The sequence below is a fragment of the Mytilus trossulus genome, chromosome 6 (assembly GCF_036588685.1).
Source record: "Mytilus trossulus isolate FHL-02 chromosome 6, PNRI_Mtr1.1.1.hap1, whole genome shotgun sequence".
Lineage (NCBI taxonomy): Eukaryota > Metazoa > Mollusca > Bivalvia > Mytilida > Mytilidae > Mytilus > Mytilus trossulus.
In genome coordinates this window covers 43611197-43750031 of record NC_086378.1, presented here as the reverse complement: position 1 = coordinate 43750031, position 138835 = coordinate 43611197, and the positions used below count along the sequence as shown (strand labels likewise).

The following is a 138835-nucleotide window of genomic DNA, read 5'->3' as shown; positions in this document are numbered from 1 at the left end:
ACTACACTCTTGGGAATAAAATTCAGTCAAAAGTTAAAAGGAATCATTGTAAAACATTCCGACAGTTCAACATTACATATTTATACCTTCCTGTTATCAATCATTTGGATTTGGATTTAGTTCTTGTAATTTGTCAATGGTATACATAGTGGTAATTTGCTTAGTGGTAATTATCCTTTAAATTTTAGATAAAATTCATTTTGAAATACTTTTCACTATTTCACTGTTTAAAAAGTTAGAATAATTGCAGCTGGTAAAGGTATGGAATGCAATTATTTTTAAAAGTTTTAATATTTGAAAGAAATAAAAATTTCAAAATATCTTCCACTCACGAAATGAAGGCTTGTCTAATGTCTAACAAGCTATGAAGGTCTTATATTATATAAGTATTATATAAGTAGTTCCATGATATCTAGATTAATCTCTTGTTCATACTAATGCCATGCTATGAATGCTGTATACTACAATAACATTTCTGCATACATAGAAATATGAGATTGTGATATAATAACCATAAACAGCAAAATGTCCTTAAAATTAACAGTTCAGGGGTAGCTCCCAACAACGGGTTGTCAGATTCATCTGAAAATTTCAGGCCAAATAGATTTTGACCTGATAAACAATTTTACTTCTCGTCAGATTTGCTTTAAATGCTTTGGTTTTTGAGTGAAAAGCCAAAAACTGAATTTTACCCAAATGTTCTATTTTTAACAGTGGCAGCCATCTTGGTTGGTTGACCGGGTCACGCTACACATTTTCTAAACTAGATACCCAAATGATGATTGTGGCCAAGTTTGCTTAAATGTTGCCCCGTAGTATCAGAGAAGAAGATTTTTGTAAAAGATTACTTAGATTTACGAAAAATTGTTAAAAATTGACTATAAAGGGCAATAACTCCTAAAGGGGTCAACTGACCTTTTCGGTCATGTTGACTTATTTGTAAATCTTACTTTGCAGAACATTATTGCTGTTTACATTTTATCTCTTTCTATAATAATATTCAAGATAATAACCAAAAACAGCAAAATTTCCTTAAAATTACCAATTCAGGGGCAGCAACCAAACAACGGGTTGTCCGATTCATCTGAAAATTTCAGGACAGATAGATTTTAACCTGATGAACAGTTTAACCCTAAATGCTTTGGTTTTGAGTTATAAGCCAAAAACTGCATTTTACCCCATGTTCTATTTTTATCCGTGGCGGCCATCTTGGTTAGTTGACCGGGACACCGGACACATTTTTCAAACTAGATACCCAAATGATGACTGTGGCCAAGTTTGGTTAAATTTGGCCCAGAAGTTTCAGACAAGAAGATTTTTGTAAAAGTTATCGACGGACGACGACGGAAACCAAGTGATGGGAAAAGCTCACTTGGCCCTTCGGGTCAGGTGAGCTAAAAATATATCTAAGGTTAAATTTGCTTGATGGAGTTAAAATTTAAGTTTCTTTATGATTTCAGAATTTATATATGGACAATACGGAAAGGTTTGTTTGAAATTATATCATCAGTACGTCCGAAAAACTAACTATTGGCCGCTGAAATCTTTTATTAGGAAAACCGATTCTCTGTAACACACATTTCCTCAAAATGTTACAACGAATAGGTCAATAAAAAGGCAAGGATTTTGAACATGTCAGCTTCATTGAACTTTCTGTTGGAACCAAAGCGGTAGGTTACAAAATATGATTTGTCATTTCATAAAAGCCTAAATAATTCACGAACAACACAATTTTCTGAAGTAGTATAGTGAAGTGGTATCATTTTCTATTTCGTTCACGTTATATTGTTTTTTATTTGAACACAAGCACTGAAATATGGAACAGGGAGATAAATACTCAGTGCTGATATATTGCTACATGAAAATAGAAAGTTCACAATTGGAAAAGTGAAATCATTTGTTTTATCGAAACTTTAGTTATCAACTGAAACTCATTATCAATTCCTAAATGTACGTCAAAATAAGAGACAGATTTATATCAAGTTTGATTGGAAAGATACAATGAACAAAGTGACCAAATAAAGAATTATTCAGTAAATAATCACATCATAGACACCAGGATTAAATTTTGTATTTACGCCAGACACGCGTTTCGTCTATAAAAGACTCATCAGTGACGCTCGAATCCAAAGAGGCCAAATTAAGTACGAAGTTAAAGAGCATTGAGGATCAAAATTCTTAAAAGTTTTGCCAAATACAGTTAAAGTAATCTATTCCTGAGGTAGAAAAGCCTTAAAACTTCAAAAATTCAAAAGTTTTGTAAACATTTAATTTATAAATATGCCCATATCAATAATAACTCATGTCAGTAAGTGCTGACTACTGGACTGGTGATACCTTCGGGGAAATAAAACTCCACCAGCAGTGCCTTCGACCAAGGGGTTGTAAATAAACTCATCATAGACACCAGGCAATTAAACGGGTATCTTATATATAGCGGAAAGTAAAATAGCGTAAAAAAGCAAGCTTGTGTTCAATTGTATTTCGAAGCTTCTGTTTGAAGTTTGTCTCATAAGAATATCTTTCTTTCTTCTGTTAAAAACATGTCACAAATATGATGACAATAAATAAATCAAGCGTTTTTGAAGATATCAGTTTCAGTTATCTTTATTCTAAAAACAGAGCGGTTTTATAATTTATAGTATAATTGGTCTTTTTCTAAAACAGTAAATACCACAGTATGCCAAACTATGAAGGACCACCATACAAGTGAGGTAAGGGAGCTTCGAGTAACTCTGTTATAATTCATTCCTGATGACTGATGTAACCATATTTTTACTGTTTTACCGATTATGTCTGTTTTGTTTACGCATCGTTGTAAAAATAACGGAATTTGGTGCGATTGTCATAAAAGTGAGAGGTTAAGCGCTATAAAACCAGGTTCAATCCACCATTTTCTACATTTAAAAATGCCTGTACCAAGTCAGGAATATGACAGTTGTTGTCCATTCGTTTGATGTGTTTAATCCTTTGATTTTGTCATTTGATATGGGACATTCCGTTTTGAATTTTCCTCGGAGTTCAGTATTTTTGTGATTATAATCTTTTCCTTTCTCATATAAAGTTCCTGTAATAATTAGATTGATTCAAATGAGTATGGCCTTATTTATCGCCTATATTAAAAGCACTGCTGTCAATTGCTTACTCGAGACAATTGTTCGTGAAAAGAAGACAGCGTAAGGGGCTAAAGTGTTTCCTATGATTTTTAAAAATTATTAAAAAAACATATATGTATAGACGACAAACAATGAAAATATTATTTACGTAAAAATCAAACTTACAGAGTATTCGCTACCATATCACTTATTTACTGATTTTATCACTTAGGGAGAAAGAAATTGACATTTTAGATATACGGAAGTTTGATAGTGTCTTATTACCAATAAACTCTTCATAGATAGCAGGATTGATATTTAATATTTACGCCAGACGCGCGTTTCGTCTACAAAAGACTCATCAGTGACGCTCGATTAAAAAAATGTTAAAATGCCAAATAAAGTACGAAGTTGAAGAGCATTGAGAAATCATTAAAAGTCTAAAAATTTGAAGCAATATTTTACAAATTGTCATCAACGAAAACATAGCTATCTCGATGAAAATCCTTTTCTTCTATAAAAAGAAAAGAACAAGTGGTATGATGGCCAATGATACAACTCTCAACAAGACACCAACTAACACAGAATTTAACAACAATAGGTCACCGTAAGGCTTTCAAAAATAAGCAAATCCCAAACCGCATAGTCAGCTACAAAAGGCCCCAAAATGAGTAAAACAATTCAAACGAGAAAACAAAGGGCCTAATTTATGTACAAAATTTGAATGAAAAACAAATATGTAACACATATAAAACTAAGACAACCCCTGAATAACATGCCCCTGACTTGGGACAGGCACATACATACAGAATATGGCGGGGTTAAACATGTTTGCGAGATCCCAACCTCTGCTCTAACTGGGGACAGTGGTGTAACAGTACAACATAAAAACGAACTATAAACAAACCAATCATAATCAAGAAATATATATATAGGTCAACGTTCAATTTTTCGAATAGGAACGTTTTTTGGTGAAGAGCTAAATGTACGTTTCTATTTAGTAAACTAAATAAGGGCAACAGTAGTATACCGCTGTTCGAAACTCATAAATCGATTGAGAGAAAAGGAAATCCGGGTTACAAACCAAAACAGAGGGAAACGCATCAAATATAAGAGAAGAACAACGACACAACAGAAACACAACATTAAAATGTAACACACATAGAAACTGTTGCGAAGGTAATTGTTAACGAACACTGTATTTTTTTGTTTGTCTTGTTTGAGAGGTTCACCACTATTTCCTCATTTTATAATGAAAAACACATCAACATTTTAACATTTATTCTATCAGTTATCCTACATCATATATACAGTTACAGTTTACATATTCCAGTTCAATTTTATAGTATATACTAAATCAAATCAATTTTCCATTCTTATTTATAGGGATAAATTAAGCATAAAGCACGATAATTTAGTGAATATCAAGTTTTTATAACAATTAACGGAGATACTCAAAAATAAAAATAACGAAGAAACATATAACAATAAAAGGAGCTAATTAACGGAGACAAAATTTATATAAGGAGCATGTTTCATGTAAAACAAATGGTCAAAGAAGAAATATGTTTTAACAATAATAATATTAATCGCAATTCGCTACAGAAACGAACTATAAAATAACAATGGCCATTATCCTGACTTGGTACGGGACATTTTAAGAAAAAAATGGTGGGCTCAACTGGTATTGTGGCATGCCAAACTTCTCGCTTGTATGGCAATGTTAAATATAACATTAAAATGACAACATTCCATGACACGACTAAAATACAAATAAATGGGAGAACATATAGGACAGAGAAACATACGAATAACAGCAAACAAAAGGTACCAGGTTTGAAACATAATATGCCAGACGTGCGTGTCGTCCACACAAGACTAACCAGTGACTCTTAGATAAAAAAAAAAAGATTCTAAAGCCGAAACAGGTACAAAGTTGAAGAGCACTGAGGATCAAAAGTTACAAAAAGTTGTGCTCGATACGTCTAAGGTTTTTTGCCTGGGATAAGGACATCCTTATTTTTACGAATAATTCATACTTTTACAAACAGTAAATTTCATAAAATGACTATATAATAGATATACATGATAAAACCGAAGTGGTGACTAACTACAGAATAGAAACGGAAACATTACATAAAACAACCTACTCCACCACATAAAAATACACAGCTTACTTAGCCAAATCCCCAACGCACAAAGTGACGACACATTTGAAATTCTAAAAAACCACACAAAGTGACGTCACATTTGAAATATTTCCCGAAAATAAGATATAATTAGGATTGATTCTAGATTATTAGATTTGTAATACTGATATTACATTTATTAATAACAATGAAAATTACAATACTTATTAATATCAAATTGTGGTAGGAATAAGATACTTATTTTGAAGATGGATTCTATATTTCTATGTCTTCATTGATTTCATTACATTGTCTTTTGAATATATGGTTAGTACATATATGTCATTAGCATCATTTCACATTACGGAAATAATCGAAAGAATTTAAGATGGTTAAAAATAAATATAAAAAATTCAAAATACAAAATACAGTCAACAAGTAAAATATTTCAAAACATATGATTCATCATTCTAACAACTAAGATTCGGTTAAGTTTGAGAAATAAAAAAAAGAGGAACGAAAGATATCGGAGGGACAGTCAAACTCATATATCGATAATAAACTGACAAAATAGTCAAAGGTACCAGGATTATAATTTAATACGTCAGACCTGCGTTTCGTCTTTATAAGACTCATCAGTGAAGCTCAGATAAAAATAATTATAAAGCCAAAAAAGTACAAAGTTGAAGAGCATTGAGGATCCAAAATTCCAAAAAAGTTATGCCAAATACGGCTGAGGTTATCTATTCCTGGGATAAGAAAATCCTTAGTTTTTCGAAAATTCAAAGCTTTGTTTACAGGAAATTTATAAATATGACCATATAATTGGTATTCATGTCAACACCAAAGTGCGGACTACTTGGCTTGTGATACCCTCGAGGACGAAACGTCCACCAGCAGTGGCATCGACCCAGTGGTGTAAATAGTTATCAATGCTACCAAGATTATAATTTGATACGCCAGACGCACGTTTCGTCTTTATAAGACTCATCAGATCAAATTAAATAAATAGCCAAACAAGTACAAAGATGAAAAGCATTGACGATCCAAAATTCCAAAAAAAGATAGTAGAGAAATTTTAATATGCATAAAAATAAAATAATTTCTGTGAGTGTTAGTACTTCTACATGTTCTAATAACAGTTCATCGAATAAAGTATAAAATGTTTATGAAAAAAGGCAGACATGTAGCTTTTAGATTCACACTTTTCTTGCAACATAAAAAGACCCAGCGCAAAATAGATTTAGTGTCAATCAGCAACATCTTGGCTTTTTTTTCCTACACATTTCTTCAAATTTTCTGCAAGTCCATTTTTCGAAAGTGGACGTACTATGATATGTGCCTCAGTCACGTGAGTTGTTCCCATGGTACCAGTGATTTCGAAGTTGTCATTTTTGTGGGAAATAGTTTTTGTATCATTGTAATATTTTCCCCTAACAAAATGCAAATTCGAACCGCTTTCCTCCGTGTACATTTGATCGAACCAATTTTCTTTGTGTTTTGTAGTACCTTTCTCAGTCAAGCCAACAGCCAGATGATTTACATAATGATTAAAATTCCAAGGGCAACTCCACATGACGACAGCTCTAGTAGATCTTTGGTCAGGAGACGAAATCAGCCATGAAACAGTTCCATTTGTTCCCGTTGCAGTCCATTTCTTGTAGTGTGTAATCTAAAACAAGAAAAGAAACCGTGAGATATACATTGAAAGCAGTTTATTTTTGTTTACTTATAGGCATTTTCTTTCCTTTTATAAATTTTTAAAATAAGCTAGCAGTTTAGGAACTTGACAGAAAGATAAACAACGCTTTTTTTACAACAAAGACGCTTACAACACAAAAAAGCGACCAAAGCAGCTTTGACATGTCTGACGCAATTTATCAATAGAAAATGATGACTTGGGATTTGGTACGCCAGAATCACTGAACGATGTTTCCATCAGATTTTACGATAACTTGGAATTTGATACGCAAGAATCACTGAACAAGTTTCCATCAGATTTTACGCAGACGTCGAAAAAAAAGATTCCTTAATGGATCAAATTACAAACTTTCAGATCTGAAGGGAATAAAATTCGGACTAGCACGACATTTCTTTATGGAAAGGAATGATGACATAACAAACATTATATTCAAAAGGAAAATGAAATGTTTAAAGTTGTTTCTGTTCCACTGAAACGGCAATGGCAAGAGCAGAATTGACCACAATGCATCTTTAGATCAGCAACACTTGCAAACACTATATGGAAGAGTTCCCACGAGAATTAGTATATATGCAGGCCTCTTACGCAAAGTATGGTTCGACATATTAATGTTTCATCTATGTCGGCAAAGATGAGAAAACCTGCGAGAAATGAATAAAAGCGCTTTAGCAATACAAACAGATGCCAGTTGACGGGAGTATGTTTTCAATGCCTGTGATGAGATGAAAAAAAACATCGATTTTTTTTTAGATAGCTGCATAACTGAACGTCGCATGTAAGCAGTACCAGATAAGGAATAATTAATAACTGTCCTCGGTGAAAATTTCGGCAAATGAAAACAAACAAACAAGAAAGAAACATTGTAATTTAAAAATAAAAATTGACCAGGAACGTTATTTAAACTTAATTATAAATAATTGACAGGATAATTTAATTGTATAGAGTAATGGTCTGAAATAGATAACGCCAGAAACAGAACGCATAAGTCATCGTTGGCAATCATACCCCATCTTCTTATTTTTATATGAAATCAAGCAGAAGAATAAAAAGCTTATACAACAGTAAGTATTAAACACCATAAACAAAAGCACACATTAAAAGTATAATAAAGATATCAAGCATCATAGTAAAAATAACACCTTTCTAAATGGCTGCCCTGATATGGCCATAATTATGCATGACAATGTCGAAGGCTGTGTGGATACAGGTCCAACACAATGTTACTTTTTTTAATTCATTTTTGTACATTTATTCACCTTTAAAACATAAGTAGTGTTTCATATCAGATCTATGTGCATTTCTAGGAATGCAGCGTGCCATTTTATTTATATAATTTTTATATAAAATTGATGTTCCAATAACTTACGAACATTTCTTTTGTTCCAGGCCCAACCACTGCTGGTGGGATCGATATCTGTCCGTGGCCGTCTTTGATGTATGAAACAGGATCTAGAAGTATATATTTTGTCCAGTTTTCTATTACAATTGTGCACATTACACTATATTCAGTAGCCATGTTGTTACACTTAGTAACGCTCACACCAGGAACTATTTCCTTGACAACCAATGCTGCTATATTGTTAGCTGTTGTCCAGTCTATTTTTTCATCTATTGGAGTTTCTAAAAAGTTCATTAAGCATAAACATAATATGTGTTAACAAATTATAAAAAATAAATTCAAGTATCAAGTTCTATCTAAATGAAGTAAAATATAAATTTAAATGTGTTAGTGCATCAGGGAATCGGATATTTTTTTCATAAATTTTCCAGCAATATATTAATTAAAAGCAATTGAAAAGTATTTCAGAATTTAAGTCATAAACCTATCAATTATACATTTTTGACGGTTCATTCACATATCTCCTACATTTGAATTTTATATCAATATTAATAACTTTATCAATATTGTACCAATCCATATTGAATTTTGTATTTTGTATAATGTGTGCTTGTATTGGAATTAATATTTCTGCTCCTTTGGCAGAAATATTATTTCCAATACAAGCGCACACTATACAAAACACAAAACTCAAAATGGATTGGTACAATATTGATAAAGTTATTAATAACAGCGCTCATTGCTAAATGAAATTATTTGTATTTGAATGAATGAATGAATTTGAAAAATTTAACTCACGTTATCCAACAAGTGGCTAACAATAGATAGGCTTGGTGTTGATATACATTTTTATCGCTATTTTGTGCATTTTTCCTTTGATCTTTTTTTGTGATAATTTTCATATCATGCTTCTCGCTTGATATGGAAAAATTATTGCTAGAAACTAAGGAGCCACGTTGCGTTGCTAACGAAATTGACATTGAAATTGACAACGTCGTCACAGGTAAAATAGCGATAAACAGATTATCATTGGTCATCTCAACTCGATTGCTTTTCTCACTTTCGCTGTACCAGCTCAAGCGAGAAAATCAATCTCGTTGAGATAATCAACGATAATCTATAAGTAGCAATCAGAATTGTTATGTTTAGCAAAGTATAGTGAGACCTGTATCATGATACATAATATAATTTTCATATATAAATGTTTTAATAATGAATGTCAAATAATGTTTGAATTTAGAAAAGATAACAAAAAATAGGATTCAGTATGAAACTCTCCAAATACTGTTTATCTTCCGATTATAATCTTAAATTAGGATATCTGCTTGAAAGACATTTATATTTTATAAGGAAAAAGCCGATATTTGTTTTACTTGAATTGAAAGTTTATTGCAGAATTTATTGTTTAATACTACTAAAGTTTCTCTAAGTTAAAGCAGTAAAGCTTGTCGTTTGTATTTGTTATACTGTTTATGCTTAATCTAAAGTTTATCTTGCAAAATTTTTTTTTTTTAACTTAAAGCATTTTCTTTTGCACATTTATTTGTGCACAAAAAAGGCCTTATTTATAACTTATACTTTTTGTGCTTAATTTAAAATAATGTGTATGGTTGTAAATCACGGTAGTTTGTATATAAGTGCTGTTTGGTATAATAAATATATTTTTCAATCTTTGTTTATTCATTATATTGTTTATCATTTCAAAGGTAAATTAGAGGTTGATACACTGTAACTCCAATTACAGGTAAATTTAGTTATTCCAATATTGCCAAAAAATCACGTTTCTCCAACAAGAACGTATTAACCTGTATACAAAAATATCAAATGTTGGAGAAACGTGAAACCACCTTTGTCAATGCACGGGAATTGAATTAAAATCTCTAATTTGTATGACAGTCATTTCTGTTGCATATAATTGAAACTCTTAATTAAGATAACTATCCGAAATTTTAACTGATATTTGGCCGATAGTGCGAGGGCTTTACAGGCAGTCATAAAGTCGTTAAAAATATAAGTCAGTAATCTGACAACCAAAACTTGTTGAAAGGCTTTTATGTGTGCAAAGAGAATTCTTTAACCGACATATGCAAATATTTTGAATTTAAGGTCCAAGAGCAGACAATATTGCGTATTTTTACAATCCGAACAGCCAAACGAAAGGGATTTGAAATAGTATTGATTTGCACCTCAAACAGGCTCTGGACATGAACATTTACAAAATCGATCAAGATGTTTGTATTTAAAGTAAGAACAAATTCAAAAGTGATTTGAAATTAAAAAAAACACAAACACAATAAAAAAACAATAGAGGAGGTGTGTATGATAAGCGCAATCTGGTATTAGAAATACTTGACTTACAAATGGAAATTTGGCACATAGCTAATGGAAAGGTATGAGCCAAATCCTTATCTAAAAAGGTTTTGATCCACATTAAATTTTTTGTATAAGGTTTGAAGCAAAATATATCTTTGAGTAAAATCTCAAAATACAGTTTTGCAATAAACTAACGATGTTTGAATACGAAAAGCAAAATATTTAATATTTAATTGAAAATCGTAAATAAAGATATTTGAAAGACTTTTGTATATTGGGAAAAAAACCATGTGAGGGAATTTTTGGATATTAAGGTTAAATGTTTATTTTTATAATTTCCAGTTTAAAGTTGCTCGAAAGTTGCACTTCATATACCTTCGAGTCCTTAAATAAATCTCTACCATGTTCGCACAACTGTAAAACAATTTGTGGTTAGACCTTCCCCGGCGAAATAGATAGATAGGGAAACAATTCATAATCCTAATATTGAAATCGTGAGGTATTCCACACATTAAAGAAAAGTTTAAAAAAAAAATCCGAAAAAGAAAAAAAAAATGTTTGTGAAGCGCGCATCTTTAGAAAATTTAACCTAGGTAACATGAATACCGAAATCTTGTATTTTAATATCTATTAGGTCAAGGGTATAGCAATTTTCAGTTGTTAAAACAGTAATGCACCAAATGCACTTTTATATTTATGACTGTTTGACGCTTTGTAACATTAACACTAATTGTTAATTAAAAATTTCATCATGTTCATAAGAATTTATTCGTTCGTTTTACATAAATTTCAATTGTGTCTTTAATAGAAGAAATCATAAAATCTAACATTATTGTGGGACATCAGAAAATAGCATTATTGTAGTTTTTGCACTTTTGTAAAGTGATTGAACGTAAACAAATTCAATAATTGGAGCATCTGTGTCTTTATCAGTAGTTACCTAACACATGTGTTTTTGCCTCACTAAAAACATACAAAATAACCCACTTTTTAATTAATGGTTAGAAACGGGTATTATTCAAGAAAGCTAGACCAGTTGAATTATAAAACCTTTTTTTTCAAACAAGGATAACGCGCCAGACCCTAATTATTTCACTCTTATCAGTTGACTGAGTCTCATTTCCGAAAACCAAGCTAGTGTTAGGAAAGGATACTCAACAGTTGACAACATTTTTGTATTGCATACTCTGAGTTATATTTTTTCGTTTGGCAAGTAGCTTTATTGCACTTTCATCGACTTTAGGAAGGCGATCGACACCGTCTTGCGATCGGGGCAAAATTACAAAATTGTGAGATAAAAGGTATTAAAATGTTTAAAGGTTATCTTTAACATGGACCATGACATTAAATCTTGCGTTCAGTATAATGGTGACCAGTCTGAATGTACACCTTGTCTTACTGGTGTAGTGTAAGACAGGGAGAACATTTATCATCTTTTCTTTTAATTATATTTTTTTATTTGAAAATATAAGATAACAATCATACATAAGATCAACATAACAGCAGATATAAAACATCCAATCACTGATGATAGTATGTAAAATAATTGATTTTGTGTTACATGATCTTCCTTAATAAGTGCGCTAAGTCTTACCTTCTGATGTCCCTTCATTTGTGGCTGAAATTAAAAAGTTGCTAATAAATATTATTTTAAAGTTCTAGTACATGGTGTACCAGCATATTACTTTATATAATAAACAAACAACGTTCTAACTTCTCTTGCCAATGTAGCTGTCCCACGAACAACAATGCTGACTAGAATACACTTGTTGCTGTTATAAGCTTAAAGTATCGATCAATACGAACGGACCTAAGCCTTACATTAATTTCCTCCAAGTTGTTGACCAAACATGAAGTCTTCTCTTCAGTATTACTGGTCAGGAGACATCTCTGACGAAAACTTTTCAGTTCATTCACATATTGAAAAAATCAAACTGTCGGCAAACCTGAGGTATGTGTCCTACAGACTACAGTTCAGAAACATTCTCACACAATTCAACTACACGTTATCACTCACAAGCTGCTGATTACATAAGATCTGTTTAGTAAAGCCCGTGAAAAAAATGTGAAAGACGTATTTGTTCGATCAACGGAAATGCATTAAAGTCCCCACTCCGATAATAATTTATATCTTGGTGGTTTCTTTTGTTAACTTTTTATAAATATCCTATCTGAAATGTAGGCATGCGATTACTGACAATGCAGTTTTATTAGGGAGATTTCTCCTTTAAAAAAAAATGATTGACACAAAGTTTCAAACAAGTCCAAGACATAGCTGATACAAAACTTTGATATTAATTTTATCAAAAATCTGTCAAGAACTGGACATGGGAGAGCGCAGATGGATTTTCTAGCCACCGCATTATTTGCGAAGGGGGAGGGGGCGAGGAAATCGGTATAATATATATATATAGAAACATAAACATTTGAAAATTTATATGAATTTCTCAATGGTTAGAACTAAGTGCTTTAAAATTATTGTAATTTTATTTTTACGTTGATAAATTTTCTTCAATAGTTATTTCTGTTCTTGCAATTCTCTACGGTCATTGGACAATACACGAGTATAATATAATGCAATAACTCAATTTCTTTGACAGTTCAACCAAAGAATTTTCAGGGGCCAATGTTGATTGATGTAGTAGGTCTTGCGTCATTGAGAATTGCATATAAACAGAAACACACCATGTCGATATTTCATGCGATATTCTTTGAACGTATGCATATATGTTTAACCCTATATTCTACTTGAGCCTCGTGAATGAAAATAATGTTTGTTTGTATGGTTTATATTAGTGATCGATTGGGTCTTCAAAAAAATAATAATGCTCATTTAAGTGACAATACATCTTAAAAGAACAATGTCGTCGACATCTGGTTTATAATAATAATAATAATAATAATAATAATAATAATAATAATAATAATAATAATAATAATAATAATAATAATAATAATAATAATAATAATGATAATTATCATATTTTATTATTATTATTATTATTATTATTATTATTATTGTTATTATTATTATTATTATTATTATTATTATTATTATTATTATTATTATTATTATTATTATTATTATTATTATTATTATTAATATTATTATAATAATGATTATTATTATTATTATTGCTATTACAATCATACTTATAAATAAAACAACGTAATATTTGTGACCTTAAATAATCGCTAAGGCTTCTAAGTGTGGGTAACCTTTGAAGTTTTTCTCAATAGTTGCATTGTGATTCATTCTTATTGAAAATCAAACCATTCGTATATCAAAATAAACTCAATACATACAAGGTGGCTTATATCCATTCTTGTTTCTTTTATGGCAAACTGGTATATATTTATATATAATATATACTGCTACTGCTACTACTGCTACAATAATTACTGCTACAATAATTACTGATAGAGTAATGATTCCAGCTCTGAAAAAAAATATATAGCTAATATTTTTCTGTCCGACTGTTATAATCCGTTACCTCGGTTTCCATCCGTGATATCGGAACAATAACCTTTGATCTCGTAATAATAATCCATCATCTCGATTTCTGAATCCATAGTCTCGAATTGATAATCCGTTATCTCTGTTTTCCAATCCGTGATCTCGTTTGTCAAACCTTCATCTCGGATTAATTATCCGTCATCTCGGTTTAATAATCCGTTATCACGGTTTTCCAATTCTGACATCTCGGATTCCTAATTCGTTATTTCGGTTTGTAAAAAGGGACCAAAAATTTTTTTTTTTGTCTTTACCGTGACAAAATGATGCTGAAAATGAGATATAAGTATAAGTTTCCTGTTGCAACTATGATGGCAGTAACACGTTGAATAAAGTCTGAGAATTAGATCATCCATGTTTTGTGTAAAGATAACAGTTGTCCACAAAACCTCATTTTCACAGTTCAGTGACTTTGTTTTTATGTGATAACGTCATTATCTCGGAAGTTGATTTAGGTATTTTACCTAGGCATTCCATATTTTTTTTTACCACCTATCACTTGACCTTGACCTCAAATATATGGTTGACAGACTCAGGTATTATCCGAGACAGGTAGACTGTATTTGGTCTGTGAATTCCTTATTGCACCTGAAGTTACTCTCATTTTCGGGCGCATAGTCAATTTTGAAAATGCAAGCACTCATTTGCGTAACAAGGTTATATTTTATAGGCGCCATAATGTTATTTTTCATTTGTGCCAATTTTTTATCTATCATTTTGCCAATTTATAGGTAACACAAATGGCTATTTAAATTTTAGTCATTGTAATTTCTGTCCTTAATACGTGGCTCGTATAAGTGCCTCTTTAGCTCAGCCGGTTAGAGCGCGGACTTGTAACAAAGAGGTCCCAGAGGAGACAATGAGATTTTCTAATAGGAATCATGCTCTCCAGTTACACATTACTCAAAACTCTATGGTATACGGCCATGAGCAATGAACAAACCCATACTGTATAGTTGTCTATAAAAGACCCCGAAATAACAAAATTAATGTATAATAATTCAAACGAAAAAACCCATGGCCTGTTTTTTGTACAAAACAATGAACGAAAAACAAATGTGACATACAGCAAGAAACAACAATCACTGAATTACATGCTCCTGACTTGGGGCAGTCACATACAGAATATGGCGGTGTAAAACAACTTTGTTGGCACCAAACTGTCCCTCTTACTCAGGACAGTGATAAAACAGTACAACATAAGAACAAACTATAAAAAATCAGTTGTCAGATCAATACATAGCAGAAAAACATCTAACACAAACAGACCGGACGTGGTATGGTATTTATACATCCCGTAACAAAACAAAACCCACTAAGTTAAGATTTGAGACTACATCGTACTCGCAATTACTGACATCTAGTTAATCCGTATTTTGCTAATCAAAGACATATTATCATGTGTATAATATAAAGTATTTAAGTCATACGAAACGAGTTACTGGTGAAAAATAATGTTTATCCAATTCTTGAACCAATGCATGTATATATAATAAACTTAGTCTTCTGTGCACGGTTTCACCTTTTATACGAAAATGTATCGTATAATCGTCAATTTTTTTCTCTCTGTCTGTTTTGATTTAACAAATATGGAACCTCATTAAATGCCGTATTTTGACTCCGAAGTTTACCGATTGTCACCTTATAGTTAACAATCAACAAAAAAGCATGGATATTGAGCACGTGTTTAACATGTACAATCAGATAATAGTTTATTTCATTGACAGATCCCTTCGTATTGCGATCATCGGATTTTTAAGGTTCACGCTTAGGTCACTAAGCGTACGGAAAATATGTCGGCGAATTGCTTCCTTGATGCAAGCAATTATTTTTTTAAAACTTCTTCTAAATGTGGACAAATTAAAGAATTTTCTTCAGAAAAAAGTATATGTACATAATTTTAATAATGAAAACTATTCATTTTGTTATAAAAAAACATATGCATCATTTTTTTTTAATTTGAGGTTTTATATGACTTTAAAGATACAAAACAGAATCCGCTGACAAAAGATGGGGTAAACATCCTTTCAAGATGCAAACACATGCTGCAAAAATTGTGTTTTCATCTTACTATCTTTGAACTTATTTTGCTCCATGCCCTGCCTGCCCTTGGTGATAAGGGGTCAAATGTTTTGCTGTCGAACGAAAAAGATGAATACTATAACGTGTATTTAATATAAAATGATAAGTAAACATGCATTACTATTATATTATCGCTACTTTGTGCATGTTTCCTTTGATCTTTTTTGTGATAATTTTTCATATCATGTTACTCGTTTGAGATGGAAAATAATCGCTAGATACTAAGGAGGCACGCAGTGTTGCTAATGAAAGTGACATGAAATTGACATTTCATTAGTGTTGTATTTTATATTTTTCTTTACAACTTATTCTTTAATTTCGGATAACGCTATTAAAATGGTTTTCCGTTGACTTTAGATACACCGTATACCAAACTGTGCGGTGAACAGTTAAGATATTGTTGATAATTTTCTAAAGTAAATACATTACTTATTGGTTTATGGTCTCGAAATAAACTTACAATCCTTCAGTACTTTGCCCTTCTTTGGCTACAGCGGAAGTATTCGCTGGAATAAATAATAGCTAGATATGACGTCATACTATGTATAAATGTAGTATAGCAATTTCAATGCATCTTAAATCTAGGTATAGATAACCCAAAAATTGGGTTCATATTCATATTCGCATGATCTCCAAATAGGGTGCAATTTTCTTCTGTGAATCGAGAGTTTGTTTTACAATTGCAATCTTTACTATGTTAATTTGTTCATCAATGTCCTATTCGAAATAGAATTTATTTTCTGACCTATGAACTTACGATTTCGACAATAATGACGATTATCAAAACCAGCAAAACAAAGCAACATATTTTAAAATACCCGATAGACGATCATTGGCATACTTGTCATGGGACTCTTCCAAAACTTATAAATAACTTTATGTACTGAAATACTGTTACAGTCAATCAATTCAAGATGGGAATTTTTCCTATTACATTGTTAAAGTAATGGTTGGATTACAAAGATATCTCTGTGATGGAACTGGGAAAAACTTACGTTATCAACATCTAAAGACAGAGTTTTTATTACTGAAATATTTTAGTTAATGCAATTATGTTCCCATGCAATAAAAAAGTAATTTATAAACAAATTGTATACAATGTATTATAGTGCAATAACAAAAAAAAATGGTTTAGAACACCAAAAAAAGCACTGTAGCGAAAAAATTGAGCTAGAATATGAAAAAGATATGGGTAATGAAAATATTGTGATAAAGTTAACTTTGTTCCGAAAAAAATGATTGTATGCTTGTGACTGTTTAAAGGCCCAATCTTTTATGAAATTCCACATATTTCATATATATTCATTATAATAATACTAGGTGAAGCATCATGAGACTAAATCGAAATTGACATGGAGAAAGATCGTTGCCGTAGCAAACATGGGATAAGAGTCAAAGATCAATGTTCTGCCTTACAACAGATCACAAATGGATGATTCTAAAGGGTTTGTGTACGTGTTGTTCAAAGTGAGGAGAGCTGGAATTCTTTCAGCATATGAGTTTTGGCTGTCTGATTAGTATTCAAACCACATCTTTATTGTTTACTGACACATTAACACCATATATGATTGAATGTGGTGACAGCAATTCAGAATTTATTTCATTATTGTTATTTCCCCGAATGTTTTCAGCTATAAAGTTCTCAGAAATTGAGTAAACATTCCGACATAAATTGAATTTAATTATTGAAAATGGGAAGACTGCAATTCGACGAGAAGAGGTTAATAACCATACACGTTTTTTTTTTCTTTTTTTCTTACGCTACGTAACAGGACTAGACACACGACGGACTATCTTTATATGAAAATGTTCTTTTGAGATATAATCAAGTACAAAGCTAGCATTGCTAACTCGTTGTCATTGGTCTGCAAACTTATTGAAGAGAAACATTTGTTTAGTTTCAAGGGTTGAAATATTAGTATGCATTAAAGGACAAACAACCAGATAATATATTTTCTAATTGTTTTCGAGTATAAATATGTTACAATGAATAATGGTATACCATACGGAACAGAAGTTTAAAATATAATCTATTTCATCTAACAGTGGCATTGACTTTTGCCCATTTAATCCCACATAAAAAGTAGTCCTTCCTCTTTCTGATATCTACGATCTGTATAATGTTCTTTCCAATCTAGCAAGGAAAATTCCATGTTGTATATAAAGCACCAACACCCAGCTTCTTGATGATCAAATTTAAATTGCATGTGCATTTTCTGAACTAGGATCCATAAGGAACATTCAGTTACAAATTTGATCTGACTTGACCTTGAAGTTTCTAAAGAGAAGCTTTTTTTTATAAGTCATTGATAATGAACGCGAAGAGATGGACAAATCTTACATGAACTTTTAGTAGACATTCGGGAAAAGATCTTTTTTAAAGCAGATTCGTTGTAGAAGATTTGTTATATATATAATCTGCACCCGAAATTATGTTTTTTTTTTCTTTTATCATTATGGATATATATGTGAGACAGTAAAATTTAGATTTTAAAAGTTATTTTATTACTTCTTGTCTTTGAAATTAAACGGACATCGCTTCCAATTAGTGCATGAACAAATCAATATGTAGATTCGCACGTAGATGCCATTCAAATACAGACGGTCAATAAATATATTTTAACCAACAAAAACTTTGCGTAACTAATTTCTTTTTTTGACTAATAATCTGGTTATAGGCACAATTGGTTACTAAAAAAGATTGTCTCGACCATTGTCATTCTAAATTATTAAAACAACCCATTGAATAGGAAGAATTTAAAAAGTAGAACGTTTTATTTTTGCTGCACACCATTCTATTGAAGGTGATAGTTGAGTAAGTATCAGCAGTATTTGTAAAGTACAGATCTTTCAAGGATGGGTATGACGAAAGGGATAACCGTACGAATTTTTTAGATGGGTTTAAGTGTAACATCCACATAAACTCATCATAGATGCCAGGATTTAACGTATAAGCTAGATGTGCGTTTTATACACAAAGGACTCATCAGTGACGCTAGAATTAAAAAGATAAGATAAAAGTTCGAAGTTCGGAGCATTGATGACCGAAATTTCCTAAAAGATGTCCAATATATACAATGGCAATATTGTTTGAAAATCACTGCTCCCGACCGATTATTCTTGGTTTTAATTGGACAGAGATTAAACATTTGTCATCCTTTGGGTTTGGCTAAATCAGTTTCTTTTATGATGAAGATATATTTAAATTCGGATTATAAAATTCATTATTATAAAATAAAAGTCCTTTTATATTTTTTGATACGATATGTCATTAGAAAAACAAAGGACATTGGTTATCCATACATGACACAAAATCATCACATGCAAATTAAAATTTTTTTACACAAAGCAAAGGAACTCCTTACAAGACAAAAACAATAAGGATTCTTTGAAACCTTTATGTTTATAAATACAGAACCGCCTAAAAGATGAAACTTACATAGTATAAGTAACAGAAGAGTCAACTAAACTAACAGTTGATAAATCACAACACATCAAATTCTCATGATCATGGTATTAGATTTCCAATTTGTAATTCTAATATATTTGAATATGTAATAATTTATAAAGTGCCAAATGATTCATGATTTATTTCATTGGCATACAAGGTTAAAATTGTGTATGTCAAAGACACCGATATTTACAAAAAAAAAAAAAGTAAACAAAATCTTTGCTGTCGTTATTATAATGAAGATTTCAAATCAGATTTACTAAGAACCCATTTAATTTAGCAAATAATGAAACAATTTAAAAATTTGTTCTTAGGTTTTTTCAAGTGATACCATCCTACAAATATTATCTGTATTATTTTTTTATATTATTTATATCTTCTGCATACTTACTGCGATTGAAGGCTTCTTCTTTAAGCAATAGTTTTTTTGCACCCGTTTTACCTCCATATGTACATGAATAATTTCGATTCAGATCAGTCTCGTTAAGACTTGATATGACAAGAGTGAAGCCGTCTTGTCTCTTCTTTCCTGAGAATTTCTCATTCCTGAAACCTGTAACATCTATTATAAGGGTTATAAAGTCTATGCTATCAGAATTCCATTGTACCCATCCAGAATCTTTAATACAACAGTTATCCACTTTACAGAAAAGTGTCAAGTTTTGTCCATAATCTTCAACTCCACCATTCTCTACTATCCATTCCACCTGAGCTAAAAAGAATGTATTTTTTTGCCATTTTACTCTATTCTTTATTTTCTGTGTCCATCCTTCTTTACTCGACATTTTAGCACTCTTTTCTCTTTCCTTAATTAGTTTTTATCAATTTTTGTCTATTTCTTATTTGTTGGTCCTTTGTTATGTTATTCTTCCCTTATTATTCTCTATTCTGTATACTCGCCCAGTACTTCCTTTTGCAGACCTGATATCATTTAAATTGAAGTAGGTTTTTACCACCTCTAATTATTTAGCTGTTTTGTTACTCAAGATGATGTCATACGTTAAACGTTCATAGTATTAGTCAACGAATTGAGGATAGTGTGATGCCTGCGTTGTTAATGTCGTAGGGAAAAACAACAAATTTAAGCTCATACTCTGTTATAACCTACTTGTGGTGTGCACTTAACAAACGGCACCGGACAGTACACATTATAAGATGAGCTTTGAATGAGTAAATTGTAACATAACATTCAAATACAATGAATTATAGATTGGAGAAGATTCAATATCAAAGTATCTTTATCAAAGTTTACCAAGTATTTCATGGTCTAAGTTAGTCTCGTACAACTACAGTTTATCTTCACAAAGATACTAAAAATACCTTGTATTGTCCAAAATGTTAACAGGGAGAGCAACAATGGAACCACCGTGCAAGTATGATGCATCTCTGGTCATAGGGACAATCGGCAAAAGCTTCAACCTAAAACAGCAAAAACGTAGTGTATATGGTAGAACTGTCACTAAATTCTAATTCGTTTATGCACTTACACATTAAATAAGTTTGATATTTTAAAGGCTTCGTTAGTTCAAACTCTCACTATACTGAATTCTTTAAAATACTAAAGGGGACAAAACTTGCTATAAAAAGAGAACCAACGAGGCTATCAAACATCTGCATACAGTAAAAGTTTAACTATAAATATGTTGATGCTTCTTAAATATCTATTTGAATCGTCACTTCCCTGTTTTAGTAGTCCGCAAATCTTATCACTGACTATATGGAAGACCAAAAAAATATATCATACCAGCGTGTTCACAAATTTAAATTAGATATAACAATGAGGCGGAAACCCAAACTGTTTGTTTCAAGCCTTCTATGACCGATAATAAAATAACTGGATGCTTTGTTGGTTTTCCTGATTAAATTGTCTTACAGAACTCATTTTCGGGACCTTATAGCTTGCTGTTCGTTGTGATTTATGTCACCAATGTTGACGTTTGTACTTTGACCTATAAATGTTAACTTTGTGACTTGAATTGAGAGTTGTCTTATTGGCACTCATACCACATCTTCTTATATCTGTCGATGCTTAATATCTATTTTTTCTGTGAATTTCTCAATTGTTTTATTATATATAGGACAACTTTGCTTTGAATACGGAATCCTTACAACGTCCCCAATTCCGTCAACCAAGGTTTGCCTGACCTCGACCTAATTGCATTGATCAACATTTAATTCTTTCTCTTTTATTTTATTTTATTTTAATTAAACAGTTAACTTATTTCCTTGTAGATACATTAACTATTAATGTTTGCTATCTTTAGAACTTATAATTATGTGTAACTTTCTTAGAGATTGAAATGCATTCTCTTCTTTTGTGTAGCATTTATGAGGGTTGAAAAAACCCTGCAATAAATTACTTTGCCTATTACAAGTTAGGAATCTCATCATCCATCAACCTTATAGAGTTTGATATATGTTGTATTGACATCTGTTTATTGTTGGAGACACCAGATTTTGTTTAGTTTTTCAAGTCATTATGTTAAATAAAATCTGGCGAATAACACATATCTCAACTTTCTAAACGTCTTTTAAAAGCGGAAATATAATAAATTTCATTGGTTTCCGTCCTTAGATATTCGAGTGGTTTAAATATTTACTGAATTAGTCAAAGTGATTCTCGTTATATCTTTTTCTTGAAAATGTTGCATCATGCATTAAAAAGAATGATCATCAATTAAACAAAAAGTAAAAATCACAAAAAAAAAGAACTCCCAGGAAAATTCAAAAAGGAAAGTCCCTAATCAAATGGTAAAATAAAAAGCTCAAACACATCAAACGAATGGACAACAACTGTCACATTCCTGACTTGGTACAGGTATTTTCTTATGTAGAAAAGAAAGCCCGCTTAGTAATAAGATCGAACGTTTTGTCAATTAAGGCAAAACGATCAAAGCTATTCTAGAGCTACCAAAGTTGATATTATTTGTATGCTTACAAGTAGATGTATTTCGATTTCGCTCTTACATTTTAGACATGATATATGCATTTGTAGACGCCGTGTTATCAAATATGAATTTATTATCATTACAATAATTGTAAAATACAACGATTCTATTGACATACTTTTACATTACCTGTAACTTCATGATACATTACACAGTCGAATTATATGTGTAAACATGTGTTATAATGTTAAACAATTACCTTTTTAAATGAATAAACGTATGAGAGAGCTCCTAGTTAGGCACTCTTCCAAATTGATTCATTTACTTCCAGTTGAAATAGGCACAATTGCATATTTTCAGGAAATCAAAATTGCGAGGTTACTTCCCCATCCATTCTGCATCCGACTATTTATACATCGTGACTATTGAAATACATTAACAACATGATTCATTAGACAGTCGAATTACTATGCTTATGTGTTAAAAAATACTTGTTTTAAATGAATTGTAGTTTGGGGAAAACTACGTGTTAGGCCTTCTATCAAACTGATTCATTTACTTCCACTTGAAATATACACAATTGCATCTTTTAATGACATTAATATTCCCTTGTTACTTCGATCTCTATCAATTTCTATCCGATTATTTATACACTGTCTCGTTTTTTTCCGATTTAAAGATTGTTTACAAACTATTGCAGACAATATTGTGCATGCCCTCTCAGATTTATTAGCGACAGGAATTTATTGGAAAATTAATATAAAAAGTAATATATAAATCTTCTGAAATAACGTTAATAATTCGGTCCAAAAAAAAAGCTGAAAATTAAAACGTTAGAAAGCGCTCAGTCTTTAGTTTTCTATGTTGTTTCTTGTGTGCTGTTATTTGTCTGTTTGTCTCTTTAATTTTTAACCATGTCGTTGTCAGTTTATTTTCCCGATTTATTAGTTTGACTGTTCCTCTGGTATATTTCGCCCCTCTTCTGTACAAAGCCGCCGAAACCATTTCAGGTCTTTTTACAAATATTATCATAAGAACAATTTCACAGTTGACAAAATGGTGGATGAACTAGAAAATGTTTCCTTTGAATAATAAATGTTCCGCCAGTTTTCTGGAGCCAGAAGTTTTAAAAGGGAGGCTCAGAGGGACCGTCGGATATATAAAAGATGGACTGTTAGTCAAAATCTGAAAAATTCATTTGAAATACAATGTAATAAAGTGCCAAATCCCTTATCCCTTGGTCCGTCTATGACTGTTACATTTGATCTCTATCAGAAATAATTGTTTATTAGCAGCAGTATCAACCCCGTGATGGCAAAAAAAGGTATGACTCTGTTTTTCAATGAACCCGACACGTGCTTCTGGAACGAAAGTCGGGAAAATTTATTTTAAATCCAAAATTAAAAATAACTAAGTACTACATACCTTATCATAATATAGATCTTAAAAGAATTGTAACGCAATAAACATGGAACACAATAAACAGAGAGACAGAAAAAAAACACAGAAGAGATTAGCAGATCCATATTACAATTATGAAAGCATCAAATTATTTTTTTAACATGTTTAGAATTTACTATTCTCAGTTCTTATATTTTTATACTAAATGACAATAAACCTCTGCTTGTTTTAAAAAGATATACAATTGTTTTGTTTTCTTAGTATAGATATTTCAGTGAAACACTTTAGTTAGTGGATGAGGTATAGTTTATTGGGACAAATTCCGCTTTTTATTTACATATTAAACCTCCCTATGTTCCACATTCAAATGTTGATGAGTGGAATAACAAAACATATGTAAAAGGTCACAAAGGAAAAGCATCTTGATCTGTTACACCATAATAGGTTTAACCCTGCCACACATTTCTTTGCCTGTCACAAGTTTACTGGTATAATGGTAAGTTTTTGATTCGCACACAACCTTATAGAGTTTGATATATGTTGTATTGACATCTGTTTATTGTTGGAGACACCCGATTTTGATTATTTTTTTCAAGTCGTTATGTTCAAATGGCGAATAACACACATCTCAACTTGCTATACGTCTATTTGAAGTGGACATATAATAAATTTCATTGGATTCTGTCCTTAGATTGTCGAGTTGTTTAATTATTTACTGTATTAGTCAATGTGAGTCTCATATTTATCTATTTCTTGAAAATTTTGAATTATGCATAAAAAACATGATGTCATCAATAATTAACCAAAGCCCCTTAATAGTTCTTTAAAGTTTTACCAAGTAATGCAAACAATCTGAGGTATTCAAGGACAAGCAAAGTTTATAGTATTTTTGTTATTTACAAGTAGCTGTATTTCGATTTCGCTCCTACACTTGCTAAATTTAAAAATAATACACAATGTAGACGCCAGGTTACCAAATATGCATTTATTATCCTAATAATCATTGTGAAATGCAACGACACTATTGACATACAGTACTGGTAACAACATGAAACATTTCACAGTCGAACTACTGTGTTTATGTGTTAAAAAATTACCTGTTTTAAATGAATTAACGTATGGGAAAACTATCAAATTATTTCATTTCCTTCCAGTTGAAATATGCACAACTGCATCTTTTAATGACATCAGTATTCCCATGTTACTTCCCTATTACATCTGCATCCGACTATTGATTCAACGAGACTATTGACATATATTAACACATGATTAACAACATGATTCATTACACAGTCGAATAACTGTTTTCATATGTTAAAAAATTACCTGTTTTAAATGAATTAACGTATTAGAAAGCTACGTGTTTGATCCTCTACCAAACTGATTCATTTACTTCCAGCTGAAATATACGCAATTTCATCTTTAAATGACATCAATATTCCCATGTTTATACTTCCCCATCAATTCTGCATCTGACTATTTATACATCGAGACTATTGAAATACATTAACAAAATTATTAAGTACACAGTTGAATTAAATGTTTATGTGTTAACAGTTGAATTAAATGTTTATGTGTTAAGAAAAGCATTTTTCTAAGACTACAGGATTTGTGTACTGTTTTCACTCTAATTGCCGACCACACGAATTTTATAAAAACATGGTACTGTTTTATCTATCCCCAGAGGTATATTATCGCCAAGTTTGATGATCTTACCGTGAAAAAAATAAGGTACCAATTTGGCGTTTTAATAAGGTCAGTGCATGTTTTCATCAACCAGATGTAAGAAAAAATATATATCCACTGAAAATAGGTCCAAATTTAATGCACTTTGGATAACGTAACTACAGGTACAAACAATACAATGACAGTAAGCTGAGGTCAGTGCGATGTTTTTTTTTTATCAACATGGCGTTAAAACAAATGTATATCCACTATGGATGTAATCCAATGTCTTCATTATAAAACCTTATTGTTCAACATGTTAAAAACTATGACTTACCTTTCAAAAACAATCGTTCAAAATTTCTTTTGTTTAGCAACTGCAATAACACATTTTGAAAAGCAGTGCTGAATATAGCACCAAGGCCGAGTTGATAAATTCCTGGATTGTGAAAAGAATATATTTGAACAGTCCAGTTTTTACTAGTATCAAAATACATAATTTTTTATTCAACAACAATGTATTCTAAAGAATATGAATTTGAGCGTCTGATATGGCCTTTCCAATTGCCGCTAATATAGTATATAAATGGATTGAAAGTTCACTGTGGGGAATCTAAAAGCATCTCTTTTGTCGTAAAATTTTGTTCTCAACCGACTCTCGTTAAATGCAAAATTAAGATATTAAGAAGACTGTATCTGTTGCATCCTTTATTTCAAGTTCAATGAGATAGATGCGTACATCATAGTCACCAAACTTTATTAATTTATTATTTTATTTAATTAATATTAAGTAAGAGGACATTTTCTATAGAGCCGAAAGTGAAGTGAAAGAATGATGCTAGCTTCTTTTCGTTTGTCTTGTGACGTTTCTGTATAGGCAGCATCAAACAAAGGAACAAGTCGATAAGAATATGACCACAATTAGTTCCCATGAAAATGCCGATTGTTTGATAAAAATCACGAAATCCAATGCGTCACACATATGATGGTAATTTTCAACAGACTATTGGCATTCCAATAAGAAGCAATTGTGCTCCTCTTCTTTCCGACTTGTTTCTTTATTATTAAGAGGCTGACTTCATACAATAACTTCTTCGGAAGAAAATAGGAAATAAGCAATATCCTTTAACCTTTCTTTCCGCTATTTAGATAATGTTTTCTCTATAAATAATTCAAAATTTGGTGACAATGTTGAACGCATCTATAGGGGTAAATTCAGTAAAAAATCTCCCATTGACTTTAATGGTAATCTATGTATGGAATTAAATTCATACCTGATTTAACTTTAGAAATTGGAAACTTTCATATAACATTCATGAAAATACAAATGTAGCCCTATCTTTTGCACTAATAAAAACATAGGGTCATACGGCATTTTTTGGGCATTCACATGGCCTTGTTTACAAACAATGAAGATTCGCACTGAATTCCTATACTGACTCCATTACTTTTCAACCCTGTAGGAAAAAAAATAGTACATTCAGCATTTATTTTTATTTTTTTCAACTCTAGTTTTGGTCCATCTGCCAAAACATATTTATTACAAACATTATCAACCAATCAGAAGAGCATATGACTTCAGTGTTATACAGAAAGCTCTCCCCTAAATGGGCGGTCCCTGATGACGTATATTTATTTACTGAATTTACCCCTATATCTTTGAACTAGAGATAAAGGATATAACATATACAGTTAAGTCTGTAGCATATTTTGACTTTCTTCTAAAAATTGATAATGAGGCTCGGTTCAAAACAATACTTTACGACAAAAGAGATGATTTCAGCTTCCCAATTGTGAACTTCCCATTTTTATGTAGCAACATTCCAGCAACGCCTGTATACAGAGTATATACCTGTCAATTAAAACAATATTCCGAGGCTTGTTTTTCCTATCAAGATTTCCTTGATAGAAGGTTGCTGCTCACAAGGAAGCTATTAAACCAAGAGTTACAAATGGTGAAGTTGAAATCATCCCTTCGTAAATTTTACGGACGCCTTCACGAGTTGGTTTTACAGGTGACATCGGATATGTTCCTTATGTCGTAACTACAATCAACTTCCCTTTTCACGAATGTGACCTACTTAATATGACTATTCACCGGATTTGTTATTACATGAGCAACACGACGGGGCCACACGTGGAGCAGGATCTGCTTACTTTTCCAGAGCACCTGCGATCACCCCCAGTTTTTTCGTTGGATTCGTGTTGCTCAGTCTTAAGTGTTCTATGTTGTATCTTTTGTACTATTATTTGCCTGTTTGTCTTTTTTAGCCATGGCATTGTCAGTTTAATTTCGACCTTTAAGCTTGACCGTCCCGCTAGTATCTTTCGCCTCTCTTGTAAGTACTCAAGCATCTTTAAAATATCAGTTTCAGAGACTTTTTTGTGTGAATTAGATGTGTTTAGGTGTTATATATAGTGTGGCTCTGTGCTTGTGCATCCCGTTATTGTGCTATTGTAAAACTTGTTTGTTGCTTGTCATTCATTTTTGCTATGTGCTTTGTCTATATGCCTATTTATGTTTCTTTGTTACATATATATATGACGTGGCTTTTTACTTATACATCCCGTCATTTTGTTATTGTACTGTGGTAAATTTATGTATTCTTGTCTTTGATTTTTGCTAATATGCTAATATGGTGTTTGTACCATTTTGTGCTTCAGGGTAATATATTTGTTTGTTTTTTAGCGATTAAGATGATTAACACAATGTTTACTGCTGTATTTTTGCCATTTTTACCCATTGTTATGTCTGTTTGTTTTAATCACGCATCGTTGTCAATATAATGGAATTTGATGCGACTATCATACAAGTGAGAGGTTTAGCTAGCTATAAAACCAGGCTTAATCCACCATTTTCGACATAAGAAAATGTCTGTACCAAGTCGGGACAATTGTTATCCATTCATTTGATGTGTATGGGCTTTTACCATTTGCTTAGGGATTTTCTGTTTTGAATTTTGCTCAGAGTTCCGTACTATGTGATTTTACTTTTTCACAAAGTCCGATTTATCCATTTCTAAGAAAGGAAACCTGTATTCACGTTGACAGATCTTTTCTTTTTATTCAGATGATACCAAGCCAATTCTTTATATTTGTCTTTTAGTTGGGAATAGAGAATACTGTGTAGGGCGTATGTAGTTAAGATTTTTAATACTGAAACATATTATTGAGTAAGGTAGTCAGGTATTCTGCTAATGCTGATCTATCGTAAATAAGGTGTTCTGAGGCTAAACTATCCACATCATGGTATTTCTTTCTTTTAATAAAGAAATGAGTTTCGAAAATTTAATTAAAGGAATTGGTTGAATCTATATGCTGTTTACAATATTTCAAATATAGCTTGGCGAGTTGTCTTGATGCTCATTGCGAAAATTCGAACATGAATACCGAACTATACGTGAAATTCAAAAAGGGGAAATTCATAAAAAAAAAACCAGACAAAACCATAAATCAACAAAACAATAGAAAACAACTGCCCTCTCCATAAACCTGGTTTTATAGCTAGCTAAATCGTCTTTTTTATGAGTTGTTTATAGTTCCGTTATATTGACAAAATTGGATAAGTAAACCAAACAGACATAATATATTAATGTGACTGTCACAATTATTTTGACCAAGCATCAAAAACTGTTAACATACATCATAGGCATACAAACCAATTGAGTAAAAACTCAAACACACATTCAATTGAATCAAACAAAGATGCCAACAAAAAAGATGTAGCAGATTGTAAACATGGTTAATTCGACACTGATGCAAAAAAAATCCAATCTCTAGAATATCGTATGATAAATGTATACTAAATACGCGGGTGAAGGAAATTGATAATTCAACATTGAAATCCGTCTCGTTTGTCGTCGATTATAGCACTGAGATGACCGATGTTTTCGTATTCAATGTAAATGCCTTTAAATGATGCAGAGGAAGCTGGTTAATTTTTTTTCAATCGCTATTTCAGGATATATTCATTGCACCTAATCAAATAGTTCGTAAATGGAAAGAAAATCATGAATATATCTGTATTGAAAATTGACCAATCTAGCTTCTCTGATCTTTTTTCGAACACAACTGACACGGGTTTTCTGTATAAAATTGCAATTCAACTATGCCCTCTTCGTCTATCAAACAGAGACAGTGGTTACTCATCGTCAAATTATCTTGTAAAAGCTAAACTTAAAAGTTCAAATGACGTTGTTGCAGTAATTATATAGCCAATGTTTTGTAGGATTATTATATCATGCTTTTCAAGTAGTTCAGAATTTTATTATATACTTTTTTGATGGAGTGGAAGCATTTAATATCAAAAGAGACAATTCGCAGAAGGCTGTATTTTAAGAAGATTAGAATAGAAAATTCGTTTCATCCTTTCAACCCTATAAAAAGTAATGGTGTCTACTTCAGTGCACCAAAAACCCATTTTTTTAAATTTGTTATAAAGGAAACTAATAACTACAGGATTCATAATATAATGTACAAATGATTTTACTATGTTGTGGTGCATCCTAATATATTACAACATTGATTAGTCAAAGTTGTCTTCTCATTTTTTTTAAATTGAGAATGATAATTTGAATGTTGATCTATTTAAAGATTCCCTAATAAAGAGCAACCATTCAACTACAACGGGGAGGGGTTGTGGGTTTTTTTTCAATTCATCAGAAAGGGGGGGGGGGGAAATGTCATCTGATTGACAAGAATATTTTTTCATCAAATTGGGGACCAGAATAATTTGTATGTAGAAACTAACCATACCCCCTCTCTCTGGAATTTAAATGGTCGTTCCCTTAGCAAGGTTTTCGTTTTGCTTTATGTTGTTAATTGTTTTTAAAACAGGACAGAAGCAGTGATGTAAATCATATATCATTTAGGTATCTAAATGAGGGGGTCGAGCTATTCAAGCTTAAAAGAAGATAAAAAATATCCTACTTTTTTCATTAGACTTTTTTCCATACAGATCAATGCTTGCACCAAAATTAAAATTTGATAAACCTAAAGCCTGATAATTTTTAAATTGTGTTTTTACAGCGGATGACCGTAATGGCATTTCGGTATATTGTTGCGAGCGGTGCATTACGTTTGCGCGCATTACAATTACATTTGCGCGCAAAAATCATTACGTTTGCGCGCAGTTTTGGGTTACATTTGCGCGCATTTATTTGATAGGTAAACTCATGTAGACACAGCTAATAAAACTTGGTTATTTATTCAATAATCAAAAGTCCAAGTACCCCTTCCGAAAGTCTAAGCACCAACTAGATGGGATTTTGAGCAGAATAAGTACTATTTATTCTGCACAAGCACTTTATCATAGAAATATATAAAGATACAAATGTTTAAATGTTTGAACATCGAAAATTTGAAAAAAATTGCTTTGAGAAATGAGAGTCTGATAACTTCTCCATCCAAGTATATTTACTAATTTAAAAGCGATCACTATTCAGTAAAACACTACTGACTCTGAAATATTCGCTATGAAGTTAATGTATGTCTTATAGTACTGCAACTGACATCGAAAAAGACGCTTAGTTAACGAGTTTAATGGTCCGGAATAACACACGGCTGAAAAATATTTTAAATGATAGAATGATATCTATATTTTAATTTCTGTCTGGTCGTAAAAAGTTTCTATGGTCACATTTTGTATTTTATCCTTTTAATGGGGGTACCCCTCAATTTACGGTTTTGGGTAGTTACCTTAAAATCCAAAAATATATTTGTTGGTTAAATTCCCCGCTATTTTCGTAAATATTTTCTATGCACATATCATCAAGGATCATCGGAATGAAGAAGACATAAAAATAATACCATCTCCAAGTAAAACTTTTAAACTTAAAGTTGGCTGTTTTTTTATAGAAATTTAACGCGTTTTTCTTTGAAAACGAGAAAACATATGATTCAAAAACAGTATTTGACATTTGAGAGGACAAAACATATTATTGCGATACTGCATGCAAATTTTGTTGGGCAAATTCCAAACAATTTTGTCAAAACTCAAAAATAAAAACATCATTTGTACCTTTTTTAATTACGGAAATTTTCTATCCGTCAATCAGCTCTACCATTTATTTTTTCCTTTACAATGAATTTGATAGTTTCGATGTGATTTATTATGTAGATTTTGTAGGAGAAGTTAATTTATTTTTGAGTGATTTTAATATATATAGTAGTTTTTTTGTGTATTTTCTGTAAATAAGTTATATTTTTGTTAATAAAATTTGACTTTTTATAAAAGGTAACCAAATCTTTCGGATAGTAAGTAAGTAAGTAAGTAAGTAATGACTTTATCTAAAGAGGACTCAATTATCTTTTGCTAATCTACCTTGAGGATAAGAGGTTTTTCCGGATATTGAATATAGTTGATATTGTGTGAAAATACATTGTATGTCAATGTTTAACCTCAGAGTAATTAATATGCATGCAAATGGTAGGGGAAAAAGTACTAATGAAGTTTTGCAGAGATTTGGTGTTTGACAAGGTGATGCTACAACCAAATTATCTTGATATTCTGCTTTCCTTGGGCGAAATCAATCATCAGTGATGTTATGAGACTTGCACTAGAAGGCAAAATTGTTGCGTTTTTAAATTAGATTGCTTGATTGGTTGTTGGTTGCTTAACGTCCAGTGGCAAGTATTTCATGCATGTTCAGGAAGAGAACAAGTTAACAATAAAAACAATAGGTAGGTCTTGTCATAATACAGGCCATTCGGGATGATGGTCGGGAAAATTTGAAATCTCCACTGGAAAATGACGGTATATTGGATTGGGACAGAAATTTTCCATTGCAACAGGCAACCTACGGACCCCTCAAAGAGTTGTTGCAAGGGTTCTAACGTGCAAAAAACGTGGCACTCTCTTTACACGAGGCATCGGATTTAACGTCCCCATTCTGCCCGGACGTGACTGCGAACTTGATACATCCCGCACAGCCAAACGGACGCCCCACTTCATTTAACTGCCGGTCGGGGGAGACCAAGTGACCATATTTCGTTTCCCCAGTCACCCTTGGGGAACTTTAAATCCATATATGTGATCAAACTGATCGAAATGTATCCTCACAACCTGTCACTTTTATACGATCTCGCGCTCAGTTTTTTCCTTGTAGTATGATATGAAAACAGTTTTTTTGTGTGAAAGAAAAACCTTAAAAAAAACCCAGAAAACTACACAAAACTGAGACCTCTAAACGTGTTGACAGTCTTTTAAGTTGTGCTAGTTAATGTGAGTAAACATTTATCCATGCATTACCAAGTACTTATTAAAGTCAACACCTGTGCAATTAGGTAAAACAGTTACTGAAAATTAGAATTTGAACCTGCTGTCAGTTCATTGATAACGATTGTTAGTAATGATCTGTTCTTCCATAAGAAAAAGCCTTTCCCATGTAGCACATCCTCTACATATACCGATCAAACTGCCAAACACCAGAACTAACTAGATATTGTGACACCTTACAATTCAGACACAGTGGGGTCAAGGGATATGAAATATAGAGTTTAGCTCTGAACGTAATATAGGGGATGCCATATCTGCTGCAGGAAAATTGAAGTCTATGTTAAGACTTTCAGAATTAAACCAAGGTGTGTCTGAAAATATCAAGGATACATTAAAAGAAGAACAATTACTTCACCCTGCCGCCAGTGCTCTTATGAGCTATCATGTCCTCGTTTGGGTATTTCTATGGAAATGATACCGACATAGCTTCTTAACAGATTTAGGAAGATGTGGTTATAAGTGCCAATGATACAACATACCATCCAAGTCACAATTTATAAAAGTAAACCATTATAGGTCACGGTCCGGTCTTCAACACGGAGCCTAGGCTCTCAAGTTCATTTGTTAGTTAATTGGTGAAAAATAACACAAAGGGGCTTCTGAACCGTATATTGTCCCTAAAGATAACAAAAATTCGTAAATGTATGGCTATTACAAAATCAATCGTTTCTGTAGCAGCATTCGCCCCATTACATTTGGGATTGGCCGTGCAGATATATCATGCATATGCATATGGGAATATGGGTCACGAACATTGATCGAAACTTTGTGCTCACATTGCTTTAGTGTTTCATATGCAGAGTTAAGAATATATCTGACGAGTTTGACCGAATCAAGACGGTATGTATGCTCCAGAAGGCATTTGTTCTCAAATAAAATTGAGAATGGAAATGGGGAATGTTTCAAAGAGACAACAACCCGACCGTAGAAAAAAACACAACAGCAGAAGGTCATCAACAGGTCTTCAATGTAGGGAGAAATTCCCGCCGGAGGCGTCCTTCAGCTGGCCCCTAAACAAATATATACTAGTTCAGTGATAATGAACGCAATACTAATTTCCAAATTGTACACAAGAAACTAAAATTAAAATAATACAAGACTAACAAAGGCCAGATGCTCCTGACTTGGGACAGGCGCAATAATGCGGCGGGGTTAAACATGTTTGTGAGATCTCAACCCTCCCCCTATACCTCTAGCCAACGTAAAAAAGTATACGCATAACAATACGCACATTAAAATTCAGTTCAAGAGAAGTCCGAGTCTGATGTCAGAAGATGTAATCAAAGTAAATAAACAAAATGACAATAGTACATAAATAACAACAGACTACTAGCAGTTAACTGACATGCCAGCTCCAGACTGCAATTAAACTGACTGAAAGATTATGATTTCATCATATGAACATCAGGCACAATCCTTCCCGTTAGGGGTTTAGTATCATACCATCATAACATATATGAGAAGAACATAACCCGTGTCATGCCAACAACTGGTTTTTGAATAAATGTGTTTAGTTCCGACGCAAAGACCCTATAAGTGAATCAATATTAACGCCAAAATATGCAATATTTAATGACCAGACAACAGTATCGTAACTATATCCCTTCTTAATAAGTCTATTCAAAGGTTTTGTTAGTTTCTGAGATGAATACTGACACCTTTGTGCTTTATAAAGAATATTTCCATAAAAAATTGGATATGAAATACCTGAACGTATAAGAAGTCTGCATGTTAAGCTATATTTACGAATGATGTCCTTATACCGATGATAAAATTAAGTAAATGTTTTGACTAGTTTGTGATATCGAAAACCCTGGTGTAATAATTTTTCAGTAATACATAAATTTCTCTCGTTAAAATCTAAAACATTGTTACATACACGAGCGAATCGTACAAGTTGAGATATATAAACACCGTAAGATGGTGACAAGGGAACGTCACCATCTAAAAATGGATAATTAACGATAGGAAATGAAAAATCATCTCTTTTATCATAAATTTTGGTATTCAGCTTTCTGTTAGTGATATAGATATCAAGATCGAGGAAAGGGCAGTGGTCATTGTTAGTATTAGCTTTATCTAAAGTAAGTTCAACAGGATAAATTTCTTTAATATACATACTGAAGTCGTCATTATTGAGAACTGTGTTTGCTTTGAACAAACTCTGTCCTGCACCGAACTTGTTCTTGTAAAAAAAGGGAAGTGTGTTGTGATGCTTATACGCGTACTGCATCCGCATATGATGACTAAGAGATTGATTTATGTCCCTATTTAATGAATACTTGTACTATTGTGTGTCGCTTTTAAAAGTAATATAAGGATCATGACTGATTTTGAATTACAACATTAGAAAAATTGGCATTAATTGTATAATTTTTCATCCTTGAAGTTCCCTTAAAAAATTGATGAGCTAACTTTTTTACCAGGATTATCCCACGAAGATAATGTTCATGCACCAAACTGACTGTTTTACACCAAACAACTAAATAAGTAACACTTATAATTTTTTTTACACCTCGCGTTCGCCTCGGGTGATTATGGTATATTTTGTGTTATAACTGATCTGTCCAGACTTTGCAAATACACAATATGTATTTATCTGTAACTAGATACTATTTTTCACAAAATACACAACCTTTTAGATGTAAAATTAAAAACACTGTTTCAGAGCTAGATTTTTTTTTTTTTCAAAGATAGAAAAAGTACTGAAATAATTTGATAAACTGATGTTTTATAGTTTAGAAAATAATTCTGTAGTATACTGTAGTGAAAAACTATACACAATATGAAAGTTATTGATGTGAAAAGGTCAAGGCCACTTCTTCTTTTGCTATGTCATAAATGGAAAAAAATCAGAAGGTTCCAAATCAACGCCATTTTGTGATGGCAGCTCTTCATATAAGTAGTCAAATTTGTCGTTTTAACATCGTTTATAGCATATGCTTATGATCGAATCGTTTCTGTAGCATTCTATTGAATAAATATCAGAAAATTTCTCCTTTTTGTCCTTGTGGTTGCAATATTGATATTTAAGGTCTGACCTTTGACCTCAATTTCACAAAAATGTGACCACTCTGGATTTTTACGACCAACTTTTCTTATTGTACACGTTTTCCTCTTTCCATCGAGATATAATTTAGGTGTGTGTTCTTCCGGACCATTAAAGTTTTAAAAAATCGCTTTTTTTTGTTTGTTTTTGAATTCGGTAAAACACTATGCAATTTAAATTGTTGTTTTTTTTACACATCGAAAATTGTTTTGCTTATGTATAGACGAATTATATATATATATATAATTTTAGTAAAAAAATCATTAATATATATGCTCACGTACAGAAAATGTGTGTTCACGCATGCAGAAGAATATCTCCCATGCAAAGTTATCAGTCCTTGCTCTCTATCAATATCAACTCTGTATGGGAGATTGACCGTTTTGCGGGAAAATAAGAATGCCTACTCAAACCCAATTCCATCCGAAAAATTATTACAGAAGAGTGTCCACCATGAACTTGCACTGCATTTTCATAAATATAGTTAAATAGAATGATTTTTATATATATGTGACTGTAATGTACAAATTTTAATATAATATATAACAACAAACCAGAGTTTACTAATTTGTATCACTACAATATAATAGTTATCACGGTAAGGTTGAATTCACTGTCAAATATGTATCATCCACGCACGAACTTGTCTCAGGTATACAGATGTGATTTGTTTTCTGAGACAACTAGTGCTTGTGACAATCCACAAGAATTTGCGGTCATCCGATGTTCAGTACTTCAGTACTTTAATTTAAATGATGTTACAACTTTCTTTTAACATTTTACAATGTACAAATATCCCGATATCGTCAGGTAGAACCGCTGCAAATAGAAATTTACTGTGCTTATCCAGTGATCTTTGGGGTATCACATTTGCAAAGACCAAAACAGTTTACCAAATTGCAGTCAGATTTCTACTCCAACTAACAGATCAACTGGTAAAATATTTTAGCAGATTGCTCAAGTGAAATGTTGTTAGGATGAAGTGAGTGCTGTTAATTAAAAAGTTATACTTACCATCCAGATCCAGTCAGTTGATCCCTTTGCCAATCATTTCTAACACAAATAATATCTTACTATAGTATGAGTCACTGAATAAAATGGTCTAATTTTAACATGGAAACTTCTATCATAAATAAATATTATAAATGAATAGTTCAAAACATTGTTTTGTAGGTGTATATTTTATAGCTTTGTCTTCTAAGATGAAGTTATTGTGCAATTGTGATTCGAATAACATTTTGTATACAAATTACTGATCTGCTGGCATTAAAGGGAAATAATTTACATTACAAATAATCAGCAAAATTTTGTTCTGTCTGACAAATATCAAATTTCCCCATTTAATTTGTTTGTAACATTATTTCTGTTTTATTTAACTTTTATCCTCTGTTCTAAAACGAACAATGAAACTTATTTAATGATGAAAGACGATTAACAGCTGTTTTGCAAAATGTTGAATTGTTCAAAGTATAAGGGATTGTCTACCAAGGAGCACAAGATAACTTATAAGCATTATTTTGCAAAAACTTTCTAATTTGTGTTCTACATGCCCTTCAACTTCATACTAATTTTGCATTTCATTTTTTTTATGAATCTTTTGAAGGCAAAATCATCAGCCTAGTATCATTGATTAAATTTTATGTGTACATTTGAACTCAATATAAATTATTTCCCTTTAATGACAGCAGATCAGTAATTTGTATACAAAATGTTATTCGAATCACAATTGCACAATAACTTCATCTTATAAGACAAAGCTATTAAATATACACCTACAAAACAATGTTTTGAACTATTCATTTATAATACTTATTTATGATAGAAGTGTCCATGTCAAAATTATACCATTTTATTCAGTGACTCATACTATAGTAAGATATTATTTGTGTTAGAAATGATTGACAAAGGTATCAACTGACTGGATCTGGATGGTAAGTATAACTTTTTATTTAACAGCACTCACTTCATACTAACAACATTTCACTTGAGCAATCTGCTAAAATATTTTACCAGTTGATCAGTTAGTTGGAGTAGAAATCTGACTGCAATTTGGTAAACTGTTTTGGTCTTTGCAAATGTGATACCCCAAAGGTCACTGGATAAGCACTGTAAATTTAAAACTGTTAGTCGCGCTGAAATTTGCACTTCAACCTGTCATTTAATTGTACAATTAAATGAGACTTACCTTAAGTCGAAATTTGATTGTAATTTTGTTGAACCTATTTATGCTGAGAGTTAACATGAGAGTGCGCATGTCGGTCACAGAGGTCACTTTTCAGAGAATGTAACAGAGCACATAGTACACATGATACAATAGAAAAGCAAAGAAAATTGGGAGGGAATACGGGTGGGCATGTTAACTCTCAGCATAAATAGGTTCAACAAAATTACAATCAAATTTCGACTTAAGGTAAGTCTCATTTAATTGTACAATTTTATTGAACCTATATGCTGAGAGTACCATGAGATTTCAGAGATATGTGATCTGTTACACATAACCAGTCTTTTATGTCGATATAATCAGGCATAAATAATTACAAAGTGGTAGTTAACTTGTATTCTTCCAAAGTATAACTAAACAATATATACATACATGTACACATAATTACATGATATATGCAACTTAATAGTAAACTGTTCATAGACATTCTAACTAATCAGTTTGACAATTTTTGACTACTCAAAACTTTGACACTAAAATTATCGTTTTGAAACTGGTCTGTTATAAAACTTTTTAAATGTTGAATCATTTGACCATCCTGCAGCTTTTGATATTGTGTCAATAGAAGTAGCACATTGATAAGCTGCTGAGGTACTAGCTGATCTAGTACTATGTGATTTATAAATTGTAATATCTATACCAGCCAACTGCAGAACAGTTTTCACCCAACGTGCAATAGTGGCTTTAGACACATGTTGATACGGTTTAACACAGCTTAAGATTAGCTTTTGAGTTTTTCTGAAGGAAGATGTTCTAAGTAAATATTCCTTAAAAACAGTAACTATACAAAGTCTATCATTATCAATAAAAGCTGGCAACTCTATTGGTTGTAAATATGATCCAGGCTTCGAACATTTTAATAAAGTTCTTACATCTATATATATGCTACTATCTGTAACATTTATGTCATCCAAATCAAAACAATGAATAGTTTGTAACCTTTGACCTGTTAATAATAACAGTAATGTAACTAACTTATACGATACAATACGCAAAGACAACATGTAAACTGGTGTTAATGTCATAAGATATTGTAACACTATATTAACATCCCATGTCTTTTGATATCTAGGTAAAGATGGTTTAAGATTAAAAATACCTTTTAAAAATCGCTTCACTAGTGGCCATTGACCAACCGTTATTTCTCTATTTACTGACAAAAAAGAAGATAACATACTTCTTGCAGTGTTAATAGCACTATAACCTAAACCTTGATTATAAAGTAATGTTAAAAACTCTAATACATTTAACTCAGTGGCTTTAAATATATCGATTTCCCTTTCACTGCAAAATGACAACCATCTTTTGCAATATGTCCAATATTGTTGTTTGGTAGCCGGTTTCCATGATGATGCAATAATGTCGGAAGCTTCTTTTGATAGTCTATAACTTTGAAACAGTTCCCCGATATCCTGAAAACTGCTAATTTTAATTTCACTATGTGATGTTCTATTGTCGGACTTTGAGGTTGAAAAAGTAGATTTTTCTGGCTGTTTATCATAAATGAATCTGCCACTATTCGGTGTAATATCAGTGGAAACCAGTTTTGGGTATTCCATAACGGTGCAACTAACGTCATGTCTGCTTTGTCCTTGTCTAGTTTTTGCAATATCTTCCCAATCAGACTGAAAGGAGGAAAACAATAGCAATTAATGTTATTCCATTTGATTGAAAAAGCATCTACTGCTTCTGCATAATTATCAGGAAAATATGAATAGTAACGTGGTAACTGATGATTAATCTTAGATGCAAACAAATCCACATCATGTGGTCCAAATAAACTTTTATAATATGAAAAACATTTTCATTTAATTTCCACTCAATGTCAACATTTATTGATCGTGAGAGGCGATCTGCCTCTATATTTGCAACTCCAGGCAAATAAAAAACAGTTACCCAGATTTTTCTATTAATACACCAATTCCATAATTCTTTTGTTAACGTGTTTAACTTCAGAATGCGACCACCCATGTTGTTAATGTAATTCAATGCCCTATGTCATCTACATATACTTGTACATGAATATTTTCCTTGAAAGAACAAAACCATTTTAATGCTAGTAATACAGCTTTAAGTTCTAGAAAATTGATATGATTTTTCTGTTCTTCATATGACCAAAAACCTTTGGTTTCTAACAGTGTATCTTGCACAACTGCACCCCAACCCTTGCTCGAACTATCCGTCTTAAGAATAAAGTCAGGATCCTTTTGATTTATCAGGTTGAAACTGGATTTAACATTATTTACCCACCAGTTTAAACAGAAATATTATCCTCTGACAAAATAATTTTTGCATCAAAATTTCTATAATGACATTTCAATAATGTATCCTTGGTAATTTCTAATGACTTGATATATAAAGGTGCAAACTGTACACCAGGTTGTGTCGCTACTAACTTTCCAATTACTTGTGCAAATTCACGTATTGTAATCTCTTTCTTTAAAATTAATCGAGAACATAATTTTGCAATGTTATCTGCCTTTTCTTCGGTTAATGTTATACGCATTGTGAGTGAATTAATTACAAATCCCAAAAACACAATAATTTGAGTAGGCTGAAGAACAGATTTATCTGGATGTATTGTAAATCCGAGATAATCCAACAATTTTACTGTGTCAGTTATATTTTTTTGACATTCAGCGTATGTTTTGCTGACAAGTAAACTATCATCAATGTATGGTGTATTACAATAGTTTAAACATATTTATTTATAGTGGATTGGGAAACAAGTTTTACAACTTATATTAATCCCTTTCCACTTTGCGGGTGCGAGTGCTGCCTTGTACAATGCCCTTTACTCCTTAATTTTGAAAAAACAACTTTCAAAATTTTTGTAAAAATTGACGGAGCTGTAGTTAAACCATTTGGAAAACAAGTATATTCATACAAAACATGTTTCCAATAAAATCTTAAGTATTTTCTGTCCTTTTTGTCAACCTTCACAGAATAATAGGCATCTTTTAAATCGACAGATCCAAACCAGCAATTTTTAGAAATGCTAGTCACAGCTGTTTTAAAAGTTTCCTTTTTGAAATGAATATGTTCAATATCAAGATTTAACTGTTTTAGATTTAAATTACTCTATAAGTACCATCTTTCTTAGGTCTCACAAAAATATTTGAGACATATTGATCTTCAATTTGAGTTACAGGTTGAATTATTCTTTTTGTTATAAATTTGTGTATTTCTTGTTGCACATATTGATTTTCTATAGCATTAAAAAGTGGGTGTGGTTTTTTAATCTGTGTAGGTATGTTTTCAAATTCTAGCTTATAACCTTTGATTATGTCTAAAATCCAATAATCAGATGTTAATTCTTTCCAACGATCAAAAACAATGATATTTTCCCTCCAATAAAATTGTTTGGAAAAATTTTGTAATTGTTCACCAGATATACATGTATCAAGTAATTGATGATTTGTACTTACATCACTTGCACTTGCAGATACAACATGCTCTACTTTTGATCTTTCTTTTTCTTCTTGTATTGAGTCTTGTTGTAGTCTAAAAAACTACCATCATTGTATTTTGGTTTTTTGTTGGGTACATGTGCCTTAGGCTTGCCACCATCAATTTTGCGCTTTCTCTTTTCAAATTTGTGAGACGTCCCGCCACGCCCTCTGGTGGATTGATGAAATCCAGTTGATTTTTCATGGCCGACTTTCTTAAAAACACTGTTCTCGGCATCCATTTCTTTTATTTTCTCTTTTATGTCGTCTCCAAATAGCATGTCTGTAACCGGTGTTGTATCATCACACAACACTTTATATTGTGGCTGTATGTCACCTTTTATAAAACTTCTACGTCTGAAAGTTATTTCACTAAATGATACTTGCAGCATTTGATAAGTGTCCTTACATGTTACAGTGTAAGATTGTACCTCTTGTATTGTTATAGGTTGTTGATTCGATGATTTTTGTAGAAACATGTCCATCATGTACATCATGGGGCAGACTGACTTTGCAAGTAAATTCTGTAAGTGTTGCAACTTGAGATCAACATCTTTATTTCTTGTCGTCATTTGTCTCCAAATGCCTACAATTATTATTAAATTATTGATAGTTTCATAAACTTGACCTAGAAATATAGTACATGTACATGTATAATATAAATATATATATATATATATATTTATTTTGGATTATGTTGAACCAAAACTAAATAATATTACTTTATAAACAGTTTTATAAACCTACATGGATAAATAGAGACATTTTACTTATTTACATTATGTAATAAATATGTCAGTCTGATCAGCTCTGCTGGAAAAATCCAAAACTATAGTAATTTTGGTTACAGTAAACATTTATGATTATAGTTATATAATTCTTATAATCTCACCTAGGAACTTTAAGGCTGCTAACATTTGCAGGCTTGTTATATTTTTGAGTAAGTTCTTTAAGCTTGTCTTTATTAGGTCTTGATCTAAGTCCTTGGTTCATGTAACCAGCCAGATCAGTGTTTATCTTTGGCCCAGACAGTTCCTCTGTACTGATAAATTCTTTCATAGATTCTAGGACATTAACATTGTCATTTTTCTTGCTAGTAATTTCAGCAAGTTCCTCATCTCCTGACCAATCATCATCGCTGTCATAGACACTCTCGTCATTACTTTCAGCGCTTGATATATCAGAATATAGTTGTTCTGATTGTTCAGATTTGTTATTATTTACATCAAATAATTTGTCCAGTTGCAATTGATAATCGTCATGCTGTTTGTTATGTTTCTTCACCACAGGTGCTGGTGTCCTAGAAATCGTCGCCGATTTTCTAGAATTGTTTTTATTTACATTGTTGCTACTTTCAGTAGTCGAAAACATCTGTTTTTTCATCATGTTTTGCATGAGAATTTGATTTTGCAACAAAATGTTGTAAACATCCGGTATCACTTCCGGCACTCTATCTTGATTGACAACTGAAGCTCCGCCCCCAATCGCGGCGTTTTCAACAGTTGCTTCAAAAATGTTGTCATTAATATCGTCATTGATATTATTACCAGGCGAAATAAGCCTTGTTGGAATGAAACTTTTGTCAGTATTCGAACTGTTCTTGGCCAAGCCAGAAAGTTCTTGTAACGAGTTTATGCTCGATTGGTCAGCCATTATGTTAAAGTTACATTGGCGACAACGTGACAAAGTTATCCATCACAATCAAAACACATCGAGAATAGATAAAATCCAAAACTATGTATCAATTTAAAGATCGTATTCCTTAAATTACGAAAATCATAATATCCAATTAAAATAAACTTATATATCCATTATTTTCTACGAATTTAACGGAGCAATTAATCCATGATTTGACCTCCTTAGACCTATTTGCGCAGTGACCTCTGTGACCGGCATGCGCACTCTCATGGTACTCTCAGCATATAGGTTCAATAAAATTTTCTATATCTGCGTCAAACAATGTAAGGTAATACGTGACCGAAATTAACTTATCTATTGATTTGAATTTCATTATATTAATCTTTTGCAAGGCTAGTAAGTTTGATAAGATGAAAAGTCGGTTCACTACACTGGATTCACGATTATCAAGAAATTATGCACTTGCAAAGTGTTCCATTCAGACACGTCATTTCGAAGGTAAGATCAATCTCATCTATTCAAATTAATTGTAATTGTGATTGCAATCTCTGTCAAATGCCGTTGACACAAGTCAAGGTCTAAAATGCAGACAAGGTTTATTAACACCTTTTTGAGACCTTTATTTAAGGTATGATGTCTTCCATAACTATAGTTGTTTCTTTTTTTATACCATTCGTCTCGTGTTATTTGCCGTATGTTGATGTCAGTATAAATGTAATTAGAAACGCTACGTTAAGGACAGTTTAACTGACGGAGAAAAAAAACCCATTTGTTTCCGATTTTGTCTAGCATGCGACATGATTCGTAAAATGCAAGACATAAAGAAAACAATGAGGCGGCGGTCAAAACTGTTTGTATAAAGCTTTATATATCGGAGGATAGAAGAACTGAATATTTCATACTTTTCTCTTTTTTTTTCGTATTATTTTTTTATTCTTTTTATCAGAAATGGGATAACTATATTTTGTATATGGGTTTCTCGCAACGTCTGCAAGTGCGTTAGCCAAGGATAATCTGATCTCGACCTCATTGCATTTATCAGTGCTCACACTTATTGTTACACGAGAAGATCCGTTTCTTAAATTTCATAAGCAGAAGGTCAACTGTGTGTTTATGTCACAGTGGTAATCATTCGATCAAGATTATCGTAGTCAAACTCAGAAATCTACCAATCAAAACATACAGTTTACTGCTTCGAGCTCAAATCTTGTACCCCGGATACCGTGTAATTTTTTCTGACCAAGAGCCCATCAATATTCTTCAGAAAATTTTGCACATCTGTTTATCATATATATGTAAATAATATTATTGTTTCACTTGTTTTAGTAAACTGCTAACAAGAGGAACGACTCAATCAGGAAATTTTTACTTCATCTAAATTTCCAATGGCAGAACTGGAAATGCATTGTGAGTGAGCCTTGTGAACACAATGGTGAGGTTAATCCTGCCGTGACTTGGTGCTCTGATTGCGAAGAAGGATTTTGTAATTCTTGTATACGAGTTCATAAAGTTATAAAGCTATCAAAACATCATCAATTAATTTCTATAGTAGACCGTATCAAGACAGACCAGTTGAAAATAAATCGTACGTGTGATGAACACAAAAAGCCCCTTGGATATTTCTGTTCCCAACACGATAAAATTCTTTGCCTAAAATGTGTACAACTGCACCATAGTAGTTGCGATATATCTGATCTTACCGATGCATCAAACGGAGCTAAAACTTCCACAGCCCTATCAGACGTAGAAACAACAATACATGAACTCTTGAAGAACCTAGAACTAAACATCGAGAAACGCAATGAGGCAGATGAGGATTTAAAACTTCAAAAAGAAAAGGTCATGACAGAATTCAAAATATTTCGGCAAAAAGTGAACAATCAACTGAACATCCTACAAGATACTCTGCTTAAAGAACTCACTTCCTGCTACAAAAAGCACCAATTGAAACTTAATGACTACAAAAATAGATTTTTGCAGCAACAGAAGAGTCTTTTACACCACAAGGAAAAAACAAAAACCTTAAAGACATTAGCTTCTGATACACAAACCTTTATTGGCACAAAAGAAATAAATGTGTTAGTCAGCAAAGACGTGAACTCAATAAAAGAAACAATCAGACAATATCCTGTGTACAATATTTACTTGTTATATGATTCTAAGCTAGAATCTTTGTTATTAACCATAAAGAGATTTGGCGTTGTCAAAGTCGAAACAACAACTGGTTCCCAGTAATTTATTGAACCAAAAGAGAAACAGGCACAAGAATTGAGTTCGCCAGTTTCAACCAAAAGCAGTACAATAAGCTTGAAATTAAGAAGACGAATCAACCTACCAGCTGTCAGCAATGATATGATGTTGAAAAGCTGTGCCGTATTACAAAATAAAAAGCTGATGTTTGCGGACAGCAGTAATAAAAGGCTTATAATTCACGCAGAGGGTGGGGAATTTGAACGTTATGTTCAACTTGAAGATCAACCATTCGATATCACTGTTCTAAACGAGAATACTGTATATGTCACATTTCGACGTGGTAAAAACTTGATAGTTGCTTTTGATTACGTGAACAATCGATTTAAGGAAATAAAAGGCATTACAAAAACTGGTGACATTTCTTTTTGGGGAATTAGTCATAATAGTAATGGTGACTTATTCATTTTATCTTTTCCGGAAGGAATAAAAACCATCACTCGGGACGGCGTTGAAAAACTTATCCGCCTTAATATTCGTAATATTTATAATCTAACCATAGATAACAGCAAAATGTACTTTACAAGTAGAGATAATTACACTTTGCACTGTTACGATACATCCGGAAAGAAGATGTGGAGCTTCAAACATGACAATCTGAGATGTGGTTCTAGTTCATCTCTATCACTAGCTACCGACGGTCAGGGAAATATTTTCGTTTGCGGTCCATTGAATAACGTTGTTATGTGTGTGTCAGATGATGGGGAAAGGCACAAGGCTATTCTTGACAAAACTGATAATCTTAATAAGCCACGGGGAATATTCTTTGACACATTATCAGGAAGGCTTTTAATATGTAACCAAGAAAATGGTTAGGCTGCACTTTATGACACAGTATATGGAAACAAATAGCTGTTTGTGTCCTTGAATTCATCACATACAATAAAAGTTTCCTACGGAAAACGTGGGAAAATAACACAAAAACAAACAAACAACTGAAGCTTAAGTGGGTAGAAACTGTTTCAAAAATAATAATGTCAAAATTGAGTTTTAACAACGTTATTCAATATTTTAACTTTGGATAAATATTATTCTTCACAATAGATAAACTCTTTGCTTGCTGCGAATGATTTTTAGTACTATTGTAATTGGTGTCATAATTATAGTATACTGCTCTGTTTATTGGTTGTTTCCCATCATTGCATTTTAAAAGTTAAAAAGCTTACTTAAAAAAATAAGATTCAAAAAGCCACTATTTTTCAGACATAAAAGTGATGAAAGTCAGACGTTATTTCTTTCATAAAGAGAACCGTCGAAATTGTATGGCCTGATGTCAATCATTAAAAGTATGGAAAACTCCAGATACTTATTTACTTTAAATAGTAAAAAGTTACCGGAAAAATATACTTATATCGAAACTGTGGTGTAGTAAACGAGCAGTATGATATATTTTCAACAAAGTTACTTGCTTTAAAATCTCGATGCCATTTGATGAAGTTGTTAAACACAGCGCCATCACCAGCAAATAAGTTCACTGTTTAAAGTTTGTAGGAAAATATATTCGATAAATATTATAAAAGTATAGCATAAATAATTTTAATAAGTATTTTTTGTACAAATTATGAAGAAATAAAATGAAATATAATTAAAGATACACTTAGCATGTTATATTTGCAAGAAACACCACAGCTTCGAAAATCAGATCACAACCGAAAAACCTGTTCAGAGTTTTATCACAAAAATTAAGATTTATTTGGTTCTCCTGATATTTCTACTTCCGTTACACCAGTGACATCACACAACTGTTTACAATGGAAATTTGCTATAATTTCTCTCCTCCCCGCTCTTCTAGGCTTGATTTGAATCGTTTCTCGAATTTCTTCATTGGGATTTATCGGTTTTCTGCAATAAACCAAACTTTAAATAATTGCAAAATTAAAAAAAAAATACTTGACAACATATTATTTCATATGCTTCTACTAAGGCATTTTATTATGGCATATTTTGTTGTGAAAACTAGATTTTAATTCTAAAATAATCTAATAACGTTAAAAACTAAACTTTGATTTTCAGAAAACTGGTCATTCAATATAATAAATAGCACCTCCTGAATGAAGAAAACGCTTTATTGTAAGAAATAGCAATTATCAAAACCCCTACATCAGGAATAGTATAATCAAATATTATTTTTTTAATCGTTTGATGTGTAAAATTAGATTACTCATTTATAATGGTAATAACTCTCTTAAACTTGCATTTAGGTGATTACTTTTGCTCCTTACTGAAGGCCTCACCTTGACTGTGAGATGAAGAACAGCTATAAAAGCGCTGTTCCTTTTGTGTGTTGATAACGATTGGTAATGAAACATTTTTTTATTTTTTTTTGTAAAGTTTGAACTGTACACATACAATTACTTCTTGAAATGACACACTTTTTGTAAAATTTGAATTTCCGTAAAGAAAATACAAACAAATTATACCTAAAAGTTCAAAATCACGATCTTTGGATGATAAATAAAAAGAAATGTAATTCTAACGAAAAGGTCAAAGATAACAATGGGAATTTCCAAACTCATAAAATATTTCGACAATGTCATAGCAAAAACAAAAAAAACGACTAATAAAATGTGTATTTTACTTACTTTATCTTAACAGCACTGACTTTCTGCATACCTGGTCCCTCAAGATTTATATAACCCCCAGTTAGAGGGATTGACAAAGTATTTACAAGCTTAACTATAACATCAAAAGGTTTTCCGACTGTTGCATTACCTTCAGTCTGAAATTATTAAATAAGATTAACTTAAGAATGTGAATGCATTCGAAGCACTAATCAGTCAAGCAGGATAAAAATGCTCAAACTAAACCTTTGAAAGCCAAGAATTAAACAATATGTAAAATATATTTGAAAAAACTGAAAGAAATCCCATCGGAATTCTGAAATGACCAACCTACAGATGAATTACTTTGTCTGTTCTTAAAGAAAATGTATCCCTTTTTTATTCATTCTACTGTGCTCTTAACTGATCCTTGTGATTAAGGTAGTCTCATTTGTACCTAATGTATGTTTCAGAATCATATTAGGTTATTACTCAATGTGGCTTCTCTCAGGAATTAAAAAGATGTATACGTCACTTATATAGTAAAACAAAACCACATCGAACCAACAAAACGAACTTATAATTAGAGGCCACAATAGAATTTTAATTGATTGACGTGACTAGTATCCATGTCATGTGTTTAGTTTGAATTACATATAAGTGTTCATTCACTGAAACTTGGTCCCTTGATATGCTGACAATTGTTCAAGTAATTTTTTTTCATTTGTTCTGTGAGTGAATGTGATTTAGCAACAAAAAAAACCACTCTATTGAAATCATTAGAAAAGTACATACTTTAAGTTCCAAATTCGGTCTCTCACATCTGATTATTTCTCTACAAATATATTTCTGATTTGTCTCTTTTACATTTGCTATGATATAAATGTTCACATGACTGTCAGTATCAATTGAACTGATATAGTCTGATGCTTTCAAACTCAGCTTCGTTTCATTTTCTGGAACAAAAAATAAAACAAATGTGAAAATTACACTAGTGTCAATTTACTTGTTAACGATATGTTATATTTAAGACTATTACATATTTTCCCCCACTTTAATATATTTACTGGATCATTAATTAACCCTAATCAATTGATCTTTTGGGCAACTTCTTTCAATTGATTAGCTAAATACCGTCCACTTATAATGCAGTTGCTTTTGTGAAACCAACTCTTCAGCACACAGTGTTATGTTTTCGGTGAGCAAGTCTTTTGTCTAGATATATTATTCGTGCTTCAGGTAACAATTTTAAAATCTAAATACCTGATTTTCGATAATAGGATGAGCTTTTCAACTGGATATATTTTTAAACCTGATCTTTAAGTGCAATTTTCATATATATGTGCTCACAAGTATATGTTACGGCAAAAGTCCTACCGGTATTGTAATTTCAGAATCGAATAGTTTTTGTTTATATACAACTAGATACTCCCTTTAATAAACACAGTTATAACCAGTAGTACAGTTGTATAGTGACTCCGTTTTATAAGAGTACGTTACCTGCACCGGGTTCAAGGACACTTGCAGCTAGACTATCTTTGAGATCATTGGACGGAACTGCAGTATACTTAGTTGCTATTGCGGTAATATAAATGTCGACAACTCTCGACTCCTTGCCGATATTTTTCATTTTAACTTCTACATCGATGTCACCATTCTTTTGTACGCTGCCATTATAGTTGAATTCTATATCGTCAGCCGATGGAGAATCAATTTTTATATCTTTCCTTGCACACAATTTCTTTGCTAGTCTAATGGCTTCTTCAAGTTCGGACGTTCCTGCAAATCATCAATGATAATAACTTACAGATTCTAAAGTGAATCGACTTCTCTTTGATACTCCGATACTTGGTGTTTTAAACCATACTTCATTTCAAATTACCCTTATTATCATTTCATTAAATAGTCGTTATATTACAGTATTAAACATACTACAGGTATGTGTGATTGGTTATATTATATTAAAGTGGGAGTATGGTACATGTATTTAAACCACTTTATATCAGAAAAATCCCTCGTTATCTTTAATATTGTCATTAGTTAAACCTTTACATTTAAGGATTTTTTTTTCAGATATAGTAAAATTAAAGCAATGTCCAAATAATTGCAAAGCGCCTATATTGACCTTATATTTTGGTCTCCGCGATAATCAGTTGATCCTTGAAAAGATTCATGAACATTCATTCTTTGAATATTTCTATAAGATATATTTTTCTGTATGATGAATATAAGACAAATGTTATAATCAAAATGACAAAGAAAACAACAAATAGAACTGAGTAAATACAGTATAGACGTTAAATGATTGCAGACAATGGATTTATATTCATATAATCAAAACCAAAACGATTGTCCATTATTGATTCAACAGTACAGAATATTGAAAGAAGCAAACAAATTTGCATTAGGTAAACATTGTATGATCTTAGATAACTGCAGATAACTAATATTTCTTTAAAGAAAACTTATTTCTAATGTTATTATTTACAAAATCTATCATGTATTCCAATACTTATATTACTCGTCTCCTCTTATAACTAATGTGAGATACCATTCATTTTGTGACAAATAAATGATTCTTTTAAAATTTCTCATCACAAACTTACGATGTCAATTCTTATAATCAGTTAATGCCAATTACGAAGAAGTGATTGTGTTACATCAAACTAATTCATCAACCAAATCTAGATCATCATCAATGTTTTTCATAAACTAAAAGTAACGACAATCTTATTCTAACAACGATGTTATTGGAACATGGAAGCTTTAACCTTCCATCATTACCGAACTGAACAAAGACATAACACGACGGGTGCCGTATACGATGCAGGAAATGCTTACCCTTCCGGAGCACCTGATTTCACTCCCGGTTTTTGGTCGAGTTCGTGTTGTTTCTTATTTATTATTTATAACTGTTGATGTAAATGTCCTTTGGTTTTTCGAATCTTTGTTTACTCCTTGGTTTTGATTGTTATTGTCTTTGAAGTAATACATTACACTGTGTATGCTCGTAACATAAAAAATAACAAAAAAGATGTTTCAACCCATGAAAGGCCGATAATTCAAAACATAACACTGTTTTTCATGTGACAACTTTCTATATTTGAAAAAAGAAATCAGAAACTTTTTTTTCATAAACCACTTATTGTATATAAAACACGGGTTTATTTTTCGTTTTTATTTCTTCTAATATATCAACTTGTCATTGAACGGTACAAAAAAATTAATATGCAAGACCACATTCTTTTATAAGCATTAGATAAATAATATCATGCTGGACAGAAATAGTAATACCTTCTGCATATCTGTAAGAACTAGTTACATCTTCTCTGGAAATTGTATTTACAGCTTTTGTACTAAGAAACCTTCCTACAATAGTTTTTTCTTCCGCAAAAGCTTCCATATTCCCCTCAGCGTCGATTGTCCAATGAATTCGGTCTCCGTTCACTTCAGCGAACAAAAATCTTGTATCGAACCCAAGATACAACTTTCCTTGTTTTATTGCTTTAACTGAGGCTGGCCCACAAGTAAACACACCTATAAAGATATAATACACAGCATTTTAATCATAAATGTTCCATAGATTTTGGTTCCAAGTAAGATTGCAACTCGTTGTGGCAAAGCTGCATTATGATGGTTGTTGTTATACACTTCAAGTACCTTTATCTATACAAATAAGCATGTCATTTTTTTTTTGTACTGCCAAAATAGTTACTTTGAGGCAGATAAAAAATATTGCACTTCAAACGGAAGTATGCTTTATTATATTATACCAATTATGACAGATTGAGCTTTAATATTCTTTCAAATTAGTTATTAACTAAAAAATCACCTCTTCATTTTACAATTGCACAACCAGTTCACTAGAAATAATATAGAAAAAAAAACATACCTTCATTGCACTCTTGTGGTGTTGGATCAAAGGCTTGCCAGCCATCATAACCATCAGGCAAGTCAGGTCTTTTGAACCAAGATTCATTCCAGACATGAAAATCCCTGACAATATAAATTATTCAAATTATTTACATTTAATTTTTCAAATGTACAACAACTATGGTGTGTTTATAATTCTAAGTGCCATTGTTTTACGGTAGAAGCAGATAACATTGAAAATGAATGGCATATAGCATACTCTACCAGTGCTGTCAATCAGATGTAGATTAAAATAAAAATATATGACGATCTACAACAAAATCATCATGGTCAGTCTCACGAACTGTTTGACCGTTACGACGAAATATTTGTTCGTCGTTTGAATTTTTTAAATACAAGAATAGTCGTCTGATCTGTTTTAATTTACGGACGTGATCTCTTCCCTTCATAACATTTTGATAAGTTTCGGATTTGAAGACATGCAATTTCATTTATGTTTTATCTTGCCTGTATATCAAAAACTTATTAACGAATTTTTGAATATCAGTAAACTACTGCAAGTTTTTTTTTTCGGCACACTTAATGATTCATGCAAACGTCAAAACAGCGTAACTTCATGATATCGAATTCATATTCAATTTGTCCTCGTTTTGTTTTAGTTAATTTCCCTTACTCTACATAAACAAAGAAGGGCTTGTGAAATAATGATACAGTGATGAAATAAACATGCAAAAATAATACATAAAAGTGGGCACTTATTTCTTATCCTGGCATAATAAAACCAACATAATACATTTTTATTTTGAAATTATATGACTACTATAATAATTACTTAACCTAACAATAACATGCAAAAGACAAAAAAAGCATCGCATCTTAATTGCATACCAAAAGTTGATTTATGATACCATTCCTACGTAATGTATTCAGGCAATAGTTATGCAACTCTAATGCAACTGTAAAAATCGGTAATATTCGAAACAGTGGTATGAAATTTATATACAATTAATCGTCATTTTGAGCATATATATGTTTCTACATGTTCTACAAAACAGACAGATTATTCAGTTAGAACACTTATAAAACTAAGTATGCAAATAGCGCTACAACCATCACACAATTAATTCATTCTTAACAGCATGATTAAGAACCAAAACCTCTTAAATCACGATTAAATTGTATTGTTTCAAATAATCACATATTACGATTTTCATCATATCAGACGTCAATGAGGCTTTTAATCTGTTTTTTATGTATGAATGCAATGTGCCTTACATTTATAGTCCAATGCTTTGACAATACAATATTATTGTATGATATAATAAGATTTGATTTTTTTACCATCATTTTGATTAATCACATTTGTGGTATAGTGCAGCTACCAAATGTTGCTTTTTCCGTGAGATTTGCGATTAAAAAGTAAAGGCAACAGCAATATACAGCTGTTCAATAGTCAAAAATCGATTAAGCTGTTTCACAAATGATATCGGATATGTTCCTTACGTCGTAACTACAATCCCCTTCCCTTTCATGAATTTGACCTACCGAATTAGACTATTTACCGGATTTGTAATCACATAAGCAACACGACGGGTGCCGCATGTGGAGCAGGATCTGCTTACCCTTCCGGAGCACCTGAGACACCCCTAGTTTTTGTTGGGGTTCGTGTTGTTTATTCTTTAGTTTTCTATATTGTGTCATGTGTGCTATTGTCTTCTGTTTGTCTTTTTCATTTTTAGCCATGGCGTTGTCAGTTTGTTTTAGATTTATGAGTTTGACTGTCCCTTTGGTATCTTTCGTCCCTCTTTTAAGCAAAACAAGTCCGTGTTCCAAACTGAAACCGAGGGAAACACATCAACTATAAGAGAAAAACAACGGAATAACTGAAAATATCTTACCATATTGTATCATTCAGTCGTTTTCTCGGTTTGTTGTCAGGTGACCAGAAATTGTCTATTTGGGTACTAAAATCGCTGTCATGCGCTGATATGAAATTTGTGACACAGCGGGTGGGTATTCCAAGTGCTCTTAGTGCTAAAATGTATCATAAAAACTTTGCACATTTACAAGTTATGGTAAATTAAAAAAAACCAAAACATTTCTTTAATCTTTCTTGTGGCTAACATACAAACAAATCAATAAACTCAATTAAAACATTTCTACGGGTCACACTTTACCTTCAGTATAGATGAAGTTACTAGACATTGTGTATTTTTGTTACCCCTTATGATGTGTGTCGGTGTGCGCTGGTGAACGACTGTCGGTTCCTCTTTTAAGGTATGATTTTCAATGTGACACACTGACATCGCTTTGTTATCTACTAATGGCAAGAAAATGCTAATTTTTAACCACATAAATAAATCTTTTTGAATTCCAGTCAGCAATTGTCTTTCATAAATTGGGTTTGTGGCCTTCGGCTGTTGTATTGTTAACTCTATGGTCAGGTTGTTTGACACATTCCCAATTTCTATTCTCCATTTCATTGTTTTGGAGTTGTTTGCGCATGTGATACCAAAGTGATGAAAGATTAATCGAATTCTATTATTAAACTATTAAAATTAAACACAAAACTAACTTTAAAGTTTCTATGCTGTTGTTCATTGCAAATTTTGCACCGGTCATCATTTTTTTTCTTTATCAATTTAGATATGTTTGTATTGTTATTGATACAAGTGCAATAATACAAATAATTCAGTAACATGTACATTCAATGCAATATTATAAAACAATGCAAGTTCTTAATTACTTTTAGTTGAACCATCCAATGACACGGACTTTGAATAGTAGTTCAACATACTTACTGCATGAAATGGATTCATTAATCTGTTTCATCTAAATAATATGCATCATGAAATTTATTGAAATATTCAGGAAAGTTATTTTAGATATAAAAATTTAAAATTTTCAATTCAATCATTTTTTATGTGTCTGCTAACACAAAGCTTTATAAATAAACGAGAGTGAAAAAAGTAAAATGTTATAATTTTACCAAACCGTTCGGTTATGTTTAGCATTTATCATTTATAAGAAGATTTTTTTAAATTTTATTTGCTAATAAATTGTGCAATACTGCGTTCTTTACTATCGACGTATATTGAAGATGATAACGTGTGAAATTTGCTATCATCGCCTTCTACTGTTATGACTATAGTAAGGACCTGATTTTATACCTTCAGAAATTAGCAGGTATCAATTACCAATCAGATACGTTCCTCATACATAAGTTATTAAAAAAGTAAAGAACCCTGTTATTGCCAAAAAACACAACTAAAATAAAAATCCAAACCTGTAGTGGCAACAGCAGCGAACGTCCAACATTGTCCATATTTTACTCCTTTTCGTTTTTTTAAGTATTCTTCCAAAATTGCTGAACTTCCGTTCCATGCATATGGTGCTACTCCGTCGTCGTATTTACCAGAATAGTTACCGACTAATATTCCGCCATCATGTTCATTGTTATTGATCTATTTAAAAAAAATAACTGATGTAACTAGGGTAAATCCCTCACATAACAAGTGACTCAACGCAATGTAGGTTAAAGAAAACACTGGTTAAACAGAAAATGGCGTAATCCATTAACCGCTTTTAAGGTAAATATGATAATAAGATATTATTGTATGATTGTAAACTATCAAGCAGAGAGTCCAAGGGTGACTATTATTAAAGCAAATATAGGCCACCATAAGGCCTTAAAGTAAGAGTAAACCCAATGCGTATAGTAGGTTATTAAATGCCCCAACATGACGTAATGTAATACAGTTCAAAATAACCGGTCTGATTGATGAACAAATCAATAAAAGTAAAGACATATACATATAGACCAACGACAACTGTTGAATTAGCGGCTCCTGAATTGGGACATGTACATACAGAATGTGACTGGGTTAAACAAAATAATCATAACATCCACATTAGCATGTTCCTGATAGACTAGAAAGAAATTCCTTGTTAGCCAAGAAAACAATAACGAAAAAGCCCATGCTGAGTATATTTGTAGGTAAAACTGTGAAGTTTAATATTCTAAAGATCAGGTATAAAATCTCAACATTCCTTATAAAAACAAAAGCTGAGCGGCTTGTAATTGTAGATGAGCATGGCTTTAACCGCAGTGATTAGGGAAAAATTAGATATATATATGTGTGGTCAATATAAAGTACAGGTTTTATTCATTGTTATAAGTGGAGAAACAACGCAAAGAGAGAACCGATATTGTGTTGAGTTTATCTCTCATATACAGGTTAAATCAAGATTTTACTTAAAATGAATATATATTTCAAAAGACTGCTTTTCCTAAATGTTCTTTTTCACCTTTTACGGAGTACTTTATTGATTTGTTAAAAGTAAGATAACGTTTCCTAATGAATGTTCCTGCTTCAAAACCCAATTAAAGTTAACAAGGCAGTTTACAGGAAATTCAAATTCTAATCCAACAAGTTTGACAATGTGGCGTTGCAGATTAGTGTTATCATGATCTGTTCAACAAAACGGTACATGAATTCCGTATGACCATTTTCTTAGAATTTTCACTTTATTTATACAACAAATTTTCATATCCTCTCATTTGGGAGTGTCTCTTGCGAAAACTGTTTTTGTTTCTGCGACATGTTTTGAGACCAGCGGTTCTTTTCACAAAATAAATCTTAAGAGTAAAATTACTCGTAAGTTATACACATTTCAGTTTAACTTACGATACATTTTAGTCGTAAATTTTTTTGTGACTATCTTCCACTTTTGAAATATAAATCCTATTAAACATATTGTAGTATGACGGCAAAAGTAAAAATATAAAAACAAATAAATTCCACTCCTTTTCCATCATTATTTAGTTTATATGTTCTGAAATTCATATTTTCTACTTACTCACAATGGTTTAACAATTAAATGTTATTAAACGGGATATTTTACGTTCTATTTCTTTATGTTGTAATTTTAGTTGGTACGACATTTGTAAATTTGTGGAATTTGTAGTTCTCATTACTTCTGCTGGATGTTATACAATTGAAAAGGTGTCAATTGTTTGTTTAAAACGAAGTTCCACGCACCTCACTTTTTTACAAATTTCAGTGAATTGTATACATTAGGATTAATGAAATGAAGGTTTTAAGTGTAATATTTTAATAACAATCATTTCAATAAACAAGTATAGTCCCTAAATACAACAAACATTCTGATGGTTTTTACATAAAAAATTATGCAATAAAATGTACTACATATATATAGACAAGAACGTTAGACAATTATTCAATTGAGAATGAGGTCTGTTGAATTTTCAATACATATTGGAAAAGAATTATTGAAGACCCATTGGTGGTCTTCGGCTGTTGTCTGCTCTATGGTCAGGTTGTTTTCTCTTTGACACCTTCCCCATTTCAATTCTCAATTTCATTATCATAGACCATCTAGTGCTGTTGAATTGGAAACGTTTTATGGTAATACTACTAATATATTGTTAGGTAAAATCCGTTCAGAATATTTATTTGTAGATGTGAGTGCTTAAAAGTTTGTCAGCTCAACTGTAAGGAATCAAATACGTCTTTAAGCATTTTCTGTGTTGAGAGCCACCGCTTACGCACATTTTGCTCAACCAAAACGAAATTCGTACTAGATATGTAACATCATCTGAAGTACCTACATGATATATAAAATTTATCTAATAATAAAAAGATTCAGGCTTTACAGAGGAAAATTTGGAAAACTGAAATTTCTACGCATTTTTGGTTCTACAGGTCACAACTTCCTCCAAAATCGAAACTAAAAAAGTCTGCAGCTTCTTATTATATTACTTATAAAATTTGTACCAGCGATACCTGTACGGTCATCTGCCATATTGGGCCGTACGTGACGGAAGTTACGAACAGCCGCTTTCCCCCAGTGAATATTATCAAACTTGATATATAACATTTTGTGATAAAACTACATGTATTACCAATGTTATTTCAACTGATCGGGCGGAGCTTACGTTTTAATTTGCATGAGGACAGTCGATTTGAAAATGTGTGTGATTACGATGATTGCCGTTATAGTTATTACTGATTTACAATCACCTATCAGTGACCTCAAAGGAATTTACAAAAGAATGACTGGACAAAGCATTGATGAGTATCCTAAAACACCTATCTATAGGTGGACTGGTTCATTATGAGCGAACTGGATAAACTCCGCCCAGTCAAGTGAAATAAATTGAGTAATATGAACCAAATATCTAATTGAATGAATCAGGCATCATGGAAAGGAATGCAAACATATTATTCCTTTTGGTATCGCCGGTATGAAGCTGAAAAGCAAGATTTTAATTTAGAGAGAGACTTTCAATTTGCAAAGTTATTATCTTATTCATACTTAAATATTTCAACCTTTAATGACCTTTCAAAATCATTAAGCAAACGTGATATTTGAACTTAATTGAATCGGTTAAATGCTAATATTACCCGCTTGTATTACATGCTGGACTGTCATTATCACCAAAGGTCAAACGATGGTTAGTTAATTATAAATCGTTTAAACGACTGTAAAAAATGATATACCACTTAAGAATACACTTTAGTTAATAGTGTTAAATGTCATCAAGCAATTTATCTGCCATCTAATAAGACAAATATTGTTGTATGAAGATGATGTGATTCATTATGGATTGTGATTAAAATTTTAATAATCCTTGACCCAAATGGCACAAAAAAATCAAACCCAGAATATATAGCAGTGATTATTGAGAAAAAAGACATTCTAATGGTGTCTGTCATCAAAAGCTATTCAAAAACTTGAGCTAAAGATCATTAACTCGTAATCACTTATGTTTTGGTTAAAGATTAAACATTATTTGTACATTATAATTGTCATTCAAAAATCCGTTTGAAATATTTCTATCATTAATCATCGGTTTTCATTTAATGTTTACAAGTATATTATCAGTCAGGTAGACATAACGGTAAAAGAAAAAAATTACTGCAATAGCAGGCAGACAACAAACGAATTAAGAAAACCAAAACTTTTCATCTGAATAGATGAAATCAGATTGCAAGCAATTATATGTTCATAATAATAAATTAACTGTTAACAAAACTTCGATTTTTTTTAAATACTACGGCTTTTCTGCCTCAGGAATACGTTACCTTAGCTGTATTTGGCAAAACTTTTAGGAATTTTTGGTCCTCAATGCTTTTTAACTTCGTACTATATTTGGCATTTTAAATATTTTTTAATTCGAGCGTCACTGATGAGTCTTTTGTAGACGAAATGCACGTCTTGGGTAAATAACTTTTTTAATCCTGGTATCTATGATGAGTTTATTTACAAGGTTCAATGATCCCTAAAGGTTTATTCGTATATTTTGGGATTTATCTTCTTTCTTTTACTACACTGTAAAAGATATGGGAATGAACAATACATCAATTAATTCCACACTGGTATCTACACAGTCTCGTTTTCTCAACATACTACTTGCAGTTAAACTTTCTCATATATAACGGTTAATTGTTTTATTGCCATATTTTACTACTAATTGGCATTTAAATACACTGGTTTTCTCCCGTAGAAAATTAACTCAATTTCAAAGCCGCCGTCTATGTGAACCTAGATCCGAATTTAATAAATACCAACTTTAGAATAACAACTGTACGCATTTGTTTAAACGGATTTTGAAAAGGCTTAGAAATTCAACTAACGATATAAGATATTGGAGTTAGTATGAGAGATCTTATTCAATTATGACTTACAACACTCGATATTGCACGGACAACCAACAGAGGGTCTCCTCTAGCAGAGTCTGCTAACTCTGACTTTTCAAGCATTGCAAGAGCTGCCATCAAACACACATCGTCAAACTATAAAAATGTAAAGGAATATTTTTAATTTAGATTGGCAAGCATTTATACAAAGAATGCCAATTTTCACAAATAATATCTAACGTTATTTCATAATATTTTATCTTCTCAAGCATTGTCAAAAGAGCAATGAAATAAAAACATTCCACATGAAATACAAATCTATAAACCGTGAGACCTATTTACAAATACCCGATTGGTAGTACTAGTGTTCAAATTATTATTCATATCACAACTACTATCTCACTACTGGGCAGGAATACAGACGTTTCATGATTCAATTAAACGTAATATACATTTTGCAGTTTCATCAAATGAAATCCCCTTATATCCATCTTTTTTTACTTATTCAATTCACTTAAATTTAAACTAACACAGATGTTAACTAATTCCCTTGCATCTGGTCAATTCTAATCATAGTTTTTTACCGCCCTGACATCATACAAATGTTCTTTGTTATTGAGAAAAATACAGAAGCGAATTTCTTTATAAGATCTTATAAACCGTGCAAGGAGTGTCGAATTGTAGTAAAAAACACTGATAGAAAGAGATGAATGTTTTGAATATACTACTATAGGAACGGATTACCTAAGCTGTATTTGGCATAACTTTTCGCAATTTGGGGACTTTATTTGGCCTTTTTAACATATTTGAATCGAGTGTCACTGAGGAGTTTCTTCTAAATTCATATCTATTTCTGAGTGCAAGCTCTGTTGTCACAGTAAAATAAATATCCATGACTGAGGCGTATGCGAGTTTTGTTTTTGTTACATTATTACCAACTTTGCTGGTTTACCTTTGATAACTATATACACCACTGGGTCGATGCCACTGCTGGTGGACGTTTCGTCCCCGAGGGTATCACCAGCCCAGTAGTCAACACTTCGATGTTGACATGAATATCAATAATGTGGTCATTTTTAAAATTTCCTGTTTACAAAACTTTGAATTTTGAGAAAAACTAAGGATTTTCTTATCGCAGGCATAGCTTACCTTAGCCGTATTTGGCACAACTTTTTGGATCCTCAATGCTCTTCAACTTTTTACTTGTTTGGCTTAATAAATATTTTCATATGAGCGTCACTGATGAGTCTTATGTAGACGAAACGCGCGTCTGGCGTACTAAATTATAATCCTGGTACCTTTGATAACTATTTTATATTAAAAGTATCATCAACATTTTGTTTTCGTTGGTAGCTGTTCCATTGACGTGTCATATCTGCTCTGAATATATACAGCAGGAAGGGTGAAATGTGTTTTACATACACAACAAGAAGACTACAAACGGTTTTTAATCATACGTTTCTACTTTCCTCTACTGTAAAAATGATAGTTAAACATAGTGGAAACGTGTACTGTTTTGTGATTTTAGAACATTTTGTTGCTTCTAATTGACCAATCATTCTTAGATGGCAAACATATTTGTAGAACATAAATGACATGAATTCCATAGATATGGCAAGAAAGCTGTTGAACGAAATAAAGAAACATCTTTTTGTCATATATTTTTCCGGACGTTTCAAAGTATAAAAGGCTGATGTTTACTTTATTCTTCAATTACATGCTGTTCTGCATTAGCCATGGATATACTAGATGAGCAAACAAGTGTTCTTGTAATTCAAAGTAAAATATCATATTGATTTCATCAAAACTAACTAAGATAGTTAATTGAATTTGAGTACCAGCCCTTTAAATGCTCTTTTACATGTAAAAGATCAATTAATTTATAATTTGCAAAAATCACAAAATGCGTTGTACATATAAGAGTGAAGGCGTAATTCAAATACAAAATTGAGAGCTTTTATTTAGTGGTTGATGCTTGTCAGACTAAATGATGTTATGTGTGAATGGAGAGTTTTCTCATTGGCACTCATACCACATCTTCTTATTTCTTTTGTAAAACTCGGTCGACAAGCCTACTTCCTCTTAGTGTGTATATTTAAATGAACATATTGGGTATTTTCTAAATTTGTGTACTATACCATTTATATGCCATTCAAAAATATGTTTATTCTATAATAACGGACATACCTGAGCAAAGTTCCATGGTCTAACACTAAATTTTCCAACCGTTCCCATCCATATCCTTCCAGTTTCATTTAGTATATACTCTTCCCTTTCATTTTCGTCTTCAAGGAACACAGTATCAGCTGATATTCAAAAATAACATGTGTTTAAATTCAGATAAAAATAGACAACATATGTCCTATAAGAAGCATATTTAATGTACAAACTTAACAAAATTATAAAAAGTAATTACTTTTTGGAGAACGAATTATATATTGGTGTCCAAAATTTAAGTTTCGAAGTACTGAAAATCGGAAGACCGCTAGTTCTGTTGGATTGTAACAAGCACTTGTCTCAGAAAATAAATCACATCTTTGAAAGTCAGGTTAAGAATCATAGATATTGGTTTTTTTCTGAGACTTTGTGTGTGGATGATGTATAAATGAAGGGAATTCAACATCACCGTAACAATTATTATATTGTAGTAATATGATATATCATACATGTATTAACATTTGTATTTATATCATATACACAATTCTCATCCATTTGAATATCATTCTATTCTACTATTCTAATGATAGTGTAGTGTAAGTACATGGTGAACACTCATCTGTAATAATATTTTCTAATAAATTGGATTTGAGTATAGGCATTCATATTTTTTCTGTGTTTGTTACAAAACGTTCTTCAGATATTCTTCCGCATGCGTAAACACAAATTGTCGGTTTTCTTGAATTGTTGTTGATGTATATTATTTCTCACGACAAAACATTTTTATATCATTAATCTATGTTCCTAAAAATTATGTTCATGAATATTTGTTTATGAAATTTATATATAACAAGCAATAATGAATGTTTATTTGAGCTCGATAATGTCTGCGTAATTATCCAAAATACGCTCGATTATCAGTCAAAAACGCAAGTCACTTGGGTAGAAATGTCTGGGCCAACAATACCGGAATCCCCGCACGGTCATCCGCTAAAAAAATCGTGTTGGAGCAACAAAATGAAATAAGACCATACTATACCATACTATAACACCTTATATCTTTTTCGGTCAACTATGATGTAGAAGAATAAAGTTTCGGTTCAAACAAACATATTGATAAAACGATCGAAAAATTTTGTAGATTTACGAAAATGCATCTTTGAAATTTTCTTTGAACATTTGAAAAAATTAAACGGGAGTTTAAAAGCAAATGTTGAAAGCAAAGATGAAAATTAATCCTATATATATTATATACATTTGTTCTAAATATATAATCAGGGCACAGTGAATCAATTATTAGTTTGGAATGTCTAAATAACGTCAATATGAAGATCAAACAGGATGACATTAATATCTATAACAATATTCTAATTTCATTGTTTCGGACATAAATCTTGATAAAGTGTGAATTGATGGGACATCAATAGTCAGTAATTGCAAAATATCAAGCAAATCATCAAAATGTCCGCATTAAATCTCTATTGAGTCGTCGTCCATCATTTTCTATTCATGGAAGCCAGAAGATTTGTTCCTAATAAGCTCATAATTCATCCATCTCTTATAACATGCATGAACAAATAACAAAGACAACGGACTATCTCAAAATGTCTGGCAATAATTTAACAATAACATTTCATTTACGAAGACCGATAAGCTACATCTGACAGATCAGAAGAGGTAAAAGATCATTGATTATAGGTCGGATTCTGTAATAACTACCGATTAAAACGTATTTCATGTACACATTTCAGTTCTGTCGATACGTAGCGGAAGTACGTGTCATGCGGTTGACATCGAGGTTATGGCCGTAAATGATCACAGTTACAATGAGCTTTGATATATTCTATCTTAGGAATAACAGAAAACGTGTAACCATGTCACTACTTATTGTAACAGTATGTTTCGAGAAAAAGAATATAACTATAAGCACAATAAACTGACAACAAAAAATACCAATTAATAAATATTTTATATAACCGCCCTTATTTCGCTCCTATTATCAATGAAACAGCAAAAATACTGTAGAGTAAATAAATAAATATTAATTGTTTTCACACGTAAAAAGTTTGTTAGCGTTTACACGAATTTTTGACTTTCCGAAATCAACTTAAATTACAATATCGATATGCAAGTCAGTACTATTACAGTTGTTATCCATTCGTTTGGTGTGTTCGAGCTTTTGATTTTGCCATTTGATTAGGGACTGTCCGTTTTCCTCGGAGTTCAGTGTTTTTGTGATTTTACTTTCTACATTAAAATGCAGCTTTCGTTAGTCGAGTGATGTTTAATATTTCCTCGTCAGCTTTACATAGGTTTAAAACACAGCACATGACAAGAATATAGGAATAAAAACATTATCCATACCTCCACACCAAGGATTAAAAATAATAAAGATGTCATCAGGGTGAGTATAGCGGTACTTCTCTTCTCTCTTGTCATTGTTTCTATGAATAGTATCGATGTACACTGTGTATCTCCCAACAACACAAGACGATCCGGTGCAAATCTTTAGACTGACTTTTTTGTCCTCCGTTGATGTTATCTGATACCCCCATTCTCCTGGCTGAAGATTACGAACTTTAGTTACTGGTATTACAGTACTCTTACTTTGCATAGGCTGGCGCCCTGAAATTATGTTCAAAATAGGTGCTAGAATAGTCCAAGTGTTTTATCACTACAGACAAACTCTACGACACTTAGATCGATTCATCAAATCCCTATAAAGATAAAACGATTCGGTGTGATTCACAAGGAGACAACTCTTCAACAATAATACTGTACGATCATCAACAATAAACAAACCCTTAGGCCGCAAAGTAAGCTATAAAAGTCCCCGAAATTACAAATATAAAACAATTCTAACGGCCTGTAATTTTTTTCTCGTCAAAATTAAATGAATGTGTCTCCATGAAATATAGAAATGTTAGTTATTTGTTGTCCGAAATGAATGATTGTGTTTCCATGAAGAAATAAAGGAAATGTCAACAGTTTCTTGCAATAATTATTGAGAGTTTTCATTAGAACTCTTTTTCAGTAAATAACAGTTTAAAGACAAATATGAAAATAATCATATGGCTGTTTAAGGTGGTATGGGTGTCTTTCGCCATCTTGGATTGTAAAAAACAGAGAATCTAAGGTCCATATTTTCTATCAAATTAGCAAAATTTGATGCAAGAATGCAGATATTTCATGTGTTTTTACATTTAAAAGATCCAATTTATAAGAATATAACTTATAAATATAAATATATGTACATTTGTACATTATTTTTTGTTGTTTTTAAATATTTTGAAATTGTCATTTTAAGGGGAGGTAACTCTAAAACAGTGCATTTTCTGTTGGATTGTTCATGGAATTTTCCTACTTTGTATTTTAGCCGGAAAAAACGCACGGTGACCCTATCTTTTCTTTTGATATTATCAAAGCATTGTTTGAAAGCTATATTTTCCTAATTTATTTTACAATTCTATCATTTCGTTTAGTTTTTATTCACAAAATGGTGTTTTTTCCTGTATAATCCATACAAAATGTGTCATTTTGTCACGACCCGTAGCTTGAAAAAATGCACGGTGACCTATCATTATTATAATATTTTTTAACATGTATCAATAGATACTACATTTTGGCAAAGTATGAACAAATTCTATCATTTTTATTTTAGACTCCCATACCACCTTAAGACAATATGACTTTTAATTTCAAAAAGTGTATAAAAATAATGATTTCTCTGTAGTGACATGCTATGTAATATTTTATAATAACCATAAAATCTTCACATCTTTTTGAGATTAACAGTAAATAATTAAAATCAGACCTGAATGTCTTAGCTCGCACATGGAATGAAAAAATACACTTGTTTCTGGAACCAAAAATCATCAAGTATGCTAGTTATAAAAAAAGGACTGATACCAGCAAAACCTGTTTATGGTCAATCTCGCCTACGGGATTTGAAAACCTAATTTCAGCAGAATTACATTTAAAATAAATTTCCTAGTAGCAATATATTTCATAGGAGAAATCCTGAACATGAAGACAATTTATTTGATGTTATCAAACAGCAATCGACATCTAGATTAAAATGATTGTCAGAACGAGGTTAAATTTCAGTCAACCTGAAGAAATAACGTTGGATTTGAGATTTACAACAATAGTTTTCAGATTAACCCCAATCTTATCGATCCTAATACCTGTCAAATGAGATATAATGTTGAACTTATAAACAGTCAATCTGTAATGGATATCGTTCTTCCGTATAATTTAAAGCTCTCATGGCCCCTCTTTCATTATCAAGAAGAAATGATTGATCGAACTGTCTTATTACTCATTTACTGCAGTCATCGGACTCTCCCAGATTTACAGTTTGTTTAAATTTTTAAACAAGTTGCCTTTTTTCCAATCATCAATGTTTAAATTGTCACCTGACAGACATTTAAACCACTGAGGTCTCATGTGAATAACGCACACATGCAGAATAAGGCCGTGTTCACATTGACCTAAACTCGGTGTTGTGTTAGTGTAACTCACACATAAACTGAACATAATTACGTTCCCATTGATAAAATTCAATGTTTTCATGTAGTTTAAATCATGTTTTGTCTACATGCAGTCGATAGTCGATGTAGGCCTTGTGTAGGTTAAGTGTACACAAAACTAGGCATTCAGAACTTTAATTTTCCCATGTATATTTAAAAAAGAAACGATTTTTATATAAAACTAAAACTTATAAAACTTATTAATAAAGTTCTTTTAAAACAGAAATATTTGTCTAAACTTGATATATTTATTTGTTATAAAAACACTTTACGTAGCCCTATTAATCCCATATTATATCAAGACTCATCCATCATCATTGCCGAACACATAATTCATTTGAAAAGGTCCTTTTTCAACTGATTTTTATAGTTCGTTCTTATGTTGTACTGTTATACCACTGTCCCAGTTTAGGGGGAGGGTTGGGATCCCGCTAACATGTTTAACCCCGCCACATTATTTATGTATGTGCCTGTCCCAAGTCAGGAGCCTGTAATTCAGTGGTTGTCGTTTGTTTATGTGTTACATATTTGTTTTTCGTTAATTTTTTTTTACATAAATGAGGCCGTTAGTTTTCTCGTTTGAATTATTTTACATTGTCTTATCGGGGCCTTTTATAGCTGACTGTGCGGTATGGGCTTTGCTCATTGTTGAAGGCCGTACGGTGACCTATAGTTGTTAATGTTTGTGTCATTTTGGTCTTTGTGGATAGTTGTCTCATTGGCAATCATACCACATCTTCTTTTTTATATTCCCGAATCGACTTGACGTACACACTGACAGAAGTATTTGCCACTGGTCTGTACTTGGGGTTCTGAGACAGATTTTTTTCTCGCGCGAAAGTTTATATTCAGGTTTTTTTTCGATGGTACTAATTCAATATTTAACACTTAAATGTATGGGGAAACTTTGGATTCATATAATTTGTTTTAAATTCTAATCAAATATATGACTGGATTATTTTTAATCCAATTGTGGAAAAATCCACCCACGCTATCAAAAAATACAAGAGTATTAACTTTTTAAAATAGTAAAATTGAGAATGGAAAATATGTCAAAGAGACAACAACAAACCAACCAAAAAGCAGACAACAGCCGAAGGCAACTAATGGGTCTGCAACGCAGCAAGAAAATCCCGAGAGAATACCTGTAACAAATCTGAAAACAATTTCATCGTCTGCTTTACTAAATGTTCTATCAAATGAATAATTGACCACATTATAGCCAGAAATATGGTGTGAGCATAATAACTTATATTGTTTTTAGAAAAGAAGAATACCTGTAACAAATCTGAGAACAATTTCATCGTCTGCTTCACTGAATGTTCTATCAAATGTGATACTGATGTCAAACGATTGTCCACGTCTAAGGATCAGATTGGGTATTTCATAAAGACTGGTCTTGTGGGCTTGTCGATTTAGGGATCGTTGCAGTTCGACGGACTTTGGCTTTAACAGAACTTCTGAAAAACAAGATAAAACAAAATTAAATTCAATTATATCAAAAAGCGTATATCCTAAAATATGTTTAGAATTAAATATTTCTGAAAAGATATATGAAATTAATACGCGGTATAAAAAAAAAACAAGTTAGAAGTTCCTGTTTTTTTCTATGAGATACGTGTCAGATGAAATGATAAAACTAAGAATGAAGCTTGGTACACTCAAATTGCGACCAGACGTCAGTTTTATCTAATGCTCTGCTGTGGTACATGTATTATTTCTTGATTTGCATTCGATATTTATTGTCTTATCTATTGATAGAAGCAAGCAATGGGTCAAAGTCAGGAAAAAGCACAAAAAAATCTAAAATTGTATGTGAAAATGATGGTCTGAAATGTTTTGTATATACATTCGCTTTAAACCAGGTTCAATCCATCATTTTCTACATTAGAAAATGTCTGTACCAAGTCAGGAATATGACAGTTGTCTTCCATTCGTTTGATGTGTTTGGACTTTTGATTTTGGCTTTTGATTTTGGACTTTCCTTTTTGAATTATCCTCGGAGTTCAGTATTTTTGTGTTTTTACTTTTTACCAATGATCCACAAACTAATGATGGCGTCTATAATTCTTTTTATTAATCTTTTTGGATTTTGCATGTATCATTGTTTCACCCGTTTCTGATTGAATAGGATGACTATATCGGATGTAATTTAAAGCTCAATAAATGAAGTTGAGATTCTGCATTACGTTTGCAGAGGATTACGTACATTTCCCATTTGTGACTTGTCATACCGGACATAACATTGGAGTTGCGACAGCTGATTTAATTACACACGCCATTGTAGGTTATTCCCCGTCTGGCTGTCGTATTTTCATGGAATAGAGCAAACACTTTTACTACATGTAATTAGACTATGTAACTATGCACCTAGAAAATACAACACTGTCTCCTTAACGACATTTGTCTTGATGGGTGAGGGAGTAATGGTGACAACTAGAAAACTGTTAACCTCGGCACTTATCACGAGTACCTGTATAATGACAATTTATTACACTTTACGTTAAAATGCCAGATTTTGATTGGTTAATACTAGGGAGACAATCTACTCTAGTATTAATAATTGTCTCAGCGGAATACTATTTTTTTTAATGTCACCCTCTTGTGCAGACCAATCAAAAAACAATAATTTATAGGACAATGAATTGAATTTGCATAAAAAATGTAAAGTAATGGTCAAGTTCGTCATCATACTTTTTTCATAGACTGTCAACAAATTCATTATTTTGAATTTAAAATACAACAATAACGACAGAACATTCAGTATAATAACTTACATAGCACAGTCTGATAGAGAAGACTATTACCCCTTAAAGATCAATGCCATTTTCAGAATTAAATAAAACTGTTCACATGCTGGTATGGTAATTTTAAAAAGCTCTTGTAACGAAAGATGAGAGTTCATAGCAAATTATTTTAAGTATAATCAGTATTTTTTTCCATATCATACATAATATAGTTAGTAAATGAGACCTTAAACATGCAAAAAAGGAATTCACCAGACTAGCAGTACAAATAAATGTAGCTGAACACTAAATACAACTGCAAAGTAATTAAGATTGACTTTATCTAATAGATCCAAACAAATAGCAAACAACTGCAATACTTATTTAATTTAGTAAATCGGTAAACATTAGTGTTTTTTAAATGAATGCCTCATCAATCTTTTATATGATAGATATAAAATTAACTAACTGGGACATTTATTTGTGTTAACTGGAATTACAAAACTATCAGATGAAAACAAAATTATGATTGGCACGCAAACCTAGTCACAAAGCGACGTTCAGAAAACCTATACAATTAACAGAACCGCATGCACACTCATTTCATTTAGATTTTAAATTTGTTTCTAAACAGAAATGTGTTCTGTAAACATTTACAAACATGTCCTTAGACATGATGAAGATAGCTTCGAAAGGATATTTGTATCAATTTTTAAACGTTACAGATATTAGCCAGTAATATGTCCATAGAAACTAAAATTTACAAAATGCTATAATTGAAGTTTTTTGTTGTTGTTGATTATCTTAGTTTGCACTGTGTCATTATCTTCTGTGTATAGATACTTGAAATTTGTGTAATTCAAACATCCGTTTCAAGTGTGGTGCTCATTAAATACTGGTGTTTTAATAAGTATTTCGTTTAAATGTTCTAATCTAACTAATCTAACCTTCAAAGATTTTTTTTAATTTGTTCTTAACGATTTAGATAAATGGTATATGCCCTTGTCTGTTGTTAAACACCGTATGTTGACCTATCATAGTTTTTGTTGGATGGTTTTTGTCCCACTAATATTTACTAGCATTCAAATAATAAAAAATAAGTTTAAATTCATTAGTTTGGACCTCTGAATGTGCAAACGTTGGCCACATAGTGATTATTACTTATGAGTGAGTTCGTAAATCAATTTGTCAGTTTTTGTAAATAATGATATGGCTCATCTTTATCGTCTTTTCTAAATTGTAAACATTTAACGTACTCGTTGTTATTCTGTGGTTAACATGTCGACATGTACTATTATATTATTTATTTATGTATTTCTCTGTCATGAATATTCTTGCATTTATTTGTAATGTATTCTTGTCATGTAATGTTGTCATTTTAGCGGTTTATTTAACATTGCCATATAGCGCGAGGTTTGGCTTGCCACAAAAACCAGGTTTAACCCATCATTTTTTTCTTAAAATGTTCTGTACCAAAGTCCGGAAAATGGCTGTTGGTATTTAATTATCGTTACTATGAATGTTGCATTGTCGTTTGTTTTTTATTGCACTTCGGGGTTTCTGTTGTTTCGTTATTTTCCTCTTATAGTTAATGTGTTTCCATCGGTTTAAGTTTGTAACGCGTATTTGTTTTCTCTCAATCGATTTATGACTTTTGAACAGCGGTATACAGTAACTACTGTTGCCTTTATCTATATGTCATTATATATGTCGTGTTGTGACTTGCTTATTGCAGCTTCTCGCCAGATTGTTGTCACAACATTCTATTTCTTGCTCAAAAGACTGAAAGTGTAATTGAAGTGTTAGTGTGTTTGTTAAGTTATATGACAATATGCATTAATTTTTAGCATTGTTATATGACTCTTCTTATGTTACATTGTTTACGAATGCTGAATGTTTAGATTAAGGTTAAAACACTCGAAATATCTTATCTCGGATGTTTATATTACTCTCACGATACCCTCATATTACTAAGGTTTAGTGAAGCAATGTCTTTTAAATTAAAATTAAATTAGTTTTCTGTGAAGTGTTTTGTGGAATGTTGTTCAATTTCGGCTATGGTGTTGTTTACCTTTCTCGACTTGTAGGTTTTTAATTATCATTGGTTTATTCTTGCATTTTGTATAATTATATTTTAAAGTTTAAATGTCATCTTTTAAAAAAAAAAAACATCATAACAATAATTCGAGATTTATGATCTTATCATTTGCTTATAATGCAAGCATGAGCTGTAAGAATGATATGTAAGATAAAAAAAAGGGGGGGATGTTGTATGATTGTCAATGAGACAACTCTCCACAAGAGACCAAATCACACAGAATCAATAGATATAGACCAAATCACACAGAACCAATAGATATTTGTCACCGTATGGTCTTCAACAATAAGCAAAGGCCATACCGCATAGTCATCTATAAAAGACCTTATATAGTTAAATTTTCAAACCTATAATTGTACTTAGAAGAACTGATTATAGAGTGAAATAAAAGAAAATTTGCAGATTCATTTTTTTCAGAAGGATTAGTGAAAATTTCATTTTCAGATTTCTTGCGTTCGGTAGGCGTTCTCTTTGACCCTGCCGGTCAATCAGCTGCAATATTTGAAAACTGACAGGTAAAATGTGTACATTAAGAACAAAAAAAGCACTGACAGTTTTATTTCAACTGATAATAAGATCATTTCTCATTTGCTTAATGCATGTTTTCAAAGTATTTTTGTCATAGCGATAATTTTTGCCAACAATTATCTACGAATCAGTAGAGGCAATTACACGAACATCCGGAAACGATTTTCATAGAACGATACATTACATAATAAACCAATTACCACAATACAGGGCTAATGAGTGTGAAAATTAGATAAGAGATTTCGTAATTAAAAGTTAATTTACATCAAGAGAAAATTAATTAGGTTTAAATTATTAGAACGATGAATCTTTAAAACAAATGCCTCCTTCACATCTTGTCCTTTTACTTTTATTCATTGAATAAAAAGATTGGGTGCAATTCTTGCAACAGGACTTCTTTTTGTTTTGGAATGGATAATTTTATTTCATGGAAGAAGGAAACACATTTTTATATACTTATTTAATTGATTGGCCTTTTCTTCCTGTAATGAAAAATCAATTTGCGTTATCCTTGGTTCAGTAAAACCAGTAATAAGCAGTTATATATTTCACGCTAATATACAAAACTTTTCGAAATAGCACACTAGCTTTTTTTCATCTACTCATTAGAGAGATATATAACACCACCAAACCCTAGTAAAAATATTCACACTGTTCCGATAGCTGTTATGAAATTTCGGATTTCTTCTTCATGCATAGCTCTTAATTATATTCCGGGTTTTGCTTCTTTTTTTTCTTCTTTTTTTTTGCCTTTTTATTATTGTCTGCTCTTCAGAGTATAAAAGGTTTCTGGACTTTAAAATATTTTGGCCTTGGGTATTGCTGAAAAGACATTATTTTCAAAATGTGCATCTAGTGCAATAAATTTTGCATCATTTATAATGTTTTTCAATAACTTTTTTCAGATTGAATGCGCTTTTTAAACAAATATTCTCACATTTAAAAAGAATCCAACAAGCAATTGTTCGGAAAATGAAAAAGATTTTTTGCAATTTGTCCACTGCTAACGGAGTTTTTATTCCCCGAGTGTAAGTCAGCACTTCTTTGTTGATGAGCGAGATAATTATGAAAATTTCTGTTTTATTCATTTTCGTGCCATCCTGTTCAGGACCGATATGGACAATTATTGATTCATAACTTTGTCCGAGAGTCTTATAAAAAAAACCACAATCAAACACGTTATGAATAAAGAGAGGCACCGAATGTCACTTGTGGCGATATGGGTCTCGTCTTTTAACTTTCGTTTTTGTAGTTTCGGACCTAGCTCATAGAAAACATAAAATTGAGAATGGAAATGGGGAATATGTCAAAGAGACAACAACCCGACCATAGAAAAGACAACAGCAGAAGTATGGAGCGCCAACACTGTCTTGTTATGACCATTTTCATTATATGATGTGCATTTACCTTTATATGATGTGCATTAACCTTTATATGCTGTGCTTTTACCTTTATATGATGTGCACTTGTCATTATATGATGTGCACACAACTTTATATGATGTGCAAATATCCTTATATGATATGCAAATATCCTTATATGATGTGCAAACATCATTATATGATGTGCAAGCATCATTATATGATGTGCAAACATCATTATATGATGTGCAAACATCATTATATGATGTGCAAACATCATTATATGATATGCAAATATCCTTATATGATGTGCAAACATCATTATATGATGTGCAAACATCATTATACGTTGTGCAAACATCATTATATGATGTGCAAACATCATTATATGATGTGCATATATACTTGTATGATGTGCAAGTATACTTATATGATGTGCAAATATACTTATATGATGTGCAAACATTCGTATATGATGTGCAAATGTACTTATGTTATGTGCAAAGATCCTTATATGATGTGCAAAGATCCTTATATGGTGTTTACATATCCTTATATGATGTGCAGTTTTCTTTATATTACGTGCAAACATCTTTATACGATGTGGTTGTGTTATTATATTATGTGCTTGTAATCTTATATTATGTGGTTAGGTTTACTTCATTATATGATGTCGAAACGTCATAATATGATGTGCTTTCATCGTCGTTATGGTCAATGAACATGATTACGATTAGAATGAATACTGTCTACGTCATAACTGATTCCGATCTGCTTCTGTAAACTATTAACCCGGCTCAGGTATGTATCTGTCGCTAGCGAAAGTGCAATTTATAGGGAAAATGAGACAAAGCAATCTAACAAAATCAACGTTTCAAACATTTCGGTTGAAGATTAAGATCAGTTAATACAGGAGCTAGTTGAAGAAATTCACGGCTGCGGAGAAAATGATAACAAATGTAAGAGCCTTTTATTCGGTTTAAGCATAGGCTCCGTGTTGAAGGTCGTACTATGACCTATAAAAAATAAAAACACAAAAATACTGAACTCCGAGGAAAATTCAAAAAGGAAAGTCCAAAATCAAAAGGCAAAATCAAAAGTCCAAACACATCAAACGAATGGATAACAACTGTCATATTCTTGACTTGGTACAGGTATATAATTGTTTCCTCTTACAAATTATGACTTGGATGGAGAGTTGTCTCAGTTGCTCTCATACCACATCTGCTTATTTCTATTCATTGCAATAGACACCATAGAAATCAAAGTCTGTTTCAAAAATATTTCATAACAATAGCTATAAAGTTATCTACTGATGCATAATATGGCGAGATGGTTTGTTTTATAAAATGTTATTGAACAATATTAATCTGTAAATGGTAAGATGTATAATGTAGTATTGAATATGTACAATGATATTAAATCTAGTATATCATATAATCTATGCCACTAAAGGAAGAGACCGATTCCATTGAGCCGCAACTCCTCTAAAACCATACCAAGTCGAAAATATTTGTGATATGACGTTTACATGTAGTGTTTTTTACTTTTAATTTGTCTTTGAACCAATCTTTTTTCCACAGAAAACGCCAATTATGGGAGGAAATACCCAATTTCGAAGATTGCAAGCTTAGTCGACGTAGGGCCCGCGAAATACGAAATGGCTATGTGGGTAATTATAAAAAAAGAAAAAAGTGGTATCTTTGCTAATGAGACAACTCTCAACAACAGACCAAATGACACAGAAATTAATAACTATAGGTCACCATACGGTCTTCAACAATGAGCACATTTTGGCATATACAGATTATTTATTTTTAATTTTAATGGAGATTTTTTTAATTGCTAATAAAATTCTGAAACATGAATACTAGTATGTCAACAGATTTGGAGTAGCGTCAACGATTTCTGAGATACAAGGGGTTGATTCTTGATCAAGTGTTTTAGATTTAATTTTTCGTCCGATTACATCGGATTTTCCCCATTGTGGTAATGGCAACGGATTTCACGTAGACGATACAGTTATTGAATTAAAAGGGAAACAAACCACTGAAAATCACACTTTGCCACACTTTTTCCAATTTAGGGTATTTAATATTTTTATTTTCCAACCGAGATGAATGGTGTGACGCCCGTCTTTTGCATTTTGTTCCTCTTTTTCGTCTCCTTAAAAAAAATAGAACAAAAAGCATTAACCTTGTCATTACTGTGTCTACCTAATTACTGTGCCAACACTCTTTGTTTCATCACTTGTCCACTCGCTGGCATCTCCGTGTATCATCGGTACAGCGGATATAGGTACTAACCAAGGGGTCGTGATCGATTTTTCGTCTGACACGGTACGAAAATCTTTGTTTTGTTTACATTATATCAATGTGTACTTCAATCTAAACATATTTGTTGTTTAAAGAAATGATGTGGTCGTAGGGTGGTGATTAGAGAAGTCTCACTATTTGCCCAAAACAAGAACCCTTACTAAAAACATGTGCAAATACTTGTCAAAGAAGTTGGCGCTCGTCTCATCCGATATGATTCGATATTCATTGCAACTCTTTTTCTGATATAAGGCCACTGTTTGTGCGTAATAAGTATCGCTGTTTCAATAATTGGCATTGAAATATTTTGTACATAAGTTATTTTTCGATATTTTATCCCGACAAGAAGCGTTGTGTAAAGCTGACCAAATGAATCCTTCTGTACGGTGCATAGTTAAATGAATGTACGGTATATAGTTTTTCACGCTTTGAAGTACCTATAAAGCTATATCCGCTGTACCGATTATACACGGTAGTAATTATAATTCGGAATACTTTGCTTGCTTGTGATAATGGTGTTCGACAAGGTGACAACTTATATCCTTTCCTATTTTATTTACTTTTGATTGACTTAATTAATTTCATAATATTACAGGACTAACAGAACTATACCAGAAGATCTGGAAAGAAAATAAGAAATATATCTTAAGTGTTTTGTTATATTGTTTGCAGATGACACGGTTTTGTTGGCTGAAACAGCACAGGACCTGCAGACTCAACTCAATGCATTCCATGATTATTGTTTGACCCCGTTCACACTAGGACATTTTTATCGATTTAAACTAGACCGGTTCACTATACATCGGTTTAAGGCCTAATGTGAACGCATTGAATCGATCTTCAATCGGTCTAAACGAAAACACCAAAAGAGGTAGTTTAGTTTGAATCTATCTAAAGTAAACCGATCTTACTTTAGATGTGAACGCAGATATCGGTTTAAACTAGTACGATTGAATCGAAAATCAGGTATGCGCATGTATAGCGGCAAAACTATCTCAGAGGTTAATTGTTTAAACCACATTTGTCAGTTAAAAGACCTTTAAAACAAACTGTAAACATGTTGTCTTCGCCATAGCATAGATTTGCAAAATCTGTTTCTTCTTTTCTTATGTTGATTTTTTTTCTTTGCAGGAACTGCAGTATTTCCGGCGTCGTGTTGTAACTTCGTTGCTAATTATTTTTGTTCAAAATTAAAGAAAACTGTTATAACACCAGTATCAAAATTTTAAAAGAGGGACGAAAGATAACAAAGGGACAGTCAAATTTGTGATTCAAGAGAAACAATAACTTTATCAATTTTTTTTCCAAGTGTGTGTATCAGTGTATCAACACATAAATTTGATAAATCAGTTCTATTTATACACATTGTTTTCAGTTTTACGGGCAAAAAAGGTTAGATCGATTGCGTTTTTAATTGTAGTATGAACGCAGTGGTTCAAATTAGACCGATAGAGATCGATATGATTAAAGATAATGTGAACGCTAACTGGTTTTATTTAGATCGATTCAAATTAGATCGATAAAAAAAAATGTTAGTGTGAACAGGGTCTAAGACTTGGAACTTAAAAGGAAAATTGACATAATTAAAGTCTTTGTGGTTTTTTTTTGTTGTTACTAAAACGGGAAATTTTAATATGAGAAAAAAAAACATTTATCCGATAAGGCTTTAAGCCATGTACGAAAACTTGAACGTGAACAGGAAGGATGTATAAGATTTCTGTAAAATGTCAACTTCAGCTTGTTCGTTTATTAAAAAAATATATAAACACGTGCGTTTGTCCACCAGTTGGCTTAGTAATTTTGAAACCTCTCTCTCTTGTTTTGTATATACTGTAAATAGTTATTATTTTCATCTCTGTATACTGATGTCATACATTGACTTTGTGAGACCAAATATATAGATTTAGAGGCCATAAGTATACCGGTATGGATTATTGATTGACTGTTATTTAGCGACACTTTCAACACTTTCATGCTATTTCGTGGCGGTGAGTTTATATTGGTGGAGAAAGCTGAAGTACCCGGAGAGACCCCCTGACCTTCGTCTGAACAGACAATTCTGGTCAATTAAGATTGGAATCGAGCTTGCCTGCCACGTGCGGAATTTGAAATCGCACACCTAAGTGTTGACATGCTAGTGATACAGCAGTTCGACTACTTATAAAAAAGAAGATGTGGTATGACTGCTTAAGAGACAACTCTCCACAAGAGGTCAAAATGACACAGAAATTAACACTTACAGGTCACCGTACGGCTTTCAACAATGAACAAAGCCCATACCGCATATTCAGCTTTAAAAGACCCCGAAATGAAAATGTAACCACTCGACCACCGAGCGCCCATCACTTTCACCCGAAATGGATTAAAGGAGATATGGAATGAAGCTGAACTCGGTGCATTACATTTACGTGCCGCTTTTTATCATGTATTTGTGCATATATTTCACAGTTTCATCTATAGATGATTATGGGTGGATTCCTGAGGCCCAGCGGCAAATTGATATATGCATATTCGTACAAGAACAGTCATGTTAATGTAATATGAATATTAACCCTGTTTTGTACTAGAGTAAGACCGACACCCTGAGCCGGATTTTTTAACATGCTAGTTCAAAAGGTAGCATTCCGAAGGAAGACATTATATCACCTTACCCGGACACATTTTTCTGATTCCGAGCCGACCAGCTTTTGCTCTTAATCCTTAATCCCGCGTGCTTATATTAATAGATGGGAAGCAGCATGTAAATATGAATTTTAGTCTTTGGTTTTGACCCGGTCGGGGTTCGAACCCACGACCTCTCTCATTCAAGGCGAACATGCTACGACGAAAAGGAGGGGGGAAGTTGTTTTGTAAATGTTTGATTCTAAATTTCTTGAAAGAGATTTTATCTATTTCAGAAGGGAAGCGAAATAGTTTGTTTCCATTTCAAATGAGGAAAAAATAAAACAATGATGAAACTTAACAAAAAAAAACACATGTTTTTTTTGTGTTTTTTTTTTTTTTATTAATTTCGAACAAGGAATACACGTGCTCCTTCCCTCAAACTAGACTCGGTGTCTACCACATTTATTCATTAATATATAATGTACAGATCATCTGTTTAAGCTTTGGATAAAGAGATCTGACAACACGTCATTTTATTTTCTGTCCTTGTATATATTACATCAGCCAATGAAATTTCAGCTTTCAAATTTTTGAAGGTGTGTATCAATCCAACAAAACCAGAGAATTGAGCGTTTTTAATCTGGTGTCTAAATGAACTTAAAACACTGCATTTATTTATTTTTTACTGAGACCTGTTGTTCTCTTACAGATAGATCTAGAGAGTGGTGTTTTGAATTTTTCAAAGTGAAGATTTACTGCAGCGGCTTTTAATATTTTGCGTTTATCCTGGAAACATAATAGATTTTATAAAAAAAACAAATAGTGCATTGTGTCTGAATTATACTCTATAGTAAAGGTTCTTTTTGGGCAATTTTGGCTTTTCGGAGTTTTGTTGTCTTATTGGCTATTATCTTGATAACTAATAATAGAGAAACCTTTTCTTGCAAGGTATAGACAAGAACATATATAATCAAAGTACTGAAGTATGAAAGTTGTTTGCGACTTCAGGGAACTTTGTTTGAATTTGCCGGTTGTGGTTTCATTAATTTTTACCAAGCCTTCATTCAATAATAGCTACAGATGAAAATTTTCTCTGGTAGAAGAAATTGTTGAAACTAAATTTTCAGGTTTTAACAATTCAGGTGAGCAAAACGAGGCGTAAAGATTGATGCCTACGGTTGACGAAGAATTCGCCATTACATTATACCGCGGCAACTTTATAACTATATAAAATTGAATGTCACTTTTCCATTCCAAAAATGATAAAATGAAAGGCCCCCTTTATTTTTTTCCTATCCCCTCTTTTTTTTTTTGGTTTCAAATGACCGGTTTCTTATATGAACCATTACTCTACCAGAGTCCGGTTTTTTTCCCAATTGTTTGTGTCTATCTTGAGAATCTACAAAGAGAAACTCCAACAGCTAAAATGACCAGAAAGGCAATATTTACATAAATGACAATAACTAAACTTCGTGTATTATCTTCTAAAAATATAGAAAAAAAATGCTAACGTAAGGTATACTGAAATTGACAAATATAATGCCTTCCCTCGTTAAAACGTTCATAGAGCATGACATAAAAGAATCATTTATTAAATTTAATAACCTTAACCGTATTGTAGACTTCGTATGAATATGTTTATTATTAAAGACCCGTCGATTTAAACAAAACTTTGCAATTCATATATATTTTTACAATTTTACAACAATATCAGATGTGATTTTTTGCATCTTAAAACGAGGTACTAACATGGCAAGGTTTATCTCAAGTCTCAACCATTTTCTAAACGGTAGCTACAGATTTGATCCTAATTAGTAGTAACGGTTACTCCGCAGAAGCAGATCGGGATCAGTTATGACGTAGACAGTAATCATTCTAATCGTAATCATGTTCATTGACCATAACGACGATGAAAGCACATCATATAATGACGTTTCGACATCATATAATGAAGTAAATAAAACCACATAATATAAGATTACAAGCACATAATATAATGACACAAGCACATCATATAAAGGTGTTTGCACATAATATAAAGGAAACTGCACATCATATAATGATATGTACATATCATATAAGTATATTTGCACAGCATATAAGTATATTTGCACAGCATATAAGTATATTTGCTCAGCATATAAGTATACTTGCACAGCATAAAGGTATATTTGCACTTCATATAAGGATCTTTCAACATAATATCAGTATATTTTCACATCATATAAGAATGTTTGCACATCATATAAGTACATTTGCACATCATATAACTTTATTTGCACATCATTTAAGTATGTATGCGCATCATATAAGTATGTTTGCACATCATATAAGGATGTTTGCACATCATATAAGGATGTTTGCACATCATATAAGGATGTTTGCACATCATATAAGGATGTTTTCACATCATATAAGGATATTTGCACATCATATAAAGGTGTTTGCACATCATATGATGACAAGTGCTCATCATATAAAGGTAAATGCACATCATATAAAGGTAAATGCACAACATATAATGAAAAATGGGCATAATAAGACAGTGTTGGCGTTCCATACAGAAGGTCACCAACAGGTCTTCAATGCAGCGAGAAATTCCCGCACCCGGAGGCGTCCTTCAGCTGGCCCCTAAACAAATATATACTAGTTCAGTGATAATGAACGCCTTACTAAACTCCAAAGTGTACACAAGAAACTTAAATTAAAAATAATACAAGACTAACAAAGGCCAGAGGCTCCTGACTTGGGACAGGCGCGAAAATGCGGCGGGGTTAAACATGTTTATGAGATCTCAACCCTCCCCCTATACCTCTAGCCAATGTAGAAAAGTAAACGCATAACAATACACATGCCTTGCATGAACGAGAGAAAAAGTAAAGAAAAATGCATTTCCAGACATCATTGTTCAATTCCGTATTATAAACATATAAAACTGAACCACACATATATAACATGTGTATCTAAATATATGACACATTTGTGATGACTCGGAATTGATGCTTAAAAGAATCATTGAAATCCTAAGATGAAAATATTTTACCTTTCTCGTAAGTACGAATGTATCTAGACATATGTTTTGATCCAAAATAGACAGGAAATTTGTGTGGAAAGTCCTTGTAAGTAATTCTACCTTATTCTGATGATCGGTCAAAAAAATATGTGAAATGTAGACAAACGCTCCGGAAATTGCCTAAAACATACTATATTATTACATAATAAACCATTTATACGGACAACACCTACTGACTATCGAGAGTAGCGGAAACAGATTTCGAGCGGAAGAAAGCCTACATCATTAAGCACTAGTTAAGATGCAGGTGATAAAAGCAATTAACCATATTAACAATTAACAACATAATAAACAGTATTTGCTTGTTATGTTGTATTATTACAATAGCTAGATATGAAATCGATCCTTTTAACGTGCTTCTGAATTAGAATTTAGTTAATTCATTAAAGTAAGCAATGGTGTTGTGCATGTGTCTGATTTCGTACAATTCAGATGACGTAGCATACAATCAACAAAAAACTTATAGTCACAGCAGGTATATTTTGGATACACGATTGGTATTTTTGATAAATTAAAAGAACTGACACATACTTTTATTATTTCTTTTTCATTTCAAATATAGCAGATTACATAATTAAATTCTCTGTAACAAAAGAGAAGTCCCATACATTCAAGATACAATATTCAGCCATACGAAGAGTGATAATGAAAACCTTACATAACCCATATGCTATTATATGATACTGTTGTTTATCCAATTTTATCAGGAACAAATGAGTTAATTAACAACCGCTATATATGTTGGTGTGTTTTTACACACAACATGTGAATTTAGTTACACCAGACAAGGACACATGTTGGAAATATGCAAGACTTCTTTAGAGAATAAACTAGGGAAATATATGTGTCAGTGATCTAACGGAACTTAACTATAAAACAGGCGTCTCCTACACTGTTAATGTTGATGTTATTTTGTTTATATCTGCTCCATTTTAATTATGCTTTCGATCAGTGCGTTTCTCTATTAAGCCATTCGCACGTTCGTGCGCATAGTATGTCTTTCGGTATTTACCATGAAGCTGAAACTCGGTACAAATGTTCATTATGATTGGATACATACCAATTAAGAACCATACATTGTTGTATATCGCCATTCACGGAACATAGGACATTATGCCCTGCTCATATGTCCTACATGAGCAGGGCATACTGTCCTATGAAAACTTTTTTTCTTCTTCTTTTAGTACTATCATAACTTTTGTTGATATCAATATTATTGGCAAATTTTGTTCAAACATTTACTTTCCAATTCATTTATGCATCTTTGTTTTGTCATTTCAAATTACATCAACACCCTGATACATTTGTTTAATGATGTTAAATATATCTGCTGATTATTTCGTCTGAAAAAAAGTGTATAAAAGTTTTCCAAATACATAAATGTGGCTAACATGATGATACTTTTTAGTGTTTGAATGATACTGGTCTGATATACAAGATGAGCCTGATACTGTTCATCTGAGAACCCAACGGAAAACCCACGGAAAACTTTTTTGTCAGAAAACACTGCCAATAATTCAGATAAACTATCTACACTGATGTATGTCCACATTTGTATGATTACCAAAAGAAAATCACCGAATGATACCAAGCATACTGTTGCAGAAACATGCTGTCCCAAATAAATGTGTTCAGTATAGTGTTCATTAAATATGAAACTCGTGCAAATTGAATGTCAAAATATTATGTATATTTCCTCGAATCAATGTCTTATAATCAAACAATTTATTTATATCGCCCGAAACTGCCTTTGTTACTAGCATAGGGTATTTTAGCAACGTGCCCTCATGAGGACTCCTCAAAAATACATTTCCTCTTCTGACCTTATATTGTGAATAACGGATAATTTATTTGACAAATTTATCATTTGTTGCAATAACTTTGACATAAGACATAACTTTTAATGGAAAACCAATATTGTTTAATTAATTAAGCAATAAAGTTTAGGAAATCAGATTTGACTTCTCAGCGCTAACATCGACCGTCTGCACAAGCAGTAACTAATGTTTCCATTAGCTCTCATTTAACTACAACTAGAAGGAAATCCGCTTCACTTTTCTTCATTCGCACAGTCCGTTAGTGGCACGTTTATATAAATTTATAGATAATAGAACGGAGCTATATTGAGACGAGATTGATTTGAATTTAGTTGCCTTCGGAATGAAAATGACATTTGCAGATTGAAATTTACTACCGAGTAGTTTATTTATAATTCCTAAATTGGTCTGTTTGATTTTGCTGGGTTTTTTTTTATTTAATCTGTGTAAAAAATTATCAAGCATATTTACTTTGAAGAACTATATCTGGAGGTATCAATACAAATTCAGAAATAACTTTTACTAAAAAAAAATCATCAAATTATTACGCCTTTTATAGAATAAAACTAGATTTAGATAGAAACATGTAATCATCTCATCTCTTTATCACATTAGGAAAATATTGCTTATTGCTATGCAACTCTTACTTTTATACATGTTTACAACTCTAACAAACAATTGCAATCATTTAACCTGACTACAGACTAGAAATACACTAATAGACTCAGACTGTATAAATCGTGTCGTATATCATAGTATATAACAATAAACTACTTGAATAATTGACCCCAACATATATAGAGAGCTTTGTGCTTAAAATTGTTCTTAAAAATATTTTTGAATTTTTTGAAAAGCGACATGAGTCAGAAACAGAAATGAGGGAACACTGACAGCGTAATCCATCTTTTCCGTTACCAAGTACTAAACATGGTTAAATACTAGAAATATATCTGCTGTTGAAAACAAACACCAGCTGCATGAAGCCCGCCTCTGGGTGTAGGATTTTAGTATCTTTGATACACTCTTTATTTCCTTTATCTATTTTACTATACCTTCATCGCCATGCTGTTTATAAAATGTCAAGTTCTGTCAAAATCAGCCCAGTACGTTGGAGTGACATTTGTCGTTTTGTGGAATGAAATGAAATCGCCAGTTACATGGAGCATATGACGTCACAGAAAAATGTTTACGCTTAATTTGGGCTAACTAAAATACTTTATTTTAAAACACAAGAACAGTTGATGTCTACTTATTTTCAATATACTTTTGAAAAGGGTGGAACACACATAAGAAATCATTCCATTAAATAGATCCATAGCTTTAAAAAGCACGGTTAGGTAGATAGTACTATCAGAACTCTGAGTAGCACCAATAGATAAAGTGATAAAGGATAAAAAGGCAATTAATAACATGGTGTATTAGATCGGTTGTCTTGTAAGTAATATTAGTCTATCAAATCATTATGCTTTTCTTTGCTTATCAACAAAGAAAGAACCATTATTAGCAAATTTTAGCAGCAGTTGATTGAAAGAAATGGACACCAAGCAGAAAATCTAATTTTGATCATCTTCATGGAGTACATATCGCTTAATTAAAAGATGAGTATATTGTTCAGAATATTAGAAAACATCGTTTGAATAGAATTAAACCCGACACCAATTGATAACATATAATCGTTATAAATGAGGAAGGAATTTTGAGTAATTAGCTTATCTCTGCATAGAAAATTGGTCCTGGCGACTGTTTAATGAAAATAATACCAACATATCGATTTCATCATTATAATTATGGAGATAACCAAATGTCTATCATTTGCACGAACTAACAGAACATGATTTGACAAATTGGACGAACAAATTGTACCAATTTCACACCCTGCTTGATTCTATTATATGCTGTGTATCATTATAAAGTCTTGTATAAAAAAAATCACCTTTGACCTTGTTATATGGGAATTTAGTACCGACTTCACTTTCTATATTATGCTGGCAACAAAAAAATGAAAACATCGCCATAGATTCAGGTTATATTTTTCAGTCGATCTGCTCTGGTCCATAATTTATAACTATTACCAGATCCGGTCCAGTTTTGAACTATTTAAAGGCCTAAAGTTCAATGTTCCTTTTATATACATTAATTCTGCATGTGCCTTTCCCAAGAAGGGAGTCTGTTGTTCTGTGGTTCTAGTTACTTGCTGTCTGTCAAATTTTGGTCTTAGATGGATTATTGTCCCATTAGTCATAAAACCACATCTTCTTACTTTTATAAAGAAACTAGATTGCAAGAAATTACCAATCTATGATTGTCACAGTTTTTGTTAAAATAACCACAAAGTCGATATGTGTAACAGAGAAAGAAGATAATTGCATTCCGTAAAAACTACATATTTTAAGCCTATATTTTCATAGTCCTGTTACAAGACAATGTGCATGCAATGTTGAAGATGTTGACAGCTATATAAGCGGGAGATAATGTGCCCCATGAAACCTGGTTTATTTTTCCTTATTTCCATTCGTTTGTCTATTTTACATGACCTTTTTTGTTATCATTTCAAATATGTTTATGAAATCGAAAATCGTCAGACGAAGATACAGACAACATTGACCTCATTCTGTTAACTTTTACATAGAGAAAACCTATACTGGTACAACATTTGAAAAAAGAGACAAACAGACAGACAAGAAAACACTGCAGAAGATTGGGCACACGACCCCCCCCCCCCCCCCTTCCAAACCTCCTCAAAAAATCAAATCAAACAAACCCATCAATTTTTGAAACAATTCATTGAGAAAAACTAAGGCCATAATTTATACCAATACAATTTACAAAACACAAATACGACAGACAGGCTCAGATTTGGGACGTACACGTCAAGAATGTGTGTGTGAGGGGGGGGGGGGGGGGGGGGGAGGAAATATGTTTGAAGGTGTCAAACCTCCCCTCACCTTGGACACTGGTGTTAAAGTACAACATAAGCATTTCACAATTTAGAATCTGTTCAGATGGAAGATAGTCAAAATATTAAAATTAATATTCCCCAAGTGAAGCGCATTCTTGAAAATGAAGGAATCAATCGTTCTTACAAACATTTAAACCTTCAGATACTGCTGCCAAGAACATACATACCTCTACAACCAACGATATCTCAGAATGAGATATTTCAAATTCACGTCAAATTAGTTGAAAATCTAACTGAATAAAAAAACACTTTAATAGTTTTCAAAATAAAACCAAGAATGTTCCGTGTTGATGATTGATGCAAACATTTTAAAGCTCACCTTTCTTGGGCTAATAAGCATTTTTTTTGTTATATCAAAATTTTGGTATGACTGGTTAAAAGCAGAAAAATAAACATTTTAAAAACTTAAGCAAAAAGATAAAAAAAGATATACGAAAAATAAAAACACATGCAAAGCATTTAAATTAATGTTTAGTATGCAATTAATTAAGACTTGTGCAAATGTTGTCGCTCTATCGACAACGTAAAACTCTATTTTATCTTCAGATTAATCACCAGTTAAAAGTGACATAACATGGAAATGTGTAATCAAGATGACTTCATCAAGGTTTTCTTTTTTCTTCATCAACCATCACAGAGTAATATTTTCCGTAAGTCAAATATATTAATACATAGAGAAACAGTTTGAATAAAACAGGTGTTTTAAAAAGCCATCCATGACTACTGAGCAGTTGATACTGTCAAAATTCAACATCTCACAATCATGTGTATCTAGTTGGTGGCATCAAAATCAAAATCTTAGTCCTGGAAACCATTTTCTTATAAAACCTTCGCCAAGATTACTTCGAACTAATTTTTTTGGAAGTTCTTGGTGTAAGTGTGGATTGTATGTGTCCAGCGAATCAGGAAAAAGTAGTGTATAATGTTGATTGAATTTATCACATCATTTTTGTGACTCTCTCTAATACCGATAAAACATTAAAGTAAATCCATGTTTGTAAAAAAAAAGAAGATCGTCATGCTTCTAGAGAACATCTATTAAAATGGATTTTAAATAGAAGTTTTTAAATCCAAATTTCTTATGCGCTTATCTCTCTCATAATTACTTCATTTAATTCAAATTAAAATTATAAAGTTTTAAAGTGAGATACTTTGAAACTTGCCAAGGAACATTTAGAAATTGCTGAAAACCAATTTCAAAATCAGCACGTGATGATCGAAACAACAGGAATGAAGTAATAAATAAAGAAAAAGATTATCCTTGATAAATCAATCTGAAACGGCTCCTAGATGTACGCCAATTCATCCGTTCTACTTGTAGATGTTCTCCTAGACATCCAATCTGTTCACAATTTACATTTTTAATAATATTTTACGTCGTGGACTCTAAGTGGGGCAACATTGGTCCACATGAGTAGAACATTCAATCACTTATGAATACACAAAAAATACACAAAAAACCATGACAATATGATTTGAATTTCACAATTTATTCACTCAGATTGCTCTGCTGACAGCATGACCGACTTGTTGGAAATCTTTTTATTGGCTTATATATCTTTTTTATGTTTGAGATCCTTAAAGGATTAATTGAGGACTATGCTAAAAGATCAAATGATTATTTCGTTCTTCATCAAGTAAAACACATTTAAGTGAGCTGGTTGTTAGCAACAATAAGACATGGTTTATTTTATGTGTATCATTTAAGAATTTTATTTTTTTCTGTAATATCAAAGCCAGTAATTAGCACATACAAGGCACATTCATTTTTTTTTAACTAAAGTTTTTTTCAAAAGCTGTGATCCTTCATTCTCATTCTTTTATTGGTAATTATGCCCCATTTATGGGCTTTATACTTTCTGGTCTGTGCGTCCGTCCGTCCGTTCGTCCGTTCGTCTGTTCGTCCGTTTGTCCCGCTTCATGTTAAACTTTTCAGGTTAAAGTTTTTGGTCGAGGTAGTTTTTGATGAAGTTGAAGTCCAATCAACTTGAAACTTAGTTCACATGTTCCCTATGATATGATCTTTCTAATTTTATGCCAAAGTAGAGATTTTCGCCCATTTTAACGGTCCATTGAACATAGAAAATGATAGTGCGGATGGGGCATCCGTGTACTGGGGACACATTCTTGTTATAGTTGAATCGGATAGTATCGGGGGGAGTTGTTTCAACATAACTAGCATGTTGCCTCATTGATTGGGTTTGCATGCCTAACAAAATCCTGCAGGAATTTAAAACAAATATGCTATCAAATACAAAAACCTCATGAAAAATGTTTCACTCATGAACAGACAAACATTTAAATAAACCGTCTACAATCATAGCCCCCTTTGGTTTTATGATCAATCGCGTCATCGTTCAGTTTCCTTGAAATGCTTGATATGAACTGCATGGATTTTTTACAATTTTACAAAAATGGTGACAATCTGTGCATTTTAGTTTATTCCGATTTTTTGTATTCTTGTACTTCGTTCAATTTCGTGCACTTATCAGGATAATTTGACCAGATCTTTTTAATTGTCACGTCACACTGTTTCTTTTAATGACAGTGTTATAATTTCGACAAACTGCTATCAATAAAAGCTGGTTTCTCGCAAAAGCACGCTGGTGCGAGAAGTTTTTGTTTTTCCTCTGTGAAACATTATTCTATCCTTCATATTTTATTAATCATTTTCAAATTCAAATTTAGCATTCCTAAAACAGTCAAGTAGATGATGAATATGCTTATTTATAAAAGCAGACTTTATACTGCACGAAATGAACACTGTTTTCACTGCTTTTCTAGACATTAATTTACAAATGGCATTAAGACATGTATTGCAAATGTAAGGGAATAATTTGTTCTAGTGAAAAAATCAAACATCGTCCATATAAGAGAATACTCAATACAATAATATGCATTCACATGAAACACCTAAAGATTGGAAACAAGCAAATGTTGCTCCCTTATTTAAAGAGGGAGAATAATCAAAAGTCAAAACTGATTTTCGATCCACAAATTTGTGCAATCTTAATCGTATTGTATACACACAAAAAAAACAGGAAAAATATGTATTGTCGTCTGATTACATATTCCAGGAATCAATTGTATTAAAAATTTTAAAAAACGTATTAACTCTATGTTTATTTGTAAAACTTGGCAGTCATTTCTTATGTAATCTTCCAGACCTACACTACTTAATAAAACTTAATCCATGTAGCAATTAGAATGCAATCTACCATTGAAATTATCAACAAAGATATGCACATGCACTAATCGCTTAGATTAAAGATTAAAATCCTACTTTTATTATATATTTTAAATTTTATAAAATTGCAAACTCAGAATTTTTGTTTCTCTTTCGGCATATTCAGCCAGATCCATTAAGAAAGCTTCTTTGTATCCCCGTTTACTAAAGCGATGGTATTTTCAGTATCCATTCGTTCGATCGTCTGCACGTTCATCAATCCCCAAACGGTATCTTTAACATATAACTTCTCTTTAATTCAAACTCGATGATTTCAATAAATCTTTCAGAATTATAAGTAACAATGACATACCAATAGTGTTTGACTTTATTTTATTCATTATCGAAATGTATTTGGGGTTCCCATAGCCAAGAAAATACTATGCCATACTATGATGTAAAGAAAATGAGGTGTGCATATTTCTTAAAAAGAACATTTGTGTGTACACGTTTTTCATTGTTGTATTTAAATGATTTAAACGATTTTTGAGGTTTACCTTGTCAGTAAATGGACGCTGAAACATTTATCAAAGGAGGAATGCATCATATATTGATGACTCCTCTTTACCCAAAGACTGGGTTTCATTTGACCATCGGGTCCATAGATAATTTTTTTAATAATGGTATGTATTTAAACTTTAATCCATTGCAGGATATAAATAGAAATAAATCGTCTTTCAGAGATCTGTACAAATGATCGGTATGACTTTGATCGTAGTTTTTTTTTCTTCAATATGATATCATATTTTATTATAAAGAAATGTATCTGAAACTTTTTGTTTTTATTTTTCTATACAATGGTTCTTTCTGATAAAAGAAGTCTGTCTATTTGAGTATCATGTAGAGTTTTTTCTTAGTTAGCTTCCTTCTAGAGATAAGCCTCCTTTCCACAACCACTTTTTCCAAAACTTATAACTCATTTAGCTATAACAATTGTAGTGTGTCTTGTTTTAAAAGCATGATCTATGCTCGGGAACACGTTGTGATCTGCAATATGGCTTGCTTTAATTGTTTCAATGCATGATATTAATATTACCTAAATATTTTTTTTTAAAATGACTCTTATGGAAGGAATGAAGAGAAAATGACAAGCCTGACTATATGCACTAAAAAATAAAATCACAAAAATACTGAACTCCGAAGAAAATTTAATCGTAAAGTCCCTAATTGAATGGCAAAATCAAATGACAAAACACATCAAACGAATGGACAACAACTGTCATATTCCTGACTTGGTACAGGCATTTTAAAATGTGGAAAATGGTGGATTGACGCTGGTTTTATAGCGCTAAACCTTTCACTTATATGACAGTCGCATCAAATTCCGTTATATTTACAACGATGCGTGAACAAAACAGACATAATAAACAATAGTCAAAATATGGGTACAGCAGTCATCACTGTGTTCCAATCTCAAAACAAACAATCATTTACAAAAAGGCACTAAAAGCATCTATCAAATTAAATAACACATTCATTGCTTCGCGTTTTAGTTTAAACATATTTTGTTGTTCAAAACAAATGGATTAGACACAAGTTTTTCAACTTAGTTCCGTCTTCTCCGGGTTCGCGTGTCTGACGTCAGAAAATGTAAACGTCACATGGGGAAAAAAATTTGTCGTTCAATGTTTATTCAAAACAATTATAATTTCACATTGGGAATGGTGATATACAGGGTTAAAAAATCCAAAGTTATGTTAGAATTAATTTCAAAAATAGTCCGTAATTTTAAATAGTGCAGAAATTCTTTAGAATTTTTAAGAATCCACATAAAGTATCTTATAGTGAATTCTGGACGCTAAATTCATAGGGAATGCATTACTAAGCAAAATACATGCACAGCAACAAAATTTAATATAGAAGTTGAACGTCAAATCCTCTCTTTTCTAGTAAAACATTTATTTTTAAGAAAAAATGTCAATAAACTGATATGAAAACCTCTAAACTGTGATGACGAGATATGTCAATTAGCAGTGTAAGACGGATAAAGAATGACCTGTATCCGCAAAACACGAAGATAATTGTCAAGTAAATCGAATGTTATTTCATCCACCGTATGCGCACTTCAAAAATCTATTTATTAGAAACCTGAGGGTTTATAAAATGTCAAGGAGCAATAATTCCGAAATTTAGACAAAAAGGACGCCAAAATCAGCTAAGAAACACAATTGCATTGAGAGAATACCACTTCACTAATTAAAATCTTTTTAACAGCTGAACTATTTTCAAGTATCAATATCAAAAGCATATCAAGTTTGTTATACTCTCGAGAAAGGCCAGCATTAACATTGTCCTTGTGGTGGTAAACTAAGTACAGAATCATTTGATAATAGATAAAGATTCGATGCACCAGAAAGGCTAGAAATAAATGAAATATTAACAGCGTGCTAGGACAATATTTATTGCTGCTGGAAGTCAACAGATTTATTTGTCACTGATTTAAGAACGAAATAATTGTCTGCAAAATAACTTTATTAACTAAACTGTCATGTAATTCAATAATTCAATCGACAAAAGAAAAGTTGTCAACAAATAAATTTTGAGCAACCAGTTCGTGGTTATGACAAAGGCATTTCCTGAGAGTAAATTGTAAAGATTCAATTTGAGGATTTTAAGAGTGCATGATAAATGTCAAGTTCGTTGAAATTATGCTGACATAGTATGACTTGTTTCTGTACATTTTGGTCATGTATTACTTCAAACTCGTACTAAGAGAAAAATGTATGAAGTTAAAGTTTTTGCTGAAAAAAACGTCCATTCAACATATTGTATATATGTATGTCCATAATTATAGATAAATACTAAGTCTTCCTTACTAACAGATGTTTATATTTTCTGCATGAATTTGTCAGTTTAAATAAAAGATAACAATGTAAAACAAAATTTTGATTTGAGTATTTCCATAAGGTACACATATGAACGTAAACCTAGATGCTAAAAGAGTGAAGGACTGTAGAATGTTTAATAGATAGTGTTAATGACTAAAGGTCATAGAGTTCGAAGAACATCAGCGATCCGCCCAAGTCCAGAACCAATACTGGCCCTAATAGCAAAATAAAATGTTATCACACGATCATATATGTACAGATCTATTAATTTACAAATGAACTTCATTAAATTCTTGTACGAATTAAACTATAATAAGTATTGTAATTTCAGTTATTGAAAATCAATGGTCCAGGTCGTAACAATAATGTTAAAATCCCTTTATGAGATGTGTATTGTATTTATAATATTATGGTTATTGTATTATCCAATATTTTCAGTAGGTGTTCTGTTCTGAATCATGCAATGGCTGATCCTTTTTTGACTGAAATACGAATCTTTTGATTCCGCCATATGCTATCAGTTTGTAAGCAACCCATTCCATAGGAAAGCAACCAAGAATTTTGCCACCATAATTAATCAGCAATATATTGGTCGTGTATTTGGTTTAAACGTTATGCTCTTTTTAAATCGCAAATTATATTGATTTGCACAATGAAGTTGATAATATATGTTGTAAACATGATAAAATTATAAAAATATTAAGTAATACTTTATTATCGTATGATATAATCCAGTGTAATCGTAATATGATTGTACAACAATGATTGAAGTTAAATGAAATCAACTTTGCAATCGACATCTACAGTATGGCAATTTCAGTTATATGAGATATTATAACCGGTTTCAAAATGGTCTAAAAAAATAAATTCTCTAAAATCTGTTAATCTAAAAATTGAATGCCGTTTTTCTTTTACAGGTGACCATTTTAATTTTTAGCAAGGGGTGCTTCCGCGGTAAGTGTGAAAGGGGAATTGCTGCAAGTATGTTCTCGAATTTAAGGTACACACATACAATTTGATCGTTAAACTAATTCTCTAGTCAGTAGTGTACTAGCATTCTAACTTCTATTTTCGTTCAGTGCCATTACTTTTACTGTAAGGGATTTACTGCACATGTTTGTGTGATTATCGTTTATTCAGATTGGTTTGTTATTATTAATAAGTTGTCTTGTAGCAAGCTTGTATATAAAAGAGTTTCAATTTTAAATTTACTCTTGGTATTCGAAATCTGTAATCATTTCCCTAAGAATAATTTCAAAATCTATATGATACATGCTACTACAACGATGAACTGTCGTTAAGTTTTACGGCCAAATTTTTGGTCACTTAATTCAACCCATTTCGGCATTTACAAAAATAATAAACAATTTTTGAATAAAAGAATATAAATATTAAACTGAACTTAAATACTACTGTACCGTTTAATGTCAAACATCTTGCGACACTATGCATTAATAAACTTTATAACGAGTTGTCTCATTGGCACTCATACCACATCTTCTTATATCTAACGTTAGACAAATGTGCAAACATTGAGAGAGAAAAAAGTGGATAAATTGCATGCGTTTGAAGCTCTTTTCTTGGTTTACCTTCAGCAGGAATACTCAAAGCCGAATATTTGAAAGCCAATGATGTATAAGAAGCAGTTAAAGAATATTTCGCAAAGCATTAATAATTTTTTTTTGAAATTCAAATCCATATGAGGTCAATATTACCTGAGGGAATTCATAAATTATGCATTTTATAGACTAAGTACCAATAGAATTTAGAGATTATCTGTCAACGCGTTATGTTTTTACTTAATAAAAGAGGATGTGTGCTTTTCCCATAAGAATTAACAATATGTTGTTTGAGATGAAAATTACGATTCAGCATAGATGCAGTGGGTATTAATATTACAGCAAATAACATTTAAAACAATTAGACACAATGCATATTCCTGATTCTTTACAGACATGTTCAGTGGAATAGTTTGTTGTAACTTTAACAAAAATTATTGCTGCCAAAACGCAGGCTTGTAAGAATGTTGACATCTGTCAAATAGTTTATATTGACAAACCTTGAGTGTATTTGGATAGTGTAAATATTTCTCTGATCGCTAAAAAAAAACTATGATTTGCTATGATATTCATGATGCTTGCCATATCGTCATATTTTTTTAATTCTTAATCGAAAAAAAGGTCATTGGTATGTTTCAGGCAAAAAATGAAGAGAACTTTCTATACAATAAAATCTTTAATTTGAAATTTTGAAACACATGTATAAATTATAAATCATTATGATTAATTTTGTTTATTTCGGTAGAGTATTTGGAAATATGTAGTTACGTATTAACGGTTTTGTAAAATTATATTAGAATGCAGAAAGTTATTCAGGAATTTTAAGATTGAGAGGTCAATTGAGAAAGAAGGGGGAGTCTCACAAGAGTCAGTCATATTCTTGAAAATGTATTAAAGAAACCAACATAATATATTCGACAAATGCATTTTCATTCAAATTAAGTGTTGGGAAGACCTTCCCGGACCACCTGGATCCATTCGTAGATTTTTTTCAGTGAGGGGGTTAGAGTTTTGTGGACTTGCTTTTTCTTTGATTTTCGTAATGGTCATTAAGTTTTCTATTTTCTAAGTAGACATGGATTTATTTTTTCTATTTTGGTATTAACTCCCCCCTTTTTTAGATTTCATTAAAAAATTAATATCATGCTAACTTAATTATTATTCTCAATCAATTTTATTTACTATTTGGATATAAAAAAGATGTATTATGATTGCCAATGAGACAACTCTCCACAAGAGGCCAAACGACACAGAAACTATAGGTCGTCGTAAGGCCTTCAACAATGAGCAAAGCCCATACCACATAGTCAGCTACAAAAGTCCCCGCAATTACAATGTAAAACAATTCAAACGAGAAAACTAACGGTCTAAATAATGTACAAAAAATGAGAAAAAAAATGTTTTTTTCTATTTAAAATAGTACTAACTTACCATAGATGTTGTTGCTTTTCATCCGATGCAAACAATTTAACATTTTAATATCCGAAAGTTTTCTACATTGCACCAGTTTGATCAATTATTCAGTGTTCTCTGAATTGGCCCCTTCACTAAACTTTCTGTTTTTTGAATGCCTCTCTACATCATATTGTTTTCTAGAGATATCAATTTGATTAATGAAATATTTCAACTAAACTGCTAAGTGCACTCGAAAATACTACATCAATTTCTTGTCGATTTAGGATAATAGACTAGAGTTTTCTTTCAATCATCTACACAAGTAATCTCTTCAATAAAGTAAACTGAAATTGATTGTATAGACAATAAAGGATTAATGGTGTACGGCGACTGCTACAGGATATTCACCTGTAAATGTTAATCGAACATGCTGGTGACATAAGCTTGTCTATAGCAATAACGTGTCGATGTCAGTGCTATAGGATGTACATTTCAATGACTCGTCATAGAATGATTCCAATGTTGGATTATGTTGTCATTTGAATACGTTACATCTGATCTCAGAGATTATTCCATCTCCATCAAAGGAAGAGAATATTTATATGTATGAAATCACCAACTTGTTAATGTTTACGATTTTTCAATCTTCATTTTATTGTTCTCATTAGTTCAAACACTATTCTACATTTCATCATTTTCATTTTACTGTTAATTATTTCTTTTTAAAATTCTTAGAATTCAACTTAATTTTCCACCTACATTCTGAATTTCGAAATAACAGTTAAATAAATCCAAGATATCGACATTTTTTGTCTTCAAAATATGCATATAATTCATTGAAATAAATGGAATAATTACAGGAATACGCAGAAGGCGGATATACGAAAAATTAATTCTCCAAATATCAAACTGTGCGTCATTACTTTTACAATGAAGAAAGCAAAATGCAGCCGAACCGTAAATAAACCGGAGAAATTATAAAAAATAGAAGAATAAAAGGCAGAAGGGAGCAACAATTAAGCAGAAATAAAGCTGAAATCAACTGCTGTATCTTATAATGAATAACCCCTTAACAATTATGCACTTTGCGATTGGCAGTTTTGTTTCCTTTGATCTAAATTGTCTGATATAATTCTATGAACATTTTGAATCATTTCTAAGTCAAAGAGTAATAAATTCGATGTTTTATTAATTGGTAGATAATATCATTGAATAAGAAATGTGAAACATTATCGGTAATATAGAGACCGATGATGAGCGTTAAATTGCATTTTAACCTATGACCATTGTCTCATATAGAATAAAGATGAATTATGGGAAAACTAGAAAAGATAATTATCAACATTTTGTATTAATCCTGGTATCTATGATGAGTTTATTGTTAAGTAGTGATACTACTTCAGAGTGGCTGAACAAAGGGACATTTTCTTTAGCCACATCAAGCTTTTTAGAAAGAAAAAAAAATCACAGGAACTAAATGATAGAAAAACGTATATAATGTATCAAATATAAAAGTAAGAAGATGTAAGATAGTCCATGAAAGAACCATCCACCAGTAACCAAGAAGAAGACGTAAAAATTAGAAGCCATGGGTCACCGTAGGGCATTCAATAATGTTCTAAAACTTTCACATAACAAGCTAATAATTGCCCTCAGATGACAATTTATGTAAAACTGTTCAAACAAGAAAACTCTTGGCCAAATTTATGTAGAAAACAATTAACGAACAAAAAATGGGATAAACAACAACAAAGGAAAAACTAATGAATTATAAACTGGCACCTGACTTTGGACGGGAACAAACAGAAAATTTCAACTGTACATTTTTGAGGATATAAATGAAAAATTAGATAGCTTCCACTTGAAAGAAAAGGCAATTTGGTTATTATATCAAGGTGATAATCTATTATTGTACTGCCTTTCGACCTTTACTCTCTTTGTGTCTAGTAAAACAAAGCTCTATCGCTCGCACCTCTTGTTTGTTCATATAATTAAGATTTCTAACAACTGCAGTTGATCTATAAGGTTTATTGGTATTAAAATTTGTCCATATTGAATAAGGAGATTACATTTTGTTGAATCTTAATGATTTTTTTGTCATTTAGGGAATACATTGTATGAAGTTGATGAGAAATCTGTAAAAGTCAGTAAAATTTCTTCACAACTTTCTTGACTGTAGGCGATAAAGTCAGAAGTTGTAACACTGTATAGACACTTGCCGATTGTTTAGTAATTGCTTATGTTGAACTCTAAATGTCTTTGGGTTTTGTGTCTGTGTAGTATAATCTCTTATATATCAAATTTCTTTAAGTGTATGGCATATCCCTTACCCATATAACAAACATTAAACTTATACACAGCTAGAATTTAGGATTTGAAATAAAACATTGTTTTAGTTATTTTGATTTCAAAACTCACAAAAGATACCAATGTTATCTGATTTAGTCGGGTTGTTGTCTATTTTACATATTCCCCTTTTCAATTTTTCATTTATGCATATTTCGTTATGTTAGAGTTATTAAAACTACATACTTTTCGTTTACCTAAATATGATTCGTCTTCATGATTAATTATAAAAATAGCAATATGATGTGTGGTTGCCCACTTAAGACTAAATGACGAAGAAATTAACATATATAGGTAACTATACGGCCTTCAACAATGTATAGAACCCAAACAACATATAATAAGCTATAAAAGGCCCCGAATTGACACATGTTAAACAATTAAAACGACAAAATATTATAAGCTCTTGTCTTTGGACAGACACAAGCAGAATGTGACAGAAATTAAACATGTTTGCTGGCAGCACATACTCCCCTTACTTCGGACAGTGGTGTAACATCACCACATTAGAGCAATCTATAAAAATCAGTTGAAACGCATAGCATTAGGAATTCAAACAAAATCACCTAAGACACAAATAAAATTGAGAACGGAAATGGGGAATGTGTCAAAGAGTCAACACCCGACCAAGGAGCAAATAACAAAGTACCTTTTTTGGATCTACGGGATTTGAATATCGGTAAACTACTGTTGTATCTGATTTCTCCCACTGTACAATTTAAGTTGAAATACAAATATGCTGTGAACAATTCAATATCAAATGCACGAATGTAGCAAAACATATAAATTTTGAATTCAAAGCATCAATAAAATTGCTTAAAAGCAGTGTAACAAAACAATTAATATATCTCTTTATCTTTGGAGCTGTGGTCTCAACAAATTAGTCAATATTTTATGACATACAATTCCAAATGTATCAATTTCAAAAACTCATCTTGTGAAATAGTACAAAAAGCTATTTGCACAAATCTTGACTTAATGTCTTTTAACCTTTTAACTTCGGTGCAGTTTGGCACTAAATTTTCTTTGAAAAGTTCGTAATCTGCATTTCTTGATTTATTCAAAATAAGGTATAATTTTAAACTACGATAATTTGATGAAAAACAGGAATAGTCAGATAAAAGTGCAATAAAGCTTTAATAGTTTGAGTCAAATAGTGCACATTTTTGTAAATTACCGGATTTGCACTTTTGTAAAAGTATTTGTGGTATTTCAAGAAATTCAGACAAACTGAACTGGAAATTTCCATTAATCAATATCCTCTATGTTCTTTTAAAAAATCCATTATTAACAATTTTGTAGTACGTAGAATTTGATGATAATGTGTAAATATTTAATTATCTAAAGTTTCTATATTAAAGTGTGGTAGAAAAACCTCTTCATTTAAGTCTTGGTTGGTGTCCTTATGCTTAAATTTCAGCCAACCAAATGAGTCTTGAAACAAGGCCAACAAAAAGAAACTAGACCAATTACTTACATATGAATATAAATTAGAATATTCAAATTACCTTTTGTTATGAGGACTTGAAATTGAAATACAAAATAAAATAGTATGCGTTTATTGAAGATTTTAAAGGCAACACATAGCACAGTTTATCCAAATCAAGTCTCCTTCGACAACAACAATTCTACAAAACATCTAAAATTCTATGATTTCCATTCATTTTTGTTTTGCTTAATTTCCCCATTCAGTTAGAAAAAAACATGTTTGTTTCCATTTTAACAACTGGGTTGCATTCCGGATTAATCATATTATTATAGTAACTAGCGATAAATCAGGAGACGCAATTGTGGCAGTTAACTTCATGTATTGCACTTTTATGAAAAAATAAAAGCTTTTCCTTGTATATTCAGAGTTGTGGGTGACAATTTGATAAATCAGGCGTTTGTTAAATAATAAAAACAACAGCAGCTAAACAAAATAAAACAAGAATGGTGGGGATATTAATATATCTGTGCGACATTTGATTTGTTTTTCAACAAAAAATAATGATTTTCAGAACAGCAGTGGTCGTTGCAAAAACTTTTTTTTTAAAAGTTTTTAACGATTTTATTTGCTCAAAGATAAAAATAAGAACTGACACATGTTTATGAAGTCTTATCCTTTACATAATTTAACAATTACAATTATACAGAGCCTGTACAGTTCTGTAGATCTTTCTTAAAGGTGATAGAAAAATGAGCCATAATCAGTCTGAAAAAAGTTCTTAAAGGTGATAGAAAAATTAGCCATAATCACAGTCTGAAAAAAGTCTAACACATTTATCAAGAACTGGAAAAGACAAACTTTGCCACGACAGCCTACATCTAAAAAAAATTACTGGTTCTCCAATTTCGTGCAACTGGTCATTCACATACGAATTGTTTTTCTGTTTTAGATACTGTTTGGTATTGAAGTTCGTACTGTTCTGTAGAGGGAGAAAAATTCGGGTTTGGCAGTTTTCGTTTCAATATGCTAATTCCTTTTAAAACGAGCTTAGAGTTAATTAAAATAACTAACATGGAAGTAATTGATTAGCACACATACAGCTTTAATAGTTTGAGTCGTGTAGTGCAATGTTTGTAAATGACATTGTTTGCACTTTTATTAAAGTACTTGTGATATTTTCGAGAAAATTCCAAGAAAATTCCAATATACTGAAATGGACAACCTTTCACTTAATTCAACATCCTTCGTGGTCTCTGAAAAAAAATGTCTGTTATCAAATTGTTGGTAGTAATTCAATTGGCTTTATAATGATGTGTAAAATAATTCATTATTTCAAATTTCTATATTAAAGGTTAGACAAACGACGTAGTTATCAATTCCGACATGTTAAATAACATAGACTCCGTTTATGTTAACTCTTTGGGGTAAGTATCTCAGTTTATTCAAATCAAGTTTCCTTCGAAAACTGCAATCTACAAAACATCTTGAATTCTTTGATTTTATTTTTATCTTAATTATATTACCTAAAAATTGCGATCTCTTAAATTTCCAACTCATTAAAAAGTTCTATAGTTTATAAACATCAGTTTCGATACATTTGACAACTGTGTTGCAATCCGAATTAAGCTAACAATTATAATAACTGGTGATAAATTAGTGGTAATCGCTGCACTTTTATGGAAAAATAAAGTTATATATATCTACTTTGTTTGATGAATCTAACGTTTGAAAAAAAATCTCTTATTGAAGCAACAGCAGCTACACACAATACCAAGGGAAGGTTAATTAAATTATGCGACATTTAGTTTATTTTCTACAGAAATATACATTTTCAGAACAACAGGGTAATTATGTGAGTCTGTGTTAATGAAACGTTGTTTTTTTATTTTATTTTTTCTTTTTTTTTATAATGATTTAATTTGCTCTAACATAAAGAAAAAAAGGATCGGACACAAGTTTTTTAAAATTATGATGTACATAACATAACAATTTACAGTTAAAAAGAAATGTACATTTCAGTAGTTATATCTTAAAGGTGACAGTAAAACGAGACATGTCCACAGTACGCAAAAAAAAACAATACAGAAACTATGTCACGACAACCTACAACTAAAAATGCTGGTTATGCAATTTCGTGCAACTAGCAGAAGTTCTACTTAAGGTTTAGATTTAACTGTTGGGTATTGAAATTTGTGTTGTTCCGATGAACAAAATCTGTTTAGTGCGGTTCTATATCAAATTTATTAAATTACAATCTGTTATGAAAAGGACTCGAATAGAGATATAAAAATATTGAAATCAATTCAAATAAAATGGCTGATAAAGTTTAAATTTCGATTTTTTTTTCACTGACTTTCCTCCTTTTTTAATTTACCTTAGTGTTTGGTATTTCTGTTAATTGCACTAGCTTAATTTTCCCCATTCAGTTGTTTTAAACAACAGTTTGAATACATTTAAGAACAGTTTTGTAATCAGATAAATTTTACTAATATAGTAACTTGGGAGAATTTAGAAAACGTAATTACTATTGCACTTTCATAGAAAATAGGGCTATATCTAGAATATTAAGAGTTGTGGGTGACAATAATGATATATCAGGCGTTTGCAAAATTTTCCTAATTGATGCAACAACAGATAAACAGAAAATCAAGGGAATGGTGGGGGTATTTATCAAACTATGCGACATTTAATTTGTTTTTCTACAGTAAACAATTTTAAAACGATAGGGGTAATATGTGAGCCTTTGCAAATGAAGCTTTATCACGACAGTCTATGACTTAAACATTCTCATGTTATGCAATGTTCGTGCAGCTGGTCACTTAAATACAAATTCAATCTATTTCTGATTTGATATCGAAGTTTACCTTATTTCTTGAATTCTTTTATTTAGACGATTTTACCTTTGATTAATCCGACTGCTGCTTGAACAGTTTTGATTCAACATGCTGCCTTATTAAAACGAGCATTGGTGAAATTAAAAAAACAAACTTTGAGCAAGTTCTTTAACACTTATATAGCTTCGCCATTGTAAGAAAAAAACTACGTTTGGGTGAAAGTTTTATGTTCTTTTGTAGTTGATTTGTCGTTATTAAATGATAGTATAAAGGGGAAAATGCAGCAATATAAGGTGCCATATTTTTGATTATTACACCTTATGTAAGAATACTGGGATTTGATTGGTTGATAGCCAGTGTATTTTTCACCAATTTACTGTTATCAAATGAATATCGTTCATTTTTTAACGCCGCCAGGGTATATGCAAAAAGGATATTCCTTTTTTTACCCTCTCTGCCATGGTATTTGCCAAAAAATACTCTATCCGACTAGATGCTTGTAACGTCACGATCAGCAATGCGTTTTTGAAAGTTAACATTCGGTGTAATTAAACAGATATAGCATGTTCTTGAGGGGTATTTGCAAAAAATACCAGTCTTGAGAATGAATTTCCCTCGCCTTACGGCTCGCGAAATTTAACATTCTCTCCACTGGTATTTTTCGCAAATACCCTCCTTAACATGATTTATCTGTTTTAATTACACCTTATGTAAGAATCCAGGGTTTTGATTGATTGATAGTCAGTGTTTTTTTCACCAATTTACTTTAAATTTTTATCAAATGAAGATCGTTAATTTTTTAACGCCGCCGGGGTATTTGCAAAAAGGATATGCCTTTTTTACCCTCTCTGCCGTGGTATTTGCCAAAAAATACTCTATCCGACTAGATGCTTGTAACGTCACGATCAGCAATGCGTTTTTGAAAGTTAACATTCGGTGTAATTAAACAGATATAGCATGTTCTTGAGGGGTATTTGCAAAAAATACCAGTCTTGAGAATGAATTTCCCTCGCCTTACGTCTCGCGAAATTTAACATTCTCTCCACTGGTATTTTTCGCAAATACCCTCCTTAACAAGATAACACGTTTATCTGTTTTAATTACACCTTATGTAAGAATCCAAGGTTTTGATTGATTGATAGTCAGTGTTTTTTTTCACCAATTTACTTTTATCAAATGAATATCGTTCATTTTTTAACGCCGCCGGGGTATTTGCAAAAAGGATATGCCTTTTTTACCCTCTCTGCCGTGGTATTTGCCAAAAAATACTCTATCCGACTGGACGCTTGTAACGTCACGATCATCAATGCGTTTTTGAACATTAACATTCGGTGTAATTAAACAGATATAGCATGTTCTTGAGGGGTATTTGCAAAAAATACCAGTCTTGAGAATGAATTTCACTCGCCTTTCGGCTCGCGAAATAAAACATTCTCTCGACTGGTATTTTTCGCAAATACCCCTCCTTAACATGATATATCTGTTTTAAAATTCAAGGAAAAGATTGTACCTGAAACCTTTGAAAAAAGGACAAACAGGTGTGTCACTTAAATACGATTCAATCTGAACTACTGCTGCATTATAAACTTCAAAAAAGTTTCAAAATAGCACTGCATATTCCCCAAATAGTGGATATAAACATCACTGGTAGTTTTGAGCCCTAACCCACTACTATGCTTCAAAAAGATACCATTCAGGGATCTAATTTGGTAGGTCATACGTGAGTTTGATCATCAGAACCTAACCATTTGAAAAGCCAAATCAAAAACAAAATTGAACAGTACCGAAAACCAAATATGTGTCAAAATCTGGCTAAGTCAATGAATGCCTTAGTTACAAAAATCTTATTAAACGAATTATTCATCACTTTATAAACAGTTAATTTACAGAAAAATACCGTATACATAATGTTTGTTTCTGTAATGTCATTATGTATCCCATTCAAAAATCAAATCGGGCGCGTATGTTTCAGATATAATTACACGCACCTATAACTAGTTTTACATTAATTTGAAGTAATTTGTGGTATTTTATCTCGTTTGTTTTCAATTTTAGACAATATCTTTTTTATTCTGAATATTCAAAATTGTTTAGCTTGACTTTGGACTAGTTCTGGGCTTATCATATTAGGTCAGGTGCGCTTGAAAGATAATGTGGTGATGTTACACAACTTTGAGAGCGCTCGTGTAATAATCTATCTAATATTGCTTTAAAAGAGAGATAATCACAAACCAGTGAAACGAAGTATAAGTAAATTAACAAAAAAACTCCAAGGAAAATTTCAAAAAGGAGAAAAGCTCAAACCCTTCAAACTAATACAAAACAACTGTTATAGTCCATACTTGGTCCAGGCATTTCCTTTTGTATAATGAACCAACACGTTGTATCTACTCGGTATTAAGAACAAAAAAATCCAGAATAAAGTTACAAAAGACGAAAAGAATGGACTTTAAGAGTTCCCTTATTACTGGTTCTATGTGAACAAGGTAAATGAAAAATACGATGTATACGGTAGGAAAAAAGTAACTTCACGTCTCTGAAAGAAACAAAAGACATATACAGGTCAGCTTATGGTATGTAACAACATGTTACTTATTATAACTATATATATGCGAAAGCTTTACAATTCTTACATTGTTGGGTTTATGTTTAGACGAGTTGTATATACATAATGTACACAGCCATGTATCACCATCACTGCTGGTGATCCGATGGATAAATCTGTTGTAGAGTTGTCACTGGCTCAGACGTACTTATAAATATAATTATTTTCTGTGACTGTATCTTACATTAATTTGTAGGATCCTTTACTATAGATAATTTAGCTGATCTGTAAGAATAACATCTTCATGCCTTATATATCATGTACTGTAGTACGACGCTAGATTAAAACTGACGTGGAAAGGTAACACCCGGCCACCGAGAGTTTCATTTTTATGAAGCCCAGTTGGTCGTGTGGTCTAGCAGGACGGCTACATCGCAGGCGATTTGGTGTCACGATATCTCAGTAGCATGGGTTCGAATACCGGCGAAGGAAGAACAAAAAATTTGCGAAAGCACATTTACAGATCTAACTTTGTTGGGTTGATGTTTAGACGAGTTGTATATATATATATATATAAAGAGTACATTTCCGAACGGATTGGTTTAAAAACACTTGAAGCCCCAAAAGAAAAGAACGGTCTTATGTATTGATAAAATGGATATGGCATAAAGTAGAACCTCAAATTATGAAGCATGTACGTATCAAACAAGGTTTTTGTTGTCACAATCTTTGTCTTATCATGATTAACATTAGGAAAGTAGTCATATATATTTCTTTCACTCAATATAAACCAATTAAAATTATCAAATATATTTCTTTCGCTCAATATAAACCAATTAAAATCAAGTTATTCTTCTTCTCATAGTTTGCAAGATTTTAAAATTGTGTGCCCCCCATAGACGTGATGTGATCTTAGTAACAATATTCATATGGAAATCTATAAGTTATTTAAAATTAATATAATCAAAACTTTGGTAATTTTATATATCAAATTTCTTGTCTCTATAAATAAATCATAACGTTTGATATTAATGTATATTTTAAACTAAGAAAACTTTAATTTTACAAAAACAAACTAGTCCCTGAGTGTTATGTAGACGTATAATACCAGATTCAAACAAAATATAAATACATGTAATAAATAAAGCAGCAACTGTTGTGTTCATAGTGTAATGTTGTACAAATTACAATTTGTACAGAATTTTGTAAGTGCTATCAGTATTTTATAAACAGCCTAACAAAAATGGATGATACAAGCACAGTCATTTATTTCGCATATTTCTGTATTTCCATGACAAATGATGCAGTCTGATACTGAAAATTGATACAAAATAAAACATTATAAGAACACAAAAAATACTTTTTAAGGACATGATTTTGGTATAAACAGAAAAACAAAAAATAGAATTTAGACCATTCCGGTGTCTTCATCACTAGTTTAAGAACAAAAAGAATATCACTAAAAGTTGAGGTATATAAATTTCAATTTCAGACATTAAACAGATAAATATAAGAAGATAAACTTTGATCAGTTCGTGCAAAAAGGTATGTATCAAAAAACTTATAAACAAAATATATACTAATGTGACTAACTTCGATTCGACGTGACTGAAAGCACCTTCGATAATTATATATTTAAATGCCAAACTTTTTATAGTATCATAAACCCCCACCCGTAGAAACCACCAAAACTTTTCTCGTGTCTTATACACTTAGCATCATACGGGAAAACCCAAATTTTAAACGAAATTAAATATATTCAAATTGGGATACCAAAATATTTAGACTTCCTTTTCTGAACGATTCTCCGTCCTGAATAACCATAACATATTTACCAATCCAACGACTTACAATTAATTTGATTGAATTAAACACAATTTTAATGTGATTGAACTAAACCCAGTTTTAATGTGATTGATTTTTAATACACTAATGAGAATATCGTAATTAGTTAATACAGAGTGTCTCGACAGCCATACCTTGCTGTAAATATCTGTAAAGATATGTTTTTTAAAATCTAACCGACGATTCAAATCCTCGTGGCGAATCAGATAGATTCATTTTATTTATAGCATCACTGATATTAGGCTCACGACAATTAAGTCGTTTCCTCTTGAGATTTAGCCCTGAACGAATATTATGTGTTCAAATATAATCAATAAACTTAGCCAAATTCTCCCTTAAGTAAATTTTGTCATTAAATTTAAGGATAATGATAGCAGTCAGTGTTTAATTTTGCCAACAATAATGACTCTCAGGAAGAAAAGATCCGAAAAGTATTATCAGTACAGAAAATCTAATTGTAATGGATGCCAATATGGCTCACTAGTGGACCGTTATGACCTTATCACTATTTGTGGTAAACCTAAATAATCAAACTGTTTTGCAATTGCGCTTTTATATAAAATACTTATATTAATTCTTGGTGGTTTTCAGGACAGAACATTATGCAATAGAGCAATAGGGAAATTGCTTGGAAACAGTTAAAAGTGCAAATTTCCGCGATAAGAACAAATGTTTTGTAGGTAACTCAAGGCTCCAAGGAGTCTGATTGCTCGTTAAGCTTCATTTCAAAGCTTGCTGTAAATGTTGATCTGAGATAACTCAAAAGTTAAATAATAAGCACAACTTAACTTGCATTGTCTGTACTGTGTTGCTATCTAAGTCATTATATTGCATCTCTATCATAGATATTGGGAAATCTAGCGTAAAAATATTATTTCCCCTGTTGATTTTCAATGTTTGTTACGTTTTAGCGTGGACGCTTTTTGTTATAAATTCACAAGAAAACGAAAGGTTAGTATCGTCACCGGCATTGTTTTATTATTGATTTTCTCAAACTTTTTCATTAGAAGATTGTTCTCGGTTATCGTTTTTGCAACTATGTAGTGGGATCGTAAGCTCGATGTTGATGGTTGATCGATAGGGTTTTAAAAAGATAAACACATTCTAAGGTTAAAAATATGACACAGAGATAGCACATTTTGTCAAAATAGCACGATTAAAATTCAGATACAACACTACCAAGCAGAGAAACAATAATGTTATTCAAACAATAATAACTATTTAATGTAAAAAAAAAAAGAAAGGGAAACTGAACAAAAACCACTTTCTAAAACATTAAACAGATTACATTTTTAAAACATTAACCAATTACTTTCAAATTGATCAATACTATCGAATAAAGCTTAAGACAATACGACTTTTATTACTATTCAAAACCATTTCTAAAATGATTTATATAGTATTACATGTCTGCGACATCTATCGAAAACACACGGGTCATTAAAACGTTTTCCAAACAATTTCAAATTTAGGCAAAGTTTTGTGAAACTTTAAGTATTGTTTGTTTCCCATCCAACATGTTGCACTTCGGTGTTCCTGTTGTTCCTTTGTATTTCCCTCGTTTTTGGTTTGTAACCCGGATTTGTTTCCTCTCACACGATTTATGACTTTTGAACACCGGTATACTAATGCTGCCTGTATGCATACGTACATTAAGCTTCCAATAATATTTAACACTGGTCACACAAAACAAAACATCCTACTTTTGAAAAATGAATACATATTTAATATCTATTTAAAAGTTGAAGTAACGGTACATGTATATTTATATACGTATAGAATATATTGTACATGTTGTAAAGTTTATACATTTAAGTTAATTATGCATGCTTGACTTACCTTCGTCCATATGCGCGTTGGTGTAATAAAAAAACCTTTCAGTGATTGAATTTTTCGTTTGAATTTAACAAAATTATAGATTCTTATCGAGTTTGAAGTGTCTTTCAGAAAGTACTTGATTCTTGGTGAAAGTTTATTAAAATTTGTTTTAATTGCTGCTGATTTACACTGATACATTATCATGGTGATGATAATCTTCTGATCGTGTATTGGTGGATAAGACAGCTGTATGTTTGTACTTCGCAAACTTGAGAAAACATGGTTTATTTATTAGTTGCAATTGCGATCTGATCAAGCCCTCTTAATCTGAATTTTATAGTTTCTTTATACTGTTATCCAATTGTGGCAGGTTGGGAAAGGGTTTGGTGCCCGCAAACATGTTAACACCTCTACATTCTGCCCAAAGCCAAGAAAGAGTCTGTCATTCGATTCACATCGTTAAATAACAACTGCATATTTGAAGAAAATGTTTGCTGTTTTAAATATAAATAAGGGTTTTAGTCGTTTTATCGTTAGAATTGTTTCTCGTTTGAATTGTTTTATAGTTTCATATGTCGGGGCCTTTTAATGTTTGCTGTGCTATATCGGTTTTGCGAGTTGTTGCTAACATCTGCGTCATTTTAGTCTCCAGTGGACAGTTAAGCCATTGGCACTCATACCAAGTTGTTCGTCGTTTTGTTAGCTGTTAGTGCTTTGTATGGATCTGATGATAAATAATTTTAAAAGTTGCTTAAATTTTGTACTGTCCGAACACTGTCACAGGTTAAGAAAAAGTTGATCGCTAACTAAATGAAAAGCCACAAGACAAAACAAGACACAGGTGTATCAGAAAAAAACTGCTTTTTAAGATAGTACTTATATATAACTCAAGCTAAGACCTAAAATAATCTACAGAGTAAGTTTTCTTCACAAATATCACAAACGCGTAATAAAAAAAAAAGTATATGAAACTGGGCATTCCGATCTGAAACCGTAGAGGGTTCCGAGTAACAACTAAGCAAATTTTGAAACTGATGGTAAATCAGATATGAATCCGATCCTCTCAGAGGATTTAGTTTTCAAACTTTCCATCAATTTCTCTTTGGTATACGTATCCCAAAAGAAACCTTTCTCCCTTTTCACAAATAGTGAATCTGGTAATTTTTTTTTCTTTTCTAGTGTAATCACATTTAAAGCAGTTTGACATTTGATATTTGCATTTACTGAGAACCAAAGACAATATTGATTTCAGTTGTGCATGCTTCTTATCAAATGAATTACTTTACAGTTTTCAAACATTGAATTAAAGGTCTATTTTGCTTGATCAATGTAATTAAGGAATTTTAAAAATTGGTTTTCTTATCATTGCCTCTGATACAAAAGCATTGGTTGCTGTTAAGTCTAATTATCCCTCTTTCTGCTGTTGATTCCAATTTAGATAGGCTACAATCAATTAAATGTTCATTTAAGTGAAACGAAGATTAATCAAGGCTGCTTCTGTAGTTGATTATCGAATATTGATATGTTCTAAAAGCGAAAAAAATACCTGGATTTGCAAAATATTTTGAAACTAATTTACTGTAAGTTATATTTGTAATTGGATATGCATAATCATTACAGTTCTTCGTTAGCCGACAATCAGTTTTGAAATTCTTGTGTCTTAACTATTTATTTAAACATTTATAATTAGAGCCTATTTCAAAAAGCCATATAGTTAAAGAATTTTATAAAAATAGTTTATCATTACAAAGTTCCACAAAATGGCGGTAAATTGGGGAAAAAAAGAATCAATATTAAGACAGGTCTTGTATTCTACTATTAAACAAGTGAAGAGCAATTATGCACATTATAAGAAAATTACATATAATTACTCAAATGCCTGTACCAAATCAGGAATATGACAGTTGTTATCCGTTCGTTTGATGTGTTTGAGCTTTTGATTTTGCTATTTGATAAGGAACTTTCCTCAGTATTTTTTATTATTTTACTTTATACTAAGGTGTAGTTCAATTGAATATACTCCCAGTGTCTCCTTTACAATATGTCAGAAGTTGAGATTGTATTTTCTAGATATCTTGTTCAATTTCAGAGTGAAAAATTTCCCCTGTTTTGAAAAAGAGAAGATACCAAGTGGTGAAACCATTAAAAACAAACAACAGCATATCTTCAAAGACAGACAAACAACATTCTTGGCAATCACACCACATCTACTTTTTTTTCATATTTACAATGACAACGCTATGACAAAACAAAAAATAAGAAAATTAAAACAAAGATTGATAATGTTAATTCTAATTCAAAGCTAACTATAGCCGTTATTTTCTTATTGTAAAACATATCAGATGCTACTGAAATGTTGCTATATAAAATGAAATCCACAATAAGACATTATTTTAATCTCTTTTACCATCAAATTAAATCTTATAAATGCCACTGTAATTTTGTAATTGACCAAGATGTGAAGCAGACCTAAATGCATCTTTGGTATTCTTTATAATGGAATAAATGTGATAAAAGGTCAACAATAATGGAACGTTACACAATCAAGAACGTCCTTTTTCCCTTTTCTTGAAACGTCATTGTATGAGGTCTGCTTTACACTAATAAAGACAGAGGTCAACAGCTGGTTTCAAATAGAACGCTAGACCAAAAATAACTATTATCATGTCGTTTTACTTATGTGTGTCGTTCGAATGCGGTGATCTTTACGTATCCCTCACATAATTAAAAAAATAAGCATATTGAAAAATTAGATTTCAAAAGAACATGTTTAAATCAAAAGTTAATTACCTGCTGTTCTAAACTTTTGTTGATAACATCTCATGATAACTTCGTTTTTTTATCGTTTATTCACCAGGAGGATTTTTCGTGAACTTTATAATAATAAATAGAGATTATTTTTTTCAGAAAACAATCCAAACAGTGAAGAGTTTCATTTGTCAGTGTTTGCAAGGAACATTCATGTTTTCGCTAGAATAATTTCCAGCTGCAACGCATCATGTATAAAACTGAGTAAATAAAGTTCATTTTTTTGTTTCTTATTAAACCATTCTACTTTAATATTAGAATATTTCTAATACGACAAGAAAAACAATAATTACATTGTAGTATTGTAAACAATTCTGGCTTCATGCAATTGCCTCAAAAAAGAAATTTATCTTTGTTAAACCGTTTACATGTTACGTGATTTATATCATCTCTTGTAAATCACATGCACAGTTTGGCAAGATTAGGTAGGATTTAAACTGTTATTTAAAATGAATAATGCGACTGATATAAATAATTTTTATGCATGAAATAATATATGCATTTTTGATTATCTCATTGTGGTTTTTTTTGTTGGATCTCTAAGCAATTATCATCTTAACCTTCTCTCTTTCACATACACATTGTTTCTACTAGGATTTGTTTGCATTCATTGGTCGAACAGTCGAACCAGGATTACCAAGAGCGATTAACTCCTTTCATGTATTTTGTTACAATTTTTTTTAAAACATGACTGCGGTAACTTCAATATTTAACTATTCGCTTGCGTTCAATTCAATACTGCTCAGTAGTTTTTTCAGACAATTATGTTTGTGCTAGATCTGTACAGGTGACATACAACTACAGTCCCCCAACATAGACTAAGCACATCTGAGCCTTTTCACGGGAGAATTATCAGAACAGTCCTGAATAAACCGTAGTTGATTAGTTGAAAATTGAAAAAAAATAAAGGAACTTTGCATCATAATTACTGTTACAGACTTATTTTTGTTTACTATGATACAACATGTAACACCGAATACAATATTGCACATCTAGTGCAGTACAATTGGTGGCGTTAATTCCGTTGTACACAAGTGCAGCACCCACTTAATAAAGATGATAATATGTTAATATGTATGAGTTCCAATCTTTTTTCCATAAACTAGAAGAGATTTCGATGTTATCAAATATGTCTGATTTTTCTTCGGACATTTAATAACTGATAACGAAAATTATTTTCGTCTTGACAGAGCTTTTTTTTTGGCTAAGCTGATTGAAGGTTTGTACCAATTTCACATTTTCCATACTTATAGCTATATACGACAGTGAATGAACTATCTTTTCTTTCCATTTTTCTTGTATGCTTTTAATAACAATGTCATTTTGGAACAATTTCATCGTAGAAGTTAAGATGAAACTGATGGATTAAATGTATGCATTGACCAAAACTCTGTAAAAAATACACACTATGAGTTTTGAATATTATCTTGATTTATTTGGGTCAACAAAGTTTATAACAGAAAGGTGAAAGATACCAAAAGTATATTCAAGCCCACAATAGTTGTCTGATTAGTAATTTTTCAGATTGTGTTCTTTTCCCGATTATGCAGTAGTTTTGCGAATGAGATAACATCGCAGGTGATGCATGCATAGCAATTTTGGAGACCGCTCGATTCCCGCGGATTTTGGGTTGTTTTATAGATTTTTCTCCTCCCAAAGATAACAAAATTGAACGTCGCCTTAATTCAGAATGATCAAGAAAATGACATCTATGGACATTTGAACTGTATGCTTTGAATAAGTGCAAACACGAGTTTACTATTAATTATTTATCTTGTCTTCTCTTTTGATCTTTTGATGTTGTTTATGCATAACTCTTTGATGTTGTTAATGCATTACATTCCGTTTCAAAATTCTGTCTTTGGTTTGTAATACACAGTGAAAATTTAACATTGTTGTAAACAAAATATTACCCCTTCATCTAAACAATTAATTTCTTTAAGTATTTGTTTATAGAGACCAGGAAATCTTCTTCGATAAATTTACTTTTAATTAGAAATTACTCTTTGTAAAGCATCGTTTAGTATGTAAAAAATGTTACACTTTGATCTTCCTGCGTATTTTCACGAACAAGAAAGATTAAAGAAAAATGAACAAAATCTAAGATTTGTTAAGACTTATATAAATAATCAGCATAGGACAATGTCGATTTTCAGCTGTAAGTCAGGGATATGAATCAGACCTACCTGTATCTGTAGGTTTTTCTCAACATCAAATTAACAGATGGAATCAACATAGTTCCTATTAAAGTTCAATTACTCAGCGATAGGGCATCACATTCTGAGCGGAAGTTCAAGGATACAATAGCATGTTCACTATTCTACGAATGCCCTGCCTGACGACAGGTTGCGAACTGATAAAGGCATATTATAACGGTAAAAGTACAGTTGGTTCCTAGAGGACTGCTGACCCAACAAAACAAAAATATTGTTATTCAAATCATTAATAATCTCTTTGATGTCAGGAAAAAACAACAAGCATTCTGATATTATTGCAAAACAATACATAGTCCCCTACCAGTTGAAAATTTAATGCACTGGAACAAAATGCTAACTTGATCTATAACTTGGCATGGGGTACACAATATAACAAATATCAAGTCAATAGCTTTAAGCCTGACTCAAAAAAGGACCATTACTCTGCAAAAAATTATCAGACCGGAGAAAAATTCAATCTTGATCTGTAACTTGTCATGATAAAACAATAAACCAAATATCAAATCAATATCTTCAAGCATGAAGAAAAAAGTGTGGAGAACTGATTTGCCGGACTGACGGATGGATAGAGATACTGACGGAGCGAAACCTAAAGTCCCTTCGACTTCGTCGGTAGGGGACTAATAATTCAGTCATGGCATTCAGTCTTTTTATAAATCAATTAAGGATGAGGATGATGACCATTTTCAATTTTCTTATTTCAACTGCATCCGTTCTGTATATAATGAAGCATTATGGTAAATCTGGTGATTGCTTAAGTGTTTCAAATGTTGCAAAATTGATGGGTTGGCTTTGTTTTTTTGCAACGAATGTCAATTTTTAAATGAGATTAATAACAGATAAAAATCTACTCATTGTCTTAAACCTACGCATATCGAACCGAAAGCTTAAAACTATTGTAACAAGTATCTGTGAATATATGGATTAATGAAAATAATATTTCGTAAATTTCGTGCGTTCGAAGGGATGTTCTAAATTTGCAATCACTGGGAATTCTCAAACGTAATTGTTAAAAGCCAGTAATGTATACATACGTAGAAATAAAGTGAGCTATGCCACCGAAAGCAAACATAGCTTTTTTTTCTTTTACTTGGATGAAGCATAGATGTAATATCCTTATAGATGAAGAGTTGTCGCATTGGCACTCATACAACATCTTCATATATCTATAAGAATAAATGCCAAAGTTCTGCAAAGTTCAACTTCGTTTAAGAGAGTGTGAACCTTAGTTTCTTTTAAGTTTTTTGGAATTTTATAATCTTCTAAAGTTAAATTCTAAAATAAAATCAACAGCTATTATATAATTTATTTTGATCTTGAAAATGTTTATCGATGTCGACCTTTAAATATCAACAAATTACATTATGTTGACTTTTGTCTGCAAAGTAAAGTAATTCCCGTTTTATCCACCAAAGGATTGCAATTTACTAACTTAATTAAATCACACTTATTGCAGACAGTAGGAGGAGAAAACACGTACGCTTAGCTAATAACATAGGGTTCATTTTGTTCTTGGTAATTTTGACTTAATAAGCGAAGTGTTACTCAATTTAATTTAGTTCATCAATTGGTGTTAGCGGAATATTTTTTTAAGCGATACAAGTATTATACACTTGCATTGAACTATACTTTAAACAGTACAAAACATCTTTTATTCTGAAATTGGCATTGTTTATGTATTATAGAGAATCCAAATCGTACATTTCTTTTACAATTATCAAAGATCTAGCACAAGGACTGGTTTTGTTTTTCAACTTTCAATGTACTTTTTATCGTTCCTAATTTATTTCATCTTTTTATTCTTTCAACTACATTTTTTATGTCATATAGGTCCTGATGTATTTGGGTATTTTGATATCATTGACTTTTAAATGTTTGGTTTTGAGCGTTCCTGATGATGTTTATACCAAAAGAAAGAAGAATAATTAATTACATAAAGTTATAACCCACTTTTCTATAAGAATTCATCATAGTTTAAGCCGTTTTTGATCTTGTGTTACTCGATCAATATCTACGAAATTTATGTTGCACCACCTCTTTCCCAATTGAAATTCTTTTAAAAACATAATCCATCTGAACGTCAAGTCCATCATACCGCTTAAACCCTAATTATATACTTAAAGTGTAATTGTTATAAGGCTCTTCTTTGTAGAACTCGGGGACATTTTCTAAAATATTGAATAAGTCTTGGAGGAAACCATCAAATTAATTTTATATTTCGTTTACAAATTGATATTGCGGAAAATAATTCATACTTCTTTTTTTATATAACTAATGTTCTATAGTTTCATTTATCTTCAGAGTTATGCGTTTATGACGTAACATGGACTTTTGAAATTCGTTTATCAATTAAGAAGTTAAAATAGAAACTAATTTATCAATTTTATCAAACATAAAATGATTGAATAACTGAAACTGACTTTAGAAATAATCAATTTAGTAAGTGAAATATGATGATAAAAGGAAGCAATCAATTTTGAGTCAGTAATTACATGTAGATGATAGCGATATTAAGCATATACGACAGTTTTTAAAAGGATAGCCAATCAACTCCAGTTTGACTTCGATAAAATAAGTACACAAAATCTAAAGAAGGAATCAATTGGTATAAATTGATTAAAGCTTACTGTCTTCTTAAAAATAAATCATAGTGGCATATTGTTGCTAATCGTACAAAAATATACCAATAAATCCATTGTTAACATATCATTATGTAGCTATAATTCAGTGGATGTCGTGTATTGCTGTATAGCAATCCCTTTGTGTTTGTTTTCGTTTAATGTTTTGTACATAAATCAGCCCGTTGATTTTCTCTCTTGAAAAAAGTAAGTCACAAAAATTCTGAAAATATGGCCTTATAAAGCTTACTATGCGGTATGGGTTTTGCTCTTTGTAAAGGTCGTACGGTGACCAATAGTTGCCATTTTTTACATTATTTGGGTTTCTGGTGGACAGTTGTCTCATTGGAAATCATACCATATCTTCTTCTTTTGTGTAAGCAATTTTAGTAACAAGGGTTTCTCCTTTTCTATCAATTACTCTTTATTCGTAAATCTAAAGGAGCATATAAATCTATAAGCTCCTGGGAACCTGATTCTATCTCTGACAAATTAACCTCTTATAATTGATCAAGAAAGATAACTTCTGACAGCTTCTTTGTTTTAATCAACATCCACTATATTCTTGTTAGACATTTGAATGATAACATTATTAATGTTGGTGATTTTTTTATTATAACAATAAACAGGTAGCGACACAGATCAGTGTGGATAGTATGTTTGAATGTTTAACAGTGTTTTTTTACAAAAATAGTTCTAGATTTTTCCCATTGGGTACTATGTTAAACTGTGCTGCACAATTACAACCAACCTTTACCAAACAATAAAAATTCGGAGTGGTGTGTATTTAATATTAAGTTTTAGTGGTCAAGACTGTCATTGAGGACACAGCAGATACAACTGTAAAGGAAAGTAAAACAAAATTCAATATGACTTTAATTCAGAGCTTTACACACAAAACCAAGAAAATTTAAAAGAGATCAAGCAATAAAGATTTGAAATATTGTACAAAAAAAGGTCTTTTAATATGTTTTTTGAGGAAAGAATATATATACACATTAGAAATAAATGTTGTCGAAGCTCTAAGAATAATTTTAAATTGTAAAAAAAAAAAATCGCCGTTGTTTTCCTATTTGTTTGATTTGTTCTAAGCTTTTGATTTTGCCATTTGATTATGGACTTTCCGTTTTCAAATTTCCTCGGAGTTCGGTATTTTGTGTTATTTTACTTTTTTTATTTGTCGATGTCTTGATAATTACTTATAACATAAGTCCAAAATTATCGGAAAATTGATTTAACTGATTAAACGGTTACTATGAAGAATTGGACAGTCAATCTTGGTAATAGAATCATTGAATTAAAAGAGGGACGAAAGATACCAGAGGGACAGTCAAACTCATAAATCGAAAATAAACTGACAGCGCCATGGCTACAAATGAAACCAGATGCTCCGCAGGGCGCAGCTTTATACGACCGCAGAGGTTGAACCCTGAACGATTGGGGCAAGTATGGACACAACATTCAAGCTGGATTCCGCTCTAAATTTGGATTGTGATTAAATAGTTGACACAGCATAGGTTTCTGACACAGAATGAATGTGGTCTAATGAACTTAAAAAAAATTTTTTGCCTTTGAGCAATTCACTATGCTGTTGAATATTAATCCTCTCAAAAAAATGTTTGAAGAAATTTTCTTTTTATTTATGAAATCTGAAATGAAAAAAATTGACCCCCCAATTTTTTTTTCACATCCCCCTTTCCCTTATTTCAAAACTGATCTCAATTCAAATTTCTAATCAAGTTTGCAACAATAACTACTCATTTAAATACATCATAAAATATTGAAATGTAAAAAAAGTGCTTGTTATCACTGAATGGTAAAGATTGTTTTAATCTATCAGTTGGTAGTAAAAGTGAATATACATTGTATATTGTATAAAACAATGATTTAAGTTGATTCAACTACTATTCTGGACAAAGAAAGATAACTCCAATTGAAATCCAATTGGAATTTCTTGCTATTGCACAATATTGTGCAATTAGATATTTCTTGCTATTGTGCAATACTGTGCAATTGAAAATATTTGCTATTGCACAATACTGTGCAATTGAAGATTTCTTGCTATTGCACAATACTGTGCAATTGAAGATTTCTTGCTATTGCTGAATACTGTGCAATTGAAAATTTCTTGCTATTGCACAATACTTAATATAATAATTTTGGATCCTGATTTGGACCAACTTGAAAACTGGGCCCATAATCAAAAATATATGTACATGGTTGGATTCAGCATATCAAAGAGGCCCAAGAATTCAATTTTTGTTAAAATCAAACTTAGTTTAATTTTGGACCCTTTGGACTTTAATGTAGACCAATTTTAAAACGGGACCAAAAATTAAGAATCTACATACCCAGTTAGATTTGGCATATCAAAGAACCTCAATTATTCAATTTTTGATGAAATCAAACAAAGTTTAATTTTGGACCCCGATTTGGACCAACTTGAAAACTGGGCCAATAATAAAAAATCTAAGTACATTTTTAGATTCAGCATATCAAAGAACCCCAAGGATTCAATTTTTGTTAAAATCAAACTAAGTTTAATTTTGGACCCTTTGGACCTTAAAGTAGACCAATTTGAAAACGGGACCAAAAATTAAGAATCTACATTCACAGTTAGATTCGGCATATCAAAGAACCCCAATTATTCAATTTTTGATGAAATCAAACAAAGTTTAATTTTGGACCCTTTGGTCCCTTTATTCCTAAACTGTTGGGACCAAAACTCCCAAAATCAATACCAACCTTCCTTTTGTGGTCATAAACATTGTGTTTAAATTTCATTGATTTCTATTTACTTAAACTAAAGTTATTGTGCGAAAACCAAGAATAATGCTTATTTGGGCCCTTTTTTGACCCCTAATTCCTAAACTGTTGGAACCAAAACTCCCAAAATCAATCCCAACCTTTCTTTTGTGGTCATAAACCTTGTGTCAAAATTTCATAGATTTCTATTAACTTAAACTAAAGTTATAGTGCGAAAACCAAGAAAATGCTTATTTGGGCCCTTTTTGGCCCCTAATTCCTAAAATGTTGGTACCAAAACTTCCCAAAATCAATCCCAACCTTCCTTTTGTGGTCATAAACCTTGTGTTAAAATTTCATAGATTTCTATTCACTTTTACTAAAGTTAGAGTGCGAAAACTAAAAGTATTCGGACGACGACGACGACGACGACGACGACGCAGACGACGACGCCAACGTGATAGCAATATACGACGAAAATTTTTTCAAATTTTGCGGTCGTATAAAAAGTCAAACAGACAAACAATAGTTCACATGACACAACATAGAAAACTAAAATATAAGCAACACGAACCCAACAAAAAACTAGGGGTGATATCAGGTGCTCCGGAAGGGTAAGCAGATCCTGTTCCACATGTGGCACCCGTCGTGTTGCTTATGTGATAACAAATCCGGTAAATAGTCTAATTCGGTAGGTCACATTCATGAAAGGGAATTAATTGTAGTTACGACGTAAGGAACATATCCGATATCATTTGTGAAACGGTTATTCCATAACGGTCAACCAACTCGTGATGGCGTCCGTAAAATTTACGAAGGGATGATTTCAACTTCACCATTTTGAAAGTGATAATGAAACAGCAAAAGGCAATTTTATCTTTTTATAATTAGTTAGTTGAACATTGCTCATAACGGAATTATTTAGGAACATTATCCAAGACATCTGGAATTTTTACCAGTGCTTCAACTTTTCTCGGTGGTACACAATCCGTAAAGGCCTTATTTTGTATAAAGAAAATGCTATATTTTGTTAACACAGATGTCTTTCCTCCATATGAAACATTTTAAATAGCGTGTTCTTTGTTATGGTAAGATATATTTTGTAAAGAACAACAAAACATTTGAATCAAGATGCCTGTCAGTTGAACTTGGCCAGAAAAACTTCGAATCAAATTGTTGGAGTTCATACAAAGTTAAAGTGTTTTAATAAAAACTATTTTTGGCTTAGAATTACGTGTATGTAATATATAGTTGTGGAATTACATTTACGGTTCCAATTTCACTGCACCAGATGTTGAAGATAAAATCTATTTCGTAATAATTTATATATACCTAATAACAGTCTAAACTCTAGAATCAATTAAAGGTTTAATGTAATTTCCGATATTTAAATTCAACGAATAATGAAAATAAATTTTATTTCATTATTTTCTTGTGAAGAATGTGATAGGTTGAAGATTATTGTTAATGGAATTGAAAAGATGTATAACAATATATGTCAATCATAGCACGGATGCATGCATTGTGTATTTAACAGTCTATATGCATTTAAATATTAATGAGCCAATATCTTTTTTCTTTTATTATATAAATTAGTTTATGAAAAATCATAATAGAGGTATGCAGCATTTCTTTCTGTGTCTGTGTTCTCAATACATACTAATGAAGGAGGCGTGTAGTCATGCATCAAAAGCTTAGATCCATTAACAATAGAACTAATGGTATGCACATTTTCAACATAACTTATTATCTCCGAGAGAACACGTAACATTAACATAAGAGATATTTTGTTGTACAGTTATACCCAAGACCACAAATTAAGTATAACAAATACATTATACATTTGAGATGACCCAAACAGAAATCTTATATAAAAAACTATTTAACTTACTATGACAAGTAAGAACTAGAGGCTCTAAAGAGCCTGTGTCGCTCACCTTGGTCTATGTTCATATTAAACAAAGGACACAAATGGATTCATGACAAAATTGTATTTTGGTGATGGTGATGTGTTTGAAGTTCTTACTTTACTGAACGATTTTGCTTCTTACAATTATATCTATAATGAACTTTGCCCATTAGTAACAGAGAACTATATTTGGTAAAAATTTACATAAATTTACCAAATTAATGAAAATTGTTAAAAATTGACTATAAAGGGCAATAACTCCTTAAGGGGTCAATTGACCATTTAGGTCATGTTGACTTATTTGTAGATCTTACTTTGCTGAACATTATTGCTGTTTACAGTTTATCGCTATCTATAATAGTATTCAAGAATACCAAAAACAGCAAAATTTCTTTAAAAATTACCAATTGGAGGGCAGCAACCCAACAACCAGTTGTCCAATTCATCTGAAAAAGGACAGATAGATATTGACTTGATTAACAATTTAACTTCTTGTCAGATTTGCTCTAAATGCTTTGGTTTCATAGTTATAAACCCAAAACTGCATTTTACCCCTATGTTCTATTTTTAGCCGTGGCAGCCATCTTGGTTGAATGGCCAGGTCATCGGACACATTTTTCAACCTAGATACCCCAAAGATGATTGTGGCCTAGTAGTTTCAGTGGAGATTTTTGTAAAAGATTACTTAGATTTACGAAAAATGGTTAAAAATTGACTATAAAGGGCAATAACTCCTAAACTGGTCAACTGACATTTCGGTAATGTTGATTTATTTGTAAATCTAACTTTGCTGAACATTATTGATGTTTACAGTTAATCTCTATCTATAATAATATTCAAGATAATAACCAAAAACAGCAAAATTTCCTCAAAATTACCAATTCAGGGGCAGCAACCCAACAACCTATTGACCGATTCATCTGAAAATTTCAGGGCAGATAGATCTTGACCTGATAAACATTTTAACCCCATGTCAGATTTGCTCTAAATGCTTTGGTTTTTGAGTTATAAGCCAAAAACTGCATTTTACCCCTATGTTCTATTTTTAGCCGTGGCGGCCATCTTGGTTGGTTGACCGGGTCAAGCCACACATTTTTTTAAACTAGATACCCCACTGATGATTGTGGCCAAGTTTGGTTTGATTTGGCCCAGTAGTTTCAGAGGAGAAGATTTTTGTAAAAGCTAACGACGGACGACGGACGACGGACGACGGACGACGGACGACGGACGACGGACGACGGACGCAAAGTGATGAGAAAGGCTCACTTGGCCCTTTGGGCCAGGTGAGCTAAAAAACTAGCAACCATACTAAATGACAAGTAAGAAAAAACTAGCAACCATACTAAATGACAAGTAAGAAAAAACTAGCAACCATACTAAATGACAATTTATATATCTAGAAAGCTAAGAATAGTAAAATAACAACTGAAGCAGTTAAAAAGGTTTCTGTTACTAGAGTATGAAGTAAATCTACTATTATATGTTTTTGCAGTGTGTAATTAGTATCTTACATTTACACAACAAATTACTTCGAAACAGCTGCAAGTGAAATCCATTATATAATATTTGCAAGTACCATAAATAATAATGGCATAAGATATTAATAGCACGTATGCAAACTGACAGCTATGCTTCCTGGATCAAAGTGGAATATCATCTTACCATATTGAAACATGCATTATGAATCATTCATACTGTACAGAACATAGTCAATGAATGTAAACAAACAACTAGATTTGTCGATCTCAAATGTTCTTTTTTGCCTGCTTTTATGCATCTCTCACACGTCACTTTTTCCAACAAACAAATTATTAAACTTTAAACATAATCCTGAAACAACTGGTTTTGTTTGCATCGATTAACCTTGTTGTTATATTGTCAATAAATGTTTCTTTTAACATATGGATTTTTGATGGGGTGAATGGTATTCTCGAATTAAATAAAAAATAATATCTATGTATTTTTTTTTTTTTTTTTTTTTTGCACATTTCATGATGATGATGTTTGATCTTTTACAAATCCCCATTCAATTGATTTACTGACTTTTACACTCAGAGATTGGCGGTTTGTATAGTACATCGATCTATTTGAGGCCTCTAGATGTTTATTAGTTATTTATATCATTTTGTTTTCTATTCAAAAGACATACACATACAACTTCCTTTTATCGACAATTTGAAACCTGCATAGTGCATATAATTAGATATTGCCGCATTTTCGGTTTATCCTTCCAACACCAAAATTATATCACGCGTCAAAACTGACAGGTTCAATGAATTTATATAGATCAGTAGGGTTTTTTCCCTTGATTTTCGAAAGTCCGTAATATAGCAAACCATCATACAGTTTGGAACTTATAAAAAAAAACAAGCATATAATTTATTCTATAATTTCAAAAGTTTGTCAGGCTTTTTGTTGGTCAACAAATCATGATCTGTCCGGGATTTACAATTGCAGCAAAAAAAAATTAAATTGGAAAAAAATCAGTTCAGGAAGAGTACTTAACTTTAAAATATCGGTTTAAAAGACACACAAATCAAGTAGAAACAAAACAATGGTTAATGAAATTATACCTTATCAAATAGTGCTTATAATCAAGCTCAAAGTGCTCGGCAACCAAGTGACAAGAAATCATGACGTCCAACATTTATGTCGGTTGTTTTCTTTCGTAGAAAGTTCCATACAACATTGACATAAATAGTACAGGAAGACACGATTTTATACAATGCCAAGAAAAACACTGTACATAAGATCAAGAAAGAAAAACAACATTCTATTCTTGCTTCCTACATGCCAGATGCAGTGATTGAACACAATCTGAATAGTTATACCATTTTATCAATGAGTCTATGAAGCAAGATATTTATTGGATAATACCTAAACTTTATTCATAATATTAACATAAAAGCAAGATGCGAAATGTGAAATACCCCTTTGATCACCAAAAATTTATGATATCTATATCCCTGCTGTAGAAGTTTATTTAATAGAGATGAAAATATAAAGTTCATCGACTTTTAATTATAGTACATTTAAAGTATATCAGTATGCAGGATGTGAGGTTCTAGTACTATACACAAGTGTCTAATTTCAACAAATAAAATTAAAATTAAAGCAAACTATTTAAAGTGATCCACAATGTAAGCAGATCTTTGTCAACACTCGGTTCATAATCTTAAAACATATTTGAAGCACACGATATTTGATAAAACTTGATACATTTATCTTCATATTTTAAAACTTACAGATTGTAATAAACAATTTATTCCCCATAGGCGACAATGATAGCCTTTTTCGAGATACAGACTTTAGAAAGTTGATTTTTTAACGAAACTTTGCTAGAACTAAAGTAAAATTATTCGGGCAGAATTTTTGGTCCAAAAAATATAGGTTCCCGTGGCTTTTCTTAACGTAATTTGTACTTATCTCCCATTCCTATCAATTTTGCACGGATCTCATCCTAGCGTTGAAAAGACTTCTCAGTTCCGTTAGAGCTAAGGAAAATAATTTGTTTTGCCTTTGGTATAATGCATGGTGCACGAAGTCACTAATAATAAAAATGAAAAAAACAAAAAATAACGGGCGCACATATTCAACCATCAGGATTAGCCATATTCCTAATTCAAAATACAATGTTATGTTCATAAATATTAGGAGAATCAACTTTTGATATGTTACGACTACATCTTATTTACATAGAGTATCATCTTTTCTCTTTAACAAAATGGAGCAATAAGTTTTGTTAAAAAAGGAATAGTGTCATTATCTTACATTTACTCAATGCAGCACCACTTTCAGAAGATATTTAATAGTTGTGAAATTGGAATCAAATCTTAAGTGCGTCTACTTTTCTGTCATCAACTTGATAACTTATCACTGCTTTGAGTCCCTGTACTATTTTTTCTATTTTAATTGCTAAAACATGAACCTTTTGCTGATTAATGATAACATTTCTATACAAATAACCTTAACACTTATGTGTTGTCTATCATCATTCAAGTTGTGATATTTTGTAACACTTCCGTATTTATTTAGTTTTACTTCGATCTGATAAATGATGAAAAAAAATATCAAAAGATTTAAAGAAAAATTGTTTCTTCTGTATGCCCTCATCGCCGTTTATGTGTGAATTCATAATTAGATCAATGAAAATTCGGTTTTAATCAAAGCAACAACAAAAAAAACATCCGGTTTCAACAAGTTTCTATACCACATTGGCGTCGAAGCCGTGTTGGAAAGGGGATAATTCATCCTATCCATTCTTTTGGGACAAAATGGAATGAACATAAAAGAGCAAAAAGACGCTTAGTTATTATAAAAACTCACTGGAACCTTTAGTTCAGGTGAGTTAAATAGAACATGAAAATTAAATCATTCGATTTCTTTCCTTTTTCAAATTCCCAAAAAGAGAAACTGGGACAGGTTCAATAAAACATGCCGCGTTAAAGTTTGGTGGTTAGCATCTCAGCCGTATCCTCCTTTCAATCAGGATCAATATATTCACAATTTAGTAACAGAAATTAGTTAATTACATACAAAGCACAGTTACGAACAAATCAATGAAAAATATATAGTCCCCTAAAGGTTTAAAATATTCATTAAATTTAGAGGGGCAAACTTAATCTATAACTTGTCATTATGTAAACTAAATGTTATATATCAAGTCAATATCTTGAAGTATGACAAAACAAAAAAGTTTAAAACTGATTATTTAAGTGAATTTGTCCAATGACCATAACTCTGCACATTATCAGACCGGCACCAAATTCAAACTTGATCTGTAACTTGTCATGATAAATCAATACAACAAATATCAAATCAATATCTACAAGCATTACGAAAAAAGTGTGGAAAACTGATTTGCCGTACTGAGTGACAGACAGACGGAGTGCAAACCTTAGGTCCCCGTCGGCTTCGTCGGTAGGGGACTAATAAAAATCATTCTGTATCAAAGAGATCTGGAAGTAAAGCTAAAAGTACTCAACTCGGTGATTAAAATCATGACGTTCAACACTCGGTGGTTGTACTTCATGTAAATTTACATACAGCATTGCCATATATAGTACAGGTAGACACGATAGTGTGCAATACCTAGAAAACACAGTACAGAAGATTAATGCAGAAAAAAAATCAACTTATTCTTGCATGGAACTATAAATAAGCAGATCGCTATTCATTCAAAGACATATCAGAAGCCATGATTGAATAAGAGAATATTCATACCTTAACTTATGAGTATATGAAGCAAAAAGATTTGGGTACAATACCATAAACATAAAAGCTGGATGCGAAAAACCGCTTCTATCAAAACAAATTATGTAGCAGAAATCATCATAAACTTATGATTGCATTTATTACTGGTGTAAAAGTTAGAGATGAAATTAGTATATTGTTCGTCGACTTTTTGATTTAAAGTAAACTAAGTGATCCATAATGTAAGCAGATATTTATCAACACTTCGTCCATAATCTTAAACAAACTTGATGCATACGATCTTTCAAAAACTGATTTCCTGATATCTTAACATTATGAAGAACCCATAATGAATAGGTGAACCCAATGGTTGTATATGTACGTAATCGGATTCAAAGAGGGATAACTAATAAAATTGAGAATGGAAATGGGGAATGTGTCAAAGAGACAACAACCCGACCGTATTTGTTTTTGTTCAACAAACACCAGGAGCAATAACTTGTTTTCGTATTATATGCAGACATAGACATAATAAATAATTATCTTATCTTTCTCTTGTTCTAAAAAGAGCAAATAGTTTTGATAAACAGGATTGTTGTCATTATTTCAAATTTTAGAAAATGTTTTATAGTAATATGAATTTGAAATGAAATCTTAATTGAGTCTATATTTCTGTCATCAAATTGATAACTTATCACAGCTTTTGTAAGGCAACTAGTGAATCGCTTTACTATCATGTCTTTTTCTGTTTTAATTGCCAAAACTTGATTTTTTTGCTGATTAATGATAACATTTGTATGCTAATAACCTTAACACTTAGGTATTGTCTATCATCATTCGAGTTGTGAGATTCGGTTACACTTTCGTATTCTTTGAACTTCGATTTGATACGTGAACGAAAAAAGTACAGAGTGTTGCCAAACTAGTTAAAAAGACATTTGTTTTCTTTTGTGTGCCTTCACTGGCGTTTATGTTTGAGTACAAAACATCAATGATTCATCTAACCAAAGAGTCCATTAAGGAAATTTTAAAGGGTATCGTGCGGTTTTTAACAAGTTTCTTTATCACATGGGAAATGAAAGGGGAAACGAACTAACTGTTTTAAAACGTCATTTTAGGGTTACAACTCGAATTAGGGATCGTCAGACGATTTCAATATATTTACTCTTTTATTGCCGTTGTTTTGCTAATCATTTTTGCTATTTTAAGATTATATCTATCTATTGTAGTTTTTCAGATATTATGAAAATGCAAAATAATCATTTTAAAATAGGTACCAGGCTTATAATTTGATACGGCAGACCCGCTTTTCGTCATCATAAGATTCATCAGTGACGCTCAGATTAATATCGTCCTTAATGGGCAATTCCTACAATAAAGGATCGTCACACTATTTTAACAACAACATTGATTTGTAGAACATGTCTTGCTGATCATCTTTGGTGGTTTAATTAAGTTTCTATCTATCAAGCATAATTTCTCAGATAAAAAATATAATTGTCGTTAAAGGGCAATAACTCTAATGAGTCTTTTGTAATTTTCATGATAACTTATGTGTTTTTCTGTAAAGGGTAAAATTCGTCATTTAAAGGTAATAACTCCTAAAGAAGTTATCTGACTATTTTGACGTAAATGAACAAAAGGTAAGTCTCATCCTAAACATTTTTTCTATATTCTTCACGACTTACACCAAGTGATGAAGACAAAATGGAGTTAAAATTTGGGCAGGAGAACTAAAACGAATAATAATTCAGTCTTTTTCTTTACTTCTTTCAAATTCCACCAAAAAAAAACCTTGATGGGGTTCTAAAATAAAGCAGCGACAAGAAAATGTGGCCCCGTTAAGTTTGTTGGTCATCGTCGCTCAACCCTTTCCTCCTTATATTCACCATCAGTGTATTCTCAAAAGAAGACATACAAAATGCAAAAAAAATATAGTTCAAAAGTAAAATCACAAAAATACTGAACTCAGAGGAAAAGCAATACGGAAAGTCCATAATCACATGGCAAAATCAAATAACAAAACGCATCAAAAACGAATAGACAAGAACTGTCATACTCCTGGCTTGGTACAGGCATTTTCAAATGTAGAAAATTGTGGATTAAACCTGGTTCTATAGCGCTACTCCTCTCTCTTTAATAACAGTCTCATCAAATTCCGTTATATTTACATGATGCGTTAAATAAACAGTCACAATTAATAAAATAGTCAAAATATGGGTACATCAGCCATCATCGCATAACAATTTTAAAAGGGACAATTTAACAGAACATAAAAACATCTATCTACGAACACATGGATTGACTTGAGTGTCTGACGTCATAACATTTGTATACCTCACTGAAATTTGTCGTTCAATGTACATACAAACAGTTTTAAAATTCACATAGGCAATGTAAGCATACAGAGTTAAAAAATCAAAAGTTTGTAAGAACAAATTACAGAAATAGACCGAGATTTAAATTAGTCCAAAATTTATGAGAATCCAAAAATAGTTAATTCCACTACGCGATTGAATGAGTTTGACGTTTGTGGTTCAACGTATATAGAAATTCATAATAGAAATATATCATAATGACATATAATAGACCAAAATAATACTGACGGGATCTTTAAAAGTACAGAGTCACGTAATAAGAACAAAAGAAATACAAAACAAAACACCAAAAAATGAAAGCCAATACACACACATTGACGAGATGTATAAGTACCGAGCCACGTCAAACGGATATCACATAAAACCATTCAACAGTAAAAGTAATATTAATAATAGAACAAAGACAAATGAAAGAACAGTAAAACATGTTGTTAAGATGATAAACAACATCAGTACGCAGAATCTATACATCAAGACCATCGTGTATTATTTGAGAAGTTGATACGGAATATTTATCAACAAGGTCTTGGTACCTTCCGATGAACTTTTTTAGAAAAAGGACGAGACGTTCTTTGACATACCCCTGGTTCATCAACTTTCTACTCAGACACTGATGACGTTTTACAAAGTCTGAGTAGGAGCTGCAAGCTCTTGAATATCGAATAAGTTGGGAAATATATATCCCATATGCAGGTGAAGTTGGTATGTGTCTACTAAGGTGGGGGAAATTTATAATTTCAAAATTAAAATCGTCCCGTTTGTCATAGATTCAGGTACTGAGATGACTGTGTAAGTCAAATTCGAGATATAAGTCTAAAAATGAGGCGGAGGAAGCGGTGTTTGTTGTTTCTTTAATCTCTAGTTCTGGGGGATATATCAATGAAACCCAATCAGAAAATTTCGGATTGTTTATGGAAAGAACATCATCAATATATCTGAAAGTGAAATTAAATAATCTGGCTTCTTTGATCCTCTTGTTTTTGACAAGTGTCTGGAGAAACTCCGATTCATATGAAAATAAGAAGACACACTTATTTATATGATATCGGGTTATTAGATACAAAACACAAGAACAAACAAACAATCATAATAAAAAAGATTAAACCGTATCAAAGTGTTCTAGAAGTCGATATAACAGTACTCATCCCGGTGATAAGCAACAGTGACATCCTAAATTTATATCGGTAGATGTAATTCAAGGGATATTGCATACAACAACGCCATGAATAGTACAGAACGATGCAATATTATACACTGCCAGAAAACACTGTACAGAAATTCAATACAACATAAACAACATGTTACTCTTGCTTGAAACTATATATTAGCGAATCGCTATTCATCCCAAAACATACAACGCCTTATCTTTATAAATGCAGTGATTGAACAACCAAATAGTATTAATACCTTTATCAATTAGTCTTTAAAGCAAAAAGATCTATAGGACAATACCTAAACATTATAGATAATATAAACATAATAGCTACTTGCAAAATACAACTTCTTTCAAAATCATTCTATAGATGAAATCGACACAAGTTTATATAATCATTATGGTATCCCTGTTGTAAAAGTTTATAAGTGATGAAAATATAACGCTCATTAACTTTTAATAAGTTACTGTATATTACATTTTAACTATAACTGTATGCAAATGAAACCTTTAAGTAAAATGCACTGGTGTCTAATTTTCACATATAAATTATGCTCAAAGTAAACTAAGTGATCCACAATGTAAACAGATCTATGTTTACACTTCGTCCATAATCTTAAACAAACTTGAAGCATACGATCTTTCAAAAACAGAATCTAATATCTTACAAATAACACTATAGAAAACCATAAATAATAGGTAAACGAGTTGGTTGGCACATTATAGTCTTCAAAGAGGGATAATAAATTGTTTTGTTGAACAAAAATCAGGATTAACAACTTGTTTTTTTATAACCTTAACACTTAGGTGTTGTCTTTAATCTTTCGAGTTGTGGTATTTTGTTACGTTTGCGTATTCTTTTTTACTTTAATCTTTAATTAGATAAGTGAGAGAAAAAAGTTAAGAGTGTTGCCGACCTATTAAGAAAGAAATGTATTTTCCTCTATGCGCCCTCACCGAATAATATATATTAGAACAAATACCAATGATATATCTCAACAAAGGGCCATTATAGACATTTCAAGACCATCTTACGGTTTTCAACAACTTTCCATATGGCGTGTGAGCCGTGGTTAAAAAGGAATATTTCCCTACATTCTTTTAAATATTAGCATGAAAATAAAGGAGGACACTATAACTATCTTTTAGTCTATTGTGTCTCTAGAAAAGATCCCCTATCCCCACTTTTCATACTGCTTTTTGCTACTGTGCTATATGTCAAACCTCATATCGTTCAAAGTTTAGAGAGACATTTATGTCAAAAACTTAACTCAGTACTTAAAAGTACAAATTTGAGAAGTTCTGAATTTTGGGAAGTATTATAACTTTAAGTCCAATTGACACCAAACTGTTAAAAGATAAGCATAGGCAAACAGTCATGTTGACTTGGCACAGGCACATTATTAACATATTGTGCCATGTACTATATATATATAAATGAATAGTGTGCCTACGGAATCTTGAACTGAATCAATGAAACGACTATATCTTACAAGATTTAAATTATTTTCAAGTTCATTTAACACAAAACCTGAAGTCAATGTTGAATATAAACTACAGTTATTTTTACCTTTACAAGTCATGAATAATAATTTCAAAGATGCGGAAATATGACATTGCAACTAAAGCCAGTATATATTTCAAATCCATTAATAATCACTTAATAACGTAGATTTTGCTTTTATCAAAATACCAATTAAGAATTGATACATAACATGTTATGGAGTTTCAGATTTCGAAAGAAACACAAGTAAAACCTTGTATATCATTGCAATTATACCGTGTATACGTCATGTCATGTACGTCTCACTGAAAAAAGGCGAAAGTTGTTGATTGACCATTTCTCGGCCATCTATTCAAACTATAATGATTGATGCTACAAAACCTTTTTGAAAGATTGAAAGTAAGACTTTATGGCGTAGGTTCAATTTCACTTTAATTAATTTTAACATCCATTCCAAACATTCCTCTCAGTATTATAAATCTGAACTCAGCGTATGGTAGCTTCAGGTGTGTTCTTTGAAGTTCTGACAACAATATGCCATAATTCTAAATATTTGATAAAAATATAAAAGCTTATAGACAGTTGAAAACTGCAATTTTGAAAGTTTTTGGCAAATTTTCAGAATTAATCCCCCAATAACAGGAATGACATTCTAACCCAGAACTATTATTAGAACAAAATAACAACCTAAGAATTGTCTTTATAACATGGTGAAATATTTCAATTTCAAATGTCCTTCAATGCTTTAAACTAAAACTTACAAAAAAATACAATTGTTTATACTTTATCTAAACAGTGATGTGTACAGCCGAATTAAATTTTCATTTTAGCTGTATTCGTGGAAATATTTTTCGGAAATCTTTCATGTAAGCATATTTTTATTCTTGTATCATATTTGATACAATTGAATTTGAACTCTAAAAAATGAACCCTTATGTGAGGTAAATATAATGGATAATGGCAATATATCTCATTGCATAACTACGCAGCAGTGCAATCAAAAGCCATACCTCTTTGAAGAGTTGAACAGCAGCGCAATTAAGATCAAACAATAACTTGAAAAGCTGTAGCTTGCGGAGGATTGAATGGATAATTACAGTACATATTAAAAAGATGTGGACGTTAAATGTTGTAATAAGTTGCTGAATAAGTAGGTGAAAAGAAAAAAAGAAAACCAAAGTATTAAAAAGAAAAATTGAAAATAAATAAAAATATGGTAACAACATCTTCTCCATTTCGACCCTCCTGCAGTATTAAGCTCATTCTGTAAGCGTCAAATCAAATCATTTCAGTTTCTCCTACCTGATGTAGCTCTCTCAAATTTGATGACGTTCTTTTTACCTTCTTTTCCATCCGTTTCCTGTCTGAATGCTGTGAGACCATCTTCTCCTTCCGCCAAGTCAGCGTCACTCACTTCATAGACGGATCGTCTTCCGGTTAAGACACCACCAAGTAAATGACTCCGTATATTTCCATAAAAAGATGTCAAACGGTGTGATATGGTGGTCCTAAGGGGGGAATAAAAAGCATATAGATTTGAGCACATTATTATTTAAAACAAGTATGTCAAATCTTACTTTGATTAACAGTATCGCTGATTCATGCGTGTTCTTTAAAGTTCTGACACTAGTATGGCTACTTTTAAACAGATGAAATTAAAGACAGTCCAGAACGGGTGTTATTTTTCTAAAAACAGAATTAGATAATTTTGAGTATTTAAAAAGAAAAAAATATATAAAAGAGCATGTCTTACAAAAGCCAAAACGTTTGAAGTTAACTTGGTATAGGAAGATGTGGTGTGAGTGCCAATGAGACAGCTCTCCATCCAAATAACAATTTATAAAAGTAAACCATTATAGGTAAATGTACAGCCTTCAACACGGAGCCTTGGCTCACACCGAACAACAAACTATAAAGGGCCCCAAAATTACTAGTGTAAAACCATTAAAACAGAAAATCAACGGTCTAATCTATACACTTTCTTTCTGATTCGCATTATGTTGTTATGGAAAATTACATTCTACAAAGCATTTTTTTACAAAAAGAAGTTAATTCACAGTTTTGACAATAAAATGCCCTCAACAGTAGCGCTTTGTTTGATTTTATAGAAATATATACTAAAAGTGTCGGTAGGTATTCAAACAAACAAAAAATTATAACAAACAAAAATTCCGATTTCCAAGGCTTCTAGTATATACATGTAGCTCTTGAAAATTTGAATTCCAGTAGGATTTGACAATTTTAACTGTGCGATTCTATGAGCAAACAAATACGATATCGATGGTATTTTTACATAAAGTATAGTTGTTAAATACGACTCGGTCGATATAGAGTTGTACAGACTTTCTTGTTTGAGCCGTTTTTTGGACGTCCAGATAACGATTGTTTTGTTTTGTTTGAATCTTTAGTTTTGCTTGTTTTGTCTAGTACTTTTGCTGTTTGATTCCTTCATTATTTACATATAGACATGTACATTCCTTTTCTTCGCAATCTAGAAGTTCAATCTGTAGACATTCAAGTGATAACAAATTATTGTTTAAGCTAGACGTACACAATTGAATACACTATAAGTTTGCCTGTTTCCTAAATAAAGTTCCATTGTGAAATGAACACTATCTCACAGATATAACTGCTCATAGTGAAGAGCACTCTAATACAGGATATTTTAATTGTCTGTGTATGTTTTTTTAATGTTGCTTTGACACTATCTAGTCTTCTTGTGGTCTTATCGTAATTATCACACTGTCTGTAATCACTGCTTCCTGTAAATCACTTAAAATATTAGAAACCAATCAGCTTAGCTTAGAGAACATTTAAATGTGAGAAACTTATCTTCTGCTTTATCATTAACCTGTTTGAAAATGGGATTTATCAAAAAAAAACTCGGCATACTTATGAAGTAAGAACAAATTTACCAATGAAACCTAAACGTATTTCCCAAAATTGACGTCCACATTTAAACATATCAATTCAAACGACTATTTATATCATTGAAAGACTTTTTATTTCCATTTTCCCGACTTTGCACGATCGCTTTTAATTTACAACTGAAAGAGCGGGGAAGGTTGAACTTCAGTTAGAAATAGTTTGTTTCACGGAACCACAAGCCAGTAACTTTGAGAATCTTAGTGATACCGGTTTTTTTTAATACGAAAGGAGCACAATAGATTTTGAATATAGCAGAGACATATACTACAGTATAATAATTATATGTTTCTGAATAAGGTGCAGAGATATAAACTTGAAAATGGAAATGGAGAATGTGTCAAAGAAAAAACAACTCGGCCATATAACAGACAACAGCAGAAGGTCACCAATAGGTCTTCAATGCAGCGTGAAACTCCCGCACCCGTAGGCGCCCTTCAGCTGGCCCCTAAACAAATATATACTTGTTCAGTGACAATGGACGTCATACTTAACTCCGAAGATACACAAGAAACTAAAATTAAAAATCCTAGCACCACCTGCATACGCAGAATATATCTCTCACTTGATACCATGTCCCATTATAATTGTGGGTTGATGCTTACCAGAAAGCTATTTAACCAACAGTTCAAAATAGTCAAGTGGAAGTCATTTTTTTCTTAAGTTTTATAAAAGCCTTTTTGACCATAGTGGAATAACTAGGTTACATGTGACCTCGAAAATGCTGAAATACCAACGGTCTAATCTATATTTTATAAATAAAAAAACAAGAATGTGTCCAAAGTACACGGATGCCCCACTGGCACTATCATTTTCCATGTTCCATCGACCGTGAAATTGGGTCAAAAGTCTGATTTGGCTTTAAAATTAGAAAGATCATACCATAAGCAGCAAGTGTACTAAGTTTCAAGTTGATTGGACTTCAGCTTCATCAAAAACTACCTTGACCAAAATCTTTAACCTGAAACTCCCATTTTCATTGTCTATGTTCAATTGACCGTGAAATTGGGGTCAAAAGTCTAATTTGGCTTTAAAATTAGAAAGATCATATCATAAGCAACAAGTGTACTAAGTTTCTAGTTGATTGGACTTCAGCTTCATCAAAAACTACCTTGACCAAAAACTTTAACCTGCGGACGAACGAACGAACGAACGGTACGACGAACGAACGGAGCCACAGACCAGAAAACATAATGCCCCTCTACTATCGTAGGTGGGGCATAAAAACAAAAACAAAAACACACACACACACACACGAGAAACGAGAAACACTAATGAACCACATCGACAATCACTGAACATCATGTTCCTATAAACAAATAATACAAAAAAGGAAACATACACTGAACGAATAAATGAGGCTAAGAATTTTGGGGGGACAAGATGAAAACATTTTTTTCTTTCAATGTTAACTTACAAATAGTGGCAGCTAAGGGTGAAACAAACAATTTTTTTTTTCTCAGGGTCAAAAACAAATTATTTTTTTCTCCAAAAACTAGAAACAAACTTTTTTTTCCCAAAAAGCATAGCCCCCCCCCCCCCCCCCCCCAGAAAATCAAATGGTTGCTGCCTAAATACAAAATTAAGTTATACTTCCAACGAATACTACTAGCGATACAGGAGCACACAAGTAAGTATGGCTTTTATTGCATGATTCGTGTTCTATCGTACAGAACATGCATGACATATTTGACACTGGACGTTAAAACACCAATACATAATTAATCGTGTTTTTTATAATTTTTATCGTTTTCAATTTTGAAATGTGATTTGTCTTTTTTGTCGTTGGTTGTCTGAACTTCTTTTCCATATTGAGTTTTACTTACCATATACATTTAACATACAGTTGTATGTCAACATACATATGATAATGTAAATTATATTAAGATTTGAAATATCTGATATAAAGAAAGAATGGGTTGGATAAATGATGAACCGTAACATACATGACATAAGGGAAAACAAGTCGAAATATATATCCCTTTTCGCCATTGCGTATTGGTTCATTTCTGTATTTTCATTGTAGAAACGAAAACACTGAAGGTCAGAAATATTGCTTTTGCCTTTAAGGTAAAATATTGAAATACCCCAACATTGTAAAACGAAAACACTGAAGGTCAGAAATATCGCTGTCACCTTTAAGGTAAAAATATTGAAATACCCCAACATGTCCATCCAATGGCAATTCAAGTTGTTTGTCTCTAGTCCCTGTTTACTCAATTTTAAAATACTCGTATATGACAGGACCGTGAGAGCACCACACTCTTTCTAAATTTTAACAACATTTCAATCCAGAGAAAACATTCATGATTGCAGCTGGAATGTGTTATCGCTGACAATACGAATTGGTTAATATTCTGAAAGCTCTGTTATTTAAATAATAAACATGATAGATGACTCCGAGATATGACTATCCTTAATGTATGTGTGACGACAGTACAATAGTGCACACACAGCAGTTATTTGCATTAATTTTAATATAAGGATTAAATAATATGTATATATCAATTAACAAACATATCAGACTCACCTTGGTTCAGGTGTGACTTCGTATTTTTCTTTGTGCATCATTTTGACTATATCCAAAAGTTAAAGAGTTTAGTAATTTAGCTTTCTACATATCAGTGCGCGTGCAGAAATTATTTACCATCTGCTATCAAGGTCAAGGGTAGAAACGAAGCACTGTATGTCTAATTAGAATAGATATTTACTATTATGATACATCTTTGTGTTCTCGCCTAGAAAATTACACATAGTGTTTTCTTAAAAAAAATAGACGTTCAGAAATAATTTCAATATATTGTGTATTTATGCAACTAACGCAAGGAGATTTGGGGGCTAATCATCCGCTCATCCGTTGCTGTTATTTTAAATGTTCGTTCGTTTGATGCCGTTATTTTTACTCGACTGCAAAATTAATTAATGTATATTGGAATCTGGAAAACGGCCAAAAGATAAGTCATAAAATCATATTAAAGATAAAGGCAGGGCTCGAGAGATTAGGTAACCGTTATTAACAGATTAAGTACTGATTTTACATTCCTTTACAAATACACTGACTACGAGAAGAAGTTCCCTTGAGGAATCAACGTCTTTGTTTTGTAATAGTAACACTAATGATGATGATGATAGTCAAAAGACGAACCATCAATCTTCCTCGTTAACTCCGATAAATAGTTACATCACTCTTGATAGAGGAGTTCCACATTTTGTCTATAACTGCAGTCTATTCTTTTGATTGATTGATTGATTGATTGATTGATTGATTGATTGATTGATTGATTGATTGATTGATTGATCAGGAGAACAAAGACAACAACAATTGAATTCAAGCAGTAATGTTCAAACAAGTGGTCGACTTTGAAAAAAACAGCAACTTTCACGGCCAGTAGATTGAGAAATATTTCCTTGCAACAGACCACTAACGGACCATAATTGAGTTGTTGCAAGGAGTGTTAACATACAAATAGCATTGTCTTTTCTTAACAGGGGCCTTGGATTTACCGTCTGCAGTCTAATCGATCTGGCTCGGTATTTGTCACTTTGAGATTAAGAAGTCTGAACAGTAATAAAATCATTGTTCCATTGCTTTTTGAGTGTTTTGTAGGAAAAAAATTTCATGGATGGATACCCCAAATCCTATCGTTTCTGGCACTTATAACCTCAGTTACCTTTTATGTTAACTCCTTTTGTTAACATATGTGATAAATTGTCTGCATCAATAGTTTTGAAAATTCTAAATTATATCTGCCATTGTGTACAGGCGTATTTTTTTTCTTCCATATCTATAATACTAAAATTACGAAGTCCAATTTTTCAGCCGTCATCACGTAAACACGACGAATCAAAGAATTCAACTTTATATATCACTAATATAGTACAAAAGTATAGATTGAAAATTACACCTGTCCAGGCCCTTTTGTTTTCCACGTAATTAATATTGCCAATAATTAAGAAGTTCCGGGTCGAGTCCGATACCGATACCAATAGTATATTCACCTGTTACCTATTACCTAATCTGTACGTTCCGCATCTGACAGGCGCACCACCAAACAGTGTATTCAACGTTAATATGCTATATACAATGTACACGGGTCATAATCACAGGGTTGACACTACTAAATAGTCAAATAGCTACCTATTGTAGTATTTTAATCAGTAAGACTTTCTAAGATAACAAGACTAAAAATGAGGAACAGTTTTCAATTTGTTAGTGGGCATACATGACGTAAAACAGCGAATCAAAGAATTCATCTTTTTTTATAACTAATATATAGGACAATGTTGTTGATTAAAAAATACTCCATTCCAGGACCTTTTGTTTTCCAAATAATTAATATTACCAATAATTAATAAGTTCCAGTTCGACGGGTTCAAACAGAAAGATTTGAAAGCAGAGAAAAACTGTGTAACTTAAAATCGGCATGACTTTATCAGATGACAATACTAATACTAAAATAAGGCTTGCGCATAGTTATATACCTTAATTCAGTCATGGACCCGCGATATGACGGGTGTGTTCTAGTAATATACTAAAATTGAGAAAGGAAATGGGGAATGTGTCAAAGCGACAACAACCCGATAATAGAGCAGACAACAGCCGAAGGCCACAAATGGGTCTTTAATGTAGCGAGAAACTCCCGCACCCGTAGGCGTCCTTCAGCTGGCCCTTTAAAAAATATGTATACTGGTACAGTGATAATACACGTCATACTAAACTCCGAATTATACACAAGAAACTAAAATTAAAAATCATACAAGACTTACAAAGGCCAGAGGCTCCTGACTTGGGACAGGCGCAAAATTGCGGCGGGTTAAACATGTTTATGAGATCTCAACCCTCCCCCTATACCTCTAGTCAATGTAGAAAAGTAAACGCATAACAATACGTACATTAAAATTCAGTTCATGAGAAGTCCGAGTCCGATGTCAGAAGATGTAACAAAAGAAAATAAAAAAAAAGACAATAATACATTAATAACAACAGATTACTAGCAGTTAACTGACATGCCAGCTCCAGACTTCAATTAGACTGATTGAAAGATTATGTCTTCATCATATGAATATCAGGTACAATCCCTCCCGTTAGGGGTTTAGTATCATACTATCATAAAATATATAAGAAGAACATAACCCGTGTCATGCCAAAAACTGTTTTTTTTTAATAAATGTGTTTAGTTCCGATGCAAAAAACCTATAAGTGAATCAATATTAAAGCTAAAATATGCAATCTTTAATGACCTGACAACAGTATCGTAACTATATCCCTTCTTAATAAGTCTGTTTAAAGGTTTTGTAAGCTTTTGAGGTGAATACTGACATTTTTGTGCTTTGTAAAGAATATTACCATAAAAGATTGGATGTGAAATACCTGAACATATAAGATGTCTGCATGTTGAGTTATATTTACGAATTATTTCCTTATACCGATGATAAAACTTAGTAAATGTTTTGATTAGTTTATGATATCGAAAACCCTGGTGTAATAATTTTTCAGTAATACATAAATTTCTCTCGCTAAAACCTAATACGTTGTTACATACACGAGCGAATCGTACAAGTTGAGATATATAAACACCATAAGATGGTGACAAGGGAACGTCGCCAGCTAAACTAGAGGCTCTAAAGAGCCTGTGTCGCTCACCTTCGTCTATGTGAATATTAAACAAAGGAAGCAGATGGATTCATGACAAAATTGTGTTTTGGTGATGTGTTTGTACATCTTACTTTACTGAACATTCTTGCTGCTTTTATTATCTCTATCTATAATGAACTTGGCCCAGTAGTTTCAGTGGAAAATGTTAGTAAAAATTGGCTATAAAGGGCAATAACTCCTAAAGGGGTCAACAGAC

The 138835-nt window shown here is 31.8% G+C and overlaps 3 protein-coding genes and 1 long non-coding RNA gene across 9 annotated transcripts; all 4 read right to left on the bottom strand.

The window, feature by feature from the left end:
* Positions 1 to 5660: 5660 nt before the first annotated feature.
* On the bottom strand, positions 5661 to 14564 carry LOC134722719 (tereporin-Ca1-like). The gene is made up of 5 exons (XM_063586341.1): positions 14557 to 14564; positions 13885 to 14018; positions 12173 to 12196; positions 8293 to 8546; positions 5661 to 6896 (listed from the first exon to the last, which is right to left on the bottom strand). The coding sequence occupies exons 1-5, from the start codon at positions 14562 to 14564 to the stop codon at positions 6474 to 6476; spliced, it is 843 nt and encodes a 280-aa protein (XP_063442411.1). The 3' UTR covers positions 5661 to 6473.
* A 5454-nt stretch (positions 14565 to 20018) lies between these two features.
* On the bottom strand, positions 20019 to 25135 carry LOC134721404 (uncharacterized). Its single transcript, XR_010107848.1, has 3 exons — positions 25012 to 25135; positions 20946 to 21044; positions 20019 to 20337 (listed from the first exon to the last, which is right to left on the bottom strand). It is a non-coding gene; the product is annotated as an uncharacterized LOC134721404 (long non-coding RNA).
* A 13469-nt stretch (positions 25136 to 38604) lies between these two features.
* On the bottom strand, positions 38605 to 41662 carry LOC134722718 (uncharacterized). Its single transcript, XM_063586340.1, has 2 exons — positions 41554 to 41662; positions 38605 to 39750 (listed from the first exon to the last, which is right to left on the bottom strand). Exon 2 carries the CDS (start codon positions 39682 to 39684, stop codon positions 38605 to 38607), a length of 1080 nt encoding a protein of 359 aa, XP_063442410.1. The 5' UTR covers positions 39685 to 39750; positions 41554 to 41662.
* Positions 41663 to 46984: 5322 nt separating this feature from the next.
* Positions 46985 to 135660, bottom strand: LOC134721402 (protein-glutamine gamma-glutamyltransferase K-like). 6 transcript variants are annotated; one of them, XM_063584381.1, is made up of 14 exons: positions 135514 to 135660; positions 131361 to 131566; positions 67506 to 67688; positions 64061 to 64321; positions 61727 to 61845; positions 59588 to 59695; positions 55162 to 55339; positions 53774 to 53909; positions 51895 to 51998; positions 51297 to 51539; positions 49503 to 49781; positions 48798 to 48958; positions 48045 to 48181; positions 46985 to 47304 (listed from the first exon to the last, which is right to left on the bottom strand). In XM_063584381.1, the coding sequence occupies exons 1-14, from the start codon at positions 135552 to 135554 to the stop codon at positions 47145 to 47147; spliced, it is 2316 nt and encodes a 771-aa protein (XP_063440451.1). In that variant the 5' UTR covers positions 135555 to 135660; the 3' UTR covers positions 46985 to 47144. The 6 variants fall into 6 exon arrangements, with proteins under 6 accessions (XP_063440451.1, XP_063440452.1, XP_063440457.1 ...); XM_063584382.1 differs by having other exon boundaries at positions 131400 to 131566; XM_063584387.1 differs by lacking the exons at positions 131361 to 131566; positions 135514 to 135660 and adding an exon at positions 122404 to 122419.
* Positions 135661 to 138835: the final 3175 nt, after the last annotated feature.

Coding starts and splice junctions, on each gene's coding strand:
- LOC134722719 (XM_063586341.1), bottom strand. Junction 12,197..13,884: donor GAATGGATATAAGCCACCTT/GTATGTATTGAG, acceptor TTTTAATTTCAG/CCACAAATGAAGGGACATCA. Junction 8,547..12,172: donor AAATGAAGGGACATCAGAAG/GTAAGACTTAGC, acceptor TGAACTTTTTAG/AAACTCCAATAGATGAAAAA.
- LOC134722718 (XM_063586340.1), bottom strand. CDS start 39,684: ATGGAATACCCAAAACTGGTTTCCACTGATATTACACCGAATAGTGGC.
- LOC134721402 (XM_063584381.1), bottom strand. CDS start 135,554: ATGATGCACAAAGAAAAATACGAAGTCACACCTGAACCAAG. Junction 59,696..61,726: donor GACCATGGAACTTTGCTCAG/GTATGTCCGTTA, acceptor ACATTTTTATAG/TTTGACGATGTGTGTTTGAT. Junction 51,540..51,894: donor ACCACAAGAGTGCAATGAAG/GTATGTTTTTTT, acceptor ATATCTTTATAG/GTGTGTTTACTTGTGGGCCA.